At 39.2% G+C, this 134,612-nt stretch overlaps 2 protein-coding genes across 6 annotated transcripts; one reads left to right on the plus strand and one right to left on the minus strand.

Annotated features, from left to right (window-relative positions):
• Nucleotides 1–39,414: 39,414 nt before the first annotated feature.
• On the plus strand, nt 39,415–121,152 carry rab11fip1a (RAB11 family interacting protein 1 (class I) a). 5 transcript variants are annotated; one of them, XM_028799173.2, is made up of 8 exons: nt 39,415–39,511; nt 41,427–41,932; nt 89,116–89,570; nt 91,373–92,453; nt 110,687–112,574; nt 113,226–113,377; nt 119,508–119,637; nt 120,159–121,152. In XM_028799173.2, the coding sequence occupies exons 2-8, from the start codon at nt 41,583–41,585 to the stop codon at nt 120,366–120,368; spliced, it is 4,266 nt and encodes a 1,421-aa protein (XP_028655006.2). In that variant the 5' UTR covers nt 39,415–39,511; nt 41,427–41,582; the 3' UTR covers nt 120,369–121,152. The 5 variants fall into 5 exon arrangements, with proteins under 5 accessions (XP_028655006.2, XP_051779998.1, XP_051779997.1 ...); XM_051924038.1 differs by having other exon boundaries at nt 110,687–112,430; XM_051924037.1 differs by having other exon boundaries at nt 110,687–113,377.
• On the minus strand, nt 78,063–78,722 carry LOC127527004 (E3 SUMO-protein ligase ZBED1-like). Its single transcript, XM_051924328.1, has 2 exons — nt 78,684–78,722; nt 78,063–78,594 (listed from the first exon to the last, which is right to left on the minus strand). The coding sequence occupies exons 1-2, from the start codon at nt 78,702–78,704 to the stop codon at nt 78,202–78,204; spliced, it is 414 nt and encodes a 137-aa protein (XP_051780288.1). The 5' UTR covers nt 78,705–78,722; the 3' UTR covers nt 78,063–78,201.
• Nucleotides 121,153–134,612: the final 13,460 nt, after the last annotated feature.

Genomic DNA, 134,612 nt, shown 5'->3' on the forward strand with positions numbered 1-134,612 from the left:
GGTGTGACCTGGTTTCACCTCGACTTGTGTGCTGTACCTCCGGAGAGATTCCTCTCCACTAGTGACAAATGGCACTTTCTCGGGAACACCAAACTACACCACTAATGTACAGTAAATGGCTGCTCAGTTCTCATTTGATGCTCTGGCAGCTTCATATTCTTGTCAAGGAACCAAAGACATGATAATCATCTTTGTAACAATGCGGCTTTCAGGTAAATCGTCTCCTTGTGTGAAAGCCTTTAAGAGCCTTAGCAGCCAAAATCTAGCTGTCTGTGTTTCTTTCCGAGATCCATTAACCCCCAAATAGTCTGCCTGCCCCACACATAGCACTCGTTCTGCTGCTCTATATCAGAAAAGAAACTTGTGAAAATAAAAAAGACAAAAATATGTACTGTATATTAACATTATACAAAGGTACAGGGAAGCAAAAAACAATGACATAAATAAAAGAATACTTACACTGACCTGTCTGCACAGACATCAGCCACCATTTCTACTGAGGAGGGTCAGCTACTGTGCTAACCCCTCTTGTCATGATTTGACACATTTATAAAATTGTTTCTGGGGCTCTAAAAATAACATGTGGAGGATTTTGAGACCCAGGAATCTGTTGAACATATTTTATTTTTGGTTTCAACGTATCTTTACTTACAGTATGTTAGTTATGGGTCTGCTGCCAGGTCATGAAAGAACCTGGAGATAAACAGGAGTGAAAATAATGTAGCTGAGGTCAAAATAACAACAATACCTGGTGTCAGAGTCTAACTGAGAACCAAACCTGAAGGCAAAAGAATAACAGAGATTTAAACAATAAAAGCTTAAGGAAGAACTGGAACAAACTTTGTTTTATTTTTTTGAGTAATCTGCAAACTCGGATGAGGAAGTGACTCCCAACTCCATTCATGACAATCACTCGAAATGGCATCTCTACGTCACATTAAGCCATTTTTAAAAAGTTTTTCTGCTTCACCTTGATCATTTTGGAGGGTAAACACTCTAAATGAGGGTGTTAAAGGCAGTAGATTATAATTCTTTTAACAGATTTTTTTTTATTTATGTAAAGCTTACTTGTTGTTGTGCCAGTGATCCACTACTCTGCATGTCTCTCCATTTCCAACCGCTCTTCCATACTACCAGAAAGCCATTGCTACATCACTGGTTAACAACACCCTGCAAGTTATAACATGCTCTGGTGGCTTCTGGGTATTGAATCAATTTAAAGGGTGAGACACTCAGATCTACTTCCATTGTAATGTTGTATTTTATGGCCCTGTTAGCCAGAATCTGGACAGAGGCAGACGATGGGCCTCTTGTAAGGTGTGGACCACCTGTCCAGAGCACCACCAGTTCTTTCAAGGCTAAATAAGTGGGCACCATGTCAAGCACATTTCTTTTTAACTCTATAAAGACTTCTTATGTATTTCCATGAACACCACTCTGCCCATGCCCTTACTGCTCTGTGGCTGGCATTCAGGTCAGATGTTGGTTGTTCAAGGGTGATGGCTCTGACTCGATGTTCCTTCCAGTTTTACTTCTTAATTTTTGTATACAATAACCTTCACTCTGCAGTAATTAAAAATACCAACCAGTAATGAAATAATAAAAGAAATAAGCCAGCCATGATGTCATCCTTCTTCTGCTAGCCACTAATTCAAATCAAGGTTGAAGCATCCCATAATGTTCGGGGTGAACACTTTATGTCATCTTGAAGACACCTTACTGTCTCAATTCATACATTAAAACATTTTATCAATTATTAATATTTGTTTTTCCAGTATTTATTTGTAACTGTCAGCTTTATAGTACTTGGTAAAAGTCACTTTATGGCAAATTGTTTTGCTCATGCACAGTTGTGACATCTTATTGGCATGGTCACATGGATTGGTGGCCTTCATCTGCACTTTGTTTCAAAGATAAGACGTTTTCATTTGTCTGGAGAAAAAGAGCTCCACTGGCAAATTCAACACCTTCTATGCTCATTTTGATGCAGCCAACAAAGAACAGGTGCTATATCCTCAAGGGGCAGTGAGTCTGTCACTCTGATCCTTGAAACGTCTGACGTGAGAAGGTCCTTCAAAAAGGTCAACCCTCGCAAAGCTCCGGGACCAGATGGCATCCCAGGCCGTGCCTTCAGGGTGTGTGCTGACCAGCTAGCAGGTGTGTTCACCAACATCTTCAATCTCTCCCTGAGGCAGTTGGTGGTCCCCAGTTCCTTCAAGGCATCCACCATCATTCCTGTCCCAAAGAAACCGGTGCTCTCCTGTCTGAATGACTATCGCCCGGTTGCACTGACATCAGTCATCATGAAGTACTTTGAGCGACTGGTCAAAGGTTATATCTGCTCCTCCCTTCCCAACATGCTGGATCCTCTCCAATTTGCTTACAGAGCAAACAGATCTACAGAGGATGCCATTGCGCTAACAATAAACACTGCCCTCACCCACCTGGAAAGAGGAAATATATATGTAAGCATGCTGTTCATAGATTACAGCTCGGCATTCAACACCATCATCCCCTCAAAACTCGTCTTGAAGCTTGATGACCTTGGGTTGGGGACGACCATCTGCAGATGGATTTTCTCTTTCCTCACAAACAGGCCCCAGGTGGTGAGAGTCGGCAAACACACGTCCTCATCACTCATTTTAAACAGAGGAGCGCCGCAGGGCTGTGTGCTTAGCCTCCTCTTGTATTCCTTGTTTACCCACGACTGTGTTGCAAAACACGGCACAAACACCATCATTAAGTTTGTAGACGACACAACCATTATGGGCCTTATCACTGGCAACGATGAGACGGCCTACAGAGAGGAGGTGCTGGGACTGAGTAATTGGTGCCTGGATAACAACTTGTCTCTTAACGTCAGCAAAACCAAGGAGATGAAGGTGGACTATCGGAAACAGCAAGGCAGAGAACACCAGGCCATCTACATCAGCGGCGTAGAAGTTGAAAGGGTTAACAGCTTCAAGTTCCTTGGAGTAAACATCACCGAGGATCTCTCGTGGACCCTTCACATAGACACTTTGGTCAGGAAAGCTCGCCAGCGGCTCTACTTCTTGAGGAGGCTGAGGAAGTTTGGCATGAATGCCAACATCACCTCAAACTTTTACAGGAGTGTGGTCGAGAGTCTGCTGACGGGCTGCATTACCGTCTGGTATGGGAGCTGCTCTGCCAGCAGCCGGAAATCACTACAGAAAGTGGTGAAGGCAGCAGAGCACATCACAGGCAAGAGTCTCCCTGCCCTTGAAGACATTTACCTCAAACAGCATCAAAAAGGACCACAGCCATCCAGCACACCAGCTGTTCTCCTTATTACTGTCTGGCAGACGATACAGGAGTCTGGCTGCTCGGACTACAAGACTTAAGAACAGTTTTTACCACCAGGCCATTCGACTCCTCAACAGCAACACCTGAACACTTACATACACTTACATTACACCTACATTGCATTACACCTACATTGCACTACTCACACACAAACTGTACCTGCACACACTCTGAATACCGACTGGAACATGCATCTGCACTTTATGGAATATGCATCTGTACTTATAAAACATTATCTGTGCAATAACTGTCATTTGTACTTGCTGCTCATTCAACTCATATTGCTCTATAACTTCTTTTAAAATGTACACATTTTATTTTATATGGCTAGTCTATTTTTAACTTGTAATTTTTTTTTTATTATTATTTTTAGCTTTATTGGATCTAGGCTGTGTGACTTGTTTTTCTCGTCATACACATTTAATTGTAATGTTGACCCTGTGTTAACCTATTTATGACAAATAAACCTAAACCTAAACCTAAATTTTTCTCAAAGTTTTGTTTTGACTACAAACTTGTCTTTCAACATTAATTTGCTGATTTCCACGTATTGACCGCAGCTCTGTCCTGATGTTCGTTGTAGTTTTGCTATCTTAATTTTCTGTACACATTAACCTTTACTCCACAACATTAAAACAGTCACAATATAGAAAAAATGGAACACAGGCAAGAGTCACAATATCTTGCTCAGTGTCCTTGAGCGATGGAACTGAACCTATGACTTTCTTGGCTTTGTCTCCATGCCTTTACACACTGGACTTGTCTAATCACAAGGGAGCAGCAAATGGCCACCTTCAGTGTCCTCTGCTACTGAAGCTCATTTTATGTTAGTGTGGGAAATGGTGGACTTTTCCAGCCGGACACATATTGTCTTCCGTAGCACTACTGAGATTTCTCAAAGTGGATTGTTCACACTAGAAGGGATTCAAGAGAAGTATCAGCTCAGCCTGGTGGAAGAATGAAATGACTCAGCGTCAAAACAATCGAAGATAAGAGTGAGCAATCGGTTGTTAAAATAAACACTTCTAGTGCCATATTTCTTTCTTTCTTTCTTTTCTTTCTTTCTTTCTTTCTTTCTTTCTTCCTTTCTTTCTTTCTTTCATTTCTTTCTTTCTTTCTTTCTTTCTTCTCTCTCGAGTACAGTGGTTCCCAACCTGTAGTCTAGAGCGGATTATAAAATGGTCCGTAGCTGCATAATTGAGGTATTGTTAAATCTTTGATTTTGCTCTAATTCTCGCTCCAGTATATTAAATACAGTAAACAGCCTTATGGTTTATAGTACAGTTTCTTGAACTGTGATGGGTTGTCACACAACTGTATAGTAATGCTTTCCATTCTGATACCTCATATTTAGTCTGACAACAACAACAACATTTATTTATATAGCACATTTTCATACAAACAATGCAGTTCGAACAAGATTAGGAAATAATATTATACAGTATGTAACAAAGAAAAAAGTAAGCTCAGGTGAGCCAGGATAGAAAAAACAACAACAAAAGAAAAACAAACCCCAGTTAGACTGTAGAAAAAAACCTACAGGGGCTCAAAGGCCAAAAGACCATTCAGACCCCCCTGGGCATTCTACCTAAACGCATGTTCTAAATCAGTCTTCATGGTCTCCAAGCTTCACATGGAAGAATTTGATGATGGTGGTGGTGATGTGGACATCTGGGACACCCGCCATTCAAACATCACAGAGAGCAGCGTGGTACCTTGGTCAGGTGGTGGTGGTGCATGACCTGGTGCAGCAAATGGTCCAACAGCTGGAGACATGTAAACTCATGAGTGAGGGGGTGCGCACAATGTTTATCTGGAGACAGCCATGAGTGAATTTTTCTTAAAACTAGAGGGAAAAAATTAGATGACTCACTGAGTGTCAAATTTCTAAAAAATCAGAGGCATTCTCATTAACCTGGGCCAAAAGACAGCAAGATTCTGATTAGAATGAACCGTCTAAAATCGAAAGTCTCCCAAAAAAAACCATTAGACATATAAATGTATGTCACATGTGGAGAAAATAAACATAACCAGTTGCAAGGTAAAAATTTTCATGTACAATCAGCATTATACATTGGCATTCGAAGAAATCAATGAACGAGGGGTAAACGTGAACGTGCTGTGTGTGTACTCTCTGTTGTTCAGTGATACAACGACAGTGTAGGAGTCGATACAAGCTTGACAAAACTGGCAGCTTTATTCATGAAAATATAAATTGCAAATTATGTATTTGAAGTAAACAGTGTGTTACACCCTGTCAAAGGGACTGCCATTAAGAGAGTTGATAATGAAGAATCGCAGAAGATTCAGATTTCAGTACTCAAAACACCCAAATCAACAAATCTTCTTAACAATACCAGTAAAAGCATGGATGAGGCTGCACAGCATCCACCTTCTCTGCATGTCTCAAAAAATAACTAAAGTGACTAACCTAATGTAATCAAATCTAATTGGAAATGCAAACATGTTATGACAAAACAGCTGCAGAGTTTTAACATGTTATTTATCCATAGACCACAATGCTTGTCTAAACCACAGTTAGGTCCATAAATATTTGGACAGAGACAACTTTTTTCTAATTTCGGTTCTGTACATTACCACAATGAATTTTAAATGAAACAACTCAGATGCAGTTGAAGTGCAGACTTTAATTCAGTGGGGTGAACAAAATGATTGCATAAAAATGTGAGGCAACTAAAGCATTTTTTTAACACAATCCCTTCATTTCAGGGGCTCAAAAGTAATTGAACAATTGAATCAAAGGCTATTTCATGGGCAGGTGTGGGCAAGTCCGTTGTTATGTCATTATCAATTAAGCAGATAAAAGGCCTGGAGTTGATTTGAGGTGTGGTGCTTGCATGTGGAAGATTTTGCTGTGAACAGACAACATGCGGTCAAAGGAGCTCTTCATGCAGGTGAAAGAAGCCATCCTTAAGCTGCGAAAACAGAAAAAACCCATCCAGAAATTGCTACAATATTACGAGTGGCAAAAATCTACAGTTTGGTACATCCTGAGAAAGAAAGCAAGCACTGGTGAACTCAGCAACGCAAAAAGACCTGGACGTCCACGGAAGACAACAGTGGTGGATGATCGCAGAATCATTTCCATGGTGAGAGAAACCCCTTCACAACAGCCAACCAAGTGAACAACACTCTCCAGGGGGTAGCGTATCGATATCCAAGTCTACCATAAAGAGAAGACTGCATGAAAGTAAATACAGAGGGTGCACTGCAAGGTGCAAGCCACACATAAGCCTCAAGAATAGAAAGGCTAGATTGGACTTTGCTAAAGAACATCTAAAAAGGCCAGCACAGTTCTGGAAAAAGATTCTTTGGACAGATGAAACCAAGATCAACCTCTACCAGAATGATGGCAAGAAAAAAGTATGGAGAAGGCGTGGAACAGCTCATTATCCAAAGCATACCACATCATCTGTAAAACACGGTGGAGGCAGTATGATGGCTTGGGCGTGCATGGCTGCCAGTGGCACTGGGACACTAGTGTTTATTGATGATGTGACACAGGACAGAATCAGCCGAATGAATTCTGAGGTGTTCAGAGACGTATTGTCTGCTCAAATCCAGCTAAATATAGTCAAATTGATTGGGTGGCGTTTCATGATACAGATGGACAATGACCCAAAACATACAGCCAAAGCAACCCAGGAGTTTATTAAAGCAAAGAAGTGGAAAATTCTTTAATGGCCAAGTCAGTCACCTGATCTTAACCCAATTGAGCATGCATTTCACTTGTTGAAGACTAAACTTCAGACAGAAAGGCCTACAAACAAACAGCAACTGAAAGCTGCTGCAGTAAAAGCCTGGCAGAGCATTAAAAAGGAGGAAACCCAGCATCTGGTGATGTCCATGAGTTCAAGACTTCAGGCTGTCATTGCCAGCAAAGGGTTTTCAACCAAGTATTAGAAATGAACATTTTATTTCCAGTTATTTAATTTCTCCAATTACTTTTGAGCCCCTGAAATTAAGGGGTTGTGTTAAAAAAAATGCTTTAGGTTGCCTCACATTTTTATGCAATCGTTTTGTTCACGCCCACTGAATTAAAGCTGAAAGTCTGCACTTCAACTGCATCTGAGTTGTTTCATTTAAAATTCATTGTGGTAATGTACAGAACCAAAATTAGAAAAAAGTTGTCTCTGTCCAAATATTTATGGACCTAACTGTATGTGTGCTGTTGTTATGCTATATATAGAGAGAGAGAGGTTAGGAGCACACCCTGATACAGTGCATTGCTGCACCCACCACATGACAAACCAACTCAGGATCCCAGATTAGGACCCGAGTGCAGCCATGTAATGGGTAACACCTCAGCACCACACTAGTTCAGATGGAGTGGAACCAGTGTGAGGTGTCTTTATGGTGGCTGGAGTGCCAATTCTGCCACCAACCCCCAGGTTTTTTCCCTGCAGGTTGGAGGGCTTACATGCAGGATGGATGCAGATTAACATCATACACAGGATGGAGCAATTGCAGGTTAAGGGCCTTGCTCATGGGCCCAACAGAGCAGAGTCCCTTTGGCATTTACGGGATTTGAACCAGCAATCATAGTGCAGATCCCTAGCCTCAGAGCCACAATAATTAAAATAAATTAAAGATATCTTAGCAGAGGCTCTTCTCAAACGTGTGGAGCCCAATAGTTGCGATGGTCTAGGTGTGTGTCTGTCTGTCTCCACTGTTGCAGCACTCATTACAACGTGCAAATTAATTATTAAGCTTCAGTGACCTTGTGCTACTGTGTTCCTGAATGGATAACAACCGTTTCAGTTTTGTATTTACTCTCAGCGTCAAGTCTTTCGTTTAGTATATTTTGCTCACTCTCTCTCTCTCTGATATGTCCCCGACGGCGGTTTAAAACACGCCGACTGGAGAAATTGGGACGAATGTGTTAGGAAGAAGTCCTGTAGGCGTGTAGCCTTTGGAGCGCAGGATTTCGTCGCTCTTCGCTTCACATTTTCTAACTGGCTGGGTATTGTCGTTGGAGAAGCACGTCTGGCCCCGCGAGACTAGGGTGCGCGAGACTAGGGTGAACGACTTATCCAGGGATAACGGTACAGAAGTTAAACATGACTGGATCTGCAGGTCTAAGTTGGGGAGCATGCGCTGATAACATGTTGCGATCAGAATATTTTCTTGAAAAACAAAGAACAAATAGTTTTCCTACATCGTGATTCATTTTGAGGGTCCTGCAGCCCACCTTAGACTACATGGTCTTTCAGTGGGCGTGGACAGCGATCGCATGTTCCTGTTCTTCGCTACATCCAAAATCTCTAACAGAGGTGCTAAGACGTTTTGCATCAAGTTTGTCGTACTTCTTGTCACGCCAGTAAAGTTGTTCGATAAATCACAGTCCGCTGGTATCGTGCGAAGGGCGTATTTGTTGAATCACTGAGAACTGTAAGAACACCAACAATTTTAAAATAAGAAAAGAAAAAGAGGGACATGACCCGAATTGGCGTAAATCGGTAAGACCAAACATTTCAAAGAATTATTATCCTATCAGCTTATAAAATACATATAGCGAACACATATTTGTTAGTAATAATTTAGCAGCGTGAGTTTGGCTGTTTAGCGAATTGCTAAATTAAGACTGGGATGTTGAACTATTTGCGAACTTGTTTAGAAAACGTATTATTAACAGTGGATGGAGCTTCTTTGAAAAGCGTTATTTAAAAATATTTATGACAAAATAAACGGCATGGGTTCATTATTTGACCACTTTATTGCTTACGAGTCGAGTGGCTAAGTTAGGTGGCCATTCATACTGTCTTTTCTAAAATCAACACATCCTCGTGCCACGCCCGTTAACAAGAATTTATTTTCTGTGCTTTACTAATCCTCACAATAAGGATTTACAACTCGGGAATCTCTTCCCTATTTTGAATGATAATTATTGTTTTATTAACAATAAATTTGCTTTCCACTTTTCTGATGTAGTAACATGTACAAATATACTTGAATAGTACAAACACATTCACTGCGTTTTCATTATATGACAATTGTTATTGTTTTATTTATGGCTCCGCAGTCATTAAGATAATAATCCACTTCTTGGGACCTAGTATCGTACTAGTTTTCTTACTTAGTTCCTTGACATTAAACATTTTAAGATCCCCTGATCTATGGAATAAAACAATTAATGATTTACAGCATTACTATATTACATATAACTTGGTGGTCCGTAACTTACATGTAGTTGGAAAAGTGGTCCTAGATATAAAAAGGTTAGGAACTATGGCTAGTACAACTCATATAGCCGCCATCTATCCCCACCTAGTGGTGTAAGTGCAGAACACGTAACTAGTGTTTAATGCGGGGTTTCTCAAACTTTTTAGCTGAATGACCGCTTTGAAGGGAGAAAAAAAATACGCACAAGCCATTTATTATCAAAATGCATCAAACTCTCGAAACTCTTGAAAGTAAAACACCGTTTCAGATTGTTTAGATTTAAAACTGCACTGCACCACACTTTTGCATATACTTTCAGTGGTCATGTACCTGGTAAATTAGTGAGATGGGTGCGCTTGTCTCTGGCAGCATAGTTTCTCAATGCAGGCAGCAATGGGTATTGGCAGACCCTATAATCAATCATCCTCCACATGCAAAAGTGCCCTGTAGTTCGTCTTTGAATCTGTAACTGTTGAGAATGAGGGCTCACAAAGCCAAACACTATATACATTAGTTATCATCAGATTTTCCTTGGTGTATTTTTACTTGACGATGTAGACGATTGACCCAAGAATCTATTTGTTACTTAAGATTTTTTTTCCCTCCAAAATAGCTAACTAGTTTAAGTGCAACTGAGCAAAGCAGAGTCATGAGTGATTGACGTCTCATTTGATTGATAGCACTATGCAAAATGAGAGATGCGGGGGTTTCCCAATGATTTTTATTGGCTCAGAAGATTATGGGAGTGGCTGGCAGAAACATACGCTTGTGTGCTTGTGCTCATGCTTGGTGCGATACACTTTAAATGCTGACAAACGGGGCAGAGCGACGTAGTCGTGTTTTGATTGGCTGCCAGTGAACGGGAATTGTGGGATATGTTGATGTGTCCACGCTGTCTGGTAAGTTTGTGCGGTGTTTAACGATTTTTTTGTTTGTTTACTAGGACATTGTGCTTTTGCATACTCATGATTATTTAAAATAAGTGAAATGGAGAATTAAGAAGAATAACCAGACCATTAATACACTAAACATGCAAGTGATATTTGGCTCTTGGGTGTTAAAGGTCGTCGGTTCAAATCCTGGCAGTGACAGAAGGAATGCTACTCCGTTGGGTCCTTGAGCAAGGCTGATAACCTGTAATTGCTTAAGGGGCGCTGTACAAATAGCTGACCCAGCCGTCTGACCCCTAAACTCTCTGGAGAAAAAGTTGGGGTATGCGAAAAATAAATTCCTAATTCAAGAAATTGTATATGGCAAATAAAAGATTAAATTATATATATATATATATATATATATATATATATATATATATATATATATATATAAATTACCAAATTTTACCAGCTATTTTGCAGACTCTTGCTTTGTATCATGAACCCCAATTCAAGAAAATTGCTATAGAGATCTGATCACATATAACTTGATCATTACATTTCTTATTATATTGGACACTGCTGCAAGGCTAATTTTTAAATTTAGTAACCTGATGCATTTATTCAAAATCATAAAGCACACAGTTCTTCATATTTGATCATTATTGTATTATTTTCATGACACCCTCACTCAAGGAGACTTACAACATTGTTCAATTGCTCACGTTAATATTTTGGCCTTAGCCACCACACCACCTGCCTACAGAACAAATTACTGTGCCAGGATTCAAACCCTGGCTTAACCACAAGATTGCCAGGGGTGTTAAACTCAGATGCTGGAGGGCCGCAGTGTCTGTGGGTTTTTGTCCAGTCCACGTTCTTAATTAGTCCCCAACAATGACTACTGAAGTTACTTGTCCATTTATCCAAAAAAATACAGGTTGAGAAAATTTTTATTTCCGTTCTCCATAAAAATAAGTTCCTAATACAAAAGGCTTCTATGACAACCAACAATGAACAAACAACAAACTATATCAACATTTCCATAAAAAAGATCTCGGTTTACTTGTGTTGCATAATCCATGTGTCAGACACCCAGTTGCACACTTATATGGTAATAAATTCAAACATTTGGTAAAATACCACATTCGCAGAATTCTCTCACGGCCTGTGGAGTATGGAGAGCTTAGAAGTACAGTGACACCAAAGACCACTAGACGGACATCTGGCTTGGTGTGGCTGGCCAGTAGTGACCCTCAGGAGGTTCAAACCCAGCTACCATCTCTTTTGAGTCTGCAGTCTGGACAAGAAATTGGAGTTACAGCTTCCTAATGGAATAAAAGGAGGCCAAAGTCATACATGAGATGGAGAGAGAGAGAAAAGACAGATACAGAGAAGGAAGAAGGGAAAACTGAAGACAGACAGATGGACAGACAGAGAAGAGAGTATTTTGGACAAGATGGTGATCCACTTCACCCAGCAGACAGATGTAGAGGAGCAGCAGGAATGCATTTCTTTGTCTGATTTGTCCTTGTTTATCACTCTCTAGCTTGCATTTTTTTGTGAAACAACTCACTGTTTTAATATGTTTGACTCTTTGCCATTATTTCAGGTGCAGGAAGGCATCACTTGTGTGTCAGAATCGAGTTTGCATTTGCCCTAAAAGCACCCAAAATAATTTTGAAAAGACTTGAATATGGAAAAAGTGTGTACATATCTCAACTCAAACACAAAATTTCGATGAACAAAGTACAAAATGAAATTAACATAACTGTTATGATCAGTATTGTATTAAATTATTTTTTGTGTATTTGGAAAAGCATGAATTTATTGGTTTTTTTTTTTAGCCCAAGGAATTCCAATCTGCCATTTGTTTTTCACTTGGGGATGTTCTCAAGAACTTGAATTATTTTAGCAGAATTTCATGATGTCATTTTTTTGTCATTTTAGAGAGTTGTGTTGGTAGTTGCTATGGTGATCTTGCCCAGAATGGTCTGAGAGTGCATGGCATGTGATGTCACCAGAGCAACCATATAAAGGTCATTTTGTGTATTTCTTCATTGTCAGAGATTAAATACCCTTTGAGGGATGAATATTTTTTTTCCAGAAAACAGTTTTCTGGAAAACAATGGTTTCACACAGAAATCAAAATAAAACATCTGTTGCTGCCTGCTGTGGCTGCCAGTTTGCCAAGAATGTGCAGCAGGCTTGCTGCCAGGCTGTCTTCGCTTGGCTGGGGCAGCAGCAGCGGTCACGGTCACAGTGCATTGCAATCTGGTTTCTACCTCTTATTATTGTAAGCGGCAGTCCTCCCAGATGAACGTTGCCGTAGACGTGTCATCTACATGAACCTGTTCAGCACCACGATTAGCTGGGGACCAATTAGCTGAAGCTGGAACTTCACATTAATTTTCGATCACTTATATCAAAATTGGAGTTCAACAAGTTATAGTCCAATTCAGAGATAATAGGAAAAACGTTGTCCATGGAGTATTTTGCTTTAAGCATTCGCTTTGATCTCTCGCCAGATGTCAGTGGCATTTTTGCCATTGTTTGCGCCTTGCTACTCATGTGAGCGCAGGAAATCTCGGTCAATATCAATGAAGCTAACTTTCCTTCTAGCAACGAGAGTCCAACTAAAACGTAACGGTTGGTTTTGTCACAGTTTACACTTGATTACCATCATCAACTCCTCCTTTTGACAAAAGTTGACATCAGCCCTGAAAGAGTTAGAGATAACACTTTGTGTTGGTGTGCAAATCTTGAAATTGAAAATTCTGGTTTAAGAACTGGGCGGCACGGTGGCACAGCAGGTAGCGCTGCTGCCTCGCAGTTAGGAGACTCTGGTTCGCTTCCCGGGTCCTCCCTGCATGGAGTTTGCATGTTCTCCCTGTGTCTGCGTAGGTTTCCTCCCACAGTCCAAAGACATGCAGGTTAGGTGCATTAGATCCTAAATTGTCTCTAGTGTGTGTGTGCCCTGCCTGGGATTTGTTTCCTGCCTTGCGCCCTGTGTTTGCTGGGATTGGCTCCAACAGACCCCCATGACCCTGTAGTTAGGATATAGAGGGTTGGATGATGGATGGTTTAAGAACTTTTGGAACTTTGATTCTTGGTTAGTGAATGAAATTTGGTTGACAGTTTAGTTTGACTCTCTGGAAAAAGAACTTTAACACAGTTTCAACTATGCCTTATCTCCTGGTCCTCTTTCATTTTGACTTACAGCCTTGCCCTGAGTTAATACAACAAGAAACCCTACTGCTTCTCTGGGCTTCCCTCCATGGGTGTTGATTCTCTGCCTATTACATGGGATGGCAGATAATAAGCTCACTCTTTCACACTCTCTCCGGCCTGGTGTGTCTTCCTCCCAGCAGTAAAACCATTGTTCCATTTCATTTCTCAATTCCAAAGTTACTTGGCCACCGACCTGAGACAGAGTCCTGTCTGTTAAGAACGTTAGACAAAGGTTTAGACCAGGGGTCCCAACTCCTGGTGGCTGCAGGTTTTCATTCTAACCCTTTTCTTAATTAGTAACCTGTTTTTGCTGCTAATTAATTCCTTTTCCTTTCATTTTAATTGACTTGTTTTTTAAAATTTGTTACCCTGAGTCCGTTCATTGTTCCTCTGAATTGCTTCATTTCTTTCCTTAAATGGCACCCCAACAGAAATGAAATGTGAAGTGAGTGAGCCAACAGGAGACCAACTAAGTCAGGGCCTCAAACTCCAACCAATTTCACTCCAACCAGGTGCTTAATTAGGCATGGATTCAATTATTATTAATTAAACCCATTCTTTAGTTCCATGGCTTGTTGCTGCTGTCATTGTGCAATAGCAGACATTTCAGAAATTGTTGATTTTCTCTTTTCTAAGAGCACTGCTAAAATGTTTTGGGGACCTAAGCTGATCAACATTCATGAGACCTTCACCTTACTTTATTTTCAGATATTGTATGATGGTCACAGTTTTGGCTCATTTTGTATCTCATTATTGTTTGTCATCTAATTAAGGAAAAAGGAAACAGTTAAGGAGTCTAAGTCTTCAAGAGCAAGTCAATTCAAAGTAATTCAAAAGCAGCAAAAACAGGACAATAATTAAGAAATGGGTTAGAATGAAAACCTGCAGCCAATGGGTCCCTCCAGTACTGGAGTTGGGGGACTCCTGGTTTAGACAGACTATTTTAATATTCAAGTGGCAGGAATGATTTTTAGGGGTTATGCAAAAGATCAAATCATTATCACTAAAAGGTTAGAGATTGTTCACTTACGTTCAAGAGAATCATAGCCGATGAACAACATTACTGCAGTTCATAATCAGAATTCTTTAGTGTGAAAAGGTACACAAATAAAAAACAAAGAATAAATAAGACCAAATTATGTTGGAAAGGAGCAGGCAAAATATAAAGTAAATACAGAAGTCAAAAGAGCTCAGAACTACTGGGTAGAGTCACTCATCAAATTAGTACACTAAACATGTGAAGAAGACAGCATTGGAATTCACCAAAAGCTCGGCTACTGTGTATGCCACACTCCATCTTATATGCTATGTGTATTGTAATGTCACGTGCAGCAAGAGCGAAGATCATATGACTAGCAACAGATAAAGTTGTTAAAAACAATATGGCCATAGCTGTGAAATACTAATGCCAAATGGTAGCACCAAAAATGAAAACATTGTTCTGCTGAAGGGGAGTTTTATAGGAAAAAATTGAAATGAAAAAGAAAACTCATAGTTGATAAAATTGTAGACTACTAGGGGGCTTTGCCCCCTGCTCGCTTCGTTTGCCAACCCCCCCAGCCTGCGCTACACGCCAGCCACTTCGCATCATTGCAGCTCACGTATGTGAATTTCACTTTCATCAAACAACAAATCTTTTAATTCTCGTGGATACACCTCTTCATTGGGAAGAAACACTACTTCTCACTGATGGCAACACAAATTAGACGATCAACAAGTCTTCGACTTAAAGTTTAAATCCGAACAACATATTCAATCTCTTTTTGCTGTTCCGTTATTTCCGTTCGTTTGTGCTAATGCAATCTTTACTATCATTTTTTTGAGAGTTTTGAATTTTAGTACTTTCATTATCTCTAACCTGCTCTGCATGTGTAGCGTGCCAACATTTTTGAACCTCTTTACGACATTCTACTTTGTCATCTATTCTTTGTCTTTTGTTTACGGCCCCGGGCGTGGTTAAATCTCTTGGAACAAAGTCCAATCTCGCGGGACTTGAAAGTATCTCTCTGAAAAAGTCATGTCTCATCCCAGGCTTAAAAGTTTCTTCTCATCCCAGGTTTTTTTAATATAATCGAGATAAATACTATACTAAAGCCAAAGTGTGAACCAGAGCTCAAAGTCAACATAATATGTGCAAATTGCTTTATTGTTAGCTAATGCCACAAAACATTTTTTTTCTTCTTCTTTTTAATGAATCCAGAATCTTGGACATCATGATTGTGTGCCACCATGTTAGACACTGTGTGAGGAACAACAGCAGCCATACCTCCTGTAGTCACGCTGGGCCCAGTAGCCACAACAACATGCTGTGAAAACATATTCTAAATGGTGGCACCAGTAATAAACAATACAGATAAAAAAACAATAAAACTTAATAAGCAGTTTAAGATGAACAAATAAATACAAAACACCCCCTTTGGAGTTTTTAGTGCCACAATACACTGACACACTGCTGTTCAATCGAAGAGTGTTTGTGGGTTTGGGGTGGGGAACCCCCCTTGGAGTTTAAAGCTTCCAGGATGCAACAACAGCTAAAAATTGAGAAATGCCGGTACCGGCCCACGTCAAGCCCTGCTGCAGACACACTCAAAAACAAATTATGAAAATTATACAAAGATGACAAAAGACAGTCAAACGATTAAAAGACCAATACTACATACAGAATAAAAACCAAAATGCAAAGATGAAAATAAATATATTGCTTAAATAAAATTAATAAATAGTAGGGCTGGGAATTGAGTAAAAAATGAACTAATAAATCACACAAATATATGTTATTAATGGCAATTAATCACCTCTAACATTAAAATATGTAATTGTAAAATTAACACATAATTCAGGAAGTAAATACACACTGAATCACAAATTTAATGTAGAATCAACCAACACAACAAAGTTTTTAAAAATTAATGGTAATGGCATAGATAAAACATAAACAATGAGCTGAAACCTGGACTTTTAACAAAAAAAAACAACTTGAGCAAGTACAACCTGACTTTGAACGCCTTCTTAAAAGGCAAGTTGAAAAAGGCAAAAAGAAAACGTATTAATTATCAAAGTGGCATAGCATATGAGACAAAGACGTGTCAAAGTAAAAATTAAACGATCGAAACGACTGTTGACTTTGAATGCACTACTGAAGACTGATTTAATTGAAAAAAATAAGCATCTCTTAAATTGGCATACATTAAAACTTGTTACATCTCCATAAATAATAATAATTCATTACATTTATATAGCGCTTTTCTCAGTACTCAAAGCACTATCCACACAGGGAGGAACCAGGAAGCGAACCCACAATCTTCCACAGTCTCTTTACTGCAAAGCAGCAGCACTACCACTGCGCCACCTGTATCTTTAATTGCGCTTCACCATCAACAACTTAATAATTATACTGTAACACAAGAGCTTTTCAACTGGAATGCTGTGGAAATAACGCTGTAATGCCCTCTGATCCTGACCTGAGAGAGACACACTCCTCAGGTGGTCGAAACCTGTCTAAGGAGGATGGGACCACCTGGAGAAGCCAACATAAAAGCAGCTCTGTGATCGCCTTAACTTGACTCGCACTCAGAGTCGTCTAACCCCTCTATAACAGCTTTTGCTTCAGTGTTACAGCCGAGAAGCACGCCGCTCTTTCACTCTCGCTTCCCTTCACTCACTCGGTCACTCCATTCTGTTCACGCACACCGCACTGCTCCTTTCTGTCCTCACCCATGCTGCAGCCCCCCCGTGTGTTCTGTTCCAGCACCCTCCATACTCAAACCCGTCTCTCGTGCTCCTTCCACCCTTTTTCCCCAGGACATTTTCTAGGTCTTGTTCAGAAAGCGGACACCACTTGAGATGGCCTTCTCCTTGCCCAAACACTAACCTTAAGGTCAATAAAATAGGTCCCTGATGTTAAATCACTATTTTCGGGCTAAAATCGTAACAGAAATGTGAAACCTACTTATATACCTAATCTTAATTATTGTGAAACCACCAAGTGGCATCCACTTTCTGAACAAGAGCCCATTTTCTCGCTGAGATGTTTCATTTGTATAATACTCCGCGCCTTCTGAAAGCACAGTGCTCAGTAGCTGTCCAGCCACATGGCCCTCTGCATCTCCATCCTGATCAGTATTATTGCTTCGTAATGTTAAAAGAAATACATGAAAATGCTGCCCTGACCAAAGCATTGCCTTGGGTGTTTGCATCGTTTCTGGTCCTGGATGTGACATTTTTTAACTAGTTAAAAGGCCGCATCAATTGCAAAAATTAACGTGTTAACTTTCCCAGGCCTAATATATATAAATCAAAACTTTCAGTCTTATACCTGCTTGTTATCTGTTTGAAGCTGGCATGATCTTTCAATGTCTGTGTAGGCTTTTGTAATTGTTCTATAAGACTTGTGTGATATAGGTGGCACAATTGCACTGTGGTAGTGCTGCTGCCTCGCCTCTCAGGTCCTCACTTCGTGGAGTTTGCATGTTCTCTCTCTGTCAGTGGGTTTCCTCTGGGTGCTCCCACTGCCCAAAGACATGCAGCTTAGATGAACTGGTGATGTCAAACTGGCCCAGGTGTGCGTTTGCCCTCCCAGGGTTTGTTCCTGTCTTGCTCCCTATGCTATCTGGGAAAGACTCAAGCAGCCCCTAAAAGCTAAGCAACATTGGTCTGGATGAAGCAGGTTAGAAAATGGCCTGACTTGTGTGATTCTAAATCAGCCTGGTGTGAGTGTAGATGTGTGTACGAGTGGGCTGTCCAATGGACTGGCACCCCATTCAGTGTTGGTTCCTGCTGTTTCCTGCTGCCAGTTTGGCACTGGCCAGTTGTGACTTTGAGTAGGATTAACTGAGCATATTATATTATAAAGCGATGTAACATTAAAGGCAAGAATTTCTAAATGTCAAACTGTGCTTGTCACTAAGCATTTTCATTGAAATTCAGAAAACTGAAACAGAGGAAAATTTGATGGGGTAAAGAAATTGACATTTAACAGGTGTCAGCATCAAAGATTCAGAAAACTGGGAGGAAAATGCATTTAATCAGCTGTGATAGGTAGTGCTCTGTAGTGGCATGTCAGACAGTCCAACATTTTAATTAAAATAGTGAATTCATTGGAAGATTTTTCAGGTGAAGAATAAAAAAGTCCATGACCCTGTGTTAGGATATAGTGGGTTGGAAAAAGACTGACTGCCTGAGAATAAGGAAGTTTCAATATGTACTAGTTACACTTGCTAATCTCACAGGACATTTCTGAAATAAAAAAAAAAGAAATTCCATACTAGAATAATAACGGTTAGGTTGAAATTCTCATTAGCTAGATAGTGTTTGAGATTTTTGTCTGCTTTTTGTTAAGACAGCTAGATTATGATAAATGGGTTTAGAACTTTTTCAGGTAATGAAGACATTTTCGGGGTAAGGCAGTTAGTTACACTGACTAATTGTGGCACTGGAGAGTAGGGACATGTCACATGTTGATCAGCCAGAGCAAGTAAAAATCTCACTGTGCATGTGAAAATAACGCCCTTCTTGACCCTCACCAGTCTGGATTCAAAGCAGCTCATTCTACCGAGACTGCACTTCTTGCTGTCTCTGAAACACTTCACACAGCCAGATCTACCAACCTGTCCTCAGTCCTCATACTTTTGGACCTATCTGCAGCCTTTGACACAGTCAACCATCAGATACTTCTGGAAACTCTCTCTAGTCTTGGGATCTCAGGCACTGTCTGGCAATGGTTTGCTTCTTACCTTGCTGACCGGTCATTCCAGGTTGCCTGGCAAGGCTCCCAGTCAACTCCACGAAGACTGACCACTGGTGTTCCTCAGGGCTCTGTCCTAGGACCCCTTCTCTTCTCCTTATACACAGGTTCTCTTGGGAAGGTAATAGCTGGACATGGATTCTCTTACCACTGCTATGCGGATGACACTCAACTCATTCTCTCCTTTCCACCAGATGACCAGCAGGTCTCAACCTGCATCTCAAACTGCCTTGCTGATATCTCCTCTTGGATGACTTCCCACCACCTCAAGTTGAATCCCAGCAAGACTGAAGTCTTGTACATCAAAGGCAACTCATCTCCGAATCTTGACCTTGCAATCTCTTTTGACAACTCAGTTATTGTCCCCTCAAAAACGGCAAAAAGTCTTGGTGTCACTCTAGATGAAGACTTGTCTTTTTCTCCACACATCAGCAACCTCTCCAGGTCCTGCAGATATCTTCTTTACAACATCAGGAGAATCCACCCCTTTCTCACTACAGAGGCTACTCAGCTTCTTGTCCAGACCTTGGTCATCTCTAAGCTGGAGTACTGCAACTCTCTGATGTCTGGACTTTCACTAAAGGCAACACGACCACTTCAATTGATCCAGAATGCAGCTGCAAGACTCGTTTTTAATATTCCCAAATTCTCACACACTACACCTCTGCTGCGGAACCTGCACTGGCTCCCTGTGGCTGCCCGCATCAGGTTCAAAACCCTAACACTTGCCTTTAAAGCCAAAACTGGAACTGCACCACCTTACATATCAGCACTGGTTAAGCAGCGTTTCACTTCTCGCTGTCTCAGAACATCAAGCACTGCTCGTCTCGAACCACCCTTACTTAAAAGAAGAGGACGACATGCATCAAGACTCTTTGCAGTGTTGGCTCCTCAGTGGTGGAACGAACTTCCTCTTGCTGTATGAACAGCGGAGACCCTCACTGTCTTCAAACGTCGTCTGAAGACACACCTCTTTAAACAGCACTTGGGGGACTAAAGTCCCCATACTTTTTTTCTACCCTTTTTCTCTTATAAAAATTTTTGTACTAAACTTACTATTTTCTTCTAGCATGGTTTTGTGTACAACTTGGTCAGCGGTAACTTGTTTAATGACAGTAGATTTAATCCTAGCCTAAAAAGACTGAAGAACAGTCGTAGACTACTAAGCACGGTTGTAAGTCGCTCTGGATAAGAGCGTCTGCTAAATGTTGTAAATGTAAATGTAAATGAAAACAATGACACTATAAAGCTTTGAAGCTATCAATACAGAGAGAGGAAATAAAAGGAGAACACTAAGAATTAACGTCTATGATGGCACCCCATCTGTGTTGAATGTTTCTCTTCATTACTTGGTTCTGCTACTTCTGCCATTTCCTCGATCTTTCCCAGTGGAGGTGTGTTTGTGTCGCTTGAGCAGCTACTTCACTCTTTGTGGAATTGCAGCTCTTTCTCTTTTCATTGCCGCCTGTTGCTATGCACATCTCCACCTGCCCCCCAGAGGCTGCATGTGCCAGCATGCACATTAATAGCAGGTGGCATCTGGATAAATAAGATCTCGTCGCAAGGTTAGTTGTGAAGACTTCTGCAATTGTAGAGAGAAAGGCCGCATTGTTAACTGCAACAGTTTACAGGAACATTAATGAATGTTTTTGTGTCTTGGACCTTATTTTAGTGTTTATTTGTTCTGTTAATAGTGTTGTTGGTTACATTTACTTATTTGGGTGACACATTTAGGCAAGGCAACTTACAACATTTATGATAAAATTGGTTACATTTCTTTTTTTATTGGGCTCCTGCCTGAAGCACAAGCAGGTCAAGTGACTTGCTCAGTGTCACACAGTGTCAGCAGCAGGATTTGAACCCACAATCTCAGGGTTTGAAGTCCAAAGCCTTAACCACCACACCACAATTTTTACTTTTGTTCACATGAGCTATATGATAGGTTTTTGTTGTTTGTAGTTGGCACAGTAACTACAAAAAGTATTCACTCCCTTGGAGGTTTTCTATTTTTTTTTTGTTATACACCATTGAATAACAATGGATTTAATTTGTTTTTCTTGACAATGACCAACAAAAAGATTCTTTAATGTCAACGTGAAAACAGACCTCTGCAAAGTAATCTCAACTAATCCCTATTATATAAAAAAAATACTGCAAAGATGAGAATTTTTGAAGAGATCATTTCAAGTCCCGCAAGACGAGACTTTGGCCATGAGATTTTTTTAAGTTATGCCCTCCTCTCAACCATTTTCAACCACGCACACGGTTTTCTCACCTCTCATACGTGTGAATGCTTTTGTCAGACACAGTTCCTGCTCTCTCAGCTCTTATAAATGTTAACGTTTTCCTCACTTTAAACTTTCCTCAATTAAAGAAGACGTATTATGTTGAAATCTTTTTAAAGAATTTCATCACGAAGGGCTATCAACAGAAAAAATGAGTACACGGGCAATCCTAGCACCAAGAAATGACAAAGTCAAATGAATTAACAGCAAAAATGTTGATCAGTTACACGGCAAATTGGTTAAATGCATATCCATAGACTATGCTGAAACAGTTGGTGGTGATCATGCGGAAAATGAAAACATCAACTTACAATATTCCAAAGAATATCTTCAACTGTTAACACCATCCATGTCTTCCACCGCACGAATTACTGTAGAAATAGGGATGTATCCAAGAAAGGTAATGTAGTAAATCTTCCGTGGATAACATTACACAACATAGGAGATCTTGATATGCCATTCCTATTAAAATGTTAACAGTTTCCTGTTAGAATAGTTTTGCAAAGACAATTAACAAATCTCAGAGCCAAACATTCGAAAAAGTCATTTTATTTAAAAGAGAGAAAGAAACAAAATTCAATTACGGGCAGTTATACGTTGCATTGTCACGATGAAAGTCCAAACACGGAATCAAAATTCAATGTGATATTGACGAAAATTTAATCCAAAACATGTTTTTACTGAAGTTTTACCGTATAAATGTAAGTTTAAAAACTATTTGCATGTTCATTTCAAATCCAAAAAGAACAAAATCATATTACGCTACAAATAACTCTAATGCAACATGAAATATAATTTACTTTCAGATTATTACGTTTTACTATTTTTTAATATGGTTATTTACTTGCTGTAATGTAAAATAGTTCTATTATGCATATGTAACAATACCCATGAAAATAACAATCTGTTTAAACTGCACATCCGCATCCCCAAACGTGAGCAGCTGAACCGCAAAGTGGCAAGCGCATAGCGCCGGCCTGGGGGTTTTGGCAAGTGAAGCAAACAGGGGGCAAAGCCCCCTAGTTATAAATATAAAACGCAAAATTTTGATTGCATAAGTATTCATCCATAATATGACACAAGTATGATCATCATTGGTGCAGCCCACTGATTTTAGCAGTCACATCATAGAGATCAACTTCAATAAAGGCACCTACAAGTGGAAGGTCCAAATTGCTTATTTTGCTAAACTGGAAGAATCCTAACTCTCCTCTTTTAAGTCAGTGGGAAACCGATGTTTTATACTATTTGAAATTGGAAAAAAATCAAATATTCAGTTAGAGGATCTGTACAGAATTTTTTCAAAACCTGGCAGGATCTAATCAATAATATCTTAGAATAAGCTCTTAATGCACGGAGGAAGCAATTATCTCCACGTTTCTTTTTCTTCTCCATTCATCTCTATTGCCCTATTAAACTCATCAATTTAGGTATGTCTACAAGCCTTAAGTTTTACTCTGTTGGCCATACTCTCTCTCTCAGGGGTGGGGGGCGACTTGTTTTGAAATCCTATCTTTTGTAAAAATTGATCTATTTGTATGGAATGATTGCAATAAAATTAATAAAATTAAAAAAAATTGTGGGGAGTCGGTTCTAAATAATGAAGACATGAGAAGGTGATTCAACAGCCCAAGTCAGGGGATGGAGACAAGAAACTATCCAAGTCACTGAATATCCCTAGGAGTCCAATTAATATGGCAAAGAACAAAATAAATTTGTAAATAAAAAATTGTACTGTGACATATGACAATACATAAATATAAGAACAAGAAATGTGTGGGTGTGTCCCAAAATATATTTTTGTTGCCTATTTCTTTATGTATTTCTTTATTATTGTTCCATTTATTGATTTCAGTGATGTGTACACAGCGTGAAATAAGCCCTGAAATGCCACTTTCACTCATCAAGGTTGACAAGGTGGGTTCTTTGCAAGTACTGTTTTTTGATTGGTGAATCATCTGTAGAGTGGCAGTAAACCTTTGGCCATTGTGACAGATAGGGGGCGCTATCGACCCCTTGAACCCTCAGACCACACGTCAGACACCAGGTAAAAGTCCCAAAAGTAAATTTATTATTATAATAATGTGCACAAAGCACCTCCACCTCCACTGTACTCAAATCAATAATCACAAACACTAATCAATAATCAAATCCTCCACTCCACCCAGCAGCTCTGTCGCACTCCCTCCCAACTCCGGCTCAGTCTGCTGGGGTTTCCCATAGTCGACCCGGAAATGCCTCTGTTCCTCAGTCCACGTGACTTCCTAGCACTTCCGGATCAGATCAAAAACTCTTCTTTTTCTTCAGCCCAGAAGTACTTTATTTCTTCCATCCTTGTGACGAGGTAGCACTTCCGGGCTATAATGAAAATATAAATCCTTGTGCCTCTCTGCAGCGGCCCCCACGGTATCCAGCAGGGCTGTGAAGGAAAACTCCAATGTCCATGATGCCCCGCGGGAATTCGGGGCACCTCCATGTTGCAGGGAGGACTCCACCTAGCGGCGTGGGGGTATTGGCCGGGATACACTGCCGGCAATCTCTCACACTATCAAATGGCACATTTACTGGAGACATACAGTATCTGATGCAAACTCCTACTGAAGAATTCAAGGTTTCTTGAATTAAAGTAGGTGGTTTCCACTGTAATTCTTGCCACCTTTTTCTTGCACCCATATTTTACATGCCTGGTCACAATTTTGAGCATGTGCATAAATATCAGGATTTCATTGTGCAGATGACTCACCAATCAAAAAACAGTGCTCACTAGAGCCCGCCCTCTCAAGACTGACAAGTAAAAGTGACAGCTTTCTTTTTAGGGTTTATTTCATGTTACATGTAATGTCACTGAGATAAATGAAAAAATAATGAAATAAGCAACAAAGAAAATATTTCATGACACATTTATTCATTTATATTTACATGTAATTATTTGTCACCTTTTACAGAACTTGCATTTGTTTGCAAATTTATTTAGTATTTGTCCAAAATATTCCTTCATGTAAATCTGCCTAGCACTGGCCATCCACAAAAACTTGAGTGATCGTGCAATAAGGAGACTAGTGAGAGAAATGTTTAAGAGACCAATGAGAACTCTAAAGGAGTTACAATCTACAGCGGCTAAGACCAGAGAGACCGTGCAGACAGTACCTGTTGCCTGGTTGTTTTTTTACTAGTCACAGATTTATGGGAAAGTAGCAAAGTGAAAAAACACACATGGCATTTGAGAGTTTGCCAAAAGCACATAGGAGAATTGATTTAATGTGGAAGAACATAAAATAGTTTGAAGAGGACAAAATTGAGCTTTTTGTCCATCAGACTAAATTCCTTGTTTGACCCAAGTCAAACACTACACATTATCAGAAACACACCATCCACACTGGTGGTGGCAGCATCATGCTATGGGGACACTTCTCTGCAGCAGGTGCTAGAAGGATTGTGAGGGTAGAGGTTCAAATGAATGCTGCAAAGCATAGGGAAATTGTAGAGGAAAACCTGATGCTGCCTGCAGGAAACCTGTGCCGTTGGAGAAGATTTTTTTTAGCAAGACAACAATCAAAAGAATAAAGCCAAGGCCAAGAAGAGTGACTTACAAACAACACTATTCATACCCTGTAATGGCCAAGTTGGAGTCCAGATCTCAACCAATTGAGAAGTTGTGGATGGACTTGGAAAAATGGTGTTCAGTCTTGATCTCCACGCAACCTGACAGAGCTTGAGCAGTTTTACAAAGAAGAGTTGGGGGAAAAAGCTCAGTGTTCAGATCTGCAGAGCTGAGAGAGAAAGACCTATTGTGACGGTCAAAATTGGCTCCATGCTCTCATTTGCCTTTGAGGAGACTCTTGCACCTGGATCGCCAATATTGTGACAGAGATGAGCCAGGCAAATGAGGACACACATATACACCAAGGAGTAGGTGCAAAAGGGAGTAGTGCTTTTATTAAAACTCCAAAAACAAACAGTATCCAAATAAATAGTACAGTGCATTCTTCATCAATAAATAATCACATAAAAACAGTGCAAACTGTGAAGGTTAAAATGAATCTAATAAATATTCTATTAAAAACAAGGTTAAAAACGCAGGCAGGTATTGTCTCTTAGAAATGCAGTACCCGCTGCATCCCTTTAAAACAGATGTCTCCTCAGCTTACCCCCAAACAAGACCTTGCAGCCAAGGAGACGCCTAAATGACAATTCAGCTAACCTTCTGCACCCAGTTCAGGACCTTGTGGCCCATGGCTCCCAGCAGGGCACCATGCTGAACCCACATTGCTACAGGTCTCGGGTCTCTGCAGCTATCTGTGCTCCCGGCTGAGCACCACGCAGAGCCTCCAACTCCCGCTGCTAGGCTTGGATCCCTGTGGAAGATGGCTTCTCCACAGGACACTGTGCCTTCTGTTATGCCTGCAGCTCCCGTGCTGACTCTCCCTGGACTTACATGGCAAGTCATTCCATCGAACACTGCGACTCCATCTCCTTGAGCCACTGAGCTGGGCTCAGCTTCACACCCCACAAGGGTCTCTCCTCCCAGCTATCTGCCTTCTCTCTTCCATTCCTGCCTGCTTCTCTTCTTTCTTTAACCTTAGTCTCTGTTCTGTTTGTTCTGTTCTTTTCTCTGTTCTGATCTGTTCTTTGTTCTATTCTCTGTTCTGTCATCCATTTAGGTGCCTTACTTTTCTGCCTGCCTCTGTACTTGTGTGTGGCAAGGTGAGCCAGCACCTCAATTAACTGCAGTGCGAAACATATTCACTCACACCCACACCCAGTTGGAGCCTGTACTTTTTGGGGTGCAGTTACTTCTTTAAAATCTGCCTGATGCCATGGACCATCTATCACACCTGTGCACACATACGTAAAGCTTTCATGGCTGCCAAAAAGGTGAATCTAACAATACTGACTGGAAGTGAATGAATACTTATGCAATTAATCATTTTGCAAATGTAAGATCTGCCAACCAGTCGGCTTTTGAGAGCTCTGGGATGTCCTTGCCTTTCTTCTTATAAAACTCTCAAAACTCTGCTCTCAGGTCCCGTACTCTGTTAAGCACTTTGCCCAGGCATAGACAGCTGTGTGGTAGCCTAAGTCACCGCGTTCAGTTTCATGCTCCTCCAAAAGTGTAACAAACTGTCTACAGTTCAATGCTTTTGCCCTGATGAAGTTAACTATATTAGTTACAACATCAATAACATGGTTCATTTTTAGCACAGACTTTCCGAACACCTCCTGATATACAGGGTGATTCAAAAAGATTCATCCAATTTCAAAATGATTTATTTCACTTGTAAATCATTACAGAACAAATAAATTGTAAATGGTTTAAGTGAGCATAAAGTTTATTATGTAATTTTACAAGTGCTCAATATGACTTCCTCCAGCTGTATGGACAACATCAACGCAAAAAGTCAAATTCATCCCATACTCGATTAAGCATGTTGGGTGTCACTAGACTCACGGCTCTTTCAATGTGATTTGGGAGATCATCCATTGTTGTTGGGAGTAGGGGCACATAAACAAAATCCTTAACGTACCCCCACTAAAAAAAGTCACACGGTGTAAGATCTGGTGATCTTGGGGGCCAGAAATGGAATGCCAAATCGTAGGCTCCTTTATGGCTAATCCAGCGATGAGGGAGCTTGTTGTTGAGAAATGCTCGAACTTCAATGTCAATGAGGTGGTGCTCCATTCTGAGATTCAGCATGTAATTGTGGGAAATGCCAGTCTTGCAGATATGAGTTTCCCATTAACAGTGTTTTACAAGAAGAAGAAAGGAAACTTTTTCTCATGATATGGCACAGAAAACATTAAGTTTCTGGGAGTTTCTCTCATGCTCAGCTGTTGCATGGCGGTTCTCTTCACCCCATATTCTCACATTGTGACGGTTCACCTTACCAATTAGATGAAAAGTGGCTTCGTCATTGAACACCAGAGCGCTGATGAAAATTGTCATCTTCTGCATTCTCGAGCATAAAGTCACATGATTCCTTTCGTGTTTCTTGATCTCCAAGTTTTAGGGCTTGCAAACATTGTAAACTGTACAGTTTCATCACCACCGTCGCCTCAAGACATGCCAAACAGTCGTCTGAAGAAGTGGTAGTTCTCGGCTGGTACATCTAGGAGACATGCCTGGGCTGTGTTGCAAACTCCCTCGGATTCGTTGAACATCTTCATCAGAAACACGAGGTCACCCTTTGCTCTTCCCTTTACATAAACAACCCTTTCCTTGGAACTGTTGCTACCAAAGATGAATGCTCTGAGCTGTTTGAGGTTCAGTGCCATACTGCCGACGAAAATCACGTTGCACAGTTATGACGGATTCACTCTGATTGAAGTGGAGAACGCAAAATGCTTTCTGCTCAGTGGTCACCATCTTCTTGCAGACTGAAGGGACCCTTCTTCCGGTGACAGTCAGAAACTCAATGAACGCCCTCTTTCAATTGGTATGTGATTGGTTCCTAGGCGCCTCACGGTTGTAAAAATATGGCACTTTGAAATTGTATTAATCTTTTTAAATCACCCTGTATAATATAATATAATGCAAAAATGCCGATTTCTTTTCTGGGTTCATTTCAGTCACTTTATCTTGCATCACAAGTCCGACATTTTTTCCTAGTCAAATTTGGACAACCATTGGCTGTAATCCCTGCCAGTTTGTCTTATTTCAGTTCCAGCTTGTGCAAATCAGTCCCTGTCGTCTTCTCTTACACTGACCGCATTGCTCCCAGCTTCTCCATAATCTTTAAGTCTTACGTTATGCCACGTACAAAGATGAGCACCTGGGGCCTCATGTATAACGCCGTGTGTAGAACTCACACTATAACATGCCGTAAGCACAAAAGCAGGAATGTGCGTACGCACAGAAAAATTCAGATGCAGGAATCTGTGCGCGCACAAACTTTCACGTTCTTCCACTACATAAGTCCCGATCAGCGTGAAAAGTAACGCACGTGCACGTGCCTTCTGTCCCGCCCCAACCCCTCCCAGAATTATGCCTCTTTGAATATGCAAATCGATATAAATAGCCTTCTGTGAAAAGACAATGGGAAAAGCACGGGGGAAAATATAAGAATTTCAGCGAATACCAAGTGGAGGCAAAGGAAAAACGTACTATTTGTTGGCTTAAACAGTGGTATAATCAACAAAAGAAAGTTGATTGAGTAACATAGTGTCGGAGAAACTCGAAAGCTCAAGTTCACAAAGTCGCACAGTGCCCGAAATAAAAAAGAAGTCACATATCAAAGTCGGCGTGAAAAGGCGACTCGTAGCCCACCGTCTGAGTGTCATATGAAATCTTATTAGAGTACAGAGAAAAAAAATAGGCACACAGTGGGGAAAAAAGCACGAAATGTCAACTTTAATCTCAAAATTTCCACTTTAATCACGTAGTTTATTTTGTCATTAAAGTAGAACATCATAAACTTCATCTTAAAATCATTCATTTTACTAGTTTCTCAAGTAGCACGTTAAATGCTTTGTTCTGTATTTGATCTTCTATGTGCTCTATGTATGTGAATCACTACGTGCTTCTGTTCTTTCTCTTTCTCCGACAGGACACAGAATCCATTACATTCGTGATATTACAGCTGTCTGAATAATTAAAATACTGAGATGTATACGTGATATCTTTTTCATGATGATAGGAATGAAAGCATGTTATTAAACATGGGAACACGGTGGCGCAGTGATTGTTCATATCTCACGCAAGAGGCTTGCTGTGCCATGTGCGACCTTCGATGAAATAATTTATTACAGAAGTACTGTCTCTTTCAAACGTACTAACCTCTAATTCCTGTCCTTAGTTTTCTTTCTCCAAATACCCAATCGCCACACAATCAGCTCTGTAATAGACGTTAAGCCATCTGTAAGCTTAGAACGCCGATTCTTCAAAACTTTTAAGGAACATTGAAATATCTTCGTAGTACGTGTTTAATTATTCTATCCATCTATCCTTCCAGTGTTGCGTCAGCACCAGCAATAATACAGTGCAAGGCAGGAGCAGGAGCTATCCGTGAACTACTGTGTCCTCACATGTTTAATTATTAACAATACAGATTATTTAAATAAAGTTAAAGTTTTATCTGTATACAATAAGCAACATATTTTGCTGCATTTCATCTTAAAAATGATATATTCATCATATGCGCTTTATAAAGTGGTGCAGGTTGTGCAATATTATAACTGTAGTACAAGTTTACAGTGGGGTACCGGTAATTGTACTTATAAGTACAAACAGTTCTACAAGGAGCACTTGATGGACTGATTGAGTGCGTTTATAGTTCTTGGGATGAAACTGTTTCTGAAACGCGAGGTCCGTACAGCAATGGCTTTGACGCTTTTTGCCGTGGATGAGGTTGTGTGTGCTTGAAACTGCATACCGATAATTCTCTTTCCGATCAGCTGCTGCTGTGATTCCCCACTTAGATACAGTGATATAAATACTCCGAGTGGTGCAGTGAGAGTAATATGGAAAAAGATGATCCGCTGTGGGAACCCTTAACGGGAGCAGCTGAAAGAAGAAGAAGAAGATGCAGTGAGTGTAACAACGCTAAAGCAGTTATGGTATTTGTAATACTATGGCTATTCCCTGGACCATTATATTGCTACAGGTTAATTACAATCAGATGCATTACACTAATAAACAATGTGCAGTTAATTTCAGTGTATTTATAAAGCTGCGTCAGGAATGTGGGTCTAAGAAAGAAAGGGTGACCACACAGGAACGGTAGCACTGCTTTGACGCTGGGTGCTGCCAGTCTGCAAAACCAAGCGGAGAAATTGCGTACGCCAGGGTATGAGGTACCGTGGAAATGTGCATGGCTTTACGGCAAGTTTAGGTTTTATACATCGCGATTTGAGCGTGGAAACGTTCGTACGCAACATTTCTGTGCGTACGCACCGTTTATACATGAGGCCCCTGGGCTGTGTTGCAGACATCACAACACTCGTCCAGAGCCATGGCGAAAAAGTCAAAATTGTGCAATTTATTTTGCAGCTGAAGCTGCAGATTTTCAGCGGTAACCTCGATCCTTCTCGTTATGGTAAAAAGTCCTTGTTGCTTTTGCACCTTTACTAGCAGAGTTTCAGATATTCGTGCCGCTAGCAGAGTTTCAGATATTCGTGCCGCTCTACATCAGTCAAGTTCTTATATTTCTCTACGTGTTTAGTCTCGTAATGGTGATTCAGTAAATAAATATTTAGAAGTCCATGTCTTGTAAAAAAAAAAAAACTCTACATTCTTTTTCAATCCTTCCTTTTTTAACGTGAACTGACATTTTTGATGGTAACTCACATTTCTTGTAAACGTCTGTCCACCAACACATTACAGTGAGGGTGCATACGCTCGCACACATGCACACACACACACACACACACACACACAAACACACGCAAACACATACACACGAACGAACGTACATAAATTAATCGCGTATGCAATAAAAAAATTAGCAGTCGCATTCAAAATAAAGACAATGCAGTTGTATTGCTCGCATTATGTGCAATTATTATGCTTGATTTCTAATTCCCCATTGACTTCACTGGACAGCCAAAGGGCCGAATGTGGCCTGGGGGTCGTACAATGTCTAAAGTTCGCCTGCAGGGAGAGCTGTTGAAATAGTGGATACATTTAAATATCCAGAATCAATGGTAGTCCAATATGGAAAATTAGATGCAGAGATAACCCATAGAGTGCAGCGTGGATGGAACAATTGGAAGGAAAAAAATAGTATTGTGTGATAGATGAATTAAAGCGAAATTTAAAGGTAATGCTTTTAAGACAGCTGTAATGATGTATGGAGTTGGGCACTAAAGGGAGCACAGGACAAGATGTAAGAGGTTGCAGAAATGAGAATGTTGAGATGGATGCGTGGGATTCCAAAAAAGGATACAATAAGAAATGAGACAATCAGAGGTACAACAAAAGTTGGAGAGATATCTAAGAAAGTTCAGGAAAGTAAGTTGAAGTGGTATGGACATGTGACAAGGAGAGACAATGAATATGTTGGGAAGAGAGTGATGGGAATGGTCGTGCAGGGGAAGAGAAAGTGAGGGAAGCCAAAGTAAAGGAAAAGGACTTGACTGGTGAGGAAGTGCAAGATCGAGCTGTATGGAGAAGGTTGATCAAGCACATCGACCCCATATTGTAGTGGGAAAAGATGAAAAGGAAGAAGAAGTTTCATACATTTTTTTATTTGTATAAAATCCATTACTTTATAGGACCAAATATTACAAGTTAGGTTTCCATCCACCCATTATCCAATCTACTATATCCTAACTACAGGGTCATGGGAGTCTGCTGGAGCCAATCCCAGCCAACACAGGGTGCAAGGCAGGAAACAAACCCTGGGCAGGGCGCCAGCCCACCACAGGGCGCACACACACACACACACACCAAGCACACACTAGGGACAATTTAGGATCGCCAATGCACCTAACCTGCATGTCTTTGAACTGTGGGAGGAAACCTGAGCACCTGGAGGAAACCCACGCAGACACGGGGAGAAAATGCAAACTCCATGCAAGGAGCATCCGGAAAGCAAACCTGGGTCTCCTAACTGCGAGGCAGCAGCGCTGCAGCACCCACTGCGCCACCATGCCGCCCAAGTTAGGTTCCCTTTCACTTTATTTATTTTACTATGTACAGCTTCCCCATAGATATTGGAAAGATTTCCAAGATAATTTTAAGTCTGCTGTTATTAACACACCAATCCCTGTATATACTTTAAAGCAGTTGTCACACCCTAGTCACACCACCTAGGATAAATAAGTTCTAGGATGGTTGATATCACTTTTTTGTAATCTTAACATTAATTTGTTTTGGAAACCAAGAAAAAGATGTTTTTCTAATGTAGCAAAAACAACCACACAAAACTCATTGCATTAGGAAATTTTTTTTTTTTTTTAAGTCTTGAACTTCCTTTCCAGATCTGCAAAATGTATGTGTGTGGGCTGCGGGGGTCCCTTGGAACCTGTTCTCAACAAAAGGGGCAGACATTTAAGAAAAATATATCTTGGAGATCCATGATAATGTATATGACCCTGATGCTTTTGGCTGTCTGATCCAATGTCTTAGCAGGATTTCTAAATGGATGAGCAGTAACTTCTTTCTCAAACTAAATAAGGAAAAAACAGAAATCATAGTGATTGGAAAACATGGATTATAGAGGGGGTATTAGAAATAAAACTGATCCCTTAGGTTTAAAAATTAACCTAGAAGTAAAGAATTTAATCATTGACTCTAGCCTAAACTTTAAATCACACATTAACTAGATTAGGAGGACTGAAGTTTTTCACTTAAGGAATATAGCAAAAGTTAGACCTTTTATAACTTTACAAGATGCTAAAAAATTAATTTATGCTTTTGTTTTTAGTCTGCTAGATTACTATAATGGACTCCTAACAGGTCTACCTAAGAAAGATGTAAATTGTTTGCAAGAATGCAGCAGCCAGAATGTTAACTAGAAAAAGAAATTTGAGCACATCTCTCCAGTTTTGATGTTATTATATTTGTTGTCTATGTCATTCAGAATTGACTTTAAAATACTACTGATGGTTTATAAAGCCTTAAATAATCTTGCTCCATCCTATATTTTGGAATGCCTGTCCCCCTGCACTCCAAGTCATAAACTTAGATCTTCTAATAGTGGTCTGCTAATAATTCCAAGAGCCAAGCTTAAAAGAGCTGGTGAGATGACCTTTTGCTGTTATGCACCTAAAATCGGAATACTTTACCGACTGAAATTCACCAGCCCAATATTTTAAACAACTGCTAAAAACTCATTATTTTAATTTGCCTTTCTTGTAGCTGCATTTCAGTTGTATTTCTAATAGACTATATGTGCATAGAGTTATGATTTTCTTCAGTGATCCACAATCTGTGCTAATGCCAACTATTCTTTGCTTTCTTTTCCAGTTCCCCTTTTGTGGTGATCTGTGCCACCACCACCTGATCAAAGCATCATGCAGCCCCCTGACATGATGGAATGACGGCGGGTGTTTCAGCTATCCACAAGACCAACTTCATCAGAATCCTCTCATGTGAAGCATGAAAACAAAGAGGATTGATTTAGGAATATTTATGTTAGATAGAATGACCAGTGGAGGCTGGGCAGTCTTTTGGCCTTGGAATCCCTGCAGATTTTGTTTTTTCTCCAGCGTAACTCAATGTATTTTTTTTTTTGTCTGTCCTCCTGGCCATTTGACCTTGCTTTGTTTTGTTGTTACTTATTCTTTAATGTTATTGCCTTATCTTAATTGTTTTTCTTTTCATAGCTTTCTCTTTGTCATCTTGTGAAGCACTTTGAGCTACATTGTCGTATGAAAATGTGTTATATAAATAAATGTTGTTGTTATTGTAATAGAAAAAGTCCCTGAGACAGATTATGTCTCTGTTAACAGAAAATAATGCGATTGCTTTGTTTCAATACAGTTATCTAAGTAAGTGTGACATCTAACAATTTAAGTCAAAGTAACTGGAAAAAGCAAAGTAATGCCAGGAAACATAATTATTTTTAGTTAAAGTAACTTAAAATTAAATACATAAAGTAAACATCCCTGGTAGTTCATTTTTTGAGTGTAACTTATCCCAGTAATATCAAGCACAAGGCTGTTAACAACCCAGGATACTCTCACACACTCATCCACAGAAAGTCCTACGGAGCCAGTTTAGAGTAATTGCCTTTACTACACTATTTACTACACTATAGACTTATCTTACTCAACTGGAAGAATCCTAACTCTCCCCTTTTAAGTCAGTAGGTAACTGATGTTATATATTATTTGAAATTGGAAAAAATAAAATTCTCACTTAGAGGATCTGTGCAGAACTTTTTCCAAACCTGGCAGGATCTAATCAATAACATTTTAGAATAAGCTTTTACAGCACTAAAGAAGCAGATTCTCTCCCTATTCTCTTTTTTCTTTTTCTTCTCCATTTATCTATATTCACTTATTAATTTATCTATTTGCTTATTTTTACTAGGTTTAAGTTTTATTCTGCTGCCCATGCTGTCTTTCTCAGGGGTGGGAGTTGATTTGTTTTCAATCGTATTCTTGTAAAATTGATCTATTTGTATGGAATGTTGTGTGATTTCAATAAAATCAATAAAATTATTTTAAAAAATAGAGTCCACAATTAACCAAACAAGTGGAAAAAACTGCACAAAACCCACACAGACATTGACCAGGCTAGGATTATTTTTTTGCATATGGTGTATCACAAGGATCACTAAAACAATATAAAAAACAAAACTCAATCAAACAAGTGACAGATATGCTTCATAAACAATCCAAAAGGAAACCATAGCTGACAGAGTGCAATATAAATAGACAGTCCAGTCGAAAATAAATCTTTGTAAAGGATGATACAGGCAGTAGAGTAAAAAAAAATAAGCACAAGCCCAGCATGTTTATTTTACAATTATACTAATGAGTGCTTCTCATTGTTGAAAAGGTTTTGAATAGATTCTCAAAAAGAGAAGTTGATTTGATACAGAACATTACTTTCCTACTGAGATATTAAAGGTGGACCGGGAGTCTTCCGGTTGAGCACAATAAGCCTTTGTGCAAGTAGTGTGGTATAGGATGTTACAATCAATTCATCATGGCACACTTTTATTCCATCTGGCATACTCCAAATATTACCGTTAAAGTGTCAGAAGTGATCTTAATTCAGAGGCAATTAGATATACACATTTTTTGCTGAAAACGGTTTAAGTGCAGAGCATTTGTAAATCGAGACCTAGCAATGCATGCGCTTGATGACATTGCTCCCAGGTTACAGCTTGCCCTAGGTGTACTTTATAAAGTTAAAAATTAGACATATACCAACAGGGGGTTTCTGATGTTGTGAAAATTAGTAATTAGCTTCCTTCAGTAATTTAACTTATTATTAAACTGTTTAGTACAATTTTTAACTTTGTTATCTTAAACATTTTTCTATTATATACTCAACATGTACTTACCAAGTAAAACCCTGCTTCTTCTAGTATGCAAAACTTTCTTCGTGTCAAGTGCTGCAAACCTGAGGGGCTGAAGCAGATGGCACTCCTTGGGTGTGTGTGCTTATGTGCACCCTGGAATTTCCAGTTTATTATCGGGGTTTGAAGCTCATTAAAATCAGGACTGCCTGTAGTTTTATTTATTTTTTTCTAAACACATGTTTGCACTTCTGGTTGATCTTTTCCCAGTCAAGGCCATTTAACACACTTCAGCAGAGAGACATGAAATGTCAAGAACCATTTGTGCTCTTTAAGGCAGCCACAATAATTTCAATTACACAAGTATCTGGAATGGGCTGGGATTGGCTCCAGCAGACCCCCATGACCCTGTGTTCGGATTCAGCGGGTTGGAACATGGATGGATGGATGAAGTATCTGGAATGCACTATTCAAAATACATTACTCATCCCCTTGACTCTAACTCACTGATGAAGAGGACCAAGCTAAATTTGAAAAGGTCACAAAGAAAGCCTTTGTGTGCTACTTGATGACATGAAGTATGACAATCCCATTTCAGAGAAGTGCAGAATCCTGGGGCAAAAAAAATGTACTGTATGTAGAAAATCTTTTATCTTTCAGTAGTTTGCAGGCCCGATGCTGACAAGCAAATGCCTGGCTGCATGATATTTAGCACTGATTCTACAGATGCAGTGTGCAGTTCAGGTTGTGCATTCTGCTACTGTTACTGACACTGTGTGACCATGAGCAAGTCATTTAACCTGCCTGTGGTGCAAATGCAGAAACATAAGAAATGTAAACCAATATTGTAAGCTGCCTTGCATAAAGTAACAATGATCTGATGTCATTCAAGAAAGAACAGTATCCTATTGTTTGATTATAAATTTGTCTTTCCCAGTCTCTTTTCAGCTCCAACAGGTCCATACTTTTTAAAAGAGTTTCCTGTAAAAATGACTGTCATGGCCTTTAATAATGTGAGATGTGAAAACACTTTTTTCTCTTAAAGGTACAGAGACAGAAACCTTTAAAGGAGTTATACTGCTTCTGCCTCCCGAAATACTCTCTGATATCAGATCATAGGAGAATGTTAATTTATATTTCAGCTTAATTACTGTACTAAATATACATCTTCATTGCCGGGTCAAGCAATCATTGAACCAATAAGTTACTAAGTAAGACAGTGGAGAAAAATGACAGCCAAGGCTTTACATCTACAGTATATAGCAGCAGTGCTTAGTACAGTGGTGTTGCGCCTCTATCAACAATTAAGGATTTGTTTAACAACAATAATAATAATAATAATAACAAAGATGACATCCAGCCCTGGGGGGTATTTTTCGTACGTGGATTACTCGCTTAGCCGGATGTAATTGTTGACGATTTGGCCTGATCCTGGATCTGTCGGTTTTTTGAAACTCTTGCTGGAAGTGTTGTCATAGCAACGCATCCAAATCCGCAAACCTGCTCGGAGCAGGTTTGTTCTGCGGAAACAAGGATTAGTTTACACACGTGATCAGTGACGGTGTGGAAGTCATCCAGTCAGGGCTTCGCCGTTCATGAATGAGCGACCAATTGATATTGATGTGCAAATTATAGGAAGAGAATTTCATATAAAGAGGGTTTTGCGCGATCGGCAAGATCCTTTATTGCCCCCGGAGGAAATTCTGTACGAAAGATACCGCTTTAGCCGAGGGGGAATATTGTACCTCAAAGATTTATTAGCTCCGTATATTCAAGTCAAACTCGGCGAAGTCGGGCTCTCACAACCACACAGACAGTAGGCATTGCTTTGAGGTTTTTTGCAAGCGGCACTTTTTTATATACTGTAGGCGATGCGGAACATCTATCGAAAAGTGCAGTTTGCCAGGCAATTCGTAAAGTCTGTTTGGCTCTGAAACATTACCTTCAGGTTTTCATTGTGTTTCCTGGACACCTGCGTGTGCAAGACAATAAAAGAGGTGTTTCATGCCATTGCAGGTAGGTAATACACAGGCTAAAACACCCACAGTTCCATAAAGAATCTCAATCAGCCTAACATTCTCATTACCAGGATTTCCAAATGTGATTGGGTCACATGGAACTGATCAGAGTGGAGTTTGATCAAACATTATTTGGAAAATGTACCTCTCCTCCTGATGAATAATCAGACACAGTGTCTTCATCAAATATTTGACCTTCGTTAATATCTCGTTGGTCAGACACAGGTTCGAGGGATATGACATTCCCTGCAACTGACCCAACAAAAAAGAGGGCTATATGGAACATACCTATAGCACACATGGAGGACAAATATGCAATGACCATCCTTTACCTGAAATGAAGTGACCACTGCATCCTGCCACTGCTTCTGAGGAGGAGCTTCCCCTGGAATGCCCTCAGAAACAGGGCGATGGGCATTTTGCTGGAGAGCCAACTCTTCTGCAGGGGTTAGGTCTGGACCGCGTGGACCTCCACCTGTTTTTTGCTTGTCTGCCTCCTTATTAGCTTTAAAATTAATGTTTTTTATATTATATATGATTCTTTATGTCAACAATTCTTTAAATAGTTATATACCAATATTTACCAGTTTGAAGTATATTCTTGTACTTCACTTTAACCTGTTCCCATGTTCTCCTTGTGCTCACGTTTGATCTGGAATTATGACATATTAAATAATAATTAATCTGACACATAGGAAATGAAACGCTGCATTCACTAAGTACAATGTACACTACTTAGCATTTAATTTTTTCGGCCACTTTTTGCCAGCCGTCTTTTCTGGTCAGGGCTGCTTTTGCAGTGTTACCCCTTGTGTATATTAAATCTTGAAATTCTTCGTGTCCTTCGAATAAAAGGTCTTGCGCCGCGTGTGTGAAAAATAATGCGCCCGTTCTTTCGTCATTTTGTTACAGCCTATCAAAGACTTGCTGATCATGTTCTCTAGACTCAATATATATGGGCTTTTCACTCCGCGCGGGGGCGCGCATTCATCTCGTATCATTAGATCCAGCTACACTAATCTAATACACGGCTGCGTTTGAAAAACCGACTTATCTGGATGAGTTTCACTGGCATTAACTCATTCAAGATGAGGCACTTGATCTCGGATGGTTTAAGCGACGTACGAAAAATACCCCCCTGGACTGGTTCCTGCCTTTTCTCCATTGCTGTTGGGATTGGCCCTAGCTCCCTGTGATCCACTGCTGGTAAAAGTAGTTTCAGAAGCAGAGTAGGTGCCACTTCAGCTGCTGCCTCAGCTAAATCAGGTAGAGAAAAAGGAGGCAAGACACTGAATTAACGTTCTGATTCATGATACTTCCTGCTGCCCATAAACTAAAAAAGAAGAGAGTTTAGAGTACACTGTTTATTTTGACTGCAGAGGGTTTGGGAGACATTAACCATCAAGTCACAAATGCCAATTAACGACTGGGGTTTCCAACTGCATGCAAATATTATTTTGGCGAACGCAGAACCAATACGGTTGGCAGGCTACTTTTATTGATTTGCGCATTCCTTTCGATTGCCTTTTCTGCGCATACATAACAGCTTGATTTTTATTTTTTACTTTTCATTTTAAATGTTAAGTTAGCCTACAGGCTAAATTTGCTATACAGATATATACAGAACTCTTTTCAATTATGAGTTTATGGGCTTTACACAAAAGATGCACTCCTGTCACCCCTTGTATTTGGTAGCGACGTAATGCTCGTTGCCACGCGACCTTTCTCCCTTATCCCTCTACTCCAAAAAGCCCTACCTATCTCAAACCTGAAACAACCTGTTGCTGTTGGCCAATGGGAGACGTACAAAGTGTTGACTGACGGGTAGTTTAACAAATGGGATGCAGCAAGTTAGCTGTTGTACAAATCCACCCCCCTACCGAGTCTGTGGAATGTACGAAGTAGGAAGTTGATAGCCAAAGCTGAACTCACAGACGAACGAGAGGTAACGTATTGGAAACATATCTACAAATAATAACTTATAATTTATTAAGTAATATGAACGACAGGCGTACGCACACGTGGAGCAGAGGTGAGCCATGACTGACAGGTGCATATGACAACAAAGGAAACAAAGCAACCCAATGGCACGACCCTGAAATTTATGTTGTGGTCGCGGGAATGCGATGTTTAGTCGACAGCGGGGAATCACGCAGAAGGTCAGAACAGTGAATGCTGACGGGCGGAGCTCACCTCGTTAGTGGTATCGCCATTAAAGTAATATATAGAGTTCTCTTGTTATATATCTGGTTGAAAAGAAGTTTAGCCAGTAAACCGCGACTCCGTTACGGAATTGCTATTAACAAGAAGTGTTCGGTCCTTTGTTCAAAACTCGTCGAAGCCAGGGTGTTAGCTGTGGAGTTCAGGTCAAGCAGTCCGAAGTTTCTGGTATCGATGAGCAATTTGAGGTTGTGTTTGTGGGTATGAACTCACTTGGGTGGATCGAACAAAAATCTGCTTACCCATTTGAAATATTCATGGTAAAACTACACATACTGGTCGCCCTTTAGGTGTTTTTATGGTAAATTTTACAGCTGAAGTCATGTGTTTGTTGTTTTTTATTCGTTAGGCGTTCTCCATTATAAATTAAGTGCATTGTTTAATGTAAATCACAACTTTTTACACTTTAAACACTCAACTTCGCAATCGAATACTAGTGTCAATGGCATTAGATAGAATTTGTCCCCGGATTTTTTTTTTTTTACAGAATCTCAATGAATAAATTATTATAAAAAAAAAAAGTCTGCTGGGAATATGTATGGAGGAACAGTATTAACAATAAATGTTGACTCACAGCCACATGACAAACATGAAACATTCACAGTCGTGTTCACAAATGAAGTTGAGCACAAATTACAAATGTGCTTCTTAATGAATTCATTTCTAATTCCACTACTGTTTGAATAGTGTATATGTATATATAAGTGCCTCTTTGTTTTACTATATTGATTGTGTGTATATATATATATATATATATATATATATAAATACACACACACACACACACACACATATATATATATATATATGTTATTCCACATTTTTCAATATTTTTTAAAGTCGTTTGTACAGTTTTTTTTTTTTTTTTTTTAGAACCTCATGGTCAGTGAAACAAGTTTACAACTTAAAGAAAATAAAGTAGAAAATAAAATACAGTTACAGTAGTTCTACAAACTGGCAGTTGTGCTTCTTTTTCTGTCTTAAGTGAAAGAGGCCCTTTCTTTTTCATTTGCCTTGCCTGACTTTGATTTTTATTGTTTAGAAATGCAGCATATGCAAAATGTCTTCCTGAGTGTCTATGACTTTGATTTCCTCATCCCAGCAAATGTTTGAAGTATTTAACTGATTGTTGGTGTTTTGTGTTTTTCAGGTGTTATGATCTATTTGAATGTAATAAATGACTTTTTAATAGTAGCTTAACACATTTGCTTAAATATCTTATTTACATCAGTGCATTTTAATTTCTCACTGTAAAATGTTTGTTGTTTTTACATTTAACCACATGGACTTGTATTTATTTTCTATTATTTCTTTCTTTGTCTTTAAATGATACATGTTAGCAAATTGTCTTCAGTTAATTATTTGTACAACCGTGCACCTTGTCACATTTTTCTTGATTTTTTTTTTCTTTGTCTGAATTGTTCTTTTTTCTGTAACTGTTGTGCAATCAGTGGAATCATAGCTGAAGAGTTAATCTTTAAGCCATGATTATAGCAACATATTTTGAGAGAAGTACAAAAAATCCATTGTTTCTACCACTTTGTAAGAATTTTCATTCTTAATGGAAGATTGTGTTCACAACTTTTTCTTCTAACCTTCAATCTAGAAGGACTGATAATGTTAATTTTTTTTCCCCCCAGTTTCTTATTGTTCAATCAGCTTCTGCTGGTCAGAAGAACCAAAGTAGAAGAACTGAGAGTGACACATTCTTCAGAGAGTCCACCAAACACCTTTAACATTTTACAAAACAGGGCCTTTGTGACTGATAGTGTGTCTTACTCAAGTTTTCACCACAGATGTCGTTAGCAGAGCAGAGCCAAAAATGGTTGCCTACCAATGTTCAAGTGACTGTCATTCAGGCACGTGGCCTGAGATCCAAAGGGAAAAATGGCCTCAACGATGCCTACTCAATTATTCAGATGGGGAAAGAGAAGTTCTCCACTTCAGTGGCAGAGAAGAGCTTAACCCCTTTGTGGAAAGAAGAGGCTAGCTTTGAGCTTCCCTTCTTTCACCAAGGGAATGAAAACAAATGTTTTCTCTATGTCATCGTCATGCATAGAGCCCTGGTGGGGCTGGATCAATTCCTGGGCCAAGCAGTCATCAATCTGATGGAGCTTTGTGAAAACAAGAGCCGCAACAAGACAGAGTAAGTCCTGGTGATTTGTATGAAATCTGGTAAAATTCTGAAAGAAAAATAATAGATTGTGATTATTAGTATATTGCACTGTTGTTTAATTTCATAGCAAATAAACATGTTTTGTATCCTTAATGGGAGAATAAACAATGCCTTAAATCGCACTGTGTACTTTGAAAAGCTGGGACAGTTTATCATGCATCGAGACCTGTGGCTGCCCCCTGTGCCGCTCCTCGTGAGTTGCCCATGAGGCAATGATGTTGTTCCTCTTGTGACAACCATTAAAGTAAAATTTTGATATTTCCGACTTTAATGATAATCTCAACAGATTCCTGTAGCCTTTTTTTTATGTTCCCACAACCTGTGGTAAGAGAAAAATTCAAAGCCTTCGACACCAGTACTATTTATCAGGTAAGTTCACTTGTTAGCGGGACCTCTATCAATGCCCAAACCAATCACCCCCCCCCTTCTTTTCCCCAACCCAATTTAATAATGGGGTTCATTGTTGAAAGTTAGGAAAATAACATCTCGAAAATATTCTGGCATGATTCTCACAAGTAAGCCTTACATTTTGCTTGAACGACACCTTGTTTTTATGACTTATATTATGCTGATAGTATTTCGGCACATATTTGTTTGTGTGTGTATTTAACATTGGCTGAGTTACCCGAAGCCCTATTAATACTTTTCTACAAACTACTAAAATTGTGATGTTTCTTTGGTGTTTTACTTACAATACCAAATAATTACTTGCCTCTACCTTGTTGCATCTTGTGATGGGTTCCAGCAAAATATTTTTGAGTTACTTAAACTGGTAATATGGTCTTTCAGTTGATTTCTCTATACTTTGTTGCAATTTATGTTTCAGTTTTTTTTTTTTTTTCTTTCTTTACGTGTTAGAACAGCTGATTAAATACTGACCGAGTCTGCATAGTAATAGTGAAAAGGTTTGATTCCATGTAGAAAAGAACGATACCAGGGGTATGTGATTTCAAGGTCAAATCTTAAATTTCATTGAATTATTAAGCATTTTGTGGATCATGTGTTACATTCTTCCTGTTTGGATAAGTTTTGGTAAATCAACCCATTTAATTTACTGTTTCTCAATGTCTACTCCTATTTCTATAAGTTTGTTGCCATTTAATTGTAAACCTGATGTTTAATTCTCCTTCTAAGGCAATAAATAAAACAATTCCAAACTTTTTCCATTGTGACCTTCAAGGTCTTCCAGATTTCTGCTCGAAACCCCAGAAACATAGACATGTATGTTTACATACAGCATGTATCTAGATTTTAAAGAAGGGTATTGAATAAAGCCATATTTATCCATCCATACATCCATCCATTTTCCAACCCGCTGAATCCGAACACAGGGTCACGGGGGGTCTGCAGGAGCCAATCCCAGCCAACACATGGCACAAGGCAGGAACCAATCCCGTGCAGGGTGCCAACCCACCGCAGGACACACACAAACACACCAAGCACACACTAGGACCAATTTAGAATCGCCAATCCACCTAACTAGCATGTCTTTGGACTGTGGGAGGAAACCCACGCAGACACTGGGAGAACATGCAAACTTCACGCAGGGAGGACCCGGGAAGTGAACCCAGGTCCCCAGGTCTCCCAACTGCGAGGCAGCAGCGCTACCCACTGCGCCACCGTGCCGCCCCGCCATATTTATATTTTTACATATTTTAATGAAAGCTTTTTTTATTGTTAGGGACTCCTGCATGACTGGTAAGTTTAACAAACCTATTTAATGCTGTGTTAAATGTGAGACAAATTAACTCACATTTCATGATGCATTTGCAAATGTTGTGCATTTTTCACAGTACCATATTTCTGATTTTTCTTCTGTTATTGTAACAGCTTTAAAGTCAGAATTTTAAATAGCCTTTTTAGTGTCCGCAATGCCAATTTAACAGAGTTAATATGCAGTCTGCATCTTGTGTGGCTGCTGGCTTAACATGTCTAAAGCAAAGACATAATAAAAATAAATATTAACTTCACCTGTATTATTACGTTTTTGCTGTAACTGTAAAGGCAGGAAAAAGAGAATCTGTGTACAGTTTACCAATATGTTATTCATTGCTCACTAGCTTCTGCCTGCAGCACTTAACTGTTATCCCGTGCTGCTCCATACACCCAATTTGCTGCTTTTCCTGTTTTCTCTTTTTATAATTGTATGTTAGTGTGCATGAGCATTCACAATTTTATCTTCAGTGATAAAATCAAAACTTTTGTCAAATTTGGCAACCCTTCTGCAGATGTGTCTGTTCTCTAGTAAAAATTAAAATCAAGTTTTGGAGCATTATCTTCAGCACCAATCAAGCCACTCATTTTGAAAGCTCTGCCTTAGTTTGTAATCATTGAGTAGTAAATGATGCCTTAAATATATTATCAAAGATGGGTCATGTTCAACTTCCCCATGTTACTAACCATTTAAAAATTACTCATGAATACCCATGATGCAACACTGAATATGTAGTGCGCATAAAGTAGATTTTAGTGTAACATTTAGTGTCCATTAGAATCTTCAGGTAGCCTATGCCATTTGGCTAGGCTTCGGATAGTCTTCTAGAAGTGTATGCCAAGCAGACAAACCAGTCCAAAATTATATTTTAATATTTAATACTTGTATAGTGTTCATCAGTGCCCACATGTTTCACACCCTTATTTTAATGCTTTCACGTATTTAACTTTGAATGCAGTAGTTAATAATTACATTATCTTGTTTGTTTCCTAACCTGCTGGTTTAGGGAAGGTAGTAGTCTTTGTCTCTCAAATGTTTGACACTTATAATTCAAATTAATTACTTTTTTTAATATAAATTTAATTGTACCAAAATGTTATTAGGATATCTAAGCGATACATTAGGCAGAAGACTTTGTCTTTCATTAGGCGTGTGTAGCATGCCTGTTTTAGTAATTTGCTTTACGTAATTGAGACTGAGTAATTTGGAAATTGTGTAGAAGTTGCATCTTGCCATTATTGCCAATAGTTAGGTATCACACACTCTGTTAGTTTTGTTTGGATAAGTCTTTCTGAAAATGACACATTTCCATTTGTCTTGCATTCTTAAGATTTGTATCTTATGTTTAGTTTTAATGGTTACCCTCTGTTAACCCTTATTTTCTTAGAGGCTGACATTACTGTGTCATTAGATAGTTAAGAGTGCAGAATTTTCTTTTTGCTGGGTTATTTTTAATCAATGGTGCACTTTTCTGGATTTGGACACGCAAGATGTGTGTTTTATAACAGTATTTAAGTTTAATAATTCATATTCATGTACTTTGGCGTCATTCAGAGTGACAAGATGTTGTAATGGAAATGGTGGTGTCCTTTGAATATTGATACATGAATACAAGGAAGTGGATCATGTGTGTTTATTTTATTTTTTTTTCCTTTAAGAAGTGAAATTCTTACAGCTTAGGAGAAATTAGGTTCCTATTCAAAAAGCACTGTTTGAAAAAGTTTATTAGGTGCATGACAAGTTGAGAAATGTTAGTTGAGTGACTGAACTGTACGCTCAGTTCTCCATTGTTACCTACATTGACTTCAAAACTTCAAGATCCATTTTTGACTTAATTTCTATGTATTCTAATACCCTTGTTTCAAACAGGCAATAGTGTGAATATTACTTGTGTGTGACTGAAGCAGAAAATGTGATAATTGCCAACTCCGAACATATGGGGTTCAGTGTTCTGTCTTGGCATACCACCTACAGAGAGTTAGATGTTCCTAAGCACCACCTTTTTTATCTTAAATTGTATAGTACTAAAGTTATTAAGTAAAACTAAAGGTGATATTTCTTAATCTGTACAAAAATATTGTATACCAGTAACGGCGAACTGCACGATAACGTGCAGTGAATTCACTTGACTTTCTTTCTCTGTACGTTTAGCATTCATTTGCTCAGAGGTTGATGCGCCTGCTGCTTCCTCAGCAGCTCTTCTTTTCTCAACCCTAGCGGCCCGCTTCTTCTCTTCTTTCATCGCCATCTTTTCACATTAAAACTGATTAAGCAATTTTTTGTGTTGTAATTACTTAGTACATATTCTTTAATTTTTCACTTAAGCTGGCACTTAAGTCTTGAATCTGCCTCAAGAATGATTTAAGATATGAAGAGAAAGGGGAAGTGATGACGAAGATAGTAGGGATGAGAATGGCGCCTGTACGCATGCGCCTCATGGCCGCCCTGCTGCCGAGAGCATAAAGTAAAATAAAAAGAGTAATAATTCCAAAGATGTTTGCTTTTAATATAAAGCTGTAGTGCAAAGTTTCAGTGTTGTATACGTGAACCAAATTTCAGGATACAGGTTATTTGATTTTTGACCTTGACCTTCTTGGATTGACCTTTCACCTTGGAGGTCAATCATAATCCCAAAAACAGATAGTAGACATCGCGTAGTATATGTGTACCAAATTTCAGGTCAATAGGTCAAACGGTTTGTGAGCTACAGGTGATTTAAAATCCTGGACAGACAAACGGACAGCCACGGTAGCGTATTACAGTGACCCCTCGCTATATCGTGCTTCGCCTTTCGTGGCTTCACTCTATCGCGGATTTTATATGTAAGCATATTTAAATATATATCGCGGATATTTTGCTGGTTCGCGGATTTCTGAGGACAATGGGTCTTTTAATTTCTGGTACATGCTTTCTCAGTTGGTTTGCCCAGTTGATTTCATACAATGGACGCTATTGTCAGATGGCTGAGAAGCTACCCAACTTACTTTTCTCTCTCTCTCTCTGTTGCGCTGACTTTCTCTGATCCTGACGTAGGGGGTGGGAGCAGGGGGCTGTTCGCACACCTAGACGATACGGACGCTCGTCTAAAAATGCTGAAAGATTATCTTCACGTTGCTATCTTCTGTGCAGCTGCTTCCTGAAGCGACATGCTGCACGGTGCTTCGCATACTTAAAAGCTCGAAGGGCACGTATTGATTTTTGACTGTTTGTTTTTCTCTGTCTCTCTCTCTCTCTCTCTCCCTGCTCCTGACGGAGGGGGTGTGAGCTGCCGCCTTCAACAGCTTTGTACCGGCGGTGCTTCGCATACTTAAAAGCCAAACAGCCCTATTGATTTGTTTGCTTTCCTTTGTCTTTCTGACAGTCTGTGCTCCTGACGCGCACTCCTTTGAAGAGGAAGATATGTTTGCATTCTTTTAATTGTGAGACAGAACTGTCATCTCTGTCTTGTCATGGAGCACAGTTTAAACTTTTGAAAAAGAGACAAATGTTTGTTTGCAGTGTTTGAATAACGTTCCTGTCTCTCTACAACCTCCTGTGTTTCTGCGCAAATCTGTGACCCAAGCATGACAATATAAAAATAACCATATAAACATATGGTTTCTACTTCGCGGATTTTCTTATTTCGCGGGTGGCTCTGGAACGCAACCCCTGCGATGGAGGAGGGATTACTGTATATAAGAAGATGGATGTTTTAGCAAGGTATGATGGATATTTGTTTTGTGTGTCCTAATTTTTCTTACGTGCGATTTTTTTTTTTTTTTAACTAAATCTATGAGTGATAGTGTGGTTTGATATGGAATAAAAATTAGAAAGTCTTAAATTTTCATACATTTAAAAAAATATAGTTCAGAGCTTGGATTTCATGTGTGATAGAAAGGGGGGATTTACCCCCCAGAGTAACAACAAAAGGGAGGCATTTTAATGACTTTGGGGGTTTTCATTGTGCCGCTTACAAAGAATGATATAATCATTGTAGGCTACCAGATTTATCTTATGTGCACATAGGGATGGGAATTGATAACATTTTCACGATTCCGATTCCATTTTCGATTCTGTTTAACAATTCGATTCTTTATCGATTCTCCTATCGATTCTTATTTTTAAAAAAGGAAAACACACAGGTCGATTAGCTTAGAACTTTGTTTTATATCTTATCTTTGAACAAGATAGAAATTTAGGAGTAGCATGACCTTACAAACCCAACAGTGAGATCTTAAGAGATCCACAGCCTACGGCTCCTCGATGTGGTGTCACGGGGTCCCCAGAAAAAAAATAAAATAAAATAAATATTCTTCTGTAGCAATAACAAAGTATAACATACTGTAAATGATTCTGTGGCAATTACACAAGAATGTCCAGTAACATTTACACTCTCCTTTTTAAAAGTATATATGAGCTGAGCACTCAAAAATAAAACTACATCAGCCAGCAACAAATACAATCAACTCAAGTCCAATGGAACTGTGCACAGTGCAATTCTGCAACCATCAACTATTTTGACAGCTACATCCATGTTGGCCGCATTATCAACAGTGGCTGCCACAACCTTGTCTTTGATACCATACTCCTCCAAGATCTCATCAGTCTCCTCTGCTACAGCTGTCCCTGTCTGTGCCTGGTACACTGGTTTGGTTTTGAGGACTTTTTCTTGATCCTGGCCATTCCTGACATAATGCAGCGTTACTGTGAGGTAATGATCTTGACTAAAACTTGCCCATCCATCTGCAGTGACGGCTGCCTTCAACACATGTTTCAGCTCAGAAATGGAAACGGATGAAACATCTGGTAAGAGGAGAACACGCAAATTTGACATTCCCTGACTTAGCCTACAATTAAACACATTAACTTACCGAAAATCGGGAGCATCTACTGTGGCAAATGGGTGCAAGCCTTTTACCACAAACTTAGTCACTGCTCTGTGACATTCGTCTATCCTGGCCTGTGTCATTTTACTTTTCCCCGCCTCTGTGAAAGGAGAAGCTACCGGTAGACTGCAGCGAGAACTGCCAGCATCTGAGACAGCCAGACTGTCTGTCTCTCTCGTCATGGTCATCTAAATGCAATGCACAGTAATAGCAGGTTTTGCAATAAGGCAAATCGCGCTAACATAATATGCAATGTTAGTTGATTAGTTACCTGCCGTATTAACGGGAGAGGACCTGCAAACGTTACCGCTGCTGCTGGGTTGAGATTCACTAGTCCGGAGCGGATCAAAAACACAACATTTATTTAAGGTTATTGCGTGTTTTGTGTGCAAATGCTTTTGCATATTCGTAGTGTTTCCTCCCTTTGATGAAATATCTACTTTGCAAGTATTGCAAGTTGCCCTGTTGTCATCCTTTCTCGTAAAGTATAACCAAAATTTTGAGCATTTGTGCCGCTTAGGCGCCATATTTCCTGCTGGGTAAATAAAGCTACGCAATGCGGTGACGTCATTCGAGGCGACTGGAATCGATAGGGGAATCGTTTGCAAAAATGGCAAACAATTCCAAGGAATTGAAACAGTGGGAACCGGTTCTCAACAAGAACCGGTTTTCGATTCCCATCCCTATGTGCACATAATAAAACCATTTTACAGTGAGCTCCTGCATAACCAGATGCATAGAAGTGTGTATTCTGTTGTTCCAACTGACCTTCATTCCTCTCTAGAGCATATCTCCATCTCTCTAGGATCTCCTCAACCTGCTCCCTACAGATCACAGTGTCGTCAGCAAACATCATAGTCCATGGGTACTCCTGTCTAATCTCATGTATCAACCTGTCAATCAACATTGCAAATAAAAAAGGGCTCAGAGCCGATCTTTGATGTAATCCCACCTCCAACTTGAATGCATCCGAAAGTCCTACTGCAGTCCTTACCACTGTCACACTTCCCTCGTACATATCCTCTGCCACCCCCGACTTTTCCAATACAATACCACAACTCCTCTCGAGGCACCCTGTCATAAGCTTTCTCCAGGTCCACAAAGACGCAATGCAAGTCGTTCTGGCCTTCTCTATACTTCTCCATCAACAACCTTGGAGCAAACCTTGAATTTGTGGTGCTCTTTCCTGGAATGAAAGCATACTGCTGCTCACTAGTCATCACCTCCCTTCTTAACTGAGACTCCACTACTCTTTCCCATAACTTCATGCTGTGGCTCAACAATTTTATCCATTTGTAGTTACTACAGCTCTGCACATCCCCCTTATTCTTAAAAATCGATACCAGTACACTTCTTCTCCACTTCTCAGGTATCCTCTCAATTTCCAAGGTTCCATTAAACAATCTGGTTAAAAACTCCACTGCCATCTCTCCTAAACACCCCCATGCTTCCACAGGTATGTCATCTGGACCAACAGCCTTTTCATTATTCATCCTCTTCTTAGCTGTCCTTACTTCCTCCTTGCTAATCTGTTACACTTCCTGATTCACTATCTCCACATCATCCAACCTTCTCGCTCTCTCTCATTCTGTTCATTCAAAGTACTCTTTCCATCTGCTCAACACACCCTCCTTGCTTGTGAGTATGTTTCCATCTTTATCACCCTAACCTGCTGCACATCTTTCCCAGCTCAGTCCCTCTGTCTAGCCAATTGGTACAGGTCTTTTTGTCCCTCCTTAGTGTCCAACCTCTCATACACCTCATCATATGCCTTTTTTTTTTTAGCCTTCGCCACCACACTCTTCAACTTGTGCCTTATCTCCTTGTGCTCTTGTCTACTTACTGCATCTCTCTGACTATCCTACTTCTTCTTCGCCATCCTCTTCCTCTGTATACTCTCTTGTACTTCCCCATTCCACCACCAGGTTTCCTTTTCCTCCTCCTTCTGTCCAGATGTCATGCCAAGCACTCATCTTGCTGTCACCCTTACTACTTCTGCTGTAGTTGCCCAGCTGTCTGGCAACTCTTCACTTACATCCAGTGCCTGTCTTATCTCCTCAACCTTGCACTCTTCCTTTTTCAACTTCCACCATTTGATCTTTGGCTCTGCCCTCACTCTCCTCCTCTTCTTGATCTCCAGCGTCATCCTACAGACCACCATCCTATGCTGCCTAACTGCATTTTCTTTCCCCTGTAACCACTTTGCAGTCGTCAATCTCCTTCAGATTGACTCTTCTGCATAGAATATAATCTACCTGTGTGCATCTTCCTCCACTCTTGAATGTATTCCTTTGTTCCTCCCTCTTCTTAAAATATGTATATTCACCACAGTCATGCCAATCCTTTTTGCAAAATCCACTATTATCTGACCTTCATTCCTCTCCTTGACACCTTACCTCCTTATCACCTCCACATCTCCTCTGTTCACTTCAACATGTCCATTGAAATCCGCTCCAGTCACCACTATCTGTCCCTTGGGTACACTGTCCATCACTTCATCCAGCTCGCTCCAGAAATCATCTTTCTCATCCATCAAATACTCAACTTGCAGGACATTCATCATCACACATCCAATTTCCATCTTCATAATCATTACTCTGTCTGACATTCTTTTCACTTCCAAAACACTCTTGACATACTGTTACTTCAGAATAATCCCTACCCCATTTCTCCTCCCATCCACACCATGATAAAACAATTTGAATCCACCTCCGATCCACCTGGCCTTACTCCCCTTCCATTTAGTCTCTTGCACGCACAATATATCAACCTTCCTTCTCTCCATCATATCTGCTAACTCACTCCCTTTACCAGTCATACTGCCAACATCCAAAGTTCCTACCCGTAGTTCCACTCTCTTTACCTTCCTCCTTCTCCTCTAGCCTCGTGACATGTCTCACCCCCCCCCCCCCCCCCGCCCTTTTTTATCCTTCTTTGGCCAACAGTAGCCCAATTTCCTCCAGCACCCTGTTGGCTAACAAGTACTGGTGTCGGCCGTTGTTAACCCGGGCCTGTACCAATCCTGTATCAAAATTTGTATCGTTTGTCTGCATATTGATCTGGCAAAATTTTACACCAGATGCCCTTCCTGACGTAATACTTCCCATTTATGCGGGCTTGGGAATGTGGAAATTTACTTTGCTTTGTTTGCTAACCATTATTTTATTAAAGTTTTACTCTATTTTAAGTTAGCTTTGTAAAACAGTTATTTTGTTAATTACAAATACTGTTCTCTGAATGAGTAACATTAAATCATTGTTTTCCCCACTGATTTTGGGTTTTTATAGTTTGTATTGTCTAAGACCTTATTAACCCCTTATACCCTAAGGGTTTTTGGCATTATTGCACCTAAAAATGAACAGGTGTTATTCTGTTTATGTAATAAAGGAGGTTCAAATTACTAAAACGTAGAGAGTTTAACACTTCAAATTTTTAAAGCAAGTCTTTATTTGAATGAAAGCCTTTGTTTCAAACCAGCATCAAATAAATACAAAAAATTAGGCATCCAAAAAACTGGATTTTATAGTACATAATTAAGCAATTTATGATGCACAACCTTGGAATCAATTTTATTTTGTTACCTAATCTGGCGGCTATCATTGTACCAAGTTTAGATTTCATATTCCATCCCATAGCATTGCAAAGTTCTACGTTTTGGCACGAGGTGTCGTGCTCTATGGAAACATTTGGTGTCCCGTTTTGGAAACAGTTGTTTGCACCTACTGTAAATAATCTCTCAAAACAAGTAGTGAAGTTATATTTTTATTTTTTAGAAAAACTATATATACACACATATAGTCTATATCACTCTGAAGCATTAGTAAACAATTTTTAACAGTAGGTATAATTATGTAATCATCCAAACCTATTTTCCTTCCAGTCCTTGAAAGAATTCTGTTTACCCCTAGACCCATGTAAACCTTAAGTTTTGTATAGCAGATTGGGTTTTTTGTGCTGCTATTCACACATCTTATCCTTCCTTCTTCTGTAGTGCAACTGTAACAGTTTTTAGTGTGTTTTCATTTATTTGTGTAGTTGTTGCTTTTTTATTTGCATTTCACTTCTGGAATAAACTTAAGTACATACATTTTTATACTAGCTTCTTTCAGTGGTAGGGACAATTTGTTTCCTGGCAGTAGTGGACATAGGCAGGAAACCACCCCAGATAGGCCACACATACTCCTAAACCACAGTGGTCAGTCAACCTAAAGTGTACATTTTTGGATTGAAAAGTTGAAAACTGGTATACAGAGAAAGAGTGGAGTAGAACAGTGGCATTTGATTGAAGTGGAGGCTGGAGGGTTCCTCAAGTGAAACTGCAAGTAGCGGTTTGGCATGGCATGATACAAGCACATTTGATCGAAGAGCAAATCCCTGTGAAAGTTTGTGCAGCGTGATTCAGTGGGTACTGGACAGAGGGGTAGTCCCCACATGAAACTCTGAGTGGCTGCTTTGTGCAGCAGAATATAAATACATTCAGTCTAAGAGCAGTCCACCTTGAAAGTTTATGTGACATTATTCAGTGATATTCATTCAAAGGGCGGAGCAGGGGTCCTCGTGTGAAACTTTGAGCGGGTACAGCATAATGGTACTTGGTGTAATGGCTCAGAAAACTAGTATGGGGAGAACGTACAGTAAACAGTGTCTGAATATGGCAATATTCCCTTGATACTTGAACTTTTCTCCTCTTTTACTTGGAAGCCAGTAAACCCAGCACAACCATTTCTTTTGCATCTTGCCTTCAAAATGCCAAGCATCTGAACTGATCTCCCAAAGCATCACTTTCTGGCATTCTTGAATTCTGGGGATTAATTAACAGTTTCAGATGAGCATATAGTTCCACACATGTATATATGTGACACAACACTACAAAGGAAGTTGTCAGACTTGTATTTAGCAGTGTAAGTAAATAACATCTATATATATAATTCACTAAGCCAGGAGACAAGTAGCCGACCATGGAAAGCACGCCGGAAGGGGCGTGGAGACAAGTAGCCGACCATGGAAAGCACGCCAGTAGGGGCGTGGATTATATAATTCACTAAGCCAGGAGACAAGTAGCCGACCATGGAAAGCACGCCGGAAGGGGCGTGGATTCACTAAACCGCCGACAAGTAAGACGCCAATGGCGCACGCAGGAAGGAGCCACGCCCACCAACTCTTAGACCATTGGATACAACGAAAAAATCACAGTCACGCCCACCAACTCGGACGCGACGCCTCGAAAAACATGCCGTCATTTCTGTTTGTCTGTGCCACATTCCACTTGCAGCTCTGAGCTACGTTGACTTTTCATTAGTCAACCTCAGTGGAATCTTGGTTCACACACAGGCAGCGCGAGAGACAGAGCCGCGTGCGCACGCACACACACACACAGGCAACGCCAGAGAGAGACAGAAGCATACACAGGCAGCGCGTGAGAGAGAGCCACGCACACACACAGAGGCAGAGACACAGGCACACACGGGCAGCGCAAGAGAGAGCCGCGCAATCCTTTAAAACTGAAGTTAAAACACAATGAAGGAAGCAGTCTTTAAAAATCAATAAGCCCTGTGCCTCTTTTTCATTAGCGTCTGACCTGCTTCAGGCCCTGCAACAGTCCTTCTCTGTGCCTGACTCCACTACTGTCAGTCGCCTGATTAAAAATGGCCTTTTCAATGTGAGCTATGGACCCGCTATACCACAGGAACACATTGCCTTTGAGCCTGCTCTCGCTCACTCTAACGTACCGGCTTTCTCTCTCTCTCCTCACTCACACACTGCACAGGGGAGAAATGCCCGAAGCACGAGTCTACACTGTGAGTGCGATGATTATTTATTTAAAAATGGGCTTTTGAAGGGGAGCTGTGGACCCGCTATACCACAGGATCACCTGTGACATTGCCTTCACATTGTTTTCCTTTTATTTATAATCCTGTTGAGCAGATCAGACACCCAGGCAAACAACACTGAATAATCAATAGCTCCAACTACTTTGCCTGCCCCCACTCCTCACCTGAGTCGGTTTTGTCTCTGTTCAGCAGTGTTTGCCAAACTCGGTCCTGGTGAACCCCTGTGGCTGCAGGGTTTTGTTCCAACCAGATTCCTAATCATTAATGTCAGTGAAACTCATCCGGGATAAGTCGGTTTTTCAAACACAGCCGTGTAGCAGATTAGTCTAGCAAGATGTAATAATCCGAGATGAATGCGCGCCCTCGCGCTGAGTGAAAAGCCAATATATATTGAGTCTACAAAACATGATCACCAAGTCTTTGATAGGCTGCAACAAAATGATGAAAGAACGGGCGCATTTTTTTCACACAAGCTGAGTGAGTGGGTGTTAGTTAGTTAATTAGCAACTCGAAGGATTAAAAAACATTGATGTTAGTTGGTTAATTAGCAACTCGAAGGATTAAAAAACATTGAAAAAGCGGCGCGGATTGGTTTGCAGCGTGTAAAACAGTTTGTTGTGGATAATTTGCTATCCACACAGGGACGAACCGAGAAGTGAACCCACAATCTTCCACTGTCTCCTTACTGCAAAGCAGCCGTACTACTATACCGCCACAAGGCAGTTAAACAATGCACCGGGCCACATGTTCATTTTTTCCCCTGTGCTTAAAAGACATTAAAAAACTGTTTCTCAACTGTGACTCCACATGTTCATTTTTTCCCCTGTGCTTAAAAGACATTAAAAAACTGTTTCTCAACTGTGACTCCCGAACAACTCAGTATGCGAAAAGCGGCCAGAATCGCAAACAACAATCAAAACTCTACGTGACTCACAGGTAGTGATGGGCCGTTCTATACTAAGGTTTCGACACTGTGTCGAGCTTTCGAAGCACTGCAGATTTTAATACTTGATCTAATAATGACATCTGTGATTTAAGGATTTCACATTTTCTTTCTCAAATGTGCTTACCTATATCATGGCAAAGTACAGGGATAAACCTTTATTTTCTGTCTACTCTGTTTTAATTAAGACAGACCAAACAAAACATTTAAGGCTATTAAATGTGATCTCAAGAAAAGATCAGGGTTAATTATAATACTAATAACAGGAGCGATTATAATGATACAGTGCAAAAGTAAATACTAATTGAAAGAGCCGGGAATGCATGAGGTGAGGCGTCTTATTTTGTTTAACTCTTGCTATTGTATAGTGCATTCTGCCTGTCGGCATTAGTTATATTTATATTTTTTAGACATCAGACACTAGATGCTACTGACGAACCCTTCTCTTCGTTGTCAGTCTGTAGCTACGAAAAAATAAAAGCAATACGACTTTTAACAGACGTCATTGAAGTGTATCATAAGTTTCTGTAACGTTAATGAAAATGGCCAGAAGGTGTCACGTGACAGGTGAGTGTCAAATGCTTCGAAGCTTCTATACGATTTCCGACACAATTGCTTCAAACGTGTTGATGCTTCTCAAGGCTTCACCCCGCTCATCACTACTCACAAGTTACTGAACGACAAATCAGCAGACTAGCATGACTAATGGGCGTCCTTCCCCTCTCCTCCGGATTTTTCAAATGTTAATTTTTTCTCTGTGCTTAAAAATCATTTAAAAAGCGGCCTGATTATGCGGCGTATGGTACGCCGCGGGTTGGCTAGTATATGTATAAAGCACATTTTAACACAGCTTTCACTTAACCAAAGTGCTGTTCATACAAAGAATAATAATAAAACTTACTGAAAAAAAATCAAGAAATTAATTCAGTATTTATTAAGAGTCTAAAAAGGCTTGAGTGCACAGTACAAAGACATTAAGCCTAGATTAAAAACAACAATGGGGGAAGCAAACCTACCATCAACTGGTAAAAGATTCCACAACTCTGGAGCCACAAAAGAATGTGCTTGTCACCTTTTTGTTTTAAGTTTCCGAGGCACATGCAGAATTTGTTTGGTTGAGGATCTAAGAGAAATGAAAACTAAATAAGAACAGAGAAGATCTGAAATATAGGGTGTGGCCATATCATTTAAAGATTTTAAACCAATCAACAATACTTTAAATTGAATTATGTACTGAACAAGAAGTCAGTGAATTGAAGCCATGAGTGGAGTAATGTACTCAGTTTTAAATGCCAATCAAATGACATGCAGCAGCATTCTGGACTATATGTGACTATGTATGACCAAGATGTAAAGAATTAGAATAGTCTCATTGTGATGTAATGAATGCATACATTACGTTTTCCAGATCCTGAAATTACAAACTGGTAAAAGCTACCTTTAACAACTGGACCAATTTGTCAAAATTAAGTGTGAGGATATAAATCCTTTTTGGTATGATATGACATACAAGAGGAGCTAAATTTCTAAAACCATGTTTATTGGACTTGGAAGAACTAAATCATTAAGCTGTAGAAAGTTACCATCCATACCATTTAGAGTATGCTCATATACATGACTAGTAGTACTTATATACTGAACAAATCCAAAAGAGTCTAACACCTGCGTAAAGTCTTTAACCATAGGTTTAGAAGGGCAACATACATGAATTTTAAACTTATCAAAAATCAGAAGATGGTCATATAGTGGATCAACTTTAGACAAAAACTCTAAGAACTCAAGTCGTTGGGTTTTCGGGGCCTGTAAACTAAAGCACAAAACAAAGCAGTGAGTATAGTATCTTTTTTTTTTTTTTTAAAGCCTGGACGTCAAATGTAGAAAAGGTTCTGACAGAAGGCATGTATTATCAATTTGTTGGACATAGTTTATCAAGAGTAGACAATTCACCATATATATATATATATATATATATATATATATATATATATATATATATATATATATATAATGTGTGTGTGTGTGTATATATATATATATATATATATATATATATATATATATATACAGTAATCCCTCGCTATATCGCGCTTCGCCTTTCGCGGCTTCACTCCATCGCGGATTTTATATGTAAGCATATTTAAATATATATCGCGGATTTTTTGCTGGTTCGCGGATTTCTGCGGACAATGGGTCTTTTAATTTCTGGTACATGCTTCCTCAGTTGGTTTGCCCAGTTGATTTCATACAAGGGACGCTATTGGCAGATGGCTGAGAAGCTACCCAGCTTACTTTTCTCTCTCTCTTGCGCTGACTTTCTCTGATCCTGACGTAGGGGGATTGAGCAGGGGGGCTGTTCGCACACCTAGACGATACGGACGCTCGTCTAAAAATGCTGAAAGATTATCTTCACGTTGCTATCTTTTGTGCAGCTGCTTCCTGAAACGACATGCTGCACGGTGCTTTGCATACTTAAAAGCTCGAAGGGCACATATTGATTTTTGATTGAAAAACAAATTCTGTCTCTCTCTATCTCTCTCTCTCTCTGCTCCTGACGGAGGGGGTGTGAGCTGCCGCCTTCAACAGCTTTGTGCCGCGGTGCTTCGCATACTTAAAAGCCAAACAGCCCAATTGATTTGTTTGCTTTTCTCTATCTCTGTGACATGATCTGCTCCTGACGCGCACTCCTTTGATGAGGAAGATATGTTTGCATTCTTTTAATTGTGAGACGAAACTGTCATCTCTGTCTTGTCATGGAGCACAGTTTAAACTTTTGAAAAAGAGACAAATGTTTGTTTGCAGTGTTTGAATAACGTTCCTGTCTCTCTACAACCTCCTGTGTTTCTGTGCAAATCTGTGACCCAAGCATGACAATATAAAAAATAACCATATAAACATATGGTTTCTACTTCGCGGATTTTCTTATTTCGCGGGTGGCTCTGGAACGCAACCCCCGCGATGGAGGAGGGATTACTGTGTGTATATATGTATGTATGTATGTGTATATATATATATATATACATACACAGTACAGCCCCAAAATTTGCTGGGGTTACGTTCCTAGAGCACCCGCGAATTGTGAAAAGCTGCGACTTTTTTGATGTGGTTAAAAAATAACTTTTAAATGCCTATTTTTATAGTTTCAACCCTAAATGCAGTATGCGCCCAAAGCACTTTAATTTCGTTGCAAACTCAGCTTAATACATTAATGCATTACCTAATAAACCCGTCTACTATACAGTACTGTACTGCTATGTCTCCTGCTGTGCTAGAATGTAAAATACCAATGTTACCACTATACATACTGTAATTCATGCAAGCACGTTTTCTTTGGTATGCGCTGTCATTTTCTTTGTTATAAGTAGAGTAAATACATAATAATTTCATTTTATTAAAATACAGTAAAATGTAAGGGTACTCACCAGTGATCAATGATATTGATGATGATGAAGTAGCTTTAAAACTTTAGTAGACTTAAAACTCCCCAGGTGGGGCCTCTTCTTCTGGGGCCTCATGTATAACGCTGTGCGTAGAACTCACACTATAACATGGCGTAAGCACAAAGCGGGAATCCAGATGCAGGAATCTGTACATACGCAAACTTCCACGTTCTTCTGCAACATAAATCCCGATCAGCATGAAAAGTAACGCATGTGCACGCACCTGCTGTCCCATCCCAACTCCTCCCAGAATTACGCCTCTTTGAATATGCAAATCAATATAAATAGCCCTTAAGCTCAGCCTTCTGTGAAAAGACAATGGAAAAAGCATGGGGGGAAAATATAAGAATTTCAGCGAATACCAAGTGGAGGCAAGGAAAAACGTACTATTTGTTAGTTTAAACAGTGGTATAAACAAGAAAAGGAAGTTGATCGAGTGACAGAGAGTGTTGGAGAAACTCGATAGCTCAAGTTCACAAAGAAAAAAAATAGGTGCACAGTGGGGAAAAAAGCATGAAATGTCAACTTTAATCTCGAAATTTCTACTTTATTCACATAGTTTATTTTGTCATTAAAGTAGAACATCATAAACGTCATCTTAAAATCGTTTAATTTACTTGTTTCTCAAATCCCATCGTAACTAAAGTAGCACGTTAAATGCTTTGTTTTACATTTGATCTTCTATGTGCTCTGTTTGTGAATCACTACATGCTTCCGGGTTTTGTATTCCTCCGACAGGACACAGAATCCATTACATTTGTAATATTACAGCTCACTGAATAATTAAAATATTGAGATGTATACTTGATATAATTTTCATGATGATAGGAGTTAAAGCATGTTATTAAACATGGGAACACAGTGGTGCAGTGATTGTGTGCGACCTTCGATGAATTTATTGCAGCAGTGCTGTCTTTCAAACGTACTAACCCTCAATTCCTGTCCTTACTTTTCTTTCTCCAAATACCCAATCGCCACACAATTAGCTCTGTAATAGACGTTAAGCCATCTGTAAGCTTATAACGCTGATTCTTCAAAACTTTTAAGGAACACTGAAATATCTTCGTAGTATGTGTTTAATTATTCTATCCTTCACGCCAGTCCTAGTAAAGCATACAGTGCGAGGCAGGAACGAGCGCCAGATCCTTGCTAGCGTAGCGACACCGTGTCCTTTAATTATTAACAATATACTGTAGATTATTTAAATGAAGTTAAAGTTTTATCTGTATAATATAATACAGTAATCCCTCGCTACTTCGCGGTTCACTTTTCGCGGATTCACGACTTCGCAGATTTTATATGTAAGCATATCTAAATATATAACGCGGATTTTTCGCTGCTTTGCGGGTTTCTGCGGAGTCTGGGTCTTTTTACTTCTAGTACTTGCTTCCTAAGTTGGTTTGCCCAGTTGATTTCATACAAGAGATGCTATTGGCGGATGGCTGAGAAGCTACCCAATCAGAGCACGCAGTTAAGTTCCTGTGTGCTGCTGATTGGATCAGCAACGGAGTGCTGCATTAACCAGGAAGTCTCATCTCACTCATTCAGCATTAACGTGCTACTGCTTCAGGGGCCGTGTCCAAGCGCCAACAGAAGATGCAAATGATTGCAGAAAAGGTAAAAGTTTTGGATATGTTGAAGGAAGGGAACAGCTACACCGCTGCAGGACACCATCACAGCATCAATGAGTCCACGATTCTTTTTATTTAAAAAAGAGGAAAGCATATAAGATCTACGGCCGCAGTGTCCTTTAACCAGGGCGCAAAACGAGTTGCAAGTGGACGTGATAAGGCAGTAGTCTGGATGGAATCTGCTTTAGGAATCTTTGCAACAAGGTCAATGACGTCATGACCTCCTACAAGCTGCTACTTTTACTTCGCTATACAGTAAGTGTAAACTTATCTACTGATTTCATATTGCTTAGCAGTTGTCCCTGTTATTAATAGAGTAAAGGGTGAGTTGTAAACAGTACAGGGAGGGTTTAAAAACGTCCAAATACACGTTAAATAATTAAATAAATATGGTGTCCCTACTTCGCAGAAATTCAGTTATCGCGGTCGCCCTTGGAACCTATCTCCTGCGATAAGTGAGGGATTACTGTAAACATTTTTCTGCATTTCATCTTAAAAATGATACCGTCATCATATGTAAATATGCGCTTTATAAAGTGGCTCAGGTTGTGCAATATTATAACTGTAGTACAAGTTTACAGTGATTGTACTTAAGTCCAAACAGTTCTACAAGGAGCACTTGATGAACTGATTGATTGCATTTAGAGCTCTTGGGATGAAACTCTTTCTGAACCGCGAGGTCCGTACAGGAAAGGTTTTGAAGCGTTTGCCGTATGAGAAGCAGTTCAAATAGGAAGCATGGCTGAGGCAACATGTGCTTGATGCTATATACCGATAATTCTCTTTCCGATCAGCTGCTCCGAGTGGTGCAGTGAGAGTAATATGGAAAAAGATGATCCGCTGTGGCAACCCGTAACGGGAGCAGCTGAAAGAAGTAAAAGAAGGTGCAGTGAGAGTAACAACGCTAAAGCAGTTATGGTATTTGGAATAGTTTGACCATTCCGTGGACCATTATATTGTTACAGGTTAATTGCAATCAGATGATTTAAACTAATAAGCAATATGCAGTGTCACACACATATGAATAGGAGGCAGTTGAAGGTCTTAGATGAATGGTAATACATCTGCCCAGGGGGTGGCGGGGTGCACTGACGCTCTAAGTTCCCTGCAGGCCTTTCCCGAGAAATCCCACCAGGAGCCACTGCCTCGACTCAGGACACTCCACTTCCGGTTCTGGCCCCGAGGACGACATCACTTCCGGTCCCGTCCCCGAGGACGACATCACTTCCCCCAGACTTCCTATAAAGCCTCACACCTTTTCCCTAGAATGCAGTTCTGTTTTGGCCTCTGTCTTGTAAACTTGACTAAAACTACAAAGCATTTACTTTTGCAGCCAGGATACTGAATTATACGGGTGGCTGCCCCAAACCTTGCCATGTCTCTTGTCCCTTCTTATCACAGTGGCATAGTCAGCAGGATGATGTCCCTGAAGAACCCGGGACAGGACCCTAAAACAACCCAGGTAGGAAAGTACTGGGGCAGAGTTTCTGGGTGGGGAGTGCGTTGGGTCAGGAAGGACCTGGTGCAGGCTCCGCTCCACAAGAGCAAACCCGGGCTGAAGCCCTATCTGGTGGAGAGTGTTGAAGGGACCCACAGGCGTGGGCTGGTTTCTGGGGAGGACGCAAAAGGGTCTCATTGTGCTCTCCAGGATAGGAGAGCTGAGCCGCCCACCGGGACCAAGGTCCCTGATAAGGATGGGCTTTCCCCAGGCCAGCAGGTGAAGGAACTGCAATCCTGGGAGTTTAACCCAAAAAGAGCACTCCCAGAACAAGCTATGGCTCTCTGCCAGCAGGTGGGTCTGTGACTACGGCCATTTGAAAGGACCGCACTACAGATTGTGCAGCAGGTTGCCTGCTTTTTGGTGCTGCAGCATTTACCCCAGGACTGCCCAGCCAGCCTGGGATGACTTCCACTCCATGCAGGAGCTTTTACAACTCCTAAGGACCCCAAGTCCGGCCTTGAAACCTGAGGGGGCAGTACAGCCCCTTAGTAGAATCCATGGGAACTACGTCCCACTTAGGAAGTCCCTCCCACTAAATCCGGAGCCTGTTCCGAAGTCGCCGGATCGTCTGGCGTGCGACCTGTCGGGGAACGAGGTGGACTGCAGGGGGACACGGCGATGAAAAAAAGAAAGACCAGTCTTGGGTGTATACACGGAGATGTCCACGTGTATAAATCCGCCCGGTGTTACGTTTGTCTGGGAGGAACCCTTAAAAGACTCTCACTGTGGTGGTTCTTCCGGATCCACTGTTTCCAGTAATCCTAGGGCGGGACTGGTCTGAAAGTAACAGCGGTAGACTAGTGAGTATCCCTGGACAAGCTTTGGGCCTAGTTGTAGGTGAGAAAGACTCGTCTCAAGCTGCCTCCACGGCGTGTAATCAGCCGGCAGAGAGTGGTGCGGAATACCAAGAGAGTGGCGCAGAAACTCCTGGACCGTCAAGGGCTGCTACATCATCTACCAGCGCCCCAGCGGCTCGGGAGGAATCTCTGCCCCTTGAGGTCAGACCAGACCCGCTCTCTTGAGTTGCACTTTTAGTTTAAAGCGACGCCGGCTTCTTTCAAGAGAGAACAATGGAATGACGACTCTCTGAAACATGCAGAGAATTCAGTGGTCCTCGTCAACGGCCAACGCGTGCATCAGCCCATGCCACAGAGCCCTCGCTTCGTCATTAAAAATGACATATCGGGTCCCGGAGCATGAGGGGAAGAACCGGAAGCTGCTGATAGTACCGCAAACCTACTGGCAGGAGGTCTGCGAGCTAGCGCACTCCCACCTTCTTGGTGGCCATCTTGGCCACGACAAAACACTAGAGCGAATCAAGCTCCGTTTTTTTTGGCTGGGGATTAATGAGGAGGTTCGCCATTTTTGCATTTCCTGTCCGGAGTGTCAAGTGCGTCAAATTCCCAGGCGGGACCGCGCTCCTCTTGTCCCCCTTCCCCTGATTGATGTCCCTTTTGACCGGATTGGGGTCGACATAGTAGGACCCTTGGAACCCTCAGCCCGAGGACATAAATATATACTCGTCCTCGTGAATTATGCGACCCGATACCCTGAGGCCGTTCCCTTGCGCTCGGCTACTTCCAAAACAATCGCACGTCTTTGCGCAAGTTGGCGTCCCTAGAGAAGTCCTAATGGACCAAGGGACACCTTTTACCTCAAAAACATTCAAGGAGACTGCCAAGTTACTGAAGATAAAGCATTTAAAAACCGTGGTGTATCATCCTCACACCGATGGCTTAGTGGAGAGATTCAATCAGACTCTCAAGCAGATGCTTCGTAAGGTGGTCAGCGAGGATGGGAGGAATTGGGATCAACTCCTCCCCCTCGTCCTCTTTGCCTACTGGGAAGTCCCCCAAGCCTCTATGGGCTTCTCACCTTTTGAGTTGTTACACGGATGACAGCCCCGGAGTATATTAGATATCTTAAAAGAGGGCTGGGAAGGAGAGGCTCTTCCCTCGACAAATATTCTGGAATATATCGCCTAGTTGCGCGATAGATTTGATACAGTTAGACTCATTCGTGGCACGACTCTCCGGGAGTTCCATCTAGGGGATCGTGTTGGTGCCCACCTTTCACTCCAAATTGCTCGCCCATTGGATGGGCCCTTATGAATCGTCGACCAAGCGCGCAGGTGTATCATGTGAACCTGCAGAAACCGTGGAAGGAGAGGGACCCCGATCCCTCCTCCGGTCATCCCCGCTCACTCTTTGCTCAAACAAGTTCCCTTAATTTCGGCTAGCAATTATCTTCCAGGCAGAGGCAGGAGCTGGAAGCAGCTATCCGCTCTGTCCCAGAGGTGGTGAGTGAACAACCCAGCCAGACCTCTCTGGTGGCGCATGACATATTGACTGACCCGGGGGTGATCGTCCGAGAGCGGCCCTATAGACTCCCAGAGGCAAAGAAAGCTGAGGTGGAACTGGAAATAAAGCGAATGCTGGAACTAGGAGTGATTGAGGAGAGTTTTAGTCTCTGGTCCAGTTCCATTGTCTTGATTGCTAAGCCCGACGGCAGTTGGAGGTTTTGCAATGACTTCCGTCGGCTTAATCAGGTTTCCCAGTTTGATGCTTATCCCATGCCTCGTGTGGGCGACCTCGAGAGGCTGGGACCAGCTAAATTCCTGACCACACTTGACATGACGAAGGGGTTCTGGCAGGTTCCTTTAACGGAGTCCGCGAAGGAAAAAACCTCATTTAGCACTCCTAGCGGGCATTGGCAGTATCGTGTCCTTCCATTCGGGTTACATGGGGTGCCTGCAACTTTCCAGCGTCTGGTGGACAAAGTGCTCAGACCCCATAACTCGTATTGTGCTGCCTACCTGGATGGCGTTGTCATCTATTCCAGCATGTGGAAGACACACATACAGCTTCTCTGAGAGAGCGGCGCCCTTGACCGACTTGACGAAGAAAAGAGCTCCCAACCTAGTGGTATGGTCTGACAAAGCAGGGACTGCATTCAGTGACTTAAAAAAGGCTCTGACTTCAGCACCTATATTAATCGCCCCTAACTTTTCTGTGCCATTTGTCCTCCAGACAGACGCTTTGGACACAGGCTTGGGAGCCGTGTTGAGCCAAACCATTGACGGTGTTGAACACCCCGTAATGTACCTAAGCCGGAAACTGTTGGACCGGGAGACCAGGTACGCAGCGGTAGAGAAGGAAGCTCTAGCGATTAAGTGGGCAGTTACGCAGCTGCGGCACTACCTCTTGGGTCGAGTGTTCACTCTGGTGACGGATCATGCACCTCTAAAGTGTATGGCCCTTTACAAGGAGTCAAATCCGCGAATCACCAGGTGGTTTCTTGACCTGCAGCAATACAAGTTTTCGCTCGTTCATCACCAGGGATCTCTTCAGGCCAATGCTGATGCCCTCTCCCGGGCTCATGACCTCTCGGTGCAGGTCGCCCGACCTGACGGGTCTGGGCTGAGGAGGGAGTTTTGTCACACACGATGTGAATAGGATGCAGCTGAAGGGCTTAGAGATGAATGGTAATACATCTGCCCACGGGGTGGTGGGGTGCACTGACGCTCTTTCTAAGTTCCCTGCAGGCCTTTCCCGGGAAATCCCACCAGGCCACCGCCTCGACTCGGGACACCCCACTTCTGGTCCCGGCCCTGAGGATGACATCACTTCTAGTCCCGGGACCGAGGACGACATCACTTCCGGCCCTGGCCCCGAGGACATCATCACTTCCCCCAAACTTCCTATAAAGCCTCACACCTTTTCCCTGGAATTCAGTTCTGTTTTGGAGTCTATCTTGTAAACTTGACTAAAACTACAAAGCATTTATTTTTGCAGCCAGGATACTGAATTATGCGGGTGGCTGCCCCAAACCTTGCCATGTCTCTTGTCCTTTCTTATCACAGCAGTTAATTTCAGTGTATTTATAAAGCTGAGTCAGGGATGTGGATCTGAAAAAGAAAGGGTAACCACATAGGAACAGTAGCACTGTTTTGACCCTGGGTGCTGCCAGTCTGCAAAACCGAGCGGAGAACTTGCGTATGCCAGGGTATGAGGTACCGTGGAAATGTACGTGGCTTTACGCCAAGTTTAGGTTTTATACATCGCGATTTGAGCGTGGAAACGTTCTTATACAACATTTCTGTGCGTACGCACCGTTTATACATGAGGTCTTCTTTTGGTGGGGTTTTGTGCTGGCTTTTCTATATAGGTTTCAGGAACATTGTGATAGGAAGTTGCTACATTGTCTACTGTAGCAAACTGCTGGTACAATTTCCGTGCTTTCTCACGGATGATGTTACTGTCTTCCTGCAGTCAGTGACCAACGGTGCCAAGGCAGGTTCCATCCTGACGATATTTTTATTCCTTACGGTCTTTTCCTTTTTGGCACTATCACAGAAACTTAAGATACGACACTCCAGATCGCTGCTTCGTTGTTCTTTATGTAGCATACGGTGCTTTCATTAATTCCATAGTGGCTCGCTACTGCAGTGTAACTTTTTAGTTCCCGGAGCAAATCAACCTTCTCCTGGAGTGTTTTAAATGCCTTCTGGCACTTAGGCCTTAGAAGGTGTAGAGCGGTTCAACGACATTGTGTGCGTTTAAAAATAACAAAACAATAACAAAATGGAAAACACGAGGACACTCAGTTGGAGACGCGTCAAAAAGCAGCAGTCAATCAACAGCAAGGAGAAATGAATAACGCTCTCGGATTGGCTACTTTCACCATCCCAAACCATGTTTCCCTCAGCGGTTGCTTCCTGTTCTCTCTACAGCACAATATTGCCACGAAAAAATCCATAAAAAATTGAGGAGGATATTTGCGCTTTCCGCTAACAATTAATAGTTAGGTTCTAAGAAAAAATCCGCAAACCCTGAACCGCGACTTTGCGGGGGTCTACTGTGTATATATAATTCTGTTTGTTTGCTCTTAAACACATTCCCTGTAGAAGAATGAAGCAGTCAGCTGTAACAAAGATACAGCACTGCGCAGTGTAGAGTGTTTCCTAAATTTCCAAATAAAGAGCTCTGTGAATGCAGTGAAGCCCCATTTTACTTCCTAAAACAGATATTGTTTAAAATATTAAAGACAGTTACTGTTCCAGTAGTTCTAAAGAATTGATACATACTTTAAGACTCTAGTGTTTGAACACTTTTTTCCCCAATGTACTGTACATAGGGTGGAGGTATATTTTACATTTATGTAAAGGATGATTACGTGTGTAATGGTAATTACATCACCACAGGCACTTTGGCATTAGCACCTGACAAAAATAAAACTTCATCGGGTGTGGCTGAAAATTCTTTCTTAAGAGACAAAAGTGTGATAAGAACATTATATACTTATTTAAATTTGCTTTAAAAAATGGTGATCCTAAGTAATCTCTGACTCATCCACATGCTTTAATGTATTCTGGGAGTGAGATACAAAGAGTTTTTGCCATTTTTAGAATGTAATGCACCCTGAAACTGTCATAGCAGTAATCCTTCCTTTCTGTACTTGGGTAGAAAGGTAGATCCTGTTATATTAATTAAGTTGTTGGTTTGTTGTAAAATGTGAGGCACATGGGTGAACAGCAGAACAATATGGTAGAAAAATCTGTCATTTTTATAAATGATACAAATCAACAATTAAAAATTATGAAAAGTGATGTGCAAAATGCAAAAGTATTGCTACATAGTGTCTGTATGATGTTTTTTAACAATAAAATCTCAGTTTATGCCTTTAAATATGAATTTTTCATACAGATTCAAATTATATTCGAAGAGTGATGTTCATTCTGACAGATCTAATGTATAATTCACATATCAATCCTATTCTCCTAGTAGTTTCAATTAGGGCTGCTCTGTGCCACGTGAATTGATGTAATCATAAAACCAACAAAAAGTTTGAATGCAATTTTATTTTCTTAATCTGCTAGTTGTCCCTGCCACTTCCCTACATTGCCTGCCAGCATGCTACAACTCTTTGTTCTGTTTTTGAGTAGAATAATCATGGTGGTGGCTGTACCACATTTAGTAGAAGCAGGTTCCTCCAAATATTGAGCAACATTCATTTCTGTGTGTGAGTGTTTCAACCAAAAATCAAAGAAAATGGCTATTCATTGTGTAAAAAAACTGATGGTGTCCCAAAACCACACTCTCAAAATGCATGAATGCTGGAAGATGAAACAGCCTGGATGTATAGCAATGTACAAGACAATGATACTGTAAGTAACCCAGTTACACTTACTAAAAAATTTTGACAATAGTTCCTTTACTCTTTTGAAGCTGGGTAATTTGAGAAATTCAAGCTAGTGACAAGAATCAGGATAAAGGATAGAGCCGTGGTATTTCTTTAGACAGAGCAGAAAAATTGTCTTCTTAATCCACTTGTCTGCTGTTACCATTATTATTTGTGAGAGCACTCAGCTGAAATCATTTTTCAATATAGTCTTTCTTAATACAATAGACTAGTCTGTTAAATGCACTTCCTTGTTTTATTTAGGGCAGAGTTGCATTTTCACCCTTTTCCAGATGCTCGTGCTAGTGCCAGCAACTTGTTACTCTGTTACATCATTGATATTAAAGAAAATTAGTTACCAGCAGTTGTCAAAATTCAGGAACAATAACTTCCTATATAAACACAGGTGAACTTTATAAAGTTTTTTCTCCAATCGTTATGTTGTAAAATCACATTCTATAAATCAGTCTAATATAATTTTTTTCATCCAGTGCAGTTGATGCAGTTTATCCAAACTGAAAGAGAGTTTGAGGTATAGCAACACACAGCTGTCCCACCCATAGGGGAACTGCTGCTGTGGAGTTGGCTTTTTTGAAAAGAAACAATTTCTACTGTAGTTTAAATTTCTAAATGTGCAGAATGCACTTGTTAATGTTTTAATGTTAAAAAGGTATGCAAGTCTTAAGTAAGATGGTTCTTGGCTTTTTCCATGTTTTTGGATGAAAGACTGATGTCTGTCCTGCTGTCCTATTCTCAGTGGAAAAGAGTGCTCTGGAGGAGCCACTTGCAAGTTATACTTAATGCAAGTCTATGAAATGTTTTTCTGTCTGAAGCAAAGAGTAATTTTTTTTTTTTAACAGAATAACTTTTGGGAGAACTAATTTTTGTGTTGTGCAAAATTTTTGATAGCTTATTAATGCAAACTGATGTGGTAACCTATTGATTAAGATACCAAGTAGGTTGATTTTGAAAAATTGCCAACTTCTCCATTTTTTGATTTTAATTACTGGCATTCCTAGATGCTTACTGGTAGTGTTTTCTTGCATATGGGCTCTCATTATGGTTATTCATGCCGCTCTCTGTCTCTCCAAATAGGATTCCCCCTGCCTCCCCTGCTGTTCTATTTTTTTTTTCTCTAAACATTTTATTGAATTTATTAAAAGGAAATAACATTCCATACAAACAAGTCAAATTTTATAAAACTGAGTTCAAATAAAATCAACCCCCCACCCATGAGAAAGAGAGCTAGGCCAACAAAGTAAAACTTTAATATTAGGAAAAATAAATAAATACATAAATAAAAATAATTTAAATAAATAAGGGAAGAGAATCCACTCCTCAATTTAAATGCTAATTCTAAAATGTTATTTCAGATCCTGCCAGGTTTTGAAAAAGTTTTGTAGAAATCCTCTGAGAATTTGATTTTTTCCAATTTCAAATAATATACCTGTTAACATCAGTTACCTACTGACTTAAGAGGTGGGTTAGGATTGTTCAGGTTGAGCAAGATAAGTCTATGTGCCAGTTGTGAAGTAAAGGCAATTGCAGTTTATTTCTTCTCCACCTTAAACCCATCTGGAAGTACACCAAACACAGCTGTTAATAGGTTAGGAGAGATTATGACACCAAGGCTGTCTGAAAGGCATTTAAAGATTTTGGTCCAAAAAGATGTTAATTTTGGTGCATGCCCAAAATGTATATGGCCCAGTAAGGCTGGAACTTGATTGCAACATTCGCAGGTTGAATCTTGCCCTGTAAACATTTTGGATAATTTTAAACAAGGCAGATGTGCTTGATAGAAGATAAGCTGAACAATTGTATGCTTTGTGCATATGGAGCTAGAGTGAATTCTATGCATTGCTGCCTTCCACTTCTTTTCCGAAATGCTGAGTGAGAGATCCTTTTCCCACACAGCAAAAGTTTGTTGATAAAGAGCTTTATGTTTACTTGTGATGTTTAGGTATTTAAACTGATTTGCGATAATAAAAGGGAAGGTGTTCAATCTAATATTGTGTGCTTGAGAGTGCACTGCTGTTTGTGGCGTTTAAATCGTTCAGTACACCATTGTCAGTCTAATGGGGAAGCCACTGAAATAGTATTGTGATGTTCAAAGCTAATGCTCCTTGCTTTTTATAGTAATACTTGAGTGTAACACATATGGTATGGGCACTTATGTATATTCTCTTCAATCACTGCTTTGCATATACATTCACATCTGCAGATTTTAAAGGGGAACCACATACAAATAATGAAAAACACAAAGAACTACTGTACTTAAGTGAATGACGTAAACAATTGAAAATCGTAAACCTCTAAAAATGACATGTACTCAAATTTCACATTATTTCTACTAATTACTTGTTTCAATGCAGAACAGCATACTTTTCTGTAAAAATTAAGTTTTTCAAAGACCATCAACAAAAGCCAAGTCACTAGGAAAAATAGGAATATTTTAATCAAGAACAATTGTATATATCATGATCAAGAGTAGCTAGCACTAGTGACCTAAAAATACTACATATTTGACTGATGCCTTTATCCAAGGAGACTTGCACCATTTGAGATACAATTGGTTTCATTTCTTTTGTTTTTCCAGTTAAAGCACAGGTAGATGAAGTAACTTTTTTGCCTTTGGTCTCGCATTGTCTGTAGATGAAAAGGTTATTTGTAAAAAAGGTACGCATTTTATTTTCCTTCCTATTTCTTTATAAATTATTTTTCTTCTGTTTTTAGGCATCAATAAATATGTTAAGCTTATTAGCCTTCATTGTTTTTCACTGGGCAAAAGTACAGTGTCAATACTTGGGTATGCAGATTGCTGAATCCATTAATTGTATTCAACTCCATAATAAAAAATTAATAACAAACATAAATATATACAAAACTGATGGGTCTTCAGAGCTCTGGAATGTTGGGGAGTGGAAGAATTAGATGTGAGTGACACTTTTCTAGCCTTACTCCCCAGACTTCGAAAGTTAGGTTAATCTTGCTCAATGTGTGCAGTTTTAGACAGGATTTTGGAATACAAAAATGGGCCTGTACAGCTCAAGTTCACTTCCACTTATCTTTTAATAACGTAATGTGCCCTGTGAATGGAAAGACAACACCCTTTAAGTTTGTTTTGCTCAAGTGATCACCGTCTGTTTAACTTCAGCAAAAAAAACAAGGCTGATATTCCTTTTTATTTAAAGGCCAGATAAAAAGGGCCAACTTTAATCTCTTTTATCAATGGTGGAATAAATTATAAAAGTGTATTGGAGGACTATTAATCTGTAATTAAAATGGCTATATATTATCCCCTTGCTAGTTTCATCTGCCATTATCCAGTTCATGTGGAAGTTGTTAACCAACCCATATATGGCTGTGGCATGTTCCATTCTAATCTTTGGGAGGGGTAAAATTATTTATGGAATGTTCCAGTATGAGAAGGCTGGTAGAATTCTGCATAAATGCTAAGCAATAGCCTATTTTCAAAGTTTTTCATTCTGGCAACCCGTGGCACAGGCTGTGTTATGGAAATATTATTGGCTCATTGTTAGTGTAAATAAGAGAATATTTGTTGTTGTCAAACATTTGTACCCAGACTGACGTTCTTCAAACAAGATGAAAATTAAGGTATCTTTATTATGAGTTAACACTGATGGAAACTATTCTTGCCTCCAGTACTAAGCTGGTCTGCCCTACAAACTCTTTCCCAACTATAAGTTTAGTTTGTTCACACTTTTTATAACAAAGTGGAATAAATATCCAACATTTACAATTGACATATGAGAAATATCTCTGGATTTGTTGCTGAGTTGTTAAGATTAGTAGGAGATGAAAACGATTGCGTCTTAATGTCACAAATCTTTCAGAATATTTGTTTTTAAATTGATAGGCTCTGTTGCGTTCAGCATTCAAATGGCAGCAGATTTGTCATGTCACCTCTTGATATTCCAGCCCTATTTGTGTGACACTTCAAGGTAATAGCATTTTAGACAACTAAATGGCTTTGTGGTAATGTGACTATAATGGCTTTGTGGCATTTCAGTCTTAACAGCATCTAGTCTTTCTTTGAAAAGACAGCAAATACTTATTTTATTTTAGGCATTTAAACAAGAATATCCATTCATTTTCTTAGCTTGCATTTCATTTTTAAAAACAGAATATCAGAGAGCACTATTTTTTTACTATTTGTAATACTTAGAGCTAGAACAAATGAAACTTGGATCATAAAAGTATGGTGTCTGAATGTCACTGAAAAAAAAATCAGACCATGATGTAACAAAATTTTCCCCTTTTGTTTCTGAGATGAAGAAAATATGAAGATTAAATACCTTTTTAGACTTCTACATTTTTTTTTCCAAAATTAATGGCAAATTATTAATATAAAGACAAGGTATCCAAACCATATGGTCACTTTTGAGGAATTACACATTTGTTCAGATTTTTGCACAAAATGATGGCTTTGTAGCTTATATATATAATAAATAAAATGGCAAATTGGTAATGTTTAGTGGAATTGGTTGCTTTAGCCCTTTGATTTCATACACATTAGTAAGTCAACTTTTGAGAGGTTCATCCATCAAGATAATTCATTTTAAGGGTGATTTTGGCTGTTGTGTAAACTGACTAATGTAAGCTTGTAGTGGCATTGTGTTTTCATGAGTTAAAGTATCTTTCCTGTTAGGTTTATTTAGATTGTTTTAGGGAAGTTATCTGAGGAGTGTAATAGGTTTATACATCAGAAATTGAGCAGACAGTTTTGGAAAAAGTAAATACAAAGAGTCTGGAGGTCCAGAAGAAGATAAGAAGTGAGAGAGGCATATTGATAGAGAGGAATTATGATAGATAGGTAGACCAAAAGGCAGAAACAATGGGATAGACCTGGAAGATGTAGGAGCTCAGAGAATTAAGAATCAAGAGAAAAACCATATTTGCAAAGAGTGAAACAAAAGATAATGTGCAAATTTAAATTGGGTAAGGAAAGAGAAGCATTGTAGCATAGTCAGTAGCACTGTTGCTTCACATATCTAGCCTAACCCTAAACCTTCTGAATCCAAGAGAAGTGTTTCTGTATTGAAAGTTATTTTTGCTCAGAGTTAATGGCAGAGAGATCATTGCAACAAAATTAAAACCAAGAATGAAAAATATAATGATTATTTAATACTGTGATATCATAAATCAACCATCATCCCTCTCTAGTATCTTTCACAAATCTGAAAAGGTTGGGAAATAACTGTTATTAAAAATCACAGCAGAAAGAAAAGGACACATCTTAACCAATTCTATAAATCCATACAGAAATAAGACCTGCCAAAAAATATATATTATACAGTATATTCTGTCAAAGTCTTTTCGGTGCCAGGTGAGAAAAGAGCACCTGGTCTGAGGATATGTGGGGTTACGTCAGTAATCTGTAGTGAATGACAAAGTGCAGCTTTACATGAAAGACTGAATTATGTTTGCTTGCAGTTGATGCTGGTTATCTATAAATAAATTAGACAGCCAACAAGAAGTTTTTTACCAACACCTTTGCATAAGGTTTTATTAAATAAATTTTTCAATAGTTACAGCAGTCAGAAGGCCCCCTTCTTTGTTTCAAGAGCAGAGATATCACTGCCATATTAAATGAAGAGTACATTTTGGTGCTAGAAATGGCAGTATTCATATACGAAATTTGAGAAATAAGCAGACACCATCCAGTCCCTCAAGCTTGTTTATTAAGCGGATAGCAAAGCTTTCCCCATATCTCATTCAGGTACTTCTTAAAGGCTGTCAAGGTGTTGTCTGTTTCAGCTAGATTCCCACAACTCTTTGTGTAAAGAAGTGTTTCCTCGTCTCAGTCTTAAATGCTTTTGGTGTCCTCAAGTATGTGATCCTTAAGTTGAAAGAGTTCTGCTGGATCTACTTTAATAATTCCTTTGAAGATTTGAAGACCTGGATTATGACTAAACAAAGTCTCCGCTGTGGGAGATTAAGCAGGTTTAATTCTCTGCTTCTGACAGAATACAATGTGTCCTTACGTGCTTGAATGCATAACATGTATGTATAACAGTTTGCACTTTTCTACTTTTAAACTGCATTTCACAAGAGCACCCCCAATTCTGAAGCCTATGCAGGTCTTTTGGATTTCTTTTTACTGCCTCCTCAGTGTCTGCTATCTTCAATTTTTGTTTCATCCACAACTTTCACACATTTACTAACTATACCAGAATCAATATTATTAATACAAATAAAGCAACAATCCAAGGACAAACCCCTGAGATACTCTACTAATTGACCTAAATCCACATGATGCATTCTCCTCTTTTTTTTTTTTTTTTCCCCCCTCCTGTTGGTTAAGTTGAGATCCAGTCTTAGTTTCAGAATTAAAGTTTCATGTGGGATTGTATCAGGGGCTCTTTGAAAGTCCAAGTAAATTATGTAATGTGCTTTGTTTTTGTTGACTATTCCAGTTGCATGTCCAAAAAATCTTAAGTGATTGTTTTGGCAGGCTCTTCCTCTTATAAAGCCATCTTCTTCTTTTACTCCCGACTTCCTCATAAAATACCAACACTCCTCTCTATGCTTTCTCTACACTTCTCCATCAACACCCTCAGACAAACATCACATCTGTAGTGCTCTTTCCTGGCATGAAATTATACTGCTGTTCACTAATCTTTTACTACCTCCCTTTTTAACCTAGCTTCCACTACTCTTTCCTATAACTTCATGCTGTGGCTCATCAGTTTGTGTAGTTATTACAGCTCTGCACATCCCCATTATTGTTAAAAATCAGTTCTCCACTCCTTAGGCATCCTCTCACTTTACAAGATTGCATTAAACAATTTGGTTAAAAACCCTGCTGCCATCTCTCCTAAACACCTCCATGCTTCCACAGGTATGTCATCTGGACCAACTGCCTTTCCATTCTTCCTCCTCTTCATAGCTGTCCTTACTTAACCTTGCTAATCCGTTTCACTTCCTCTACAACATCCAACCTTTTCTCTCTCTTTCTCTCATTCTATTCATTCATCAGCTTCTCAAAGTACTATTTCCCTCTGCTCAACACACTCTTCTCGCTTGTGAGTATGTTTTCATCTTTATCTTTTATCACACTAACCTGCTGCACGTCTTTCCCATCTCGGCCCCCATCTGGCCAATCAGTACAGGCCCTTTTCTCCCTCCTTAGGGCCAATTTATACTTAACTTTCAGAACGGGTACGCACACATGTCATAGCTGCCATGCATTCCCAATATTTATTTGACGTGTCCCCTCAGCACGTCCTCAGAAATTAACACGACACGTGTGTAAGTTACATTACCAGCAAAAGGTCGGTAGGCGTATTGGGGGGGGGGGGGGGGCGCAATATCATCAAATAGAAATGTGACATCAGAGTCTCTCTTTACTTATCCCCATGTGACAGAAAGCCATTTTGCACATTCTGCAGGATTGATGTGCATACTTTGATGTTTGATAAATGGTTCGATGTGGTGAAGTAAAATGCAGACATTCAAATGCATATGTGGTGCTTTTAGATCCAAGTGTTTCATATTCCCCAACGTAGTGACATGATGCATTTTAAAGGTCTCACATACCCTCTTCTGTGCTGTTTTTTTTGCACCTACACAACATCATCACAATGTACAGCAGCATATTTGAGCCACAAAGAAAAAAAAGCTGGGGACATAGTGAAAATGTCCATTTTGTGATTAAAGTGGTAATTTGAGCTTAAATCTCAATGTCCAATTTAATATTGTAGTTTATTTTATCATTAAAGTTATCATCATAAAACTGACCCAGTTCTGAATCGCTACGTGCTTCTGAGGTTTCCTCCTGCATTGACAGCAGCAGCAAGCAGCAATTGCCACACAGAGCACATTATATTTATGATATTCCAGCTCTCTGCATATTTTAGAATCCTTATATTTATACTTGATATCACTTACATACTTTAATGAATTGTATCATGAATATTACATTCTACAGAAAAATCATTAACTTCATTTAAATAATGAATACTGTTAATAAATTACACATGTGGGGGCAGCTCGGTGGCAAAGTGGTAGCGCTGCTGCCTTGTAGGGAGTCGTGTCCCTGGTGTTCCCTGCCTTGTGTTTGCACATTTTCCTTGTGGGTTTCCACAGTGTGCTCCGGTTTCCTTCCAAAGACATGAAGATTTGCGGATTTGCTGATGCTAGAATGACTCTAGTCTGTCTGTGTGTGTGTGTTTGTGTTTGTATTCACTTTGCGATGAGCTGATGCCGTATGCAAGGATTGTTTCTGCCTTGCGTCCGATGCTTGCTGGAATAGGCACATCCCAGTTTTGACGGATGTAATCATTAAACATTCATCCTTTTCAAGAGATATTGTGTCAAGTTGTCCTCAGAATTTAATGGATGTATCGGGCAATTCACAACACAGTGAAGCTGAATGTTTTCTCACCGTGATGATATTTCACACTACCACCTGGTGGAATCTTCCAGATTTGCATAAAGTACGCGAGCAAGTATAAACAGTAGAATGCTTGTGTAGCGGTAGCGTCCAGAGGCGCATGCGTCACATCGCATGAAGTAAATACCCTACCTTAATGTCCAACCTCTCGTACAACTCATCATACAGCTTTTCTTTAGCCTTTGCCACCTCTCTCTTTACCTTACACCTTATCTCCTTGTACCCCTGTTACTTTCTGCATCACTCTAACTATTCCACTTCTTTGCCAAACTGTATACTCTGCTGTACTTCCCCATTGAACCACCAGGTTTCTTTGTCCTCCTTTCTCTGTCCAGTTGTCACACCAAGCATCCTTCTAGTAAACGTGCATTTTTTGCTTTTTTAAAAGAAAAAAAAAAACATTTATTAAACCTCATCTCTCTACTGTAAAACGTGCAAAACACTAAAAGTATAGTCAGAAGTGTGGAAAGTTTAATAATACAAATCATAATAATAATGAATAATAACATTAATAAAAATAATGCTAATACCGTAATACAGTATTGTCAAAATATGTTTGTGGGGTATATCTAGAAGCACGGTGAAATACACAATCCAACGTCACAGCCTGGAAAATAGTAGCGTGATTCCTTGCAGATGTTCTTCCAGACTGATCAGCTTTTCAATAGCACAATGCACAAGTGTAATTAACATGACCGTCGCTTTTGGATTCATTAGAATCGCTTTCGAATTTCATTGTCTGTTTCAGTTCCACTGCCTGAAGACAGATTCACTTTATCATCACTGCTCATATCACTGTCAAAGCATGCAACACCTGGGCTGCTGAAAAGCGTTTCTTACGAGACGCCATTGTGAGGCTAGGAGAAGACGTGTCTGCACTGTTGCCTGGGTAACACTCGGGTCTGTTACTTACATTAAACATGCCTATACAGTTTTACGAGCAACACTCGGCACTAGTGCTCTTGCCACATTTTTCAGCCTGAGTAGATGCATCTATACAGTTGCCCAAGTGACGGGACTAATGCTGTTTGCACTGTTTTTGCAGCCCAAGTGATGCTCAAGTCTAACGCTAAGGTGGTTAAAATATGTATTCACCACAGCCATGTCCATCCTTTTTGCAAAATCTACTACTACCTGACCTTTTGCATTCCTCGCCTTGATACCATACCTTCTCATCACCTCCTCATCTCCTCTGTTCCCTTCTCCAACATGTCCATTGAAATTTGTTCCAATCACCACTCTCTCTCCCTTGGGTACACTCTCCACCACTTAATCTAACTCAGTCCAGAAATCTTCTTTCTCATCCATTTTGCACAATTTCCTCCATCACCCAGTTGGCTAACAGTACTCGAGTCGGCTCTTGTTAACCTGGGCCTCAACCAATCCGGTAAGGAAATCTGTATTGTTGTCTGCATATTATCTCATAAACACATGCAGACTTTTATTTAGTTTAGGGCTGCACGATAACAGAAAAAATGATTATCACGATTATTTTGCTCAAAATTTTTATCACGATTAATAATGACGATTATTCCTTTGGTAATATATTCACTTGTGTATTCTTATTGCACTTTACAGCCACAAATAAAGAAAAATAAACAAACTGAACATGTTTAGAATGGAGAGTTTTTCTTAGCTGTGGTAAATAAATAAAATTAAACTGCCTCTTTTACATCAACTTGTAATAAAATCAAATAAGAATAAAAAATTTTTACAACATGTTACAGATTTTTGGCTAAGAACACAAGCCTGTCAACTTGATCGGGCTTTAGGGAAGACCGCAAGCAAGTAACTACATTTCCACCGGAACTAAAAGCCCTCTCTGAAGGAGAGCTTGTGGCTGGTATGCACAAGTATTTTTTTGCCACTTTTGAAAGCCTTGGGTAGATCTTTTCATGTTCTTTCCACCATTTTAATGGGTCCCCCTCACTATCCAGGTAGCTTGACTGCAAGTAAGATTCCAGCTCACAGGCTACACTGGATTTCTGGTTGTTAGGTGGCAAGGCTTGTTCAGTAGTTTTAAAGTAGCTTCCTAAAGTCATCTTTTTCTTTGGGGCACATCCAGCTTCAGCATCCTCCTCGCTGGTCTCTTGTGCTGTTTCTTGGGGTGGCACCTAAACACAGAAAAAGGCATTTAGAACAAATGTAACTAATTGAGACTCAAAACACTAATATAGATCTCAGTGCAGCTCATTTTTATTACCATCATTGCCAAAGTCTGCATCTCAGCTTTGAGTCTGGATTGAATAATTGTTTTGTTGTCCTCAGCCGTGTATCTCATCTTAAATCGTGGATCTACCGTAGATGCCGTGTCCAATAGAGCTTGGATGTCTGGGTCACTGTATTTTTCGTTTAGGTACTCCAAAATTTTAGACTTGATTGCTCTTGACAGGTCAGTATCATCATCCTTAACTTTCAAGATTGATGCGTTGAAAAGATGAAGAACTGGCTTAACAAATGACACGCTGACGTACTCCTCGCCAGACAGTGCATCTGTAAAATTAACTAGAGGGTGCAAGGATTTGTTGATTGCCTCTAGTACATCCATGTCCTGCCATGTTGGGATAAGATGACGAGACTTCTTGTCAGAGGACAGGACATGTGCAATGGCCTTTTGCTGCTCGATGATTCTCTCTATCATGGCCTGACGTGATCCCCACCTTGTTGGACACTCTGTTTTCAGTGAGTGCTCTGGGAGTTTCATCTCCTTTTGTGCAGCTAAAAACTCTCTCTTACGCTTCCAGCTGTAAGAGAAGGAGCTCACCAACTTTTTACAGAGCCCCACAGCCCGGTCAATTCTTGGATCCTTCATGGCATTCTCTTCAGAAAATAAACATGATCAGAAAAAAAAACAGTAAGACACAGGAAGACTCTTGTTGTTTATGCAACTTTTGATCAGAAATAAAAAAAAAATGTTTTTTATTTCACTAATTATATACACCTACATAAGACAATTATCAAACATTTATTAATAAATAATAAACACTCACTTATTCTAAACTCATCTGGGTTCACAAACATTAACATAATAGTATTTGACTAATCAAATATTTTTTCACTTTTAAATGTATCTAATTTGATAGATTAGCAGAATAAAAATGATGATTATTACACTGTAGACATATGACTCATTGTCATTATAATGTGTCATTATAGTCAGGGGTGCACATAACTTTTTGAGTGTGTTCCTCAGGTGAGTAGCAGGAGCTGGTGTTTGGTACGCACTCCGCAGCGAGGTCTTAATAAGTGCAGATCGCTCCCTTAAGGTTTTGTGGTTTTTATCGTCATTGTGCAACTTGACAGAACACAAGGTTGCGTCTTGAGCGTAATATGCATTAAACAAATGTATTGCGTTTCATTAAAAATGGTATGAAAGAATCAGTTGTTCTTTTGTGATAAAACCGAAATAAAATAAAATGCTATTTGAGTACATATCTAATATCACGTGAGTGCGTGGCGCTTAAATATCGTTTAATAAATAACGTCACTGACTAAAGACTGTTGGTGAAGAGCGCACTGTCATTTGGCCGTCTTAAAGTAGCCGAAAATGCGCACAGCTGCGCCTCATTTAAAAATTACCACTGCCACAAGCGGAAAACACGCAAAATTATTTTATTTCAAAACAAAACCACTTTGTATGGTGCTTTCCGCCGGTGCAGAATAGGGTCCTGAGTCGGAGGAATAAACACTTTTCGAACATAAACGCAGTACCTAAACCAAAAGGACATAAAACAAATGGTGAAGGTGAAATTTTAATCACACGCTGTCAAAAAACGGTCACAGTCAAGAGCTCTTCTGTTTTGTACGCGAAAGCGCTGTAGTAACAAAATGACATTACGCGTTCATCATTTTTGCCACGCATGCATACCTGCGTACCAGTTATGTGCACCCCTGATTATAATATCACTAAAACAACAACAACAATTAATATTTTTAAATTGTCAAATTGTTTCAATATATCTGGGGAAAAAAACATACAACTTACCGATGGCTAAATGAAGTCTGTGACCAAAGCAGTGTAGCCTCGGCCAGTTATTCACAGATGCTGCCCTAATCATATTAGCTGCGTTGTCCGTTGTGATGCACACAAGTCTTTCTTCCACCAAGCCCCAAGCGGACATCGCTTCTTTGAGGCCCACTGCAATAAACTCCGCTGTATGGTCTTGTGGGAAAAACGAAGTTTGCAAAAGCTTGCTTTTCATCTCAGACTCGCTGTCAATAAAATGAACTGTCAAGCTCAAATATGGTTCCGCAGTTCTGCTTGACCATAAGTCGGTCGTGGCAGCAAAATATTCAAGGCTGAGCCTGAGAATTTCTCTTTCTATTTCTTTTCGGCATTTCGCATACAGCGAGGGCAGCGCAACATTGGAAAAATGGTTGCGTGAGGGAATGCTATATTTTTTATCAAGTTTTGTGATCATTTTTTTAAACCCCTCACTGCTCACGGTGGTTATTGGACACACATCCTTGGCTATATGGTACGTGATCGCCTCTGTTATTTCCCGGTGTCTTTGCGAGCTAGGCAGATATGGTATTGCGTTGAACAATGTCCCTGATATTGTTGTCTGTGTTGTGGATGGCTGGTAATTTTTTGTTGTTGCTGTTTGTGCCTTCAGTCGTTGAAATTCTTGATAGTGTACTTTGTGGTGGCTTTTAAGGTGGTTGATGAGGTTTGTTGTGTTACCTTGGGACGTTTGGACGGAACAGGAACAAAGTTTGCACAAGACTCGTACCTGATCAACATCACATTCCTCGAAACCGAGATAGTTCCAGACAACTGAGTATGACCCCTTTTTAGGAACTAACGATCGCACTTCTGCACCTTCCTCACGTTGCTCAGCCATCATATGTTTATTCTGACTGACTGTTATTGCTGCTATTGACTTCTACTGCTTCAGAAAGCGCTTGCAATCTAGACGCAGTAACGTCATAGTGACGCAGTCCAATCCGTAAACTCAGCCCATAAAAAACAGTTTGGTCTTTATACTGTAAAATCGCGACGATATTTATTAACTGATCGTGGGTCATAAATATCATTATCATGAGGAAAAAAAAAGATTAATCGTGCAGCCCTAATTTAGTTCATTGTTTTCATATATGTGCTTTTCCTATTTTATTTCATATTATTTTCATAATTTTTCATGTTACAGAAGCAAGTCTTACTGGTCTGTAATTGCTTTATTTTGCTTTCCTTTTTGAAGACTGGAGTCACAATTTCAACTTTCCAGTGCTCCAGTATCTCTCCTTTCTCACTACTGCAAAAATTAAGAGTAACAAAGTAAAGCATTGAAAGAGCAGGTTTATAGTCTATAGTTATAGTAGTGTCAATTTGGTCATTCAAAATCAAAGACGAAAGTAACACGCGAAAATGTAATTAAGTGTAGAGTGGGAGTTATACTGCAAAGAATAAAATGAGAGTTCTTTAACCGAGAGCCTCAGTAGCCAAGAAAAGTTTGTGGAATTTAAATCTAAAACCAATTTACCTAAAGGGCATGTAGAATGTGGAATATACATTTTCTAAATTGTATTAAAAAAGCCAATTATACACATGCATTCATATCAAGAATTAACTCATGGCTATTCAAATTTAAAAGTCTGTTGGTTAGAGATTAAAACTGAGGGCGAGTAAGGAGTGTGGAGAATGAACAAATATAATGCGTCATCTTTGCCTTGCATTTAAGCTTTTAAATAACAAAACCTGCCTGACTTGCTAGAGCAAGTCTCTCAAGTTCTCTCTCACTAACTTAAAATATTTGCAGGAAAGGTCCTGTAAACAAAAGAAGAATAATGGCAGAATCTCAGTCTTCACAGAAGTGGCTACTATCCCCTTACCTCCTTACCTAAACCAAACAAAGATATAAACAAGCAATAAAAAACAGTCCCTAAAACTCTCCTTACATCCTTCTCCACCAATTCAACAGAGATGATAAAGCATCTTATATATATATATAATATATACAAACACACACACAAGGGGCTTTGCCCCCTGCTCACTTCGCTCGCCAACCCCTGTGTTTGGTTAATCGGATATACAATTAAAATTTTTTTTTTCTTTGGAATTGTTTCAATTTCATTATTTGCACTTTTACTTTAAAGCTTCATTAAAAACAATATTTTTTGGAGACACATTGTGACAAAACAACGTATAACTGCCCGTGTGTGAATATTGTTTCTGTTTCTCTAATAAATAATCCGACTTTTTCTAATGTTTGTCCCTGTGATTTATTGATTGTTATAGCAAAAGCTATTCTCACGGTAAACTGTAAACTTTTTAATACGAATGGCATATCACAATCTCCTTTGGTGTGTAATATTATTCGCGGAATATATACATGACCTTTCTTTTTGCCTGTTAAAATTTGAATCGCTTCTCCGTGATCATCAATATACACCTGATCGAATTGTGTATTCTTTGAAATTCAACTTGTCATTGTTTTAACTGTTCCAGGACCACAGATTCTCATAGCGTATGATCCATTATTGTGTAAATCCACGTTTTGTGCATTGAATGATGCGAAGGCGAAAAGACTTTGTTGTCTACTTTTTGCCTTTTATTTCTGACCTCGATTTGTCCTGCTATTTTTTCAATTACACTTGGTTCTGATGATTAATCACCTTTTGTTTGCAGTAATGCGATCTTTTCTATTCTTTGATACTGTAGCGACTGACATGATAAAGTGTCACAAAAGTATTACCGGTACTTGAACAATCGCTGACTTCCTAACCCCAAACACAACTTTCTAGCACCCTCTCCAACCCCTCCTCCCCCGGGTCTCGCCCCTCCTTACCGCATCAATCAATACCCCGCTATCAATCAGTCTTCCATGCTGTAGTCCGCCCTCCCTCAATCGGACCAAACAGTCACTTAAAACCAAAAAGGTCTCAACCTGGCTGGGATGCTACAATACTTTCGAATTTTACTGCTTTCATATTCTGTACCTTTCTCTGCATGTGTATTGCGCCATCGTTTGTTTGAGCCTTTCGAATTCCACTGCTTTCATAATCTCTTATCTGCCTTTTTTTCTCTCCAACGCCTTTGGGTCTCTATTCTCCATATTGTCCTTATATGCTTTATATGTGCTGAGAGCACAGGATATGTGTGTACTACGTGCTTTTACACTACTGAGTGTTTTTTGATGGGTGTGCTCTTATATGATATCTTTTGTAAGTAGGGTGTGTCTTGCAAGAATCTCATGTTCCACGTCCCTGCGTGACGGCCCTGGGACAATCTCTTGGCACCAAGTCTCATGTTTACGGTCCCCGCGAGAAGCTCCGTGGCAAGTCTCTTTTGTCTCGTGGGTCTTTTAAATGACTTCCGAGAAGATCACGTATCGTTGCTTTGCTTTTGCTTTCCAGGATTTTTTTTATAATAGATATATATACACACAAATACATTGGAGCACCAGGAGGAAGAAAATGATACTGAAACCTGACATGATTAATGACTAGTAGAGTCGTAAACAAAAAAGTGCCAAAAACCTCCCCACCCTTTGAGTCAAATTCATGTATTGCAAATGACCTCCAAATCTTTCATTAAGGGGCAGAATACAAAGTATAAAACAAAGGTAAATGAGCAGTAAATAAACAGCCTAATGTAACTGTAAAAAGTAAGCTCCATCTGCACTAATAGTCAGTGAGAAAGGCATATATGATCACAGAAAAACTTGATCTCATTAAAAGTTAAAGATAAGCTATTGTGCTGTCAAAGTCAGAGTATTGTACAACCTTTTGACTGTCTGCAGAACATCTGTTTAATTTCAGAGACTGTGGGAAGCACCCAGATGAGGTTTTGGCTTTGAAGGACAGAGAAGAAATGGACATAGGCCATTTTATTTTGCTCTTTTTAAGATTAACTGACTTACTTTTTTTGAAATGTTACTATGGAAAAACTGGATGCAGACACAATCTTTAATGATAGATGAAAAGATTCTGTGACCCCATTCACTTTCTATGGTGAAAAGCACTCCTAGCAAGAATCAATTTTGGCAAAGCCTTGACCAGAAATTAACCTAGATCATCCTTTACTAAGCCTTCAGCCAACCCAATAATCCTTGCAATTTTTTCAACTGACTTCTACTGATTGACCAGCTCAGTGATTCCTTTATGCAGAGCCTCAATTTCCTCACCTTGTTGAGAGACACTAGAATGTATGAAACGCATCAATTTCTGTAACTTGGACTACTCCTATTTAATACTGTTTATTTCAGCCCTCAACTATGAGAAATGTGCCTGCATGGTAACATTCAGAATAATCTGATCCAACAGCAACCTTTAAAGAGAGTACCAGAATAAGGAGTCTTGAGCTATTGGTGTCGGTTACCAGCTTCACTGGCTTGCTTGGTGAGTTAATTCTACAGAGTGGTTTATGTGAGAAAATTTATTTATCATCATTAACTTCAGCAAGTTTACTGTCATTAACTTCAGCAAAGTAAAAATAATTATCTGGACACTTTGGAGGGGCAGGTACTCTAAAATCGAGATGCCTTCTTCAACAAAGTGTATACAGGATCACAGAAAACTACTGGTTAGTTTAGTATTTTGTTATTCAGTGAGTTTTAGCATAGCTATTTTAACCCCATTATTTGTGGTCAATATCCAGTTCACCTCCAGTATTTACTTGTTAGATTGTACCACTAGCACAAAAGGTTGAGCTAATCACTACCTTATTGTTTTGAATTAGGTGTTCTGTTGGTGGAATTTAACAGAAACATGGAGTTGCCGTGGTGCTGCAAGTGGAGAGGTTTGGGAACCATACATGTTGTTCAAGCATTATCACAAGATATAAAGACAGTTTTGTTACTTTTTATTGTATACATTTTATTTGTATTTAGTTTATACTCTAAGGGAACAACTTAAACAGGATTGCTGGCTTTGCAACCAGTTCTTTACAGTTTATCAACACATGCCCATCAATTTAGAAATCTTGATATGGCAGCATGAAGCAGTCTAGTTATCAATGAGACAGACTTCTTTATTGCAACAAATGTGCACCAGTGCATTTGTAAAGTGAGAATGAATAAGAAGAGATACCAGTTTAAGTTCACCTTTTCTGATTTGATATAAAATTTATTTAGATCTAAAATAGTATAAACATACCAGTGTAAAAAAAAAAAAAAATGAATCAGCTGGGAAAATCTACTTATTCATTATTGTCTGAAACAATGCAATTTCCTAATTTGTAGGAAACCCTATATTATAGCACTAAATTGAATGATTATATAAATTCAATGAATTCTTTCTTGAAGTGATCTTGTTAGGCAGTGGCTCAGTTGATGACAAACCCAAAATAGACTGGACATCGACATTGTAACATCTTTTTACTAATTAAAAATAAACTACAAAGCAGTAGACTATAAAAGGTAGCAATTAGAATATGCAGAAGGTTATATATTTTTCCATTTTTTTTAACAATTAAAACAGTATATAGAAACAGTGCATATTTGTATTTAATCAAAGAAGTCACTGCAAAGGCTAGCCTGTGAGTTGCACATACCAAGTAAAAGGGTAAATGCTGTAATGTTATAAAGTTAATCATAAGGTTTATGTCCCACATGTTGATGGTGAGGCTGATAAAACAGAGATTAGTATAAACTGAACAAATGTATTGGACTCTTTGTGTTTTAATGTCCCAGCAACTTGCTTGCATTTTAGAATCAAGTGACTATCTGTTTGAAGCAATGCCAACAAATAGCCCTTTCAATTGGTTTGGTTTGAAATGAGTTGAAACAGTTAAAGTAAGTTATCCTTACCTAAGTTCACTGATGGAACAATTGTCCTTTTTTTTTTTTTTTTTTTCTTGATTTCTTAAAAAAAAAAAAAAGTGGAAACTGACTGTCATCACTTGGAAGGATGTTATCCATTCAAATCTTTACTGGGCATTTTGGAAAGCTTGTGGAGCAAAAGCATAACTTGATTGGTTCTGATTGGTACATCCGGGTTGCATTGGTTATACCCATGAGTTGGATAGTGCCTTAGTATTTCCTAAACATGTGTTTGTTATATGCCTGCTTACTTTTGAAATTAAGATTTTAGTTCATATTTCTTGATTACATTTTTCTAATTCATAATTAAAAAAATTTTCCTGCTTAGATTTTAAATGAATAAAGGGCATGTCACTGTCATGCTGGTAGCATCAAGGTTTGGCATGTAAATAAACAAGTCAGAACGTACTGTACTGTAGCCTCAAGAATTTCTCACAAATACACATTTTTGAAATATAAAATATATCAATCTCAGTTATTGATTTCAATCACCATAGTCGGGGAAGCCATAGAAAATGAGTAAAACTGTTTTATAACACCACAATCGTTAAGCTTGTAAAACCTATAAGGTTACTAATTTTCTAGCATGTGGCTCCAGAAAGTGATACTGGAAGTGTCTTAGATTTATGAAAGGTTTAATTTTATTCCAGGTATACAGATCTTGCAAGATTCTACACTCAGAAGCACATAGTCAAGAAATAAGGCACTGCATGCTGTTGTGTTAATTGTGGTGTTTGGTTTTTGCATTTTCTGCTTTCACATAGAATATCAACATGAAATGTCATTGTTACAGCCTGAGGAAAGTGAAGAATTTTCTTTGTGCCATAATAAGTCTAAATTAGAACTTCTTTTGTTCCTTAGCAGGCATCAGAGTGACACAGACTTCAAAGCAGTACTCTGTTTCTGTCTGTGTCTTGTGAAATATATCTGGTGTACTACAGCTGCACATCTTGACTCTCAAAGATGGTCCAAGTCATGTACTTTTTTTTTTTTTTACCCTGCTAAGCTGCCTACTATGGTATGTAAATGAATCCCTTGATATGTTGAACTGTAACTTGTGCATGGGAATGTGTTTGTAACATTAACTAGTGTGACCAGCAGAGGATGCACCAGCTCCCCAAACACCCGACACAACAGCCACAGGTGCAGAACACATTCGTTTATTTACAGGTGGATACGCTTCCCAAATCATTTCCCTTGGCAGCACTGTACTGAAGCACAACAAGTCACAGCACTTCTTCTTGTTTCTTTCTTCCATCCTCCTCCTCCAGTCCTTCTCTGGCAAGCTTTGTCCACTTCCTCCTGACTCTGGCTCTTGGAATGAAGGCAGGTGGCTCCCTTTATACTGCACCTTGGAGGTGTGGAATCACTTCCAGTTGTGGAGCTGAAAGTAGGGCTCTGCAGCTTCCACAGCTCACACTGGCAGTATTCCCAGAACTCAACAGGGCTGAGCTGGCAAATACCAGTTCTCATACAGCTCTGTGGAAATCTGAGGTACCATTGCAACCTAGGGGGTCTGCCAAGTTGCAGTTCGGGGGAAATAGTGCCTTTCAAAAGCCATCTCCCTCTGTCCTTCTTTAAGGAGGCGTCCCAGCTGGGTAAAGATGCCAGCCAACCCTCACACTACATAATAATGTTTAAATTCTTTTTAACATGTTGAAAATCTGTTTTTCAAGAAACACTATTATCTTGTTCCTTAAAACCTGCACTCTTGATCTAGAATGGGAGTCTAAAGGGAAAAGACCTCCCAAAGGAATATGATTTTTTTTTGCTTAGATTAGCACAGAGCTGCATAAGTTTGAAGATATTTTTTCAGTGTTGCTAACTGTATCATTTGACATGGCTTGTCAATACTCCAAACCATTTTTACATTTGTTTCTTGGATTTTTAACAATTAACTTTTTTTATTTCTCCTACATTGTTGTTTTCAAAGTGACTTGTTAAATCAATTTCCCATGCTTTTAATAGTGAATCAAATTTTAAAGTTATTTTTCCAAAAACGTTTCTAATTTTGACTTTTTTCCAATATACTGTAAGTTAGAATTTTAGAGTGCCTCCTTCATACTTGCAGAAAATAGGAAAACTATTGATCTTAAACTTATGAAGCAGAGTTTAATCTTGACAGGCTTCTGGTTTCCAGATACCACACCAACAACAGAAGTTGTGTATAAGTACATCAGTGCTTCATTCATTTCAGGGTGTAAGCAAAAGGAAAGTCTGACTAAATTTTAAACTATTAAGTTAATTCACTGTTCCCCTATGTGATTTTCAAGGAATACTGCTACCATGGGAATGAGCAGTGTGTGTAAGATGGTTTTTATGTTAAATTGCCCTTGATGAGGAGCAGGTGCTGCCTGTATTTAAGCATGGTAAAGTCTTCTTTTCCACAAGTAAATGCTTTAAAAACAGACATTCTGGGTTATTAACATATTTTTGATATTATAGTGCCAGAACTATGCAAATTCTAACATTATATTCCAAAGAAGAATTGTTCCTGTGCGAGTACATTTATTACATCTGGTTAGGTTAAAGATTGGCATGATGGGAAAAGTAAATTGTATATTGTCTGATGCCTTCAGGCAATAAAGAGCTCCAGTCATTACTGTCAGTACACCATTTTGGAAAGGTCTGGTGATTAAAGATGCTCCAGGAAAACAAATGCCCTAAAGCAATTAATTAAATATATTAGTAGGTTAGACATTCTTACATAGGAGAGATCAACAAAAAAATAAAAAATATGATTTTTTCACCCTTTTTTAAGCAGTTTCTCTAATTCTGAAATCAATTAGGCATTTTCAGTTTTCAATACAGTATATGTGATTTTTTTTTTTTTTTTATGACACAGTTCAGAATCTGTTTTTATTTTTTTTTCAGGTGGTTCAAGCTGCAGTCCAAACCAAATAAAAAAGAGAAAGAGCGTGGTGAGGTTCAGGTGGACATACAGTTTATGAGGAACAACATGACAGCCAGCATGTTTGACCTGTCTGTCAAAGACAAATCGCGTTCCCCATTTGGCAAGCTTAAAGACAAAATCAAAGGGAAGAAAGATGCAAAAGGCTTTTCTGATTCTGCTTCAGCCATTGTTCCCAGTGTCACTCAGGTATTGACAGACAGTGAAGATGATGGTGAAAAAAAAGTGCATCAACAGTTAGATACCAAGAAAAAATCCCCCAAAATTAAGTCACTCTTCAAACCTAGCTCTCGTCTTCAACGCACCTCTCTTTCTCAGTCCATGTCAGTGCTGCCAACTCTTCAGCCCCTCCCAGAGACCAGATCAGAACTGAAGACCAGCCCATCCTCTGAACTTGATAATGACAGTCTTAATGAAGGTAAGTTAAATTAATCTGTATGTTTGGTAGTCTATTGTTTCAAGGTTGTATCTTGTTTATCTTAGACACTTAAAATGTATTATTGACCCAGGTGTGGTGGAGCACATCACAACTACATCAGGGATCATGGTAAGAATTAGCCATGGATAGTGCACCAGTCCACTGCATTGCACACACAGTACCCTTTGCCTTAAAACCAGCATCAGTTCTTATAGGTACACTTGCACATAGTCAAGGATTTTGTCAGGTCATAGTCAGGTGTATAATTAACCAATTATACAAACAGGCGCGAATGGTCATCATTCTCATATGTAGGCTGAAAGGTAGTTATTAACTGAAACAGAAACAGCTGTGTAGGAGGCTTAAAACTGGGTGAGGAGTAGCCGTACTCTGCTACCAAGGTGAGGTTGTGGAAGACAGTTTCATGTCTTAGGCAAGACTGAGCACAGCAACAAGACACAGTTATTCTTCATCAGTAAGGTCTCTCCCAGGCAAAGATTTCAAAAGAGACTGAAGTTTCAAGATGTATTGTTTAAGCTCTTTTCAAGAAGCTCCAAGAATTGGGCAACGTTGAGGATCATAAACACAGGGGTTGGCCAAGGAAACTTAGTGTGGCAGATGAAAGACACATAATGCTTACTTCCCTTTGAAATCAGAAGATGTCCAGCGGAGCCACCAGCTCCAAACTGGCAGAAACCTGTGGGGCCCAGGTATACCCATCTACTAATGAAGAGGTCTTCATTAAAGAATTGTGGCCAAAAAGCCATACCTCCGACGTGGAAACATGGACAAGTGACTCAACTATGCACGAAAACATAAGAACTGGGGTGCATAAAAATGGCAGCAAGTGTTCTGGACTGGTGACTCAAAATTTGAAATATTTGGCCGGTTTGTTCGCCAAAGTGCTGGAGAGAGGTACGATAATGAGTGTCTGCAGGCAACAGTGAAGCATGGTGGCGGTTCCTTGCAGGTTTGGGGCTGGAGTTGGGGATTTGGTCTATATTAATGGTGTACTCAATGCTGAGAAACGCAAAAAGATAGTTATCCATCATGCAGTACCATCAGGTAGGCGTCTTGGCCCATTTATTCTGTAGCACGACAATGACCCCAAACATACAGCTAATGTCATTAAGATCTATCTTCAGTCCTGGAATTGATGGTATGGCCCTGATCTCAACAACATCGAGTGTCTCTGAGATTACATGAAGAGACAGAAGGATCTGAGGCCGCCTACATCCACAGATGATCTGTGATTAGTTCTCCCAAGATGTTTGGAACAACCTACCTGCCAAGTTTCTTCAAAAACTGTGTGCAACTGTACCTAGGATAATTGATGCTGTTTTGAAGGCAACGCATGGTCACACCAAATACTGATTTGATGTAGATTTCCCTTCTGTTCATTCACTTTGCATTGTTAATTGGTAAACAAATAAACTATTAACACTTCTATTTGTGTAAGCATTCTTAATTTACAGCATTTTTTCTCTCCTGCCTAAACCTTGCACAGTACTGTATATGCAAACTTCCCTCTCACGCATACTGGACCAGTTTAAAGTCACTAATTACGCCACCATCCAAGTTCCCCCACATTCTCAGACACTGCACTAGATTAAAACTTGGTTAGTGATGCATGGATGGAAAGAATAGAAAAGTTATTTTATGCAGGACATTTTCTGAGATTACTTTTTATAATGTGATTTAAATATTAATGCAATTATTCTGGAGGTTATTAATCTCTGGTTTGTAGACTTCTTACTAGTAAACTCTTCTAATTAAAATCTTGTTTTTTATTATTCTTGCAGTGAAGAGTAAAGCCGATAGCAAGCCCCCCCTCAATTTCTTGACCCACAAGCGTACTCAGAGTAGTGAGGCCAAACAGTTACAACAGCTTTCAGGCAAAAAAGAGCCATTCTCTCTGCTAGGAGGTCTGCGCCCCAAAAATGATCCTGTGTCTCGCTCTAATGTATGCATTAATGGCAGCCATGTGTACACAGAAGAGCCAGAGGTACAGAAGCCTTCTTTGACAGGATCTTTGCAGAACCTGTCAAAAAGTGCATGTGGCTCAGTGGAAAATATCAAGGATAAGACCTCTTCCAGCGAATCCCTTAAAAGCCCCGCAGTGCATTCCTACAAAGGAAATATTGGGATTGCTGGTTCCCAAGAGGAAGAAAAGAAAATGGAAGAGAAACTGCTGGTCGAGGATAAATTCAAAGATGATGAAAGAAAGAAGAAAACTTTGGAAGTAAGGGGGAAAGAAGATGGAGCCAGGCAAGAGGAGGAGGAGGTAAGGAAAATGCAGGAGGCCAAGAGAGTGGAGGAGGTCAAAAGGGAAGAAGAAAGGAGACGAATGGAGGAGGAGAGGAGAAGACTGGAGGAGGCCAAGAGGGAGGAGGAGGAGAGGAGAAGACTGGAGGAGGCCAAGAGGGAGGAGGAGAGGAGAAGACTGGAGGAGGCCAAGAGGGAGGAGGAGAGGAGAAGACTGGAGGAGGCCAAGAGGGATGAGGAGAGGAGAAGAATGGAGGAGGCCAGGAGGGAGGAGGAGAGGAGAAGAATGGAGGAAGTCAAGCGGATGGAAGAAAAGAAGAAAATGGAGGAGGAAAAAAATAAAGGAGAGGGCAGTAAAGTATCTACTTTATTATCCATGGTTAGAGGAAAGAAGGAATCTGGTAAGAGAGAGGATAGTGTTTATCCAGTATCCTCTACTGATCAGGAATCACGACAGAGACATTCATCAGAGGAATTTGAAGTTTTAAAGTCCACTAATCCTTTTGAGGAGCCACCTCCAAAGAAGACTTCACTGAATCCTTTTGAGGACGACATGCCAGTCACCCCTGGAACAGGATTTCTAAGCAGGACTGCAAAGGTGTCTGCAGTGAAACCAAGGTAAGGTATATTTTACTGCCACTTGTGTTGGAGCAAGCCAGTATCTGATTTTTTTTTTTTGTTCTTCTGAAGAATGACTGTGTAACTTCTTTCTCTGCTATCTGATAAGCCAGCTTCATGTGACCATTTTTATAGTATTAATACAATACTGTGTTAGTCGCCTACCTTTTTTTCTAAAGCATTGGAGAGCCCGTTATTAACTTTGAAGTTTGTAAGGTATTGTGTAATATATATGGTGCATCAAAGGAACATTGAATCATACTTTGCATTTGACATAGTATAGAAAAGAATCACTCCCTTTGAAATATTCCCTTTTTTTTGCTTTACTGCCTTAAGTGAAAACACACACACAAAATATTTCTTCCCAGCTTTACTTACTTGTGAAAGATATCACAGCTATAGTTCAGAAAAATTATACAAAATCAAAAACAAGACATACTGAGATTAATAAAGGATCACCCCCAATGTCAGTGTCATTTTGTTGAACCACCTTTTGCTTTAATGACAGCCTTGTGTCTGTTGGGATACTTCTCTATCAGCTTTGCACATCTAGATTGAGCAGTATTTGCCCACTCTTCTTTACAGAATTGTTCAAGTTTGGTCCAATTGGATGATGAGCGTTGGTGGACTGCTATCTTCAAATCTTTTCAGAGATTTTAAATGGGATTTAGCTCTGGGCTCTGACTGGGCCACACAAGAACATTCACTGTGTGCTTCGGGTCATTGTCGTGTTGAAAGGTGGACATTCTGCCCATCTTCAACTTTGTGGTAGAGGGTAGCAGGTTTTCTTCAAGAATTTGATGGTATTTTGCCCCATCCATTTTTCCTTCTACCCTAACGAGAGCCCCAGGCCCTGCGGCAGAGAAACACCCCCACAACAGGATGCTGCCACCTCCGTGCTTTACTGTAGGTATGGTGTGTTGTGGATGGTGAGCTGCATTGGATTTCCGGCAGGTATACCGTTTTGTATTGAGGCCAAATAGTTTGATTTTGGTCTTGTCTGACCATAAGACCTTTTTCCACTTGGCATCATAATCTTCAAGGTGCATTCTGGCAAAGCTCAAATGAGCCTTCATGTGGCCTTTCTTCAGAAGTGGCTTTTTCCTTGCTACCCTCCCGAACAAGCTACAGTTGTGGAGCACTTGTGAAATTGTTGCCACATGCACACAATGACCACTCTTTACCATAAAATCTGGTAACTCCTTCAGAGTGGCAATTGGTCTCTTGGTAGCCTCTCATACCAGTTTCGTCCTTGCTCTTCCATCCAGCTTGGAGGGACGGCCGGCTGGATCCAGGGAGTGTCCTAGTAGTACCAAACACTTCTTTATTATGGACTTTACTGTACTCCTTGAGATTGATAAAGCCTTTGAGATTTTTTTGTATCCATCTCCTGCCATATGTCTGTCCACAATTCTATCCCTGAAATCTTTTGAAAGTGGCTTGCCACCCATAGTCAGTTGTTTGCCGTCAGTTGCACTACCAAGCAAGAGAATGCTCCAGGAACAGCTGTTTTTATGCTTCACTAATCACACTGATTACAGTTGATCACAGTTGGAAGCCAGTAAGCATGGTCTGCAATGGAAATGGTGGTTACTTACACCTGATTTGAGTTTAGGAGGGGGGTGGTCCATTATTAATCTCAGTATTTCTTGTTTTTTATTTTTTTTTATTTTTCTGAACTGTAGCTGTGATATCTTTCACTTGGATGTTATAGATTGCATTGAGTAAGTAAAGCTGGAAAAAATATTGGTTTGTGTGTTTTAATTTAAGGCTGTAAAGCAAAAAAAAATGGGAATATTTAGAAGGGGGTGATTCTTTTCTATACCCACTGTATATATTAGCAGATTAGCTTTAACAAATGTACAAAAGTCTTTGATTTACAGTTTATTAGGTTACTGTTACACAGTAACATGAATGTACACTTCCACCTTCTAAAGATTAAAAGATTAACTTTTGCCCAAGCCTGAGGGTTTTTTGTTTTTTTTTTTTTTGTTTTTTGTTTTTTTTTATATTGGGCAGAAACAGCAAGCCCTCGCCTTCCACTCTCCCCCTCAGACTCTATGCTCATTGGTCTGGTGACAGGAAATATCTTTTAAACCTCTTGTTAGGCTGGTCATTTTGGGTACCACCAGCCTTGAATTGCTTCAGGGGTCAGGAATGCCTCATGGAAGTCTAGCAACTGTCCATAAAGAGCTCACCCTGGTGGCATCAGGTGTGTCTGCAGTTCAAACCCCTTTATTTTAAAGGCCAGACTTTCCTACAGAGGCCTTATTTTTTATAAAGTCTAGTAGGGGGCCATGTACTGGAAGTTATGCCTCCCTGTTGTTTTTATTTATTTTTTTTGTACTTCTAGGTGATATACCCCACTGTCTTCCTCTTGCTACCCCCAGCACAACTACTCCTGAAGGTCCTTCCTACATTTATAATCCTTGCCTCCCTGCTGGATAGGTTATGATTGGGATCCAAGTCATTGCCCATTACTTAGTTTGAGAGAAACTATTGTAGTAGAGAACTCTTTACAGGCAAGATTGGAAGGCTACTATCTTCAGATGATTAAAATACTGCAGAAGCTAACATTAATGTGTGGAAGCAGACTTTGCAAGACTAGATGTCTGAGTAGCAGAGGTCTGCTGGCAAGGAAGAACAACAAATCCTGTAAATTAGAAGGGTTTGAGAAAAAGAGCAGAGTCTTACATAGGAGACAAATAAATCCAAACCCCACATACTGTAGGTGTTTCTGCTTTTCTGCATAGTGTACCATTTCAGTAATGTTGAAGAAAGTAATGGTGATTGCTGATAACAGTAGTGTTTAAGTAGGGAAATTGTGTAATACATCTATGTCTTATTCCCAGTTTGTATCAGTTTTGGATGTTTCCTGTGAACTGCAAAAATGGGAAGGTGAAGTCATTGGTTTTGATAGACTTTTAGAATGAAATGTTTACTGTTTTCAATAAACAAATGTTATTCAGTAGAACCTGTGTTAGTGCTACCAAGAAGACTATAAAGTAAGTTGGTTTTCAGAAAGAAACAGTAGTATTGAGTTGTGCTGCAGCCAAGTGCATACAGTATGTGTTATGAAAAGTGTATTTTGCGCTCTGGTGGAGTGGTTTTTGTTTGCAGATTATCCATTGTATATAGCAAATCATATACTTAAAGGAATGCGCCCTCCAAATATTGTAATTTTTTTATGTTTCTTACCCCAATGTTTGTTGTAATGACCCAGAAACATTTTTAATCTGTTGCTTTTATGGAGAATAGAGGTAGCCAAGTTCCTGACACAATAGGCTTTTATGAGGACCAACGCTGCACAAATGGCAAATAAAATTAAGGTTTCCAATGTACAAAATACTGTTGATTACCACAAGGTGTTTCTCCCCCGGTATTTATGTTGTAGTGAAGTTTAATATTACTTGCTTTTCCTGGGGGTTGCAGAAACCACACGCTGTGATAGGCTGAGCAGGCATCCTTAACCTTGTCATGGACTTCTTAGAGAGTCTGTTGAGTGATATTCCATGGTAATTGAAACATACCTTCTTGCCCCCTTTTTAAATTTGGAAGCCAACAACCTAGTGTGCTAGTCACAAGGCAATGACCTTGCTTTCCACACAACAGTAAAGAGGCTTGTCAGCTAAAACACAGCCCCACAATATTCATTGCTTTCAACTCCAATCTCAGACACTGATGTGGTCTTGCCACTTAGAGATTTTAAAGCACAACTAACATATCCAGATAGATGGACCCAGCACCTACCAATACTTCTGGTGCTGCTTCTTACAAGAATGGTATACCTGCCAAGTATGAACTTTATGAAATATGATATGACCACTTGATATATCATCCATCCATTTTTAAATCAATGGAGTCTAATTTGGAGTCATAGAGGGCCACAGAGGATCCCTAAAGCACTAGATGCAAAACATGAACCAACCCTAGAGTGCCAGCTCATTGCTGGACTTAGTCACTCCCACATTCATGTTACTGTGATGTTGCCATTTAACTTAATGTGCATGTATTTGAAAATACAGGAGGAAAATGGAGAACCCTAATTCTAAAATATTTAATTACCATTCCTTTCTGTTTCTAGTATACAAAGCATTGATACAATTTATATTGCATGTAATTATGTCACTTTAGTCTAAAGTTACTTAGGAATAGAGTATAATTAATACAGATATGCTGCATGCTTGTACTGCATTAAAATTCCCCACCTTTTCTCATCCCATACAAGATTAATGACATCATTCTGCTGTCAGGGTCTTTATAACACCAGTGAAGGGCAGAGCCACTATAATTTCTAAGTAGTAGTTATTTTTATTTTAAAATATTTAAATCTTTCAAACAAGTATATTTTTCCAGTTTTGAGAATCACTTACATGGCTTAATAAATATATTGTTGTAGGTACTGGAGCCAATCCAGGCAACTAGTGGCATAAGAAGGTAGTGCAGGTAACCTGGGACAGAAAACCATTCACTGTATCAGAACCACACAATTTTGTAGGACCATTAAATGTCACCAAGCCTTAGTATGAGGGAGGAGACTATAGAATGTGCATAACATGCACACATACATACCCAGGGGATAAAGTGCATAGTCAGAAATACCCTAATGTGAGATTTGAATCTATTATGGCTCAGTATTGGGCTTGAAAAACAAGAAAAAATTTCCTATTAGGAAATGTGACACATCTTCGGTGTGTGTCTCACTCCCAATACTCTATTTACTTGAGTAGATGAAAAAGCTACTTTTCTGTTCTTTTTTTTATACTTGTGAGGTCAGCATGGTTTTTTAATATGTTCATTTTAATGGCAGGGTGAACCTTACCAATATGTCAGTGAAGCTTGTATCATTTTTATCTAGAAGTTAAAATAATATGCTACAGGTAATTTTCTTCACATTCTTAATATCTAAAGCATCTTACCTTAAATTCACCATCCTCTGAGGCTTCTTATAGCCGTTGTGTAAGATGGGAGAAAGCAAATACATCTTTTAATTATATGCCAGTTGCTTGGATGCCTGGACAAATATGACATTGAATAGACTCTTATTTTACTGAAACGTGTAATAGAAAGTATGCTTTACCAAATAACACTCTGTAAACTGGCATTTCTTTTTGGAAAGTTCTAAAATATTTCTATCTATCCATCCATTATCCAACCCGCTATATCCTATCTACAGGGTCACGGGGGTCTGCTGGAGCCAGTACCAGCCAACACAGGGCGCAAGGCAGGAAACAAACCCCGGGCAGGGCGCCAGCCCACCATAGGGCACACACACACACTAGGGACAATTTAGAATCGCCAGTCCACCTAACCTGCATGTCATTGGACTGTGGGAGGAAACCGGAGTACCCAGAGGAAACCCATGCAGACACGGGGAGAACATGCAAACTCCACGCAGGAAGTGAACCCAGGTCTCCTAACTGTGAGGCAGCAGCACTACCCACTGCGCCACCATAATATTTCTATTAAGTTTCGAAATTGATATTCATGATTAGTTCAATAATGAATTAGTTTTTTGGCATTTAGAATAGATTGCGTTTTTCTGCTTGTGGGTCTTTAGAAATTCAGCCTCCATATAGCTCTTTAAATTGCTACCAGACAATGGTTTTCAATCATATTGGCCAGCAATTACTACAGTATTGCCCAGAGAAGTGCAGAAGATGGCCTGGCCTACATTATCCATATTACTAACCGAGAATGCTAAACCGGATGATGGACGCAGGCACATCCGGCCATGGGCCGTAGCTGCAAAAAGACGTACTGCGCAGACACAAAAAGAGTCCGCGAGAGTCGGCTGAGGAGCCGAGAAAGGTGGACAAAAGAGGGCGAGAGAGGCGGATGAGGGGCCGCGAAAGGCGCAGGCGCAAAAAGAGTCCGCGAGAGTCGGAGAAAGGCGGAGAAAAGAGGGCGACAAAGGCGGATGAGGGGCCGCGAGTGGCGGACAAGACCACAGAAAAAAGGAGTGAGCACATGCAAAAAGGAGACATGAGGCGCAAAGTCAAACGCAGGAAAAGCACGAAACACATTGCACACGAAACTAGACCCGAAAAAAAAAAAAAAAAAAAAAAAGAGGCTCGCGCACAACAGCAAGACACCCCCCCCCCTACAGGCACCGGACGGGACACACACCAAGAGGGGGATTCAACAAGCCCATGGAACACAAAAAAAAGAACACAAAACCACCCCACAGACCCTACAAGCGAGGGACGGGACACACACAAAGAGGGGGATTCAACAAGACACAGGAACACAAAAAGAAGACGCTCGCGCAACAACAATCCTCAACAATCCCCCCCCCCCACCCCCCCACCCCCCCACCCACATCCATAAGAAGTCACACCCAAAGCCACATATTCTAAAGTGAACGTCAGCACCTTCACACTACATAGCATAGGTGTCAGCATTGGTGGATCTCCTTACAATAAAGCACTATTAACCGTTCAACTGCAGAAAAGGAAACATATTAACAGTGACTGCGACCCTCCTTATTACCTATCCATATTTCGGATGCTGAGAAAGAAACAAGTCATGAATACACGGTCACGGGTACAAAACGAAAAGGAAAGGATAACAGGAACAAACACACGAACACGAAAGAAACAACAAAATAGACGGCTATGCAGCATAGGTGGATCTCATTACCATAAGGCACTATTAACCGTTCAACCGCAGAAAAGTCTCCATATTAACAGTGAGTGCAATACTTCTTATTACTTTTCCATATTTCTAAAAGAAAAAATGTCTCGACTCCAAAAACGCAAAGCTCAACTAAAGCTTCTAACTAACGATGTACCTAAAAGTAAAAACTTTATGAACTGCGTTAGATCCTACAATAGTTCATTTGCTTTTAGTAAATATCAGGCCACCAAAAGGCAATGGCCCATACTGCTTTCCCATATGTGCACAAATACTGCATCGCATTGGAACAGTGCACCCTGAAACAAATCAACAACGCAAATATGCACAAATCTACATCCTGGATCCACATGACGCAAACTATCAATCAAAGTGCTGCATCGCAACAGGCACGGATTCAAAACGAAACACCTCCCGTCTCAGACATACGTTAACGGCAAGGAAGGCTACAACGGGCGTCTCACACAGCACAGGCAAATCGATTACAGCTCCAAAACAACACGTCCCAAATACTACATATGCAACAACGCGCCTCTCAAACGGCACAAGCAAAACATACACCGGGAAAATTCATTCGGATTAATAAATGTCATTTCCAATCATTGTCATTCAGTTCACTTCCCTGAAGAAACAACTGGCAATACAAGTAATACATTTAGACGTTGTTGTCAAAAGGGTCAAATTAGACTGCCTTCTTTACATTCATATACTGAATATCTACAGAAGATTCTAACTGACGATGTACCTGAAAGTGAAATCTTTATCAACTGCATTAGATCCTACAAATCGGTATCCACTATGAACATTAACGGTGGCACTGCACGTGACATCCGTCTTCAAAAAATGTTGTTTATTGATGAATGTACAATGGCATGAAGTCACTTACTCAACACCATTCATAAACTTCTACAAACGTTTATGAATAATAATATTCGATTTGGAGGAAAGGTACTTTTATTAGGAGGAGATTTTAAACAGTGATTAGCTATTCTTCCAGATGCCATGCACTCAGCTATTGTTCAGTGCACCTTAAAATACGCAGACAATTGGCATTGCTTTCAAAAGATACAGTTAGTAAAAAAGATACGATGTCCAGAACCAGATCATAACAATTGCTTATTACAACTGAGAGATGGTACACTCACCAATACAGATGGACTTCAGCCACATATTATTACAATTCCTCAAGCCTTTATCTGCGACGACTTAGTTACAGAGAGATTTGGAACAGCAATCTCATTAGACCAAATGCCCCTTTTAACACAACGCACTATATTATGTCCAAAAAATATTAATGTGGAAAACATAAATACCCAAGTCATTCCATTACTTCCTGGAGAGACACAACTCTTTCTAAGCTCTGACAAAGTTGACTCTGATCACGATAATGACCATCTTCATTGACCTTACAAGTTCTGACCTGGAATTACCTTTTACACTTAAACGGCGTGTACAAAGAAATTTTCCAATAAACCTTTACACTGTGCCACACACTTTATTGTTTGCTTTCTATTTGCATCATCTACACCGTCACACTATTCTATATCTCATTCATACATCACGCTCTTTGTCATTCCCAACACCAGGGGTTGGCGAGCGAAGCGAGCAGGGGGCGGAGCCCCCTAGTTACCTATAAAGGAAAACATGATTAACATTGTCTGTACTGATAATAAAAGTGTCTAAAATCATAGAAACAGAATATATCAATTGTCTATTTTATTTTTTTGTAAACTTGTGTATGTTAAACATTTTAGCAACATATATGATAAATTCTCTATTTGATTCAGTTTATTCTTGGGACTCGTGAGAGACATCTTACATTGTTTCTTTATTCACATCATTCTCATAAAGCTCCATTTTCACTTATAAGCCCAGAAATATGCTTTTATTAGAAAATTGAATTTTCTTAGGAAAGTTTGTGGGTAAACATTCAATAACATAAATACATCTATGGTGTTTTAGCCTTTGTTTTTAATGAGTTAATAATTTGCTATTGATATGTAAACTGTAGAGTGAGAATAGGAAATTAGTATCTTAAGTTAAATAGGACTAAGGTATTACAAAAGAAAAATATTTTGGTCAAGCATTTCAAAACAATCTCTTTTTATCTGCCCAGAAGAAATTCAGATTATGGTGAAATGTATTTTTCTTCCTCCTACTCATGATAGCTGCCTTATACTTTTTGCCAGGGCAAAAGTCTTCATCCCACAGACCTGTTGAAATTTTATGTACCTAAAAGCAGCTCTTTAAAGATAATGAAAATATGACTGATACGAGTGTTTCCTCTGGATATTTCTTAACACTAGCTTGCATGCATACTAAAATACTTTGTTTTACAGTCAAACTTCTTTTTTCTTTTAAAGAGCAATGTCCCAGAAACCTTGGCTTATAAGAATGCCCCTGCAGCTACTTTCAGTTTTTACAAGTACAGTACTGCATCTTGTTTTAATTCTGCTAAATCCATTAGATGATACCAGGAGTTTTACAGTATTTAAAAAAAAAAAAAATAAGACCAACTGAACTCTAGTGCATGTATGTCTGAAAACATTTTTCTCTTGTGGTGTCTCTGTTGGCAGGTTGTGGGGGAAAAAAACATTTAAAAGAAGTATGAGAGTTCTGGAAAACTGAATAATTGTGTCATATTTCAAATAATGTTTTTTGTACTTAATATTGCCGCTAATGTTTGAGTAACCAGGTTTGTTCCCATTGTAAAGTGTAAGGTTTTACATTTGTAAATAATATGAGGGGAGTTCACTGTTGCTTATATTTAGCCCTCAGAAACATTTTATTTTAGAGCCACACTTCTGTGTGGTTTCACTAGAAAAAAAAAATAGAAATAAACAAAATGTAATAGTTGATGTAAGGAACAAATAAATAATCACAGAGCAAAACATGAAGAGTCATTACTTTGGTGTCATCAAAGGTGTCAGAGGAAGTAAGAATAGTCATTTATAGAGCCCTATAAACCGCCTATCTTGGCAGCAGTGGGTTCAAGACAAGTCCTTCCATCACAGTTAACCTTCAAATCATAACTCACTTGTACATGACTAATTTAGACATTCCAGTTAACCTAATCTGCATTTCTTTCAGTTCAGGTTGGAAAACTGGAGTACAGAAGCGAACCTATGTAGAAATTGACAGGAATAAACACTTTTAACCGCTGAATGTGGTGAGGGAGTTGTTAATCTTTAAGATTACAAATTTGCAAAAATACTTGTTGCGAAACAATATTAACTTGTAAATTTAATTTTGTAATCCTTACTTTGTCAAACTTTTCTTTCTTTTTTGTGAAATTGGATGTTTGAATCAGCCAGAATGACTGTTACATCCACCTATCTTGCCAAAATATTGCAAGAGTGTTTAAAATTCCTAAAAATATACCGAATAAATTTACTGTTTTATCATGCAGTCAGTCAGCAGTAAAATATATCTTCAAACAGAACTGTTTTAAGTCTAAAATTCTGCTCCCTGTATAACAGCGGTGTCAAAATCAATTTTATCAAAAAGCAAACATAACATTGTATATACCCGAAGTGAGCCAGAATACAGTATATCAACAAACAACTCTTGCCACATTTTCTTTACAACAAGCCACACGGACACCTTTCTGTTAATCACAATTGTACATTCTGTTTAATGTCTGTTTTGAAACTATCTTCTATCGTTATCAGCTTTTCTTTCCTTGGATGTTGAAGCTGGTTAGAAAAGATACCAGGGGTCATGATAACAAAATCAGCACTGGGTGGAAAAAATGTCGGCCCCTGGGTGAGCTCTAGCAATTTTGCTGCAAAGCTATATCACTGCTCCATATCTAATAAATGATGCAGAAGAAAGCTACCAGTTAACTACAGATATTAAGTAAATGAATGTAAATTTGCAGTGAATAAGTAAAACAAAAATACTAATTTGGCATTAATAAGTCAAAATACTGATTTTGTTTTTGTCAGAATATATGACACTGTTTCAAAAAAGCTAATGGACAAAGGAAGGCAGAAGGAGAAAGAGTTATACTGGCTCAATCTGAATCTGGAAGCAAAGTGGCACTGTTTGAAAAAGTTGAGTTTAATAAAGAATGTAGAGTCTTGCACCTTGACTGGCAGGCAAAGAATGAACAAAGCACTCAAACAAACTAATTCAGCTTGCATACATTGATATTGTGAAGAGACGTATGTTGAGTTCGTTGTTGTTCTTTTCTATTTCCTGAGCAACATAATAGTGTGTAAATGTATAAGAAAAGCCAGTTCTTTTCCAAACTGAGACTCTTTATTGAGGGTTAAAACCATAGAATGAGATTGTGTAGTTCCATATTATTTGTCTCATTAGTCAAAGCTGTCAGACTGGGTTAGTGCAACAGTTTATTAATGCTCTCTGTAGACTTATACTACTTTCACTTTTTTTCTTTGAAACCCTAGGTAGTATGTCTTTTTTTTTTTTTTTTTTTTTTTTTTTTAAAGGACTGAATTCAATTAATTTATTTTTTATCACATTTCAGTTTTATCATTCAATGTCATTGAAAAGCATAACTCAAAGGTGAAAATGAATTCATTTAGGCTTTATGCTTTATTTTGTCTTTTATTTTTCTTCATTATGTAAAGCACTTTGAGCTACTTTTTGTATGAAAATGTGCTATATAAATAAATGTTGTTGTTGTTATGCAGTGGCAGAAAAAAAAAAAAATTGGCATTTTGGTATTGGCCCAGTGCTTTCGAAAATTCAGCCTAGATCCAGAAGTTTAATTTAATTACACCACCTTATAAATATATTGAATTAGAAGTCATAACTATCCAAGCTAAAATACTGAGTGCATTCCAACAATTTAAGGACTGTTGAACACCAATCAAAGGTTGATTTAGGAAAGCTAGTTTGTTGGGGCACCAATAATAATTTAGCGTTTTAGTCCTGATCCTCACTGCTTGCCTGAACACATGAAGTTGAATTATCATTTTTCTGTCTCTACCTGTGATTTCCCAATAATTATTATGGTCTCTCTGCTTTAATGACTTTATGCTATGTGATTTTATTTCCTGCTTTTGCTGCTTCATGTTTCTGTGTTGTCATTTTGTTTACATTGTTTGGGGTTTGTGGGGAATGCTGATTTTAATAAAAATATAAATGCTTAATTCTCATGTTTCAAGACATTGTTGTGCTTACAAAGTCAGTTTCTATTGAGGTTGTTTTTATGAAGGGGAAAGAGTAAATATGCACAGGGAGTGTCAGCCAATTTGTCTAATTCACATGTGAAATCCGGTTTAACTGATAATGCATTGTAAATATACTGTAGTTACATAGGCCAATTAAACTTGCTCTGCTTTATTACTTCTGACAGTGCTGTCAAGTAAGGCTGTGTATTCTCCAAGGCTTAAAGAGAGAGACTGTGTGTGTGTGTGTGTGTGTGTGTTCTGTTAATTAGTGAATAATTTCAATTCAATAAAGTAATAGAAGATTTCAACTTTAAAGTTGCTTATCTTTGTCAGACTAAGTTTAGATATGGTGTCACTCTCAGTGGAATGCAACCCCATGTGAATTGTTTAGTGCTGTATGTGTCAGGACATAGACAACAGGATGTTGAGACGGATGTAAGTGAGAATCTTTTTTCTTTGTTTTATTATTACTACAATTAAATTAGTGATATTTTTGCTTGGTTACCTTGTCAAAAAATCCACTTTGTACCATAACCTTAGTTGCCTTTGGGCTGTTTATTTTGAAAGTAAAACCATATTCTAGCTAAGGACTTAAAATGATGCTCATCTCTAAAGCAATCCCAACCATTTCAAAGTTAAAACTAGATAGACTTTAATGATCTAGTTATTTCAGTGATTTACAATTTGAAAAAAACAAAAAAGATTAATGCAGTATGTCATCCAGGGTAGGAATAAGAGCCTCTTTTTGGAAGCATGGTATTTGCACTGCTCTCAGCTAGTTCTAAGGCTTATGTGTACAGCTGTTTTTTCTTTTTAATAATTTACCTGTTTTAATAGTTCTTTGTCTTTTTTCTCTCTTTTGCTTGGGAGGAGTGAGACGCCTTCATTTAGTTATTAGCTCAGCGTTTCTCAACCTTTAAGTATTTGCGACCCGAGTTTTCATAACAGTTTTAATCGCGTCCCACTAACGTTTTTTTGAAAGGAGCCCACTAATACCAGTTTGTTCTTTTTTAATTAATTATATATCATAGATGCATATTTTATTATACCTACTTCACTTTTATCGATATTTATCTAACTCTATATTTTTCTAGTATCAGAATGTAGTTTAAGTTCATTTGTTTTGGTTTCAATAGATGTATTTTTCATATTTTCGAGTCTTGTTTTCTTTTTTTCACATCTTCGCACCCCCTTTTTTTGTTACTTCGCGCGCCCCACAGTTTGAGAACCGCTGCATTAGCTAATGGTCTTCTCTCATTTGTCAACTTTTTTATGTTTGTATGTTCATTTAACCTATTTTTATACATTATGTTACATTACGTTTGCAAGTCTTGGATTTATACGTCTGTTTTCTCTCTGCTATGTACCTTTTCTCATTTTTTGATTTCACATGCATCACATAAAAATCATGACATCACTTTGTCATTCAGTTCCTTACAAGTAGTATGCCATTTTTTATTTACAAACACAAAACCATGTTTTTACCTTATTCCATCTGCCTTTCTCCCGGTATAAGGTTCCCTTCCACTTTGTCCACATTCCTCATTCATATTTGTCCATCCATTTCCAAAACCACCTTAATTCTGCATTGGTACTCTGTGGTCAGAGCTCATGTTGGTAGTGTTGAAGCCAGTCATTGAGGGGGCTACAGTCCATTACAGAGTACAGTTGAGCTCACACTTATACTCAATTGCCTAGTTGTTAAAACCTACATCGGGAGATATAAATATGATATAAAATACGTACACGGTAGTTATGTTTTTTTTTTTTTATGCAATCTTTTTTTACAGTTAGAAAATTTGCCTACTAAGATCAGGTGAAGATTTTTCCCTCATGATGACTCAATTATAGTTTTTTATTTGAACCAGAGAAAATGGATTTTCTTTTTCACAAGTCATTGTCATACTTTTTACAATTCTTTCAAAATAATTCACTGAAACATTAATAACAGACCAATTATTTCTGGTTTCACAGAGGCATATGTAGTTTTTCACCTTTTTTTCTGTTCTATGTTTTTCATATTGTAGTGATAAATTTTAATATTAGGAAGAGGCACGTTTCACATTATGCATTTTTCCCTTGGCTTCTTTTCCAGTCTTCTCATATCATTCTTGCTTGCTTGGTCTCATTCTTTTTGTGGACTTGACCACATACTTATCTGAATCCCTCTGTATCTACCTTTTGATGCCCCTCTATTTTGGTTTCTGTGATTATGATTCACTTTTCTATACTTCTGATATTTGCATTTCCCATTGTTTATCATGCACTGAAATGTATTTTTTTTTCTTGACTTTTGTCATTTAAATCTTCTTTAGAGCAGCATCATATTAAAACTCTGAACTTTCTAGGTTCTATTCATTTTTCCAGTTGCTAGAATGTGTGTATATTTGTTAGTGTGCCAAATGTTGGACAGGGGTCTTACCTTGAAGAAGCTGGGCAAATGCCAAACTACATCTCAAACCAAACACTACATGTAGCATCCGCTGAACGATTGGTGACAAGGAAACTTAGAACAGTAACACAAAGTATAAATCAAATTAAATACATACTTGTGCCTCTGTGATTTAATTTTAACAAACCTGACCCTTTATGATTTATGATGTGGATGTCTGTATGCCATCTTAACATTTATTGTTTAGCCTTTGATTCAAATCAGGTTGTTCCGTCTCCCTGTCTAAGTGTTTGTCTTTTAACTTCCCTACTTAAAGCTAATTATTTTTGGCCGTTTTTATTGCTTGTCTGGGGTTCACATTTTTGTGAGGCATGTAATCTTTGATATTGATGGCATTGCCTTACAGGACCACTTTCTTTTCACGAGCCACAGTCCATGAAACTGTACAGGATCTTTGTTCAAACTCACTTGGCTCCTTCTCCATACCAGACCAGCCCCCAAACTCTGTTCCCAATGTTATTGTAAAAGAACAGACGAGAAAGATCATAAAGGTTTGGGGCACCATAGTGATCCCCATTTATCATATGAAGGACAAGTCTTCTTCAGACAATTGTCACCCAACTTTTCTAAGATGGCAGTTTATATAGGAAGCTCGGAGGAAGAGATGGGTTTGGTAGACAGGGGGGAAAAAGGAAGTTGCATTATCGGAGGCCTGTCCATCAATCATTTTTTCTGCAGAGGGAGTTAGAATAGAGGCATTAGTTGACGGCGCTAGTCCCTGGCTCAGAGGATAATTACTATCATCTGAGCCCTGAGGCTGTCTCCTGATCGTATTTGTGTGACAATGTCCTATTGTCACATGCTGTATTATGTTGCATGTTTTGGTCCAGCTAAAAAAACCTTTATTAAAAGTGGCATAAATAATAAAGCATTTTTAGCTGTGGTAAGTATTTTAGAGTTTTAACACTATTATAAAATCCTTTTTGTAGCCCTGGCAGTTAGTTGGAATCTTGATTTCTACCTATTAATGTATATTGATGCACAATTCCTGTCTGCACATTCTCCCAACAGTTTCTTTGCTCACTTTCTGAAGTGAGAACTCTGTAACAGAGGAGTTGCCATTATTTTTTTCTCACATTCGATTTCGACTATTTTACATTTTTTACCCCCAAGTTCTTTCTTTAAAAAATAGCCACCCCACAGAGACCACAAGCTTAATCCTTTAAAGAGCCTTCATTTCCGAATCTTAAGTAACTTTTTTTGTTTAGCTGACTTGAGAAAATATGTGCCAGTCCTGATTTAATTGGGGTTAGAGCTTTTATGTGTGCATGATTTTTCCTATTTTTCTTTTTAGTACCGATTCTATTCCATTTTTCTTAACTCTTGCTTGGACTGTACATTTCCAGCACAAAATGTCACACTGTGACTCCTTTTTCTTAATTCCAGCACTTTTCTGAGGCTTCACTCCAGGACCCAGTTCCAAGAGTAATATAGAAGAAAACGGAATTTGTTTGAGAGTGAGAAGTATGTTTTTTTACTGTTAGGAAAATGTAGGATTTTTAAATAACTTACAGGACCACTATCCGTAGCAGCAGCATTATTTCTACATACATACCATGTTCTTTTTTTGTTTTGTTTGCTTTTATACATCTCATTCTAACTCATCCAAGACGTAATTTCTTTTCACGGTTTTAATATAAATCTTGCTGTACTGTTAAAATGTTTCAAGGAGATAGCTTATCTGAGTCGTATGAAGACTTCAGTCTTGTCCATCCATAGAAACCCTTGCCTTCATTACTTATCAGCATACAGTAATTGATTATTAGAGAATTATGTACACAGAATGAGTACTTTTATTTTCAAATCTATGACATAATTTCCATTTAGAAATCCTACCGTTCATTAAAAATCCTTCTTTTCAAGGGTTCAATCAAATGCATATCAAAATCTTAAATAATTTGTTTCTGTTTTTAATCAATAATGAAGTACAAGTCGCAGGTGTCTAATAGTTATCTGAGTAACTTGGCACAGTTTTCTCCTCTGGGTGGGATTAACATTATGCAGCTTTGATAAATCTTTGGAGAGAAAAAGTAAGACAGAAACACTTCCTGGACCCTCTTTTACTATTAAAATACTGAATTTATTTTTGGAAGATTTTTCTTCAATATTTCTCGGGAAATGTGTTTTTATTTTGTCAATATCTATGCTGTCAAGCAGTCATAAGCAATATGGATGCTCGGTCATCTGAATGCACATAATTTTATGTGACTGTCATTGTCTGTTAAACTCCCAAAACTGTAAATTAAATAAGACAAATAAAAATATTTAAATATAGTCTAGTTTGTTGTCAGCACAGCTCATATGATCTTCTGTTTATAACATATTAATAAGCAGTGCAGGGCTTCTGTACATTGGCAGATTTTCCTCTCTTTTTGGCAAACTGAATGAAAAGAATGGTTTTAGATACTGCTTGTTTTATGTAAGTCAGGGATTTGGAGTAGAGTTTTGTACTTGTCCAACTTCTAGGTGCTTTGTATAGTCTATGAATCTAAGGTCAGGTCTTCCTGTCACATGTGGAGGAGATTTGGATATAGAAAGTTTTATGTTTGTAGAAAGTGAATCCTTTTCCTTCTAGTTTTTTAATTGTGTTATTCAAAAAGAGTATGTTGGTCTTCTCTTGTTTAGACATAGCTTTATTTGGCATAGAATTATTTGAGGCCGTGTAGTATTATAAAATCAAGATTTGCTTTCATCTGTGCATAAAAGGTATTTTTACAATTATAGGTATTTTATGTTGCTTTTAAGTGCTGCCCCTGTGTTTATGTGGGTTTGCGGCTATAGTCATAAAACGTTATTTAGGCTACTGTAAAATGCTTTTGTTTTATATGTGTGTTTGTACTTGTGTTCAAGTTTGTTGTGCAGTGAACTATTGTCCAATAGTCAGTATTTTCTTGATAAATATGGCTACCGTCAGGCTTCATTTCACTGTAAAAACAAATTGGGTAAAGAAATGAGATATTTGACAGATGCCAGTTTAGTTGTTAAACATACTACATTCACAAATCGCTTCTGCTAAGTTATGTGCTTCAGTGAAGAAACACTTGATCCTTGCTGTAGCTGTTAGACTGAAAAAACTTAATCTTCTCTTAGTTCCAGTTTCTTCTTTTGAGATTACAAAAGCTTTGTGGGCGAGATGGAAAAATAGCACAACGTTCTTTCAGGATCTGGGGCACTTAAGTGTGCTTTAAACTGTTGTACTGTTGTTGGGTATTTTTTAATTTAAAAAGAAAGGCATACACCCTCAGCTGTCCTGTGGTAAATAAAACCTATAAATTGAAAACTTTAAAAAGTTGCACACTCCATAAAGCAGTCATTGCTTTGGTCCTACAGTTACAGTTCCTTTAAATCCAGTCACCCAACACCAGAGATATTGCACATCATTAGCTAGATTCGTTACAGAAAACTCTGGGGAAAATTGTTTGATTTAAGATTTTAAGTAAATAATGTAGAAAATAAGTAGACCTAAACTGTGAGTTAAAAATTTGAAATGAAAGTTATACTTTCATTATAATGGAGCGCTTCTGATGTGCTGCATGTCCAAACTAATATGGAGTAAATCTGTGTTAGTTAACCCTATAGACTGAACCCCCACCCCCCACTAACTACATGTCAGTCAGCCTCATAGACTGCAAGATATTTCTCAGTATGTAAAGAAGTCAATGCTTTACATACTTTGATGGTAATCAGACAAACTTCATAATGTATTATTTACTAATGTAGAGTTATCCTTCATATTGGAAATGGTGGGGCTTGCTGGGCTAGGCATGCATTCTCTTCTGCTTTGGGGCTTTTATTAACATTACTGGTCTGATTGATTGCACAACCCTTGATAAACTCTGTCTCACTCTGGATGATTTGGTTAATATAACAAACATATGTTGAAGTGAGTGAATATACTGATGGAAACCTAGGAAAATATCAGCAATGGGGCAAAGGTCATGAGCTGTTCATGATATTTTATGCCAAGGCACTGACGTGTAGATATTTTTAACACTCATTTTCAGATTGGAAGTGTCTCCCAAGGCAGAAACTGTCCACGAACTACCTTCCCATACCTCTCCTGATTGCACTGACCACCTTACTTCCCCTTCTGACCTTTTTACCAATGCCCCTCATGCCTTCTCCAGTCTGCATGACTCCTTTTCTCCTCCCATTCCTCTTCACACCTCCAGAACTACATTAATATCTCCTCCACTCTCCCCAGTCAACACTGGTTTCACAAAGGAGGCACGACTCTCATCCTCCAGCAGGAGTTCCGTCAAGTCTCTTCTTGAAGAACTGAAAAAAAAAAGAAGTGAATCTCTTGATGGTGAAGACCTTTCATCTTCTCCGCTGAACCCTGAACTAATCCATCAGTACAATAAAGATGATGAATTTCTAAAATCGCCATCACCTGACTATTTAACCAGGACAATGTCTACAAATCCATTGAGCAGTTATCAGTCTCCCACCAACATTTTGGATCAACTGAATTTACGTTCTGAAATAATACCAGATAAACCTGCCTATAATTGTCCTGCTATGGACTTACCTGTATCAGATACCCACTTAACTTTGGTAAAAGAGAAAAATGGTGACACAACTCTTGAAACAGCCCATAATTCAGTGAGTGTAGACCCAAGTGTTAATGTGGATATTTTACCCTTAATGTCTGACACATCTATTCCAGAAAAGACTTGTTCTGATATAAGCCATTCTTCTCAGGAACACAGGCTAGAAGTTCCAAATGAATTTCCAAAACCAGCCACCAGATTTAGGAGCAGACAAGAGAATGCTGAACAGGCAACTGCAAAATACACACCAAAACCTGCACCAAGGACTGTAATAACAAATATGGGTATTAAAGAAGTGTCTAATGACAATTTAAATAAGCCAGGTGACATGACAAAGGATGATAAAATTCATAGTATTAATGTAAATGAAATCGCATTGATCAAGAAGAGCTCATTTGATGCAGAATCTGAGGGTGCTTCATCAAAGCTGGAAACAAAGTACAGTTTTAAGGGTCTTGGGAGAGATGATCTTAAAGGAGGGAACATTCCTTTAAGGGGAAAAAAAGAGGAGGACAGCAGTTTTGTGGAGCAGATGAACCCAAAGACGGATCAATTGCAGAGTAAGAACTTCAAACCGAAAGATCAATTAAAGGAGCTGGGCAAAAGTAATGATGAAATGTTGGTTAAAAAGGAGACTGATGCTACAGGAAATGCTAATCTGCCTGTTAAGAAAAACAAATTTCCTGTTCTTTCCAGCCATACTGTGGAAGGGGCATTGGTAATCCCAGATAGTGTGCCTCAACCTGACATAGAAACAGAAAGAATACTGAAGCATACACATTCTGGCAGCAATCAAATTTATTCTGTTCTTGAAGATAGTGTGAACAAATCCTCCTCATCTGTGATAAGTGTTACTCAGACCCTGATGCATAATGAAAAGCCTGTTCTTTCCAGCCAAGTTATGGAGGAGGTGCTAATAGTAAAAGATAAAATAAATATGTCTGAAATGTTAAAGGAAGCATCATCCGAGAGCAGTGAAATTCAATCTGTATCTGAAGTGAATGTGAACAAAACCTTCCCATTCACAATAACGGACAGTTGTTTTTCACAGCAACATAAAATGCCTGCTTTTTCCAACAATGTCCTGAAAGAGATGTCAGAAGTGAGAAATGAGGTGAATCAGACTGACCGCGATGACAGTAACCTTTTGAAGCTAACACCCTCTAAGATCAAAGAAATACAGTCTGAACCTGAGGTAACTTTGAAAAAACCACTCTCAACTACAGGAAAAGTACATTTGTCCATGCAGCAGAATAATAAACTTGCTGTTTCTAACCAAGTCACAAATTGGGCTTCAGATCTAAGAGCTGACAAGAATGCTGATGAAATATTGAAACAGGTACCCTTAGACAACAATAAAATGGAGTCTGTACCCAAAAGTGGTGTAAATAATCCATCTCTGGTTGCATGCACACAGGTAGAGGTTACCACTGAAGGCTCCTCCAAGGAGTTCAAGGATCCTGAAGAAAAAGGAGTTCTTAAAGAAAGCAGAGAAAACAAACAGTTAAAAACAGTTAAAAAGCATGTGCCTTTGGGATGCATAGAAGATCAATTATCAAATGACCCTCACGCTTCACCTGATGCTCAGAATAGTAGTGAAATCTGTAAAAGTGTAGGGCATCTGGATGGGAAATCCCTATCCAGTGAAGTTCTAGGTCACACATTCTGCTCAGATGAAGACCACTCTCTGTCTGAAATGAAGAAAAAAGGACAAGCAGCTTCTCTGTTTAAGCAGAGTAATGTAGTTTCTGGTCCAGAAAAGCCTGATTTTATGAGTAGTAAGGAAATTTCAGGTAGCAAAAACCATAAAACTGAGGCCCCAGATGAATCTGCAGACTCTGCTACCATAAAAGGACAAAAGTCGGTGAACAGGAATGAATTCAGTAAGACTCGAGATGTTCCATTTGTGTCTGACAAACCAGTGGATCCAGTTCCCTCTCTCTCCACTCTCTCCCCCATTACCTCTGATCTTTATACCCTCTCACCCCAGAAGACCAATGCCACAGAGGGCCACAATCAGCCTGTTACCTCCAGGGGGAAGAAAGTGTTGAAGGCCATGGTTTTGCCCTCGGAGACACAGCCAATTGTGAAGGATGCTGCCACTGAAGCAACAGAATCTGGTCCAGTCACAGGACGGCGCAGGTGAGACACTAGGTGACTTCTTGTTGGATTTTTTGAAGTTGCCACAGAAATTTTTCATTAAAGAATTGACATGAAATGGAAGAAATAAGCAGTATAGATTAATTAAAGGTCTGGGAGGATGTGGAGGAATAATGTTTGTTAATTAATAGCTGAGTAATTATTAATTTTTCAGTAGTAATGACAGTACATTAGGTCACCATGGCCCAGACATCAAATACTTTCCCCACTGCCCTGCTTAGAAAATTCTGTATACAATGTATAGTGGTTATATTTCAAATATGGTCATCTTTATTGGGAATTTATAACTTTGCATGCATTTATCTATTTTATGTAAATAGAAAACACCTTTTAGGTTCAAATTAGTGGTACACTTCATTCCTCCACATACAGTATATGCTATGAGATACTTAATTAGATGCTAACTTACCTTAATTTAGTTTTTGCATTATCCTTACAAGCACATGGTTGGCAAGCCACCATAATCCAAAGGTGGCTCTGAGTTAGTTAGGGTCTGTTTTTATTTGAAATCTCCATGAGACTTACTTTGTATAGTTCCTCACCATGGAATTGTGTGTTTAGAGTGTCCCTACAGCATGTATGGGACACCCTCAGGTAGAAAAATGATACTCCTCAGCATAATGATCCAACTAAAGAGGTTTGGTCATCTGGTGAGGAATTTGTTTGGTACCCTTCACTAAAGATGCCTCAAACACAGCACAATAGAAGGCGATTACTGCAGCCTAAGGATAGTGGCTTATATCTGGTTTAAGAAACGCCCAGGAGAATCCGGAATATGCTGCAGGGAAAGGTCAAGAATTGTCTTTGTTGTGATTTCCTTTTCATATCTTCAGAGTTCTAATGGTTGCACAAGAAACCAGTTCATGTTTGGGTGAAAAAATAGCAGTACTCATTACTAAGTTTATTCTATTTTCTACTAAACTTAAAAAAGCAGTATTCAGCCATTAACCAAATTCTCAGACATTACAAAATGTTCAAAGATTAAGATACTAAAAGATTTCACCAAAAATTTTTACTTTAGCATTTTGCAGCTGATAAACTTAACTTTAATAGGCTTACCTGTTACTAGCCCTTACTTTCATAACTAAAAAATATTTTAAATTAAAATCTTTATTTCTCTGGTTTATACCATGGTCTCTGGACTATGTGAGGTTTAACTAAATTCCTATAGAGGTTTGTGAAAGGTCTAGGCCTTGTTAAACATTTTTAGAGTGTAGGGGAAAAACATGATTTCCATTTACCCGCTTTTTACCCTGCAATATTATTGCTGGTTTTCCCTATGTGAAATGCAGCCCGTGTATGAGAACAATCCTGTCCAGGGAGGTCATAATTATAATGCTTTATTCTTTTGAAATGGTCATTGAATCTAATAATTAACATCAATGAAAAGTAATAAGTAATCACAATTGTTCATGTTCAGTTTATGTAAGAAAGCCTGGAGGTTCTGTATGATGTACTATGTAAAAGGAAATAGCTACCAAGAGTTGTGAAGTGGAAGGCAGCTATAAGGCCCACATAAGGAAAATGTATTATTAGCTACTGCTAGTGCAAACTGGAGAACTGACAAAAGGTGCATACCAGCTGGATGGTGGTATTTATTTTAGAATTTTTCGTAAACCGCAGACAGGAATGAAGTGTTTTTATAATTTGCATTGTACAAAGTCCTCATGAGTTAAGCCACACCTGCAACACCGACAGAGCTTGTATTCAGCTTCCTAATGCAACAACCCAATTTTAGCTGTAATTGGCTCTCTTGAGCAGCCTTGAAGAATGGTTGTTAATGTGGTGCGGCTGTGAGAACAAGATGACTTGAGTACATGTCTGCTTTTGCTTCTCCCGTGAGGTTATTTAAGGCAGTCTAAAATTGCAGAGTCTTGAGGGATCATTTAACCACAATAATTAAGAGCTTGTGTTACATTGCCATTTGTAGTTTCAAGGAAGAGCTGACATGAAAATTGCCACTTTAGCACTATAAGTTAGGTTGTTTTTGATTTAATAATGTAGCATTGTTCATTTTGGTCTGAGGTTCACCCTAATCAGTTATTTGCTTTCAGCCACTGTTAAGGGACTGCATTTATTTCTCCTTGTGAGTTTATGTATGAGTTGTAGTTTTATGTTTCTTCTATTTCACTTGATTTAATTTGTAGAAGTTCAAAAGAACAAAACAAAACTGCGTGCCTCAAGACTGATATCAGTAAGGCTTACCAACAATTATAGAGTAGTACTGCTGGAGTTTGAATTCCACTGTTCATCTGATAGCAGCATTCTATATCACTTACAGTCTATAAAATCTTCTTACAAGGCAGCTTTGGTAATCTCAAGTGATTAAAAAGTATTTTTAACAGCAGATAAAATGTGAAGGTGTCAAGAATGACTGATGTAATGTCATTTTGACCCAGTTAAGTAAGCAGCTTCCCTGAATTCTTTGAAAATGTTGATTTGGTAAGATTCCATCTAAATATTTCGGTAGGCATGTCGGTGTTATTGATGATTGTAGTTATTTATTAAATAAAACTGCCAAAAACTGGATCGTGTTTTGAGAGCTGTAAATTAACCCTTACTATATAAATTTATCTTTTCCATAATGTATTCTCTGAGTGTTGCTCTACCTGAAAATCATATGTAGTATATAGTATACACACCATGTTAATGCTTCTTATAGGGAGCACTGTTTCACTTGGTTACCAGAAACAACACCTAACCCCATATTTGCCCATAATATTTTATCCCACTTGGGGTTATTTTGGAAGTGCATAGGTCAGCGTCTGCTTTTTGCTAGCCAAAGCCTTTTTTTTTTTGTTTTGTTTTTTTTTGGTAATCAGTATTTAATTGAAAATAAATACAAGCGCAGAATAACAAAATGAAATAATAGAAGGAGCACAGCAGGAAAGGTTTAAAAACAATGTAAAACCCTCATTTAGCTCCTCCTTTCCCAAACTGTGCCAAAGGGAGGATATTACAGAATAACCCACTTCCCAGAAGATAGAAAGGAACTGTAATCTTAATACAACATTAAAACGATAAACAGCAGCATTGAAGAAAAGCTACATCACAAAGCAACAGAGAGCCACAGTTTGAACAACTGACCTATAGTCCAGTTTTCATTTCAGTTTCCTAATGCTCTGTTGACCTGCAATGTAGATACTTTGAGGTAAATTAAAATGTAGAAGAAAGATTACCAGCTGTCCACAGTAATAGGTTATGGAGCTTGGCAGCAATAAGCAGGAATTTGTATCTGCCAGACTGCCTAGACAGAACAACTTACGGTTGTGAAAGGTAAGAGGCAAGAATAGAGAGGTTTAGAAGAAGGAGGATTTTAGATAATAAAGGATTATTTACAGAAATAAAAGAAGATAGAGTGTGACATGAAAAGAGGCAGATAAAAACAGCACAGCAATGCCAGAACATGTCAAGAAAAGTACTAGGTATACCAAGGAGTGCACAAGGCTCATCAGGTGGTGCTTCTGGACTGTGGAGTAGAGTCTACAGAGAAGTTTAATCTGGATGAACTGGTAGTTGAGTTTTCTGGAGAATATAGTATCCCTGGAAAATAAGGAGAGATGTGTGTAAACTTCAGAAATACTACAAATCCTATTATATAATTAATTTACTACAGTTTTAACACTTCTAACTTGCTCAAAGCTTTTTTTCATAGACAGTAGGAACCACTTCAGACGCCATCAAAATGTGTAGCATCCACCTGGATGATGTGACAGTAGCCATTCATGTGCCAGTATGTTTATCATATATTAGGTATTAGTTGGTGAAGGTGTGAGAGAGGTAGTTAGCCCATTAGAGACTGGGAATAATTAGGAGGACAGAATGACCAGGCCTGGTGGGCAATTTAGCTAGGACATAGGGAGCCAACCTGTTCTTTTTGAAAGATGCACAGAGAGTCAGGACCTCGGTTTTATGTCTCATCTGAAGGACAGCACTATTTTACAGCATAGCATACCCTTAATTGCACTTGGGCACAGGTGCCCCTGATGATCTGACCAACAGCTCTTCCAGCAGCAACCCAAACTTTTCTTAGATGATCCAAGTACACACCAGATCCAAATATCCTTAGCTTCAGGTGGACTACCTGTTTTGAAGTGCAGGTGGTATTACACTTCCAGTCTCACATTGCTTCATTAAAAAATGCACCCAAGAGGTAACTTCCTGATATGCCTACCTTGGACTTACTTTGACACCAGCACTTCACACAATAGGCTGCTGGCTGTTAAGTTTAAACATGCATACTCCCATCGCCAAATCAGCTTTGCTCACATATAGACATTGTGAATATTCAGCATTTTTCACATTGACCATCTGCTGCCACCCATTCCCCAGAAGTCCCACATGTTTAAATATGATAATGCCCATCTATGTCTAAAAGCAAAAAATGACTCCTTATAGCAGTAGTTGCCTGAAACAACCCAAAAGAGTTTAAATGTTGCTGGTTTGTAAATAATGTTTGGGTATGTTTGAGACCCCATATTAATGTATATACACTTGCCTTAAAATACTTTGTTTCGTAATTCTGATTTTCTGAGATGGTTGCCATTATACCAACAGCTTTTTAAAGCCTGTTTCATTGCATTTTTGTTTTAATTATACTAATGTCTAGAGAGACATTAAGCCATAAGCTTTTTTGAGATTTAAATGTTTGCATCATTAGTGCATTTTAGGGATTGACTTAAAATGTAAAAATAAAATAAGCTTTCCAGTGTTGAGCAGTAATTATTTGTGATGGGTGGTATCAGAGTATCATAGTTTAGAGCAGTAGGTTCAAAAACAGCTCTGACACAGTGCTGTGTTGCACCCATTCAAACCTGTTAAAATGTCACACATTTTGTAGTCCATTCTGAATATAGGTGTAAGTTGTAAATATGTGCTTTTCTTCCGTTTTGTTCGGAACATTTCGTATTGTTTGATTGCAGTTTCCCTTTTTATATATTTCTCTTTTCTCTTGATGAGAGAAGAAGTAAAAATGAGCACCTATGTGGAATAAAAGTGTCAACTGGCTGGTATTAATCCAGGAACAGTATCTCTGCTGTTCGTCATTTGATCTGACCTCGTAATGAATGACTGCCTTTAATAAGACATCTTGCTGTCATACCTTTGGTTTCCTGGTTCTCTGCCTGCAGATTGATTTTAATCTACAGTAGGTGTGTACTATTATTGATTTTTTAAAACAAAGTGATAATTTTGTTTTCCTGTATTTTATTACCTTACTATAGAAGTTGTTATCAGAGTCGGCAGTAGAGAGTGGGTATGTGTGGAAAAAACAAACTAACACAATACAGAAGAGTAGCTTTATTTCCTTGTTTCACTGGTATGCCAGTGTGACTTCCCTCACAATGAAGCACAGATAAGAGTTTTTGATAAATCCAACAACTCTTTATGGTTCAGTTTCATGCTTTCTGTACATGGTCCACCTGAATGTGGTGACACATACTGTATTGCTTAAAATAGGAAATGTAGTGCTTTGAAATTGCTCTAATTTTATTAAAATAACAAATCTAATACTGAAATTTTGTTTTCTGAAAATTTCAAAGCACTAAAACTCCTTTGTCTTTTAATGTGACATTGTTTAATGTGAACAAGATGCCTGGGGTGTCAAGACAGCAACAGTAAACTATCTGTACAGCTCTGTTCTGAGCAAATGTCCTTCATTAATAACTCAAGCAGTTATCATGGCTCTTTTTCCACTCCACACGCTAGCTATCTGGGCTCCTGCTGTGTGTGACGTTACATACTGCTTTAATATTACATCCTCTCTATATATCCATTCCTTATGTTGCTTGTTTTTTATCTTGATTTAGTAAGGGAAAGGGGTTATGCCCAGCCTGTTATAAAAAAAGGCAAAGAAAAGTGACCAGATGTGACAGATTAGCAAGAAAAAGACGTTGTTTAACTGTTGTTAAAGTTCCCAACAAATGAAACCATTAGGTTGTAAGAAATGCAACAAAAGCAATTATAGTGGTTCCTGTAATTATACAGTTGAGGGCTAGAATATCTGCATACAAATTTAAACAAGTTTTGACTTTAGTTGTGAGTTTATACATTATGGAAGCTGTCTGTCTTTAATATTACACTTATGTTGATTACTACTTCTTTCCTATTGCAGACCCCACCCAGTGAAACCACTGAGCTCCCAGGAAAGCCAGAAAACCACTGTGATCATGATGGAAAGGGATCTGAAAAACATTGGGGTGCATGAGGACATACGTGGCCAGAGTGGACTAATCAACCCCCAGGTATATTGACTAACCAAATGCTTTGACTTTACTGACACAGACTTCATTAGGTGTACATTTGTGTGGGACCGTACTTAACCTTAAAGGTCTGGGAGGACTCTCCATTGGATTTTTGTGAGTGATTATAACAGTAGGTAGATAACATTTTTTGGTTTATTCACAGAAGAGAGCTGCGGAATCGAGCCATTTCATGCACAAACATCAAGCTCCTAGAGCTGTTGTTACTACCTTTTCCCTTCCTTGCTTCCATACATTGCTGTTCTGCTGCATTCATACCACCTCGAGCAAAGTGGGCTTGGCAAAAAATGGGTTGTTTGTTTTCATTTGTTTTGTTAATGACATAGTCAGGTAGTGAGAGGTACAGTGTCTATGCAGTTCATTGCCTTGTTTTGGCATTGTTTTTTGCTCTAACACCAGTGTACAAATATCTTTTTTAATTTTCTTGTTTTAGAACTAATTGATGAGTTAGCTTATTGTTAGTCATCTTAACCATGTTTCTTCCTTTGATGTTTTTTGTACAGGTTACCAATACAGCAGATGCTGCCCCCTACTCACAGTTGACTCGTGAAGAGCTGGTAGCTTTGGTGGTGAAACAAAAAGGGACTTTAGCTAAAAAGGACGTTCAAATTCGCGAGCTGGAGGATTACATTGACAACTTGCTGGTCCGTGTAATGGAGGCGACACCCAACATCCTGAGATCACAGCCATCGAAACAAGCAGGCAGAGTCTAGTGAGGTGTGAAACCCTTTGGGAAGTGGGAGTGCTCTGAACACTTCTCTGAGAAGGCTGGCTACTTCTCACTTGGGAGTGTAGGGGCACTACTGCTAGAAAGCAATCTTGTAATATGGACACCAAAACGTTAGGCAGTGTTCCATGTGCTAAACATAACTTCCAAGCACGAGTTTTAATTTTTTGTGCCTTCTTCACTTTAGTTCCTACACTGTTAGAGACATGCAGGAAATCTGTTGGACCCGCAGATAACCCAGTTGGCCTTTTATAGTACAAGACTATATTTAAGATTATATACAGTATCTTGGCAATTCTTTTTGAAAGGTATTGAAATCTTTGTGCATTTTTAATTGGTTACCCAAAAATATCTATTCTTTCTCCTCTTTATTTAGTAGTTCAGATTGGAATGCAGCATTTTTGTGTTTTAACTTTGGTTTTCAGAGGAATGTTTTGAAACCATGAGAAATGACTCGTTACTTTTCAGCTTTCAATTTCAAAGTTATCAGCCCAGTAGATGTCATTTTAATTGGGAGAGTGAAAAAATGGAAAAAGACAGGATCAAACCTGGAAGTCCCCCTCAGACTTGGTACATCTGGTCATGTAGCTGCTTTGCAGTGCAACGATTAGCCTACCAGTCAGGTCATATGTAAAAAAGGTGCCAAGCTCAATAGTATTAGAACATATGTTTTGGAGTTTTTTATTGCTGTGTCCTGTTTGTTTTGGGGATTTAAAAGAATCTATTTTTAGTGTTATAAGTAAGGAATTTCATGGCAGAATCAGCCATTTTCTTTAAAAACAAATCAGCAGTTGGCATGCACCAGTGACATACTAGCTGAGTTTATTTGAGAAATTGTGTGGCACTGATTTGGGATCACTTATTTGTATTTGTAGACCCTGTTCTCCTGGCTGTGGTTATTCCTGGGCATCACATACATGGGCACTTGAGTTTTTTGCCTTCAACACTCTCACTTGATAAAACATGCAGCTGTAACATTCCCAACTGTTTGAGGTTAACTGAAGTCATTTTTGCTTATTTATAAATGAAATGTATATTTTATGATGAGATTGTGTATGATCTGGTATTATATTTATAGTTATATAAAAAAGTTTTATTCTTTCATGTGAAACTTAATAAAAAAGTATATTGTAAATTGAGTAATGTTGTATTGCCTTGCAGATTTGCTTTACTGTGTGAGTTGCTGTTTTCAGCTGAAGTGGATCGATCACCTTGTCACCTTACACCACATACTGGCCCTGATCCCATAATAGTTAAATGAGTGGTTAAGGAAATTAAATGGCTGGGTATTAGACCATACATATTTTAGTGTTTAAAAATGCTTCTGTAAAATGGGCGAATAGTAGAGGAACGGAGTCTTTCAAACAGGCAGTGACCATTTCTTCTCTGCTTTCTCAGGTACCTCCATCACTTCTTGCCCCAGTTTCTTCTCATAATTCATAAATGAATGGATGTAGCACTGTCAAGCTAGGTACAGTAGATGGGTTGCCAGTTGTGATCCCATGTGAACTGAAGTAGTACCTTGGGTGTTAGAATGGTAGACTGCACCCTTGAACAAACCCCAGCAGCCATACCACCTGCACTTCCAAAAAGTTCATCCACCAAGCACTACTTGGATGGGACACCATCTAGAAAAAGCTTGGGTTGCTGCTGGAAGAGGTGTAGGTGAGGCCAGCAGGGGGTGCTAACCCTGTGGTCTGATGATCCCAGTGCAGTGACGGGGACACTGTACTGTAAAAATTACACCATCCATTGGATGAGACTTAAGATCGAGGACCTGAGTCTCTATGGTCATTAAACATCCCTGGGCCTCCTTCATAAAGAGTAGGGTATATCCTAATGTCTGGGCTAAATTGGCCACTATGGCCTGGTCATTCTGGCCCCCTAATTATCCCGTCTCTCTAATTGGCTCTTTCACCTCCCAATAGGTGATGTGTGGCGAACATACTGGTACAAAATGGCTACCATCGCATCCAGGTGGATGCTGCACGTTAATGGTAGTTGAAGTGGCTCTCCACTCGCTATGTAAAGTGCGTTGAGAAAGCAGTATATAAGTGTAAATAATTATTATTATTGCAATTAAAAGTTAAGTTGTTCTTACACATCTTGAAATCCGAATAGGCCCTGCTGAGAAGCCAAGTCTAACATGATAGGTTTACTATTGGAATACCAAAAATTAGAAACAACTCCAGCTCTGTGATATTTTACACATACCAAGACTGGGAGAGTGGTACTTCTGGAGACAGAATGACTAGAATGAGGTTACACATCTTTGAGGGCCTTTGCAAAACTGCAAATGGAAACACGGCCATCTATTTGGCCTCCCAGAAAGGGAGGAAGTTTCTCTCTAAAGTCACAAATGGGGTTGAAATTCAATACTGTGAATGATAGAATTACAGCAGTTTGTCTGAAAGGGAAACCACAGAACATCACACTAATTCAGGTGTTCTCTCCAGCCAGTGTGGCAGGAGAATCTAATGGAGGATCATTTAACTCACAACCATGATCACTCCTAGGGCACGGTAACAAAAATTCAATACGATGAGCGGAAGTGGATCCAAAACAATGGGTAAACATGCCTTAGCCAAAGCCAATTGTGCTCGTACGCCGTTTTTGTGGTTCCATTTAGATGGAACGCAACCATTAGAAGGTATAGAACATACCCCAGAGCTGACTGTGACTCCCGTTTGTACGTGCTGATGTTGAAATGTGTGTTTTGAAAAATGTATAGTTACAAGGAAAGAAGAGGCCGAAGCAGAGATCGAAAATCAGTTCACAATCTTTACAACTGGAAACTTAAGTGAAGGGTTAACAGTAGAGGATAAGTGGGGCAAAATTAGGAAAGCTCTTGTGGGTGCTGCAGTGTAGGCCCAAGAAAAAATGTGAAACCAACCTTAAGGTTGGTGAAAGCAGGTAAAGCAAGGTACTGTATACAAAATTACAAGACAAATAGGAAATATGAAAATGTATGAGGAAACAGCTGCAACAAATGTACGCTCATTGGGCAAATTCTTAAGAGGACTACCCTAATACCGAGTAGGCCAACTTTTTCCTCAGAATAGCCTCAGTTCTTAGTGGAATGGATTCCACAAGATGATGGAAAGGTTCTGATCCGTGCTAACTTGATGGCATCGTTCAGTTTTTCTGCAGATTTCTCAGCTTCACATTCATACTGCATCTCTCCCATTCCACCACATCCCAAAGGTGTTCTATTGGACTCCGATCCGGTAACTGGGAAGGACACTGAACTCCTTGTCCTGTTCATGAATCCAGATTGAGACCACTTTTTACTTTGTGACATGGAGCATTAGCATGCTGGAAGTAGCCATTAGATCATGGGTAAATTGTGGCCATGAAGAGATGCATATGGTCAGTAATACCACTCCAATAGGCTGTGGAATTCAAGCGATGATTGATGATCATTAATAGGCCCACCATATACCAGGAATACTTTTTTCAAATCTCTATACCACCACCAGCATGGACTGTTGATACAATGGAGGTTGGGTACATGGATTCATGCTGTTGGCACCAAGTTTCGACTCACCATCTGTGTGCCTCAACACAAGTCGAGATTCTTCAGGCCAGGCTATGTTTTTTCAGGCTTTTGTATCCAGCAGGGGGCACCTGCGCCAAAAGAAGAGGTTTGTTAGAGATTTCAGCCTTTACTATACCACTAATAAACACAAAAATATATAAAATAAAGTATTCTATCATTCCCTAGTGGACTGGTAGTAATTCTAAAAGGTAGAAAGAATCAGTAACACTAAAAGATGATTATATTTTAGCTTCAGTTTAATATCAGCTTAATCAAAGGAGAGTTGATACTTGGCCAAAGCTTTGGTGCAGTGGGGGTTTCCTGCAATCGTCGCTTGTCCGGTCTTCGAGAGAGAGCGTGAGAAAGCATTGTGTCCCAGGCACGGCCAGGAACGATGTCTTTCATCCGTCCATAGGTATGCTCTGGAGTTCCATGCAGCTATTTGATTTCAGCATTGTGTAACACTTGACTCATCTCCCTGTCAGGTTCATCCTGTCGGCTAGTTTGTGTGGCTATAAAATACATGTGTTTGCAATAAACCTCACAGAGCACAGTGGCACACTTAAAACCTTGGCCTACAACTTCTACTGTCCAGTTTTGGTGAGTTTGTGCCCAGTGCAGCCTCTGCTTTATGTCCTTGACTGACAGGAGTGGAAACCAATGTGGTCTTCTGCTATTGCAGCACAACCGCCTCAAGGTTCAAAGTGATGTGCATTCTGATCACAGTTGTACAAAGTGGTTATCTGAGGTACCGTAGCCTTTCTGTCTGCTCAGACCAGTCTGGTCATTCTCCACTGACCTGTCTTATCAACAAGGTGTTTCTTTCTGTCTGCAGAGCAGCTGCTCACTGGATGTTTTTTGTACCATTCTGTGTAAACTTTCGAGCCTGTTGTGTATGGAAGCCTCAGGAGATCAGCAGTCACAGAAATACTCAAACCTGCCTGTCCGGCCCCAAGAATCATGTCACAGTCTAAGTCACAGAAGTCCCATTTTTTTCCCCATTCTGGTGTTTGATGTGAACACGAACTGAATCTCGTGACTTACATCTGTAGGATTGTAGGCATTGTGCTGCTGCCACATGATTGGCTGAGTAGATAATTGCATGGATAAGCTGGTGGACATGTGATCATAATCTGCTCAGTGAGTATAGAAGCCGATAAGGAAGCAAGACCTTTTCAGAGAAGAAGCAGTCAAGACCATCTCAAAGAGAATTGCAGTGTGGATTACTGGTGAACTATTAAAGTTAGCCAGGAGATTAACCTTACACTAAACCAACCTCCCTGCTCCATCATTTACAGATTACAATAATTCACAGTTCCACTTTCAGCAGAGTGAACAGACATCACAGTGACGGGGACAGTCCTGATTTCAGGCTACGTGTCCTGATAAATAACCAGAATATCAAAATGTGCCAGTTTTAGCAGGCTACCCATCTACTTAAACATTGCTCCTCAGAATCAAACATTCTCACTAAATATTTAGAACAGCACATACAAAAGGGGGATCCCCAATATACTGAAATTCGACTCAGTATACGTATAACAGTGCAGTCAATATTCCAATAGGGAAAACTTCATTTAAAACTTAGGTTAAATTTGAACAGCAACCTAAGGATGACCAACTATCAGGCTAAAACAAAGAGTACCAGTGTTTATTTGTTTCCATGTCAAGCACTGGGTGTGATCCTGTGTGTTCATTTATAAGCGTTTTTCTTTTCCCATGCTCTGATCTCTTCTCTGATGATGAAAGCCATTAAACAAATGACGGTGGGCTTTTTTTAATATATTTTTTATTTTATTAAAATCAAAAAAACATTCCATACATGCAGGTCAAGTTTAACAAAACTGGTTTGAAACAAATCGACCTTCACCCATGAGAAAGAGAGCTAGGTCAGCACTTTAATAATAGTAAAAATATGTAAATAAATAAATAAAGATAGATAGATAGAATAGAAAAACAGGAGAGAGAATCCACTTCCTCAATTTAAATGCTAATTCTAAAATGTTATTTATCAGATCCTGCCAGGTTTTGAAAATGTTTTGTAGAAATCCTCTAAGTGAGAATTTGATTTTTTCCAATTTCAAATAATTTATAACATCAGTTACCTACTGACTTAAAAGAGGTGGGTTAGGATTCTTCCAGTTGAGCAAGATAAGTCTATGTGCCAATAGTCAAGAAAAGGCGATCACAGTTTGTTTGTCCTTCTCCACCTTAAGCCCATCTGGAAGAACACCAAACACAGCTGTTAATGGGTTAAGAGGGATTGTGTCACCAAGGCTGTCTGAACGGCATTTAAAGATATTGGTCCAGAGTGATGTTAATTTGGTGCAAGCCCAAAACACGTGGCCAAGTGAAGCTGGAGCTTGATTGCAACGTTCGCAGGTTGGATCTTGCACTGGAAACATTTTGGTCAATTTAAAACGAGAGAGATGCCTCGATTTATAATTTTAAGTTGAATAATTTATGCTTTGCGCAAATGGAGTTCGAGTAAATTCTGTGCATTGCTGCCTTCCACTCCTTTTCTGAGATGTTGAGTGAGATATCCTTTTCCCACTGTACTCTTGGATCTTTGAACGGGAGGGACTTTAAAATGTTTTTATATGTTACGGAAATGCTGTTTGAGTCCTCAAGACTGATCAAAATTTCTTCCGGTATAGAGGTAGGTGGGAGGTGAGGAAAATTGGGCAGGTTCTGTTTAACAAAGTTTCTAGTTTGAAGGTAGTGAAATAAATGTGTTGCTTGAAAGTTAAACTTGGAGTGTAATTGTTCGTAAGATGCAAAGACATTGTCTATGTATAGATCTCTGATTTAATCCTGGATATTTTCCAGACATTAAAAACTGTGTATATTTGAGAGGGTGGAAAAAGGTGGTTCTCATGCAGAGGTGCCACAAATAAAAGCTTCTTTGTCTTGTAGTACTTCCTACATTGGTTCCATATTCTGAGTGAGTAAAGCACAATTTGGTTGTTAGTATATAAGCGATGACTTGTACTTATTGGGATACAAAGTAAGTAATATAAAGAAGTACTGCAGGATTTTATTTCTATTGCGGACCAAGCATGTGTATGTTCATCTATTTGTGTCCATGTCCAGGTTTCTATAGCTTGTATATTCGCTGCCCAGTAATAAAATTGAAAGTTAGGTAGAGCCTTAGCTAAAGTTAGCTAGAGTAGAGGTCTTTGTATGGTCGCCCTTTGGATATGTTTTGAATTCCTAATAAATGAGGTTATGGTTGAATCTAAATTCTTAAAAAATGATTTATTGATGTAAATTGAAATGTTTTGAAATAGAAAAAGAAGCTTAGGAAGGATATTCATCTTAACAATGTTAATTCTTCCAGCAAAAGTGAGATGAAGAGTAGACCATCTATGCAAGTCTTGCTTAATTTTTTCTATGCAGACAGCGACATTTTTTTGATAAAGTGTTTTATGTTTACTTGTGATGTTTACCCGTAGGTATTTAAACTGATCTGTGATGATAAAAGACCAATCTAAATTTGGGTGCTTGACAATTCACTGGAAAGAGCACACTTTTGTTCAAATAATTCTGAGACCAGAAATGTTTTGAAATTCTGTAAGTGCTGTTAGGACTAAAGGCACAGTATTTTATGAGTCTGATATATACAGTACCATATCATCTTCATATAGAAAAATTTTCTGTCCAAGACCTTCTCTGATTATCCCATTTATCTCAGAAGCATTTTGACTGTGAACTGCCAGTGGCTCAATGGCAATTGGAAACAGCAGTGGTGACAAGGGGCATCCTTGTCTAGTACCACGCTCTAGTTTGAAGTAGTCTGAGTTAATGTTGTTACTACAAACTGAAGCTTAAGGACAGGTATACAGTAGTTTGATCAATGCACAGATGTTTGGGCCAAACCCAAATTTCTCCAATATGGTAAAAAGGTAGTTCCATTCAACCATATCAAATGCTTTTTCTGCATCCAAGGATAATAATATCTCTGGGGTGTTTGACTTTGTGGGTGAGTATATCATATTAAACAGGCATTGAAGATTGGAAGATAAGTGTCTACCTTTAATAAATCCTGTTTGGTATTGTGATATTACTGAAGGAAGCACTTTCTCAATCCTTCTAGCTAGGCCTTTAGAAAGTATTTTGACATTGTTATTCAAAAGTGAGATTGGTCTTTATGATGCACATTGTAATAAGTCCTTATTTTGCTTAGGAAAGACGTTAATTAGAGCTTGACGAAAAGTTTGAGGTAGACTTTTATTGTCTCTAGCTTCTGTATCTATCTATCTAAAAGGGAAGCTAGCTTAATTGATAATTTTTTATAAAATTCTAATGGACAGCCATCAGGGCCTGCTACTTTCCCACTCTGAAGTTAGTTTATAGCATCAAGTAATTCTGATAGTGCCAGAGGTTTATCCAATTCCTCTGCACTCAGAGTATCTAGCTGTGGTATCTGCAATGCATCCAGAAATGCTTTAGGGTGTGTCTTGTCTTCTTTAAGCTCAGTAGAATATAAGGACTTATAATAGTCTCTAAATGTGTATATTATTTTTTTATGATCAATGATTTTGTCTCTGTTGTTGTTATTTGCTGGGATTGCATTGCAAGCTTCTTGCTTGTGGATTTGTTGAGCTAAAATCTTATTAGCTTTCTCTCTGTGTTCATAGTGATGAGTTGTTCTGTTCCTTAGTTGTCAAGAGGTTGAGTTGCGAATGTGGAGCCTGTCTTTTCCTATGAAGTGCTTTATTTGGACACCTGGCATGTTCTTGATCTATTCTGGAAATTTTACTGATTAGCTCTGATACCTCTTTGGTTTCCAATTTATTTTTGTTAGTAAGATATGAGATAATCTGTCCTCTTAAAAAAGCCTTCAGAGTTTCCCAGAGTATTCTTGCAGAAACCTCCAAGGATGTGCTCGTCTCTAAAAAAAAATGGATTTGCTTGGATATAAATTCTGTACAGTTCTCGTCTGCTAATAAAAGTGAGTTAAGATGTCATCTAAGAAATAAGTATGTGGGGCATAGTGATTTTAGCCCCATGATCAGAGGAGCGTGGTCGGAAATAACATTAGCGTCGTACTTACAAGATTTAATCATAGGCAAGAAATTACTGCATGATCTATAAAAAAATAATCAGTTCTTGTGTAGCAGTAATGCACTGGTGAGTAGAAGGAATCTGCTCTTGAGTTTGGGTTTAAAAATCTCCAGGGGTCTGATAAGTTATGATCTGTTACAAACTGTGTTATTGTTTTTGCGGTGTTAGATGTCACTGCCCCTGTAGCAGGTGACCTATCTAGACCTGGATTTAAAACACAATTAAAGTCCCCAGCCATTATAATCTTATGTGTGTTCACATTGTAAATGGATGCAAATACGTTTTGGATAAAGTCCCTATCATCTACATTGGGTGTGTGGATATTTATCAAAATCATTTTACAGTTATGTGGTGGGCTGGTGCCCTACCTGGGATTTGTTTCTGTCTTGCGCCCTGTGTTGGCTGGGATTGGCTCCAGCAGACCCCCGTTACCCTGTTAGGATATAGCTGGTTGGAAAATTTACCTATGACAATCACATATCTCCCATCAGGATCAGATACTACATCTGATACTACAAATGTTATTGTTCTATGTACAAGAATTCCCACACCTCTAGTTTTCTTTGTAAAGCTGGAATGGAATATTTGGCCAGTCCAGTCTCTGTGCAGCCGAAACTGATACTTGCTTAATAAGTGGGTCTCCTGTAAAAATACTATTTTGGCGCTTATACTCGTTAGGTGAGAGAATACTTTTTTTTCTCTTTAATTCATCATTCAACCCTTTAACATTCCAGCTCACAAAGTTAACCTTTTGGTCATGAAGATCTTGCTTCTGAGCTTTTGCTGTCATTTTGTAGTCTTAACTTAAAATAAGACAGCTTTGACCTTAATTTTCAGTCTTCCCAGGAGTTATTGCTATGAAGGCTAATGTTGGGTTGGCACTTATAATTATAAAGATTAAAAGAATAAACCAAAGGTATGATGCTAAAAAAAAAGGTACACATACATACATATACATATACAGTATACATATACGCATGTAATTGCAATTAAAACATAAACAAAAAGTGATGTATAATAATGGTACCAGTATCATTGCAGGCGATACAGCCAGTAAGATCTTTTTTTTTTCATGCCTGAACAGAATGCAACCAACGATCATATTTCAAAAAAGTGTCGGGTCAGTTTTTTTAGATTTTTTTCTGCTTCCTCCAAAGAAGTAAAAATATATAGCTTGGCTTGAGTGTCCACTTTCAGTTTGGCAGGATACAAGAGGCTGTATCTGATCTTGGCTTTCCGTAAGCGCTGTTTAATGTTGTAAAATGTGGCACGTTTAGCTGCTGCTGAGGGTGACAGATCCAGCGTGGAAAGCAGCCCGGACACAGACAAGCAGACTCCGATGGTTCAAACCCAAACACACATTTCTTATACATTTACAACTATTTACAATACTGCACAAACCAGTGACCCAGCACCAATCACCCTTAGTCCAGGCCTCTCTCACTAATGCCTCTTTTCCTGACCACCTCCTCTCCTCTCCTCCGAGCTCCATCTTCTTCCACCCGACCCCAGGGAGGCGGCCCCTTTTATGTTCACCCGGATGTGCTCCAGGTTGCCTCCAGGTGTGGCGGAAGTGCGGACGGCCAAAGCTCTTCAGGCATCTAGGCATCCCCTGGCAGAGACCATGAGCCCCTATAGGGTTGAGCTTCCATGCTCTGTTCCCATGGTCCCCATAACAACCAGGGTGGCTGTCTTCTCGTGGTCAGGAGGAGGCGTAATCCCACTTCCGGTCCTCCCGGCTAGGTACTGCCCCCAGCCGCTCGCCACACCAAGAAAATACGAATATGGTTATTTTCAAATATAATCTCTTGTTTCTGTCTGAGAAGTAACATTATATGAAGTTTAAACTGTAATTTTTCAAAACGGACGATGCGAGTATAGGTTTAGAGGGATTTGATCCCCGTATGCAGTAAGCTGCTTCTATCTCGTTGTCTGATTTGAAGTCCTCTCCAATTATTTTAGAGAATAGCTCGGCTATGAATTTCACTGGGTTTGGACTTTCACAATTATCAAGGAGACCTTCGATTCTAATATTATTCCTTCTGCATCCATCTTCTAGTGCAGCAAGTCTTTCTCCAAGTGCTTTGCATTCAGAATTTGCAGCCATTGCTTTTCTGTCAGCGGCAGATGTCGGTTGTTCAGCTGTTTCAGTACGAGTCGTGAGTGTTTGCTGAACATCTTCCAACTGAGTGCCAAGTGATGTAAGTTTACTATCAAACTTAGATGCATTTTCCTGTATTTGTTCAATTTTTTTTTGCATACCTTTAAAGGCAGCCTAAGCGCAATTATTATTTACATGTTTTTCTAGGTCTTTAATACTTTGAAGCAGCTTTTCGTTTGTCTTGTGTATGTCATTTCTGTCTTTCTTTATATCTTTCTTTAAATCATTCTTGAGCTCTTTTATGTCTTGAGTGGTTGCCATCGCGGCGATCATTACCTTCAGCTCGGACACCTCATTTTGGTCTTCCCCGTGCGCCGCCGATGAAGTCAATGCTTCCAGCTCGCGAGGAGTGGTTGACAATGCAGAAGGCAAGGCCATTTTCAGTTTCAATAAATCTTTTGGAATCGACAAGCTATCCTGGCACGATTATCTTGTACAATCACTCCCACTTTGCTCTCGACAATGCACTAGCGTCCAGTCCCAGGAAATCTGTGATTTTTGCCTATCTGTTCCAGGACAGTTTCTGAAAGGCCTTGAACTTGGGCTTGATGCCTGTCTAGGCTTGAATGGAGCTTTAGCTGACTTTTTTCATGTTTTTCTGAGGTCTATTTCTGCCGGTCATGTTAATATATGTGCTTGGATATACTGTAATTGAGCCTCCTCGGGTTAAGTAAATACAGGATACCTTGGGATGTTAAAAAAAGAGAAAAAATAACATTGGTGGTAATGGAGTTCTGCTTCAGATGTCCATCTCCCGTACCGGACGAGACCAACTGCCTTCCAATGGTGGGCTTTATGCGTGGGCATACATGCTACATAAGTGTCTCGGTTTGAAACTTTGAATTCCTGGTCACCCTATAATTTACCATCAGAGTGCCAACATTTGCTTGATATCCATAATGGTCACTCACTGTAATAAAGGTTGCCTTTCCCTTCTGTTATTTCCTAACATTTGTTATAACTGAATAGCTTTGAAAATTCTAACGACAGATATTCTCTAGCAAAGAAAGAAGTAAATATAAAAAGATTTTTTGGTTATGTTAATTTGCGGTTGCAAGTTGTCACGGTGTGTGAATATGTGGTGTGTGGGTAGGTGTGTATGTGAGTGAGAGTGGTCCCTGTGCACTCCTCTTCTCAGCCTTTTGCCCAGTCCTGATGAGATAGCCTTTGGCCAGCGAAACCTTATATTGGATTGAGAAGCTTCTAGAACCTATACTTGCTGACCTCCGAGTCAGTGCCTGCACAACCCCCAAAGGCACCTGTAAACATTTTCTAACTTGCATCTCCCTACCATGGATACGCACACAAAGACATCACATTCTCTTCAGCCAGACACGTTATCTGAGCCACCATCTTGAAGCAGGTGACTTCTGATTGTAAAGGCGTCCAGGATGCAGCCATCGGCTTGACCGGTGATTTTGACAGAAGGCCTCTGGTAAGGACCACTCTTCACAACTTTAACTGTGTTTTAATATGATTACTAGTTTGTCTTTTTTATTACCTAGTTAGTTTGATTGGTCTAAATATATTCATGCCGCAATATTATTCAAGACTTATTGTTTATTACCTGGAAATGTTTTTTTTGTTTGTTTTTTTTTTTCCAAGTCCTGATTCATTTGTGTGCTCCATTTTACAGCTCTCATGTATATTTACATAATATTGTTTATGAAGTGTCTGCATGAAGTATTGGGACAGCTCAGCTATTAGCTAAACAAACAAGCTACACATGGACTGAATGAGAAATATGACAAATGAGATGAGACCATTCTCATAATTTTTGCAAAATAATATTTTTAAGCTGGATGAGGCTGTATTTAAACTACCTACCCAAAGTTTGAAATTGACAGTCATATTGGTCATTGTTATGTCATTCAATAGTAACTGTATATTTAAATAAAATAGAAAAGACACCAAAAATTGTTTAACAATTCTATTGAATGTGTCAAGTATTTTTAGCGTAACGGTTAGATAATGAGAATTAATTCAGCACTCACAATTACAGGGCATTCTGGAGATTAACTGTATGGTGGTCAGCGCTCTTTCAAGCGGTCTGCTGTATTTCAGTTCGTCTGATGGTATTTGAAGGTGGGCTGCAATTCCAAACCTCTGACTTCCACCTACTATACAAGGTAAACAGTCAAGGTGTCCTACGTATCCTTTGGCTAGACTCGGACCCATGACCAGCTTGTCTCACCTTCCACTGTGCTCTGTTGTAGAAAAGAACGTTCACGTTGTCAGAGGAGCTGTACAGTTAGGGGGTATGATAACTATAAGTACAATGTATGTACCCTTCATTAAAGCTCCATGCTATTATTATTATTGTGATCAACTTTTTATTGAGCAAACACAAATTGACAGGAATAAACGGACATAAAGTAACCCAACACACCCACCCCCACCCAGCTTGAGCCAAGGTATAAAAAAGTACAAATACAGCTGCATCTCGTAAATTTAGTTCTAAAATGTGTGCCACTTCCACACCAATGTAATGCTCGACTTTCCAATAAAAAAAAATTACACTGTGAATGTATAATAATGTGATATTGTCTTGCTTAGATACATATGTGATGCCCGGGTTGCCCACAGCTGGCATAACCTTCAACAAGGACATCACAAATCAATAGGTAGTGAGGCAGACAAGCGAGACTTTAAAATCAGAGAATCACAGACAAAGTATAACAATGTGCAAAAACAGAGTGTACACCGTTCAAATAAATAGATAACACTAGCCAACCCGCGGCGTAGCATACTCCACATAATTATTGATAGGTGAACACTTCCTGAAAGACACAGTTGTCAAAATGGGGTGGGTTTGAGGATACGACTGTGAGTGAATGAAAAGATGGAACTCTGGAGAGAGCAACATACAATTGTCCGTGACTGAAAACTGGAGGACCGCCAACGTGCCCCCACCTCCCAGAGCAAGGGCTGGGGCTGAACGGTGGTCGGGGCGGGAGGGCGGAACGGGGGTAGAGGGGAAGGACGCCCTTTCCGCCTCTCCGGAGAGAGGGCGGGAAAGCGGGCCCAAGAGGTTTCGGGTCCTAACCATCCAATGATGGGTCGGCACAACCGGTAATGATCCTTCCGCAGGTTCACCTACGGAATTATGACTTTTACTTCCTCTAGATCAGGGGTGTTGAACTCCAGGCCTGGAGGACCGCAGTGGCTGTAGGTTTTCATTCTAACTCTTTTCCTAATCAGTGACCAGTTTTCACTGCTAATTAAATTCTTTTCCCCTTCATTTTAATAGCTCAGTTTTTAAGGATTCAGTCCTCTGAATTGATACTTTTCTTCATTAAATGACAGCCAAACAGAAATGAGATGTGAAACGAGCCAACAGATGCCCAGCTAAATCGGGGCTTCAAACTCCAACCAATTTCACTCCAATCACTTTCTTAATGAGAAACCAATTCTTGCTGTTAATTAAACTCATTATTTAATTCCACGGCTTGTTGCTGTTCTCA

This window comes from Erpetoichthys calabaricus, chromosome 1 (genome assembly GCF_900747795.2).
Source record: "Erpetoichthys calabaricus chromosome 1, fErpCal1.3, whole genome shotgun sequence".
In the NCBI taxonomy this organism is placed as follows: Eukaryota; Metazoa; Chordata; class Cladistia; order Polypteriformes; family Polypteridae; genus Erpetoichthys; species Erpetoichthys calabaricus.

Bases quoted from the DNA above. Each gene is read 5' to 3' on its own strand.
- LOC127527004 (XM_051924328.1), bottom strand. From the start codon at position 78,704: ATGCAGACTTTGGCAATGATG. The intron at 78,595-78,683 runs GTAATAAAAATG...TTCTGTGTTTAG, and splicing joins TGCAGACTTTGGCAATGATG to GTGCCACCCCAAGAAACAGC.
- rab11fip1a (XM_051924037.1), top strand. From the start codon at position 41,583: ATGTCGTTAGCAGAGCAGAGCCAAAAATGGTTGCCTACCAATGTTCAA. The intron at 41,933-89,115 runs GTAAGTCCTGGT...TTTTTTTTTCAG, and splicing joins AAGAGCCGCAACAAGACAGA to GTGGTTCAAGCTGCAGTCCA. The intron at 113,378-119,507 runs GTGAGACACTAG...TTCCTATTGCAG, and splicing joins CCAGTCACAGGACGGCGCAG to ACCCCACCCAGTGAAACCAC.